This window comes from Gymnoscopelus braueri (assembly GCF_963280865.1).
Source record: "Gymnoscopelus braueri genome assembly, chromosome: 20".
Taxonomy (NCBI): Eukaryota; Metazoa; Chordata; class Actinopteri; order Myctophiformes; family Myctophidae; genus Gymnoscopelus; species Gymnoscopelus braueri.
This window is the reverse complement of record NC_137622.1, coordinates 32,886,438-33,008,333: the sequence shown is the minus strand read 5'-3', so window position 1 is coordinate 33,008,333 and position 121,896 is coordinate 32,886,438. Positions and strand designations below refer to the sequence as shown.

Here is a 121,896-nt window from a genome sequence, read left to right as displayed (position 1 = left end):
ACGCGTGCGTACCTCAGAAGTTCCGGCACTAAGCACCGTCTCCTGTCCAGTGTCCAATTTGTATAGGCTATGCACTGAAAAGGGCCCTTTTCTGACCCTTGACCTCACTGGACGGCCCGCCACTTTTTTTACACCTTAGTGCCGCTTAGCGGAGAGTGTGGCTGTGTAGAGGGGGTCTCCATGAACGCGTGCGTACCTCAGAAGTTCCGGCACTAAGCACCGTCTCCTGTCCAGTGTCCAATTTGTATAGGCTATGCACTGAAAAGGGCCCTTTTCTGACCCTTGACCTCACTGGACGGCCCGCCACTTTTTTTTACACCTTAGTGCCGCTTAGCGGAGAGTGTGGCTGTGTAGAGGGGGTCTCCCCGAACGCGTGCGTACCTCAGAAGTTCCGGCACTAAGCACCGTCTCCTGTCCAGTGTCCAATTTGTATAGGCTATGCACTGAAAAGGGCCCTTTTCTGACCCTTGACCTCACTGGACGGCCCGCCACTTTTTTTTACACCTTAGTGCCGCTTAGCGGAGAGTGTGGCTGTGTAGAGGGGGTCTCCCTGAACGCGTGCGTACCTCAGAAGTTCCGGCACTAAGCACCGTCTCCTGTCCAGTGTCCAATTTGTATAGGCTATGCACTGAAAAGGGCCCTTTTCTGACCCTTGACCGCACTGGACGGCTAGCCACTTTTTTTTACACCTTAGTGCCGCTTAGCGGAGAGTGTGGCTGTGTAGAGGGGGTCTCCCCGAACGCGTGCGTACCTCAGAAGTTCCGGCACTAAGCACCGTCTCCTGTCCAGTGTCCAATTTGTATAGGCTATGCACTGAAAAGGGCCCTTTTCTGACCCTTGACCTCACTGGACGGCCCGCCACTTTTTTTTACACCTTAGTGCCGCTTAGCGGAGAGTGTGGCTGTGTAGAGGGGGTCTCCCCGAACGCGTGCGTACCTCAGAAGTTCCGGCACTAAGCACCGTCTCCTGTCCAGTGTCCAATTTGTATAGGCTATGCACTGAAAAGGGCCCTTTTCTGACCCTTGACCTCACTGGACGGCCCGCCACTTTTTTTTACACCTTAGTGCCGCTTAGCGGAGAGTGTGGCTGTGTAGAGGGGGTCTCCCCGAACGCGTGCGTACCTCAGAAGTTCCGGCACTAAGCACCGTCTCCTGTCCAGTGTCCAATTTGTATAGGCTATGCACTGAAAAGGGCCCTTTTCTGACCCTTGACCTCACTGGACGGCCCGCCACTTTTTTTTACACCTTAGTGCCGCTTAGCGGAGAGTGTGGCTGTGTAGAGGGGGTCTCCCCGAACGCGTGCGTACCTCAGAAGTTCCGGCACTAAGCACCGTCTCCTGTCCAGTGTCCAATTTGTATAGGCTATGCACTGAAAAGGGCCCTTTTCTGACCCTTGACCGCACTGGACGGCTAGCCACTTTTTTTTACACCTTAGTGCCGCTTAGCGGAGAGTGTGGCTGTGTAGAGGGGGTCTCCCCGAACGCGTGCGTACCTCAGAAGTTCCGGCACTAAGCACCGTCTCCTGTCCAGTGTCCAATTTGTATAGGCTATGCACTGAAAAGGGCCCTTTTCTGACCCTTGACCTCACTGGACGGCCCGCCACTTTTTTTTACACCTTAGTGCCGCTTAGCGGAGAGTGTGGCTGTGTAGAGGGGGTCTCCCCGAACGCGTGCGTACCTCAGAAGTTCCGGCACTAAGCACCGTCTCCTGTCCAGTGTCCAATTTGTATAGGCTATGCACTGAAAAGGGCCCTTTTCTGACCCTTGACCTCACTGGACGGCCCGCCACTTTTTTTTACACCTTAGTGCCGCTTAGCGGAGAGTGTGGCTGTGTAGAGGGGGTCTCCCCGAACGCGTGCGTACCTCAGAAGTTCCGGCACTAAGCACCGTCTCCTGTCCAGTGTCCAATTTGTATAGGCTATGCACTGAAAAGGGCCCTTTTCTGACCCTTGACCTCACTGGACGGCCCGCCACTTTTTTTTACACCTTAGTGCCTCTTAGCGGAGAGTGTGGCTGTGTAGAGGGGGTCTCCCCGAACGCGTGCGTACCTCAGAAGTTCCGGCACTAAGCACCGTCTCCTGTCCAGTGTCCAATTTGTATAGGCTATGCACTGAAAAGGGCCCTTTTCTGACCCTTGACCTCACTGGACGGCCCGCCACTTTTTTTTACACCTTAGTGCCGCTTAGCGGAGAGTGTGGCTGTGTAGAGGGGGTCTCCCCGAACGCGTGCGTACCTCAGAAGTTCCGGCACTAAGCACCGTCTCCTGTCCAGTGTCCAATTTGTATAGGCTATGCACTGAAAAGGGCCCTTTTCTGACCCTTGACCGCACTGGACGGCTAGCCACTTTTTTTTACACCTTAGTGCCGCTTAGCGGAGAGTGTGGCTGTGTAGAGGGGGTCTCCCCGAACGCGTGCGTACCTCAGAAGTTCCGGCACTAAGCACCGTCTCCTGTCCAGTGTCCAATTTGTATAGGCTATGCACTGAAAAGGGCCCTTTTCTGACCCTTGACCTCACTGGACGGCCCGCCACTTTTTTTTACACCTTAGTGCCGCTTAGCGGAGAGTGTGGCTGTGTAGAGGGGGTCTCCCCGAACGCGTGCGTACCTCAGAAGTTCCGGCACTAAGCACCGTCTCCTGTCCAGTGTCCAATTTGTATAGGCTATGCACTCCTTTGAACAGCATCTATCAATTTAGATAAATAATTAATGTTTTAAATCCGTTTTTGTTACACAGAAACATAATATGTGATATATAGCTTCGTTTAAATGCTTAATTTATAGTTTTAATGTGCAAATGAACCGTTTTTCAATGGTTTTCAATGGTTTCTTTTTACTCTAGAGGGTACTCTTATTCTGAAGAGATCGTCCACCGGAAGTCTTATATTTGCTCCGTTATATTTGCTGACTGAACACTGCTGACGGATATGCCGTAGGACGCGAAACACTGTCGTAAAATGACGTTACCGTGGCCCTCAACGACAAGCGTGGATTTGCACTAGATAGATGTTTGTGACCAAATAGTTGTTTCTCCCCACAGTCAGTGTGTCTTCAGAAGTTTGGACGAACCTCGGAGGAATTAATTAAACACGTTACACACGAGCAGCCGAGGATGTTTAAGAAGTACGTAACGTTAAAAAACGTCTCTCTCGCGTATCTTAGCATTAGCTTTGATAGCTAACTGCATGACATCGTTTCTTCGTTCAGCTGGCTTGTTAGATTCAACATTCAAACCCTGTAATTGTTTTGTTATTCTATAGCCATATGCACTTTTAACTGGAAGCTTTTTAATAAAGACATGTTTATGTTGCCGGGGTAAAAGAAAGCCGAACATCGGCTTAAAGATCAAGAAAGGCTTGACAACTTGCAAGTCTTTGGTGTATTGTAACGTGACCAGACATGAAAAAGTAAATTGTAGTACATTTGGTCTTTGCTAAAAAAAAAGAAGTAGTAACGGGTGCATAAACAAATGCAGAAATTGTGTTTTTCACAAACACCTGTGATCTTAATAGGATATAAATCTGGGTTGTGGTGGTCATGCACAGTCACCTGCAATGTCATGAAGAGACACAGTCACATCTAATCCACTGTGGTATTAATCTAACTATTGAGTGGTCCAGTTGGTCCCATTTGTACACTCGAGTTACAAAAGGTTCAGATTAACACTGAGGATTTTCCCTGTGCATGACTTGTAAACTATGAGACCATATAAAGGAGAAAATGACTCCCATGCACTGTCATCATGGGTGCAGCTCCACTATTTGTCGGTTGATGACATTTTCTGTCTCTAGCTTTCGGGATACTTGTCTCAGACAAGTATATTCATATGGTCGGTCTTTGACAGTTCACGTTACGAATTTTAAACACAGTCTGTGTGTTTAAAAATTCTTAACCTGAACTGCCCGAAGACCAAACATGACATCTATTCTTCCTTTTAATAAGCACAATTTGCTTGCACCAGTCTTGTGTTATGTCATATTTGTTTGGGTCTCACCTAGACTTTTCTAATTTCCTATACTTTAAATTTATTATTTAATGCAAAGTACAATCTGCTTAAAGTTTGTACCTTTTCTGACATAAATGGGCATCTAATTATAGCAGTCTCTGTGCCTTCCTTTGTCTCACTTCAGATTTGATGAGAAGGAAAATGTTTCCAACTGCATTCAGCTGAAGACATCGGTTATCAAAGGAATCAAGAACCAGCTGTTGGACCAGTTTCCTGACATTGAGGCATGGCTCAACCACATTATGCCAAAAAAGGACCCTGTCAAAATAGTGAGATGGTATAATGGGTCATTTTATTTCCCTTACACGCATTGACATTAGTTTTTTGTATTATCTTGTATGTTATGTGATATTTTTTAGAGATGTACCGATACCATTTTTTTCTTTCTGGTACCGATACCCATAACTTGCGTATCGGTCGATACCGAGAACCGATCCGATACCAGTGTGTAATTTAAACAAATCTAGGACAGTGGTTCTCAAAGTGGGGTCCAGGGACCCTCTGGGTTCCTTTAGCGGGTTCCAAATGGACCCTTACAGATCTGTAGCTCTCAGAGTTATGGGGGTCCTTGAAATCAAAAGGTTTGAGAAGCACTGATCTAGGAATAAACAAAAATGCCATTAATAATTGTTAAAGTGCAGCTACAAGTTAGTGAAATTATAATGTAAATAGTACAGTAAGAGCATAAAACACCAACTGACGTGATCAAAATGTGACTGTAAATGAAATATCATGTGATAAAGTATGTGGTATCGGACTGGCATCGGTATCGGGACAACTCTAATATTTTTCTGTTTTTCCTCTGGCAGCCATGAACACATTGAAATCCTGACCGTGAATGGAGAGCTGCTTTTCTTCAGACAGAGGGAAGGACCATTCTACCCAACTCTCAGACTGCTGCATAAATGTAAGATCTAATAGTAGTCACTGATAGCTGGTTGAGGCTTGAAGCAGTGGTTTGGCCCTGTCTGCCTCTTTACTTCACTGTGCCCGTCATTCTTTCGGGGGGTGCTGTGTGCGTGTTCCGCTCAACAACCAAGCACAACCAAGTAAACCTATTTAGACCTGAGGCCGATTCTACAAATGTCGTCTAAATCCTAACAGTTTTCTGAAACACGTATGTTTCTATATCAGTCGTTCTCAAACTTTTTCATGTCAAGGACCACCCAAAATGATATGCATTTGGCTGCACCCCCATCACAAAATATTTTGTATCCAGGGACCCCCAGAAGACAGATGCTTTCCCGGTTTTAATGGGTTAAGCTGAGCTCACACTACAGGAGTTTTGGGCCAATTTATACCTGATTCAGTTCAACTTATGCTTACGTCTGCCATAGCCTACTACTGCCTCACTACTGGAGGCTGTAAAACCGTGGGGCCTTAGTCTAACAGTTTTGTTTTTGAACATTTTCAACGTGTTGATTTAGCTGTTTGTATTAGGAAGTATATTTCAAAATCAAACGCCAGCTCAGTGACCTTGTGGTTAGAGTGTCCCCCGGCCGGGTCATACCAAAGACTCTAATAATGGGACCCAGTGCCTCCCTGCTTGGCACTCTGCATCACGGGTTGGTTGGGGTAAGTCCCTGCGACATACTAGCGTCATGTCCAGGGGGTGTACTTGTATATCAAGCTGCCTCACGCTAAGGAAACAGGAGATAGGCTCCTGCCCTATAGGGTTCGGCAAGGCTTACTTACAAATCGAAAATAATTGATGATTGAAAATGTTTGTGGTTGGTTAAAACATGACACAAAATGTGATTAGTTTAGTTGTGTATGTGATTACATAACCCGCACAGGCTGGTCCAAGTGGAAAAGTCCAGGACTGAATTAGCCAAACTTAAATAAGTGTCTGTGTATGTTACTCTGCCCTCAAAGACTCAGTACACTGTATCATCATCAAAAGAAGGCCATGAAACTTTATGTATTACATCAATAACTCAATATTGCCCTTGGTTTTGAAGTGTAACATCTATCTGAATGATTGTTTAATGATTACATTAATGCACACTGATACACTTCTCATTAATTTGTATGTTCCAGATCCTTTCATACTGCCACACCAGCAAGTAGACAAAGGGGCCATTAAATTTGTCTTAAGTGGAGCCAATATCATGTGCCCTGGACTCACGTCACCAGGGGCTAAACTCTACCCAGCTGCCGCAGAGACAGTAGTTGTATCCTTTTAAACGTGTTGTTATATGTTGAAGATACCATAGTAATATAATTAGGTTTTTTAAATGTGCCTTGCTTAAATTATTTGTAAAGAAAAAGGGAATGTCCGCACACGATAGGCTGCTCTCCCGTCCCATTATTTTAACCAAAAGTGAACAACGTTTCGCCCATGCAGGGCTTCATCAACAAGTTGATAAACCTTTCGCCCATTTCGCCCGTTCAAGAAGTGAACGTTGTTCACTTTTGGTTAAAATAATAAAAAGGACGGGAGAGCAGCCTATCGTGTGTGGACATTCCCTTTTTCTTCACTTGATTATTTTTGGCAGCACTATGTTAAAGAAACTGTGGGGATGTGCATATCCTATCCTTTTTTCATATAGCTTACATTCTTAGCCATTACATTGTTATAAAAGACAATTGTCCTGCTAAAAATGTAAATTATAAGGTACATGATTGACTTCTATATGCATCTCATAATGTTCACAACTTGTCAGATATTATCTTTAATGTCAGACTGCAGGCCATAATGGCAGAGGGAAAACAGAATGCACTTTGTGTTGGTGTTATGAAGCTGTCTGCAGAAAGCATGTAAGTCAATCAAGTCACATCTTAGTAAACTGAAAAAGAGTATTGAAGTTGGTGCATCCATGAGTTAATACACATTTCTTTTTTTATAGAGAGAAAGTCAACAAGGGAATCGGAATCGAGAATGTTCACTATCTTAACGATGGACTGTGGCACATGAAGACGTATAAGTGATGTAGACACCACCCACACACACCCCTGGAAAGCGTGGAGCTCTTGACAGCGAGGCATGAACTGCCAGTCAATTGTTTACACCAATGGACTTAGCTGTGTAACTTGCTGGAGGCTTTGAATCAATCACCATGATGCACAAATAAAAAGAAATCTTGCTTTAAGTTCCATTCTTAATTTGTGTTTGGCAGTGCTACAGATTAAAGATGACCGCTTGACACAAGAGCGATGTGGAATATGAACACTGAGCTGGCCTGTCAAGAAGTTGCTGCAATGCCTGTGATTTAATTGATGGAATATAAATCATTAAATGCTTTTTGGGTAATACACTTCAATCATACCATTGGATCATATAAGTATATAACCAGTGACAGTATTGGTCTATATACACTGCATTAACCACTTTAACCCTGGCATCCCTATTTTAGGTATGTCATAAGCGAAGATTTCCCACAAAAATAGATCTGTGAGCTTGTAGATGGGCTACTAAAAACATTTTTTGTAAATGGGGCTTAACCACTTAAAACTATATATTAGGTTGACCAGGGTCCCACAGGGCTCGAGGTCTGCCAGTATTTGCCTTTAGACCAAATCTCTTGTTGAAAATAGCCATGATCTACTTAGTGTCGAATGCTCCTAGAGACGCTAGGGTTCATGTGGTCAAGGTATTGTCTCAATGGGAATCCATTTAAATGTCAAATGTATTTCAGGCAAAATCATTTTTTAATCTCAGGTGTTCTCACAGTAGTACATAGTTCACAAGAGCGAAAGTATCTCTTGTAGCAAAGTTCTCAGCAGTTGAGGGAGGGGCAGAGGCAGCACAGGTCCTAATTTAGCAGTAATGTGTCAGGATATAAATGTTCAATTTAACACCTGCTGGGTAAAAACCATAACACTGAAAATGTGTTTATAGAGAGCGATTAATGGAGATGCAGTAGAGTTGGTCGTATTTGCCTATTAAACATTTGAAAGAAGATCTATGTGCTCCAGTGCCTTTCTCTGGGTTAGTCCTTTTAAACTGAACAATTGTTTCCTTCATGGTTAGCCCAGGAGTTCCAGGTCCCATTGGACTTGGAAGCCATTGGGAACATCAGCATTCTTTTCTTAGTTCCTGATAAACATGCTTTTATACACAAATGGTTTTTTAGCAGTCAGAAGAAATGGTAATTTGCCTGAGGCATTCATCCCATTTCAAACAATATTCAATACATAAACATAAATGTTTGAGATGAAACTGGTAATCTAGATAGAATATCACATCGTAGTAATATGGCATAGTCAATCTAATAGTATACATTCATGATGCTTTCATATTAACATTCCCTTTAAGAAATGAATAGGTAATTTATCTACCATTTACATTTGCCAAAGCTTGCCAACACCATAGTCCATAATGTAAAAATCATGCCTTTGCTCAGTAAACTAATTCTCATTTCCACAACCTTTTAACATATTTAGTGGCAAGCACAGAGTGTAACATGCAGTTGATATTGGCAACTCATTGAAAAAGTTTATTAGAAAATAACTTCCAGATTGCATTTGATGAAACACAACCACAGAAACTAAATATGACACTCCTCTGAATATATCGCCTCTGTCAGATGAAATCCTTATGTCTCAGAATAGTCAATAGTCCAAAATAAAAGTGTTGGTATTTTCATGGTAACTGCCATGCATTTCTGAAATTGTATATCAATTTTTAAAGATTTTCATGGAATCTAGGTCATAATTATTAAAATTGTCTTCTCTTTTCTTTTCTAAAACAATACTAGCAGCACACCACTACCTCCAAACTGAGGTATATAATTTTAGATTTCACTGTACAGACCTAATCTATAGAAATTTGCCCCAAAAATCTTCCCAAACACAATAATGCAGTTCATTAGAACCACTGCATTATCTGCAAACTCAGTTGAATGTACTTACAGCCACAAGAAAATGTGGCATTAAGTGTGCTAAGTGCAAAAGGTACAAAACACACAAAAATAGCATTCCCACCCACCATCTATTTTTACAAACAGAATATGAAAACCTCCATTAGTCACTTTTTGCTGGCACAGAAGCAGTCTCTACAGTGCCCTCCATGTTAAGCCACGGGAATGTGCTACTTTAGTCATTGTCTGAATTTTCTGGGGGGTAGAACACAAGAGAGTCTTTGAAATTGTGCCCATAAGGACGAAGTCTGTAAACGCCAAACATCATAACCTGCATCTGTGTGGGTGACATCCCACTGAATGTAACTGCCAAATCAGAGCAGCAGCCCTCCACCACATTTTTGGGGTTATTGTTCAAGCTGTCAGATATGAGGCTTCCTACACTCTTGCCATTGAACAGGCCCTTTCCTTCAACATCCTCTCCATTTTCCGCAAAAACTCCGGTATATTTAAGGCATACGGCCAGCTGCTTCTCCTCACTCAGCTTCCAGAGGGCGCGTCCTCGCTCTGGACACTTGTCCTCGTCCTGGTACACCCGCACTAGCCTTTTCAGAGCTTCATAGCTCAGAACAATTCCACTTTCATACTGGACATATTCAAGCTCTCCAGACTTCACAGCATTGCCAATGTAGAATGGTTCGCTGGGGTCCTTTGCCAGCACCAGGTACTTGAGATTCTCAATAATGGCAAACGTGGTGGGCCGTGCCACAAAGAACCAGCGCAGGTCACCAGCGTTGTCGTAAGCATGCTTCAGGGCTTTACGTAATCTGGCCCACTCATCACTTTCTTGGAGATCTATTGCGTCGAGGGCCTTGGATGACTCTGATGTGTAGAACGCTGCCTCATCACAATGTTTGCTCCAGGTGTCCTTGGCAGTCGCCCAATACACCAGAACCTTGGGCTGGACCATGATGATGCAGTAGACTCGTACTTGCTCTTTCAGCTGTTCCATCTGGGACTCGGTAAGGCGCTTGAGTTCATCTTTGCTGGGGGCCTTGACGTGGTGATGGTGGTGGTCCTCTGGACCACTGGACTGGGCACTGAAGCCGCTGAGGCTGCCCAGCAGCGACAGCACCAAGCAGAACAGGCCGCCCAACAACAGACCCTTCATGAAGGAGCTTCCGTCTGCCAACATGTTTGGCAGCCGTCACTGAACTCTAAAAATAGAATACACGTTTTAAATGTTTTTTTTCTATTCAGAATGAATAATCATGCTGTGTACTGTGTACATACATCTACTGATGCCTAATCTGGACACATCTTCAGTGATTGCTAAAAAAAAATCTACGTAATAGAGCAACATTGATTAAACGTAACAGATTAAATTAATGACCCGTATATCAACCAGGAAAGTAACATATATTATGTTGTTAATATTAAACACATTAACTAAAAGACAACACAGTACTAAGTTTTACAAGTACACACGTTAATAACAAAGACATGACAAATACACACCATTAAATCATTTCGTTATTTATAATGTAATGTTAGACCACAGACTGTCTGTGGTCTAACATTACATTACAAATAACGAAATGATTTAATGGCAGACTGCACACACACATCCGGATAATTAACGTACCAGGATGTTTATCTAGAGCTGGTATACGACGTACACGAAGAGGAAAGTCAATGTAAGCAATGAGTTATAGACAATAAATAACACTGTACCTATATTTCAGCAACGCGTGTCAGTCCTATTTCCACAGCCAACGTGTCCTTCTATGAAATGGCCAGGTTAATGTAACTTTTCCAGTCGGGTTAGATTCCACAGTGTCAACTAGAGCTACTAGCTCATTGGACGCTAGGTAAACACTACATACTTCCTGCTTCCACGTCACGTGACGTGACTATTCCATTGAGTGTCCCGAGTGGACCTCTGGACCTACTGCACATTAACCTCGCGTCATTGCACATATAAATAAACAGAGCTGCTACCTTTAAACGCATTTTAAATCTGAGGCTTTTTTTGGTATACTATTTAAATAGTTTTGAGAAAAAAATGCTGCTATTTGTCCCAAAGTGAATGCAAATGATTGCTGCTATTTGTCTCAAAAAGCTTTATACCCTGTACATAGAATACTCTGAAGATTCTTGCAGGGGCCCTCATACAAGGTTATTATGATTATGTTGGCCATTCCTGACTTTATTTAATAGTATACAGTAGACTGACAGGAAAGAGATGGGGAGTGACACGCAGCAAAGCTCGTCGGGATCGGGATTCGAACCCGCGACACGCTGTCATCAGCAGCCTCTTCCGGGTCTGGAATTGTTTTGAATTGATGAAAAGTTGTGATTATTTTGCTGAAACTTTTTTTAGGAGTTCTGCCATTTCTTTTTTAGGATCTGTAGGGATGCTGTTGAACTAGCTGTAGTATACAACCCTCGTATAGACGTATTTGATTTGATTGATATTTGATTCTGACGTTTGAAGACGTCAGAATCATAAATACGTCTACGAGGGTTGTATACTACAGCTACTGTTTGTTTGATTGATTGATTGATTGATTGATTGATTGATTGATTGATTGATTGATTGATTGATTGATGTAGTTTATTTAGAAAGACATGAGAATAGTACATGACAGTACATAACAGTACATGGAAGTACAAATTCACAATACAAGGTCTACTAAACTGGAAACCCTCATTAAGCACTAAGCTTGTTTAAGATGAGAACCCCATGCACACAAATCATGATGAAATATAAGAGGCAGGCAGATATACACACTACTATACAGAATGTCATACAATCAGCTTTCAGGTTACTGGTATGACCAGAGAAAAAATATATATATATATATACAAAAGAGGAAAATGAAGGAGGGGGGGGGGATGTTGAACCAGGATGTGCCAGATCCATATCTCCAACCCACCAACTATGCAGACAAACCAGCAAACCCAGCCAAGTGATTACCTTGTGTGCGTATTTCAAGTTGATGACCATGCAGCTAAACCACTATAAGACCACACTCTAAAAAAAAAATGGTGCTGTATATACCAAAGTGGTTATTTGGCTCGTAATCAAAGAAGAACCGTTTTTGGACTGGAGTAACGTGAGTAGCTTTATCTTCAAAAGGTGCTAAATAGCACCACAACCATCCCAAAGAACCACGAAGCAAAGGACTCTCTGGGGTTTGTCTTAAATGCCTAATTGCACGGGTAGGGCTAAAGTCTTGATATATAACTGAGGTGCTATATAGCACTGGTTATCAAAGGGGTCTTTGGGGGGGTACCAGCGGGTCCCCAGCAAAATGTGTTAATAGGCTACAGCATCACAATCGTTTAAAAAAAATTGCAAATCTAAAAGCAGCTATTGTACATCTGCTATTTTTGACATTTCTGAAAAATATCTAAAAAGTTTGAAAAATGTTTTTCAGTTTTTTTTTTTTTTTTACATAAATCTTCCCTGCTACAAGACATTTTCAGATGGGGGTCCGCAGCCAAATATATATCAATTTGGGGATCCTTGACTTAGAAAAAGTTTGATAACCATTGCTATATAGCACCACAACCATCCCAAAGAACCATCAAAGCACTGCTGATGTGCTATAGCACCACAACAAGAACCACTGAGATGCTATCACCTCAACCATCCCTAAGAACCACTGAAGAACCACTGAAGTAACATTTTTGAGTGCTGCTAAAACCAGTAACCATCTTAAGCTGATCACTTCTTTTTTTTTCTTTTTTGAGGGACAACAATATACAATGTATTAATGAACACAGCATTATAATACAGAACAGTATTTTACAGAACTAAATAGTGTAGTGTAGGAGTCAGCAAATGATATATTTCTCATTTTCAGGTCTATACGTTTCTGTTTTGGTACTTTATGTGGAAAGGGTAGGCAGAAAGGTAGCTTCACCTATACCTTTTTTGGTCATAACTATGTAATATTCATTATTGTTGTTGTTGTTGTTGTTGTTGTTGTTGTTGTTGTTTTTATGCTCATGGAGTAAATATTGTTTACATAGTGAACTGATGACCAAAATAAAAAATTGCAAAGTGAAGTGAAAAAGTATACTGTTTTCTTTCTTTTTTGTGTTTAGCTTGTAGATGTGCTATTTTCATCTGTGTCCCTTCTCATATAATGGTTGGAATCAGGTTGTGACTTTAAATGCTTCCCATCAAGCTTGTCTGCCCTCAAATGCTTTTAAGAGAAACATGCTACAAGAGAAGTGCCATTGGATGTTTTGCTTTGATGGTCAAGTAGACCTTTATGTTCTGTCAACATTCACTGACAGAAGGGATTTGGAAATCTTAGCAGTGGGCACAACATTATGTCATTTTGATGACACATGCACATCCTAGTGCAATAGCATCCCGAAGAGCCTAAAAAATTAATTGCGGACCTCCCGATATAAATTAGTTAGGTTAATCCTTAAAACTCCATCCCATGACTCATCTCCCCCTGCTCACTCTCATCAGGTGGCTCAGAGTGGAGGAGAGAGTTTATTTTATCAAAATGTGTATGTTTCACAGGATTGTGAAAAATATTGCTCTGAAATATGCATGCATTTCATTTTCCAGGGTTAATGATGTTCCCAACTAACCCACCAGAGGTAGTTCCACAAACTTTCTGCCATGTAGGCTTAAAAGTTGTTTGGGACAAAGTTTGTACTCTGCACTGCAGCAGTTACTACTGTATGTGTAATGCTTTGTCTGCAGGCATCAAGTCAGGGCTGCTGACACCAGTTGAACCTTATTATAAATGTGTTGTATGTAGGCTATTGTATGTATGTTTTACTACATACCTTCTCTCTTTTTTTTACCCCTCCCCCAGGTAGCACATAAACCACAATGGAAAGCTATAGGGATTTCTTTGTGTCATTCTTTTATACTATTGTGCAGTCTAATGTGGTGTTCATATGTTTTATAGTAAATGTGAGGGGTTGAGGGGTATGGGCCTGAGGGGGCTGGTGATTGAAGGCTGCTACATTCCAGCTTGTGCGCTCCATGGACAGCTCCACACCTCAGCTGCCTTCCATTAGGCCATCTTCTTAAAAGCTGAGAGCTGCCCTCAGTGTGTGTGTGTGTGTGTGTGTGTGTGTGTGTGTGTGTGTGTGTGTGTGTGTGTGTGTGTGTGTGTGTGTGTGTGTGTGTGTGTGTGTGTGTGTGTGTGTGTGTGTGTGTGTGTGTGTGTGTGTGTGGCAACTGGAGAGAGAAGAGCGTCTGGGGACACAATCCTGGACTAAAGACTTTGTACGGACCGGTAAGACGAGTTGCGGGCCGGTCTAGTTAGGTTAAGCTTTACTAAGACAGTAGCTCCAGAGGGAGCCGGTATTATTTGTGTTTCAAGTTTATTGTTTTATTTCTGTTTTTTTAATAAAAGCCCCTGGCCATTGTCCAGTGGGGAACTGCAATTCCGGCCTGACTGTGTCTGTGACCCACACTACTCCTTCCACCAAAACTTCCTGTTGCCTACTTGTTACATAAAATAAAAATACATCTTTCAAATATAAAATATGACCAATATTTTTGTGTATAAATTATGAAATAGAAAGGTTGTTTCTCTGTTTATCTCTGTAAAACAGGGCTGTGGTATCTTACAATTAGCCTATGTATATATTGTGATTTTTTATTTCATTTTTCTATACTGTAAGTGACCGAAGAAGCAGGTTTACTGGTTCACTACTGCTGTGTTGAATAGAGAGGAATACTGGACATATATGATGTTCCATTTCATGTGTTGATTAATCAATGTATTAATGCATTATGCCAAAGAGTTTTCAAACCATCATTTCAAACACAAGAATATGAGAGACGGATGGGATTGTGGAATTTGGATTAAGTGATATTATTTTTGTTTCTTAGGAAATCAGATGGTAATAATAAAAACGTGTGTGTCTGCATTTGTGCACCTTTGTCTGTTTGAGAACTGTTCATCTTTTTGTAGATGAACAGTTTCTTTATTTATGAAATTATTTTTGATTTAAAATTGATGCTTGCAATGTTAGTAAAAAGAAAACCAGAGGAGGGCAGCATTTCCCAACATATTTTACAGCACGCCCAAGCAGTACCAAATAATTGATAGGAGGCTTGCCTACTAGCCGACATTTTATAGATATATTTTTCAAGGTTTTCATGTTTTTTCTTCTTCAGGTAACACAAGTACCTATTGCAGATGTTTTACATCTTATTTAAGAGCTTATTTAGGTTTACTATATAAATTGTTCTAGTATGAGTCTCAATAAATCTCATTGGTAGATCTGTTAGAAATAGTTCAACTTTAATTACATCACTGTGGCCTATTCTAGTGTTTAGTGTTTTATGCTTCTGCTTTTCTTATTTGCTTTATTGTTAAATTATTTGTAACTGTAATTGTATTCTTGCTCTGTAAAGCACGTTGAGCTGCATGTCATGTCATGAAAGGTGCTTTACAAATAAAGTTTATTATTATTATTATTCTAATTAGTCTTGCTTTTTTGTTTTGTTGTAAAGTAGTAGACTTTTTAATTTGAAAATGTGTTTAACACGTTTTTTCTTTAACCCCAGATAACATTTTCTCATTGTCTTGCTTTTTTTTTTACTTTGGTCAGGTGATGACGGCCAGCTGCATCAGATGTTGTTTTCTACTGAGATTTCAGGGTGATAGCTCTATAAATCACCTGGCATGGTGTCAGAGATCATCTCCAGGCTATTAGCTACCTTCAGTTTGACAAAGAGTCCTGAAGCGAAAAGCCCTTCCAGAGGACCAGAAAAACACAACTTATTTTGGCTTGTCTATTGTGTTGTAAAAGTTTTGTATTTCACATTGGAGTTATGGTCCCATGAGGTACATTGACCAAGTTATATATTGTAATTAAAACCCCACTCTATCCTTTTAATTGAAGAAATGGGAAAGAAGTAGTTGCAATCAGTGCACAATCTATATGAGATCATATTCCACACGATGTTTTTAAGAAATTGAGCCGCAAAAGAGCAATACACTTGCTGTTCAATGTCACTAATTGACCTGATGTAACACTTCACTTATGACTAACCACATGATTTCAAATGACAGAGCCAATATATTCTCCTCATGAGACAGTCCCTTTACTAATTGTTTGTTTAATGCTTTCTGTTAAACACCAAATGACGTAGAAGCCAGTGTAGTAGTACCATATTTCCTCAAACTCTTTGTACCTAGAAGAGGATATCATCAATGATACATGTTCCTCTACCGGGTGTGGATGAACAGCCAATCACACAAAAAAATGGTGTTAGACATATAAAGCATCTTACCTTGTTCGACAGCCCACTGATTGCTCTTGGAGAGTAAACATTTGTTAGGGCTCTCTGTACAAGCAGAGATATGCTCTGTCTGAATTGACAGGGTCTCCAGAATTGCGTCCATGACGACTGGGCCATCACGTCAAAACCATTATGGACAAGACTGGCAGTGATGATAATGTATTGATCACGCTGTGATGGATGGGTAAGGAACATATAAAAGAGAGGTTCCTTGCTGTGGCTGAGGCAGTCCAGATCTGGTCCTCCTAAAATATTGTCACCATGCTCTCTATAGCACTGTTCTACCTTTTAGCAATGATTTGTTCTGCAAGGCCACGTGCTATACCGCTATACCCAGACTCCAACTTGGAACCCCAGACAGGTAGGAGGAAATCCTTATTTTTTTCATCATCTTCCTTTTTTTAAATTATATTGATTTCTCATTGGACGATTTTATTGTCAGTATACTGATTTAGGTCAAATCTTAGTTATGGCCTGTTCCCTTAGAAAACTAAATTTCCTTTGTCGGGAGGTATAACAATATTGAGATAAACTGTGGTTCACCAGTTCTAGTTTATTGAGTACAATAATTCTTAAATTTTTATTTGTGGCAGTTTGTCCTGTAAGATAAGGGCCTCCGGAGACCATTGGTGCACTGATGTGTTGATAGCTGACAGCAATAGTATTACTTACAGCAGTCAAAGGTAATAGGCTGATGTTTTCTCCCAGCAGACTTCATACAGAAATTAGTGGCAGAGGTGGAGGATGGAGAGAAGTCAGAGAACACGGCACAGGGGGACCGGAGAGAGTGGAATAACCTATATCCCCTGTTGATACAGCATGATGGAGACAGTGATACTTGGAACAAAGGTAAAGAGAAGGACAGGGTATGGTACACAGAAAGATTATTGCCATTTGAATGGTCACTTGTGATATTCATCTTCACCTAATTTTCTTTTTAAGGGACTAAAGATTCAGTGCCACAGGATAGATTACCCAACATGGTAAGTCTGCTAATCATTGACTGTAAACATTTTTAATAGTATCTGAAAAGCATCAATTAGATGACAAATGATTACCTTGTGTGTGTGTTTTCAGGTGGATGACCTGAAAGAAGTGGTTTTAAAGTTGGCAGCAGCTGACAGGCTCCGCTCGCAGGGTTTCCTTAGATCAGAGCAGAGCTTGCCCAAAACCAACAAGAGAGGTAAGCAATTTTGGCTGCAGCCAGCCACCCATGTGCCACACCTTCAATGTGTACATAAAAGTGGGTTCGGTTCAAACAAAAGCAGCATCCTATGTCAACATCAAGTCAACAATGTAGGCCTTTAAGATGATATCCCAGCATTTATTGTTATTATTATTATTATTATTATTAGTTAGAATAACTGTTAAAATAGCTCTATATTCTGATAGCAATGATTCTGTAATTATTGCTATAGATTATATGTTACGTAACAGGGGTCACCCCATCTCTCCAGCTATTTAGTAAAGAGGAAATACATTTTCAGGTCGGGATGCCAAGTGAAATTGAAAATGAGAAATGAGCCCAAAAAAGTGGAATTGGACTATACTGTAAAATTGAAGCTGATAAATGGGTACTCTCTCCTGATTGGATGAAATTGGTAGCCAACCTGAAAATGTATTTTCTGTTTACTGAAGAGACTGAGAGACCCCTGTTACCGAGCAAACACTCTATAGCAATGATTACTATCATAATATAGAGTTTTAACCTTTTAACAATAAACCTTCTGTTTTAACCAAAAGAATATAACTTACAGCCTTTAATAGGCTACAGGTTGCTTACAGTTGAATGGGTACATACAAGGATGTAGTGTATGTATACATTTATGGAGATTCTATGTATTGTCTTGTCTATATGCTGCTGTGTTTTTATGCTGTACTGTATACAGGCCGTGAAAACAAATCTCCCCTTAGGACAATGCAGTTTAATCTAATCTAACATCAGTTTAAAGAATGCACATAGGATATATTGATGTAAAGCATTCAACATTCTTGGCACAATATATTTTCATTATTTGTCTTTAGTCTTTCTCACTAATGTTGTTGCCTTTTCTTTTATCTCCTTGACAGCCTGTTTCTGGAAATACTGTGTGACGAACTAAGAACTATGAAGGACGATTAGAGCAATTTCTGGTTGTGTTAACTGGTTGCAAACACCTTCACTCTCCATGATCATCTTTGTGTCTCAAATTGGAATATCCATCTTATACTGTGTAGATTAAACCTTGTTTTATACATATAACCCAGAATTAAAGAGGATGAATAGAAAATATATTTTTCAAGTCGGAAAATGTATTTTTTCTGTGCCTGGAAATAAAAATGGATATCAATATCACATATTATCTGATGATACTGAGTTATTGATTTACACTGAGTTATGACAATACATAGGGCAATTATGGAGAAGAGAGAGAGAGAGAGAGAGAGAGAGAGAAAAAGAGAAACAGAAAGAGATCATGATTACAAGAGACATTTTATTACGCAATATTGTGAAAAACTATACAGTTGTGTAGTACTGTACAGTCATACAGGGTACGATACAGAGATTTATTGTCCGTTTCACTTAAAAAAAAAGACCATGAACTGTTCTGAAGGTTGCTGCAGCTGGTGGTTTGAATCACACTAGTATAATAATATACTCTATTTTAATAAGGGTGTTTTGATAAAAAATAACATGTAAAAATATATATATTTACACTATAGACAAAAAGATTATAATTGCACACTTGGCATTTTCCCTTTGGCATAAAACATTTTCTTTTTCCAAAGGAAGCCGTTTTAATAAATAGTCTATACTTGCATTCATCCATGCTCTATTTCACCCTTCCCACTATTAAAGGTGGAAGTTTGGGTGTAAAGACAACAGATCTTTTGCATGTTCCCCTTGGTCTTGTAGATTTCAGCACTTTGCTCAGATTTCCATATTTAAATGTGCCGGATACTTGGTGGACACATGAAATTACATTGGTTTATTATCTCTTGTTGGTCACACTGAGGTAAGCCTTCTCAATCTCTATGTTGGCTGGACATGTCTGGTTGAACTCCTCTCTCTCGTAAGCATTCTGTAGGTACCGCCACACACCTGTGAACTGGACTGGAATGTCAAAGTCACAATACTTCTTGGCAGCAATCTAGAAAGTAGGGGGGAAATGAAATTATGATATTATTTCATAGTGCATTACATCACAAGAAATAGACACTGTGACACACTAACCCTGACAGTAATGAACTGATTAAGACAATGACAATGTCTGAATGGTTTGATCTGTGAGGTGCGTACTCCTCTCCTTATCACTTACACTGCCTTATTTATGCACGTCCAATCCATTGAGGATAGTTGAAAATATGTCTCATGTCCTTGTTTAACTATTGGTTGTACTACACCTGGCATATGTCCCCAATAATTCACTGCAGCAGCTTACTCACAACTATACCCGAGTAAAACACATCTCTCCAATTCAGGAGCATACTGATGTGCCGTCTCACCTTGATGACATGTAGTTTGGGTAGGAGGTTGCAGTCAGCTAAGGTTAGGCGGTTGCCATCGAGAAACTTCCTCTTGGAGACGGTGATGTTTTCTCTGGAGTTGTGGTCGATCTCCTCGGGCAGGGGGGTGTTCAGGTAGATATCCAGCCGTTTAAACTCCCGAAGCAGGTTTTTCTCATAGACTGGTAAGTAAGCAATGTATCATATATAACATATAAGTTGATGGGCTTTATTTTTTAATTCAATGTTGGCATTCATAGCAGGGATAGTATATTATTTCCATTATCTTACATCCAATTGAGTTGATCAGAGTTGATTTTGCATTTAGAGTGCAATTATGTTGGTGTATTGTGCCAAACTGAACTTACCACTGTTATTTGGACTGTTCTTGATGAAAGCAGAGAACTTGGCAAAAATGTCAGCACCCACATCAAAGGATTCTTTGTTAAGTGGGCTTAGATGAGGATACCTGTGGATGAGACGGGAGATGGGAGTAAACAGGAGAAAGCTGGTCCAGGTTCAAAAACAGCTTTTAACCTGGCGGCCAATAGACTGTTGAACAAAGAACTAAACAAAAAGTAAAATGAGATTTGTGTCTAGATACAAATTGGAAATACATATGCATTATGCTCTTTGATTTAGTATGTACAATATCACAGTATGTGAGATCTTATAGGTCTAAGGTTTCATGTGTAATCTTTTTAAAATATTTTCTGGTCATAGTCATTAGTGTAAGAAATAGCATGAATTTATTATTATTATTTATGAACATTCAGAGTTTTTATCCTATTTTTTTTCTTCTTAAAGGGTGGGGTTCTTACATACAGAACCATATGCAACGTAATTTTGTTCTGGCTATGCATCTCTGATGTAAAGTTTGTGAATGACAATAAAAAAGGAACTTAATACAAACGCGGAAACAATTCACATGAGTTTCAGGACAACGGATAAAGTCATCAATACCTGGGAGGTGCAATTGTTTGCTCTAGAAACTCCTCAATCTTAATGAAGTCTGTTTTGAGGGTGCCGTTGTAGAGGAGGAAAGGAGGTTTGGCTCCAGGTGCCAGATCCTTAAGTTCTGCTGGTTTCCTGGAGAACACAGAGTCCAGTGAATAGATGGTGGTGAAAGGGAGGGATAAAGCATTGGCATGTATGAATACATAACCATTCAGTTCCACGGTCACACTGAACACAATTGTTATCCAGCATGTCAACATCAACAATGTCCTTATGGATTTAGACAATGGCTATCTAAGTTGTCAAAATGAAATGTGGCATTTTGGATTAATGATTTTCACATTGCCTGTTGATTCTGTTAATAAAACACACTAAGGTGGGTGTGGCTGCTGGTTTAAAGGGCTCTGTTTGTAATCACTGAATTATCAGCATCCTTTCAAAGTTTTCTGATCTTATTTGCTTGTAGGTAATGGCCATGAGATATTCACACAATAAAAGAAAGATGTTTGTTCAATAGCAACACAGAGCTCTTTGTAAAGTTTCCAAATGCTTTGGGTTTACAAGTGCCTCCCTCCTCTCTCCCCGTTACACCCAGTGAGTAATACTACCATTAACAACTAGAACTGTGTTGGTTCTCCTGAAAAACATTCCTATTCATCCAAGTAATTTCATAATAGGGCACTTTGTGAAACTGCCTTCAACCAGATGCTCAGGAAGTTTTCTTGGAGAAGAAGTGTGCTTACTTCCTCATGTCAACTGTGGTCACCGTGAACTTGACTCCTTTGAGCCAGAGCACCATGAAGAGCCTTTGGCAGAAGGGGCAGTTCCCCACATTCTCACCATCATGTCCGGCCTACAAAACAGAAACAAAAAGCAACACAAGGGTGCCAGGCTTCAGATGGCATGGTGACTTTAGAACACATTTAGCTCATAGTCATATGAAATGGTCTCTGCTTCATACAGTATGTCCCCCAAATGTTTTCTGCTCATTTCCAAAAGTTATTGAAGGACCTGCCTGGGAGGATATTTTAAGGACTTTTCCAAGGAAATGAAAAGAAGGCATTGTGTTTGAGAGGAAGCTAGCTAACAGTAACATTCCCTCATCCCTCTGCCAAAACACATCACATGACACATAATAACAACTCCTGTACCACCTTAACATTGACATGACCTGATATAGGCTATCATTGTGTTGTATATTGGTGTATAGTCTAATGGCTAGTCGCTGATTTCAGCGCACCCCAACCCCCTCTTGTGTGTTGGCTAGTGAGGCGCGTCCTAGCGAGACCTGACAGAATGGGTTTCATTTGGAGCCAGTATGACGTTTGGAGCCAGTGTGACGTCGTCTGTTAAGGGGTCTATTGAATGTCAGATTTAATCATGCACATTCATTGCACACAGAGAATAATCTGTATTCAAGTGATGTGTTGTAATAAACAGCTGATATTTTCTTTGTACAAGGCACACTGCACTGTGAGATTATGTCTAAAACTTTATTCTATCTTTCATCATATGTATCCAATAAAAAATACACAATTGTGCATGTGAACAATAAAACACTCCATGCTGTGTATTTGTTTATGTGTTCTTGTGATGAATGACTATTTTTGTGCATGTAAGTGTGTGTGGGTGTGCCTGTTCCAGACTGGAGGCCAGGGGCTGCGTGTGTGTTCCGTTCTCCTTCTGTACATGTGAAGATAAGGTGGCCTCCAGTGTCTGTTGTGTCAGAGTTCACAGATAAAAAGCCACTCTGACCCTCACTAGGGATACACACACACTCTGGATTTTACTGTGCATACTCCACATGTATTGCACTCGGTATCAGTAGATGGCGCCCATGAAAAGCAATGTTATTCCCTGACTGATGGTGCCCACTGCAGAGAAATGCAGAGCTCTGCCCTTTTACAATACTAAGTCCTGATAAGTGAGTCACAAATCTGATGCCAGTGTTTGTCAAGGGCTACTTGACAAACACTGGCATAGCGAGTGAGTGAGCAATACACGAATAGGCAACATCTGCCAATACAAATTAATTCAATTGAAATACTTTTTCCCCACAAAGTTTTTCTGATACAGTACTTTCCCCCACCCTTCCTCACTGTTTATCCAGATCTTGTAAAAAAGCAGATTCATCAAATATGAGTGATAAATGTACTCACCTTTATGAACAGCTCAATGCTCGGGTCTATGTCAGAGTTCTGTCGGAGTGCCATGGTGTCCCAAAAAACAAGTCCAAATATCCTGTCACCTCAGCTGTTCTCTTGAAGTGGATTCAGTGGTTGTGTGCACTGTGCAGTCCAAAACTTCCACACAGGACTGGAATAGAAAGTAATAGATTGTTATTGAACAGCCGTATGTGACTGACTGCTCTGGACTGAAGAGTGACTATTGATGCAGGGCTCTCAGGAGATGTTAAGACCTTATTGCTGCTGTGTTTTGTCTGGCTTCTCTGAGCCTATCGCTCTGAGCACACTTCACAAGCCAGAGGAGAAGGAGGGCCTCCTAGGGAATGGGCGGGGTACACACTTTTATATATACCCAGTGCCAAAATGTATGAAGAGAGCTTAAAATAGGTCCTGCTGCAACACACTGTTGATTAAACAATATTGCCGGCATCACCATGTGACTCAAAAGACACATCATCCGTCACTCCCATTCAAATATTGAATATGGAGTTTCACATGTTGATGGTACAGATTATTCTCATTAGCAATCTACTTAATATAAAACATCTACATGGTTGAAGGAACACTAATCTAATTTAGGGCCAAAGAAAATATGTAAGCATATCTAATTGCAATACAATTAGATGTTTTTTTTTCCTAGCATACAGTATATTATGTTTTGACTAGTCTTTTCTATTCTATAATATTCTTTTTTTAAACAATTCCATAGGATTGCAACTCAGAGTTTGAAGACTCACTTTGAACGTATATAATTCTTTGGTTATAAGTCAGTGGTGGGAAAAGTACACTGGCTATACTCAGCTCTTTTAAAAGGAGTGTTTCTCTTTAAAACGCTTCTCGGATCATTTTAAATGGCTTAATTCGATATTTAGATATTTGTCATTCATTTGATCAGACACCCCCCCCCCCCTCTTAAGCCCATTCAACTGCAGACCCCATATCAGGATGTTAGACTCATTGAAAACACGTGTTGCTGCTTCTGGTGACTGATATTGTCCTTATAATGCTCTAGATTACTTTTTTCTTTTTCAAAAAACAAAAACAAAACACCTAAAAATACCTAAAGAAAGTGTATCGTAGGTAATATGTTTATATGGTGATGTATGAATTAGCTTTAGTTTAGTTACGTTTATTTGAAACGTAACAATAAAGTCCAGGACTTATTTACATTGTGGTCCACTCCCAATCTTCCGCTGTAATCTGAAGACTCACCTCTTCAGACTCCACCTATGCCCATAGTACTTGCCGTAGCACTTGCCCTAGCCTTGACGACCTTGCGCCTTATTCTAAGGCTAAAATGTAATTTAGATAGCATGTTATATAGACAGATGCCATCCTCATTTGTAGACCTGGTATCTTATAGTGTGTACAGTATATAGTTTCAATACATGTACAGATTATTGTTTTTTTTTAATATTATGCTGTTTAGACCTATTATAGGTTCTTGGTTTACCTATGATCCTAGATGACTATTTATGTGCATTTGATGTATTACCTCGTGTTTACACTGCTTACTGTAAATCGGATTAAGAACATCTGCTAAATGCCTACATTGTAAATTGTCCTCTTACACATAGACTAAAAAGTAATTGTCTAACACAAGTGACAGTCATTTACAATAAATGAATAAATCAAAATCTGGTCAGCTATAAGTCTGACCAGGTTGTTATGCCATATTCTTTGAAATCATGTGATAATTTGTGGGTCAGTGGGTGTGACTGATCATTGCATCATTGGGTGGGAACCCCCCTGGCTGGTCCTTTGGGTATAAAGAGGAAATAGAACTAAAGTTGTTCTTCCCTTACTCAGGACCACATTTAAGAAAATAAAAGGTTGTTGCTCAAGTTCTCCGCCAGGCCGGGTTCCCTATACCCAGGGGTCATGGGGTGCAGCCATCGTTACATGGGGAAGCTGCAGGGAGAAATTGAGTTTCTGGTGTCAGGTAGGACCCTTACTGGTTGACAAGTAGTACTGCCTGAAGCTCATAGGCACAATGTATGAGCAAGGGGCAAACCCCCTTTGCTGGAATTCTTGCAGGGTTCTCGTTCAGCCTGCTGTTCCTATCAATGGCCCAGCAGATGTCGTTATTTCACCTTCTACCGTTTGCAATACATTATAATCTCAATAGAAGTCAATGAGGTTTGGACGAACTCTACACTTGATTTTATTACCTTAGTAATAAACCTTTTCATAAACACTTTACATTTTCAATGGCTAGTTTAAAGTCTTTTTTAAATACTCATGATATGTGTTTAGTAAATTATGGTCCCATACATTTTTTAATTAATGATAAAGTAGGGTATGGTTCTACCTGATTGTGTGATATGTGGCCACAGTAAAAAACTTTCATTTTAAATGGACTCTAACCCATTTGTAACTCACTGTACAAATAGAACCAAATGGACATCTGCATTTAATTCCATTTGTTCACTTAGTTAAATTAACACACAGGGTTTTACTAGTGGGGGATTAGGGACTTTTGCTCTGCTGTGTAGGCTATTGCAATAATAAGTGGGGCTTTCGTTTCCTTCTGCTGTGGTTTTGATAGACTGTGAATTTCCAGTAAATGGTAGGGGGGGGGGCATTGTTATGCCACAGTGTGGACACGGTTCAAGAAACACTCACCTTCCAAACAGGCCAAGATAAGACAAGATAAGACACTTATACCCTGAGGACCACAGTGAAGATGTGTTGAAGGACAGAAGAGTCTGCTTTGAATTATCAGCCCAAGTGGATGATGGGAATTTCCATCATGGAAATGGAGAATGAAATTGTTGCACTTTCTAAAACATATGCACACAAATCCTGGAAATTAAATGACTAACGAAAGTCGAGCCCAGTAGGAAACCCAGCTCAGACAGTCCTGCTAAAACATCCTCCTCTTTTGTCATACATGTCTGCAAAGACTGGGAGGTTATGAGCTGAACTTGTCCAATTACCAAATACCTCCTCCCTCTGCCCCCTTCACTCTACTACTACTACTACTCCAGGCCAGTCATACCAGGGAGCACTGAGGAAGTATTAGTCATTATATGTACAATGCCTTTAGGAGGTGAATGGAATTTTAATGGACAAGTTGTGGGAGTGTCATGCTGTTACGCACAAGATGAAAATGTGTCTTGCCTTTTATTTTATCGGGTCAGTGTGTACAGAACTTTCTGATCAGGACTTATGTTTACCATATCAACCTACGTAGGAGACGTCTTGGGAGTTGTTGTTTGATTTCTTTGATGCAATTTCTATTTCTATTCTAAGTTCATGCTGTGCCATTCGAGATGAATATATCTTTTATGGCCTTTTCATATCATCATTGATAACATCCGCACCCTACACAGACGTCTGCACTCACCAGTAGTGCATGTTAGCCTCCAGTGTTTGGTTGTTATGACAACCAGGATTGAGAAAGACAGCGTTTGTAAAGGGGAAATTAATGATCAAATCATAGCATTTCTTGGTAATAATGGCCACATCGTAAGGATGTCCTGAAAGTGAAATTCTCTCAGTGTTCCCGGAAAAGACAAACAGCAATGGAAAAGTGTGACTTGCCACTGACCTTTCTCTTCCCTCTTTCCCTTCCACAGAGGAAAAGGAAAGCCCTATCTCATGGAGATAAATGGTCATATCTCTGCGGGACACACAGCAACTGGAAGTCACTCCCTGAAAAAAGGTGCCTTATCTCCATGAACAGGGCCCTTGGTTTTGACCATTAGGCCCATTAGAATAATGATAGTGTCTTGATTTTGCCAATACGTACAGAGAGGGCCAAGATTTCATCCCACAAGACCAATGAAAAAACATATTTAGTGAACTCCTCACAGCTGTGCACAGGAGTTGATCAACAACAATTGAATATGTCTTTTTGGAATTCTTACGTGCTAATACAACATAAAGGTACACAAATGACTGTGTGAGCTCTACTCAAGGCAGTCAGCTGCTTTTATGGTCACTGGGGGGGCTGTTCTTTGGCGAACACAATGGCATCATTGACCCCACAAGACACTTGCACGCAGTGGGTCAGTAACGCAAGTCATTGCGATTAAACTCTCTGGCGTTATGCAAGATATGTGCGATGATGGTTCCATGGAGTTTCAACAGGTGCTGCTGTTTTCTGGCTCTTCTCTTGGCTCTAAACACACACACTACACTGTCTGCTCCTGACTTCTCTGGTGAGTGCATTTTGACGTTTCAGAATTTCTTAGAAGTATGGGGCAAAGTCAGGAGGTTGATCTGTTCAACTTGGCAGTGCAAATGGTGCAAAGGAAGCTCCTGAAAGACATCAAGCATCCCCTCGTTTATCTTCTGCATATCCGGTGCTACAAAACAGCTGCGATGACTCATGCTGAGCCACCAGAACCAGGGGTTAGGAGAGTGTTGAACCTGTCCTCTGTGTTCTTGTAAATCATCCAAAGCAGGATCAGAATAGGCTATCTCAACATATTGAAGCAAAGCCAAGTCTTCCCGGTGGTACTTTCAAAGCAATAAACAAAATACACTTGAGATGAATGCATAGGTAAAAATACTAGAAATATTTTGGTGAATGTCTGAATGGTTTTTAAAGTCACAGTTTGCTGACTTTTTTCATGATAATGCTGATTTGTTCCCACAGGACAGAGAACCAGTCTCTGCAAGCATGACGACGCTTGCCTTTATCAATGATACCTATTGTCAACAATCCAGCCCAGATGTCTATATGACCCTGATAAAGATCTGTATCTGCTTATGTCTTAGAGAGTTCTAATAATAGTTCATTGTGAGCGAGTGCCTGGTACTCTGTTGCACTCTGTAAAGCCTGCCACTGAGGCACACAGCCAGGAAGACATGTACACACATACACATGTAGGGGACAACGACAGGAAGTGCAATGGGAGGGGAGCCTTAGATGACCATTCACTGTCTATATTTACTTGGCCCAATGCGTTTGTATCCATGAGGTCAAATGTTGTCTTGGAGAACTGCGCCCTGTGTTTGGGACACCACCCACTTGTCAACCAGAGCAGGGAGGGGACAAATAAGCATCTAATAAATCCGTAAAAGTGTGCCTTATTGAGAACTGAGTCATTCAATCATTCCCTGTTTTGTTAACATGTCATGTCAGGTTTAATTGTAATACATTCAAACATAAGATCACACTTTTAGTTATATGGCTTATGTCATCGTGCACTTCTGCTTCTATACAGTAGATATGATTCAAATATGACTGATATGATGAATACAGTATATTCTAATCTTGAGATAAATGGCACATTAAACCACTCCCCTTCAGATTAGATAAGAAAGTGATTACATGCACGCTGGCTTTGTATCATTATACAATTACAATGCTGAATCTGTTAGTCATTTCCCTCTCTTTAATTCATAATGTAAAACACACTGAGGTCCACAAACCTCTGAAATCCTACTATTACACCACCAAAAACATATCACACGTACGATAGGTTCCTACTATTACATTTGCACCAACTTGTATTATCTTCCAGTATACCTCCACACAATTCTGAAGAACCACACCACCCATGCCTGTGATGGGGCCACACTCCGCATCAAGTGTCCCTCAAGGACATCTATAGCCGTCCTATCAGCATTCTATGGACGACGTGTGCCAAGTCAACATTTATGCCCCACTGCTAACACAACCACACCTGTGGAGGACGACACTGAGTGTACGTCTTCCATTGCTATGGAGGTAACCATCTGATGATCTGATGTCGTCATTTTATGAAAACGAAGCTCTATACCTCACTATTACTGCAACTATTGATTATTTTCTCAGCGATTATTCTATTATTACTTGTTTAATTAATCAATTAGTATATCAGGGGTGTAGACCAAAATATACACTGTAAAATCCTCAGTGTTCACTTAACTTTGATACACATTTGTATGCTCTCAGAGTTACAGACCTGTAGGGGTCCATTTGGATACACCGCTCTATCTAGAAGAGTTCAGCCAAAGAACATGTTTGGGTATTACCTCAGTCTTTCCTTGATCAGGGAAAAACAAACCCTCCCATCTTGGCATTGTTACTTCACTTAGCCTCATACCCCAAGTTTAAAACAAGTAACACTGAGTGGACGTGATAAATGGAAACTGTGTGACTGACAGTGGTTGTGTTTTCTATTCCTTGCAGAAAGTAGTGTCAGAATGTCAGGACCGGCGCTCCTGTTATATCCCTGTCATTAGTCAAGTGTTTGGACAAGACCCATGCCCGCTCACCAGCAAATATCTCCTGGTTTCTTACAAATGCCGTCCAGGTATTCATTATGGTTAAAATCATATAACCAGGAAGCAAATGCTCTTGGGGTCTAGCTGTTTATAATGATTTAGGCCTACATTAATTATTTTGTATGCTCAAAAGATATTTTAGATTATTTTGATTATGTACTTGTCAAAAATATATACTGACATTTTTATTTTATTTGATTGTTTTTTTTTCTTCGTTTTGTTTTCCAGAGCACCATCGTACAAGGTTGGTGTGTGAAAATGAGCGCCTGAGGCTGGCATGCAAGAATGACACTGTCTTGGCTATCTACTCTGCCACCTTTGGACACCTACTGCATGGAAGTCCCAACTGCCCTCAGGAAACTGCCCCACATGTTGACATGGGTCTGAAACTCTAACACATGGAGCTTAAGTGCCATCTAGTGGTCAAAGTACCAATTTAAATCAATCTGACAGAGAATGGCTGTGCTTTGTTAGTCTGTTATTATTACATGAGGGTAATCCATTCATTAGAGATCCATTCACTAGAGATCAAATATATTTAACAAGTCTAAATCTGATTACAGTTCAAATGTTGGGTATCAGTGCTTTCTATGAGATTAATAACTTCAAATCACACATTTTCCCCAGAGTGTCTGTCCCCATCAGCCCTGCGGAAGGTGTCACGGAGATGTCATGGCAGAGCTAACTGTTCAGTGTTGGCAGACACTCAGACCTTCGGGGACCCCTGCTTCCCTGGCACCAGGAAACACCTGCGAGTGTCCTTCACTTGTGGTAAGTGACACGGCACAGGGAGGATGTTACTGTTTGTGAGCAGTGGTGGACAGAAACAAAGTACATTTACTTTATACTTTACATGACTATTTGTATTTTTGGATACTTATGTTATGACTTTCATTCCACTACATTTCAAGCACAAATATTGTACTTTTGACTCCACTACATTTCTCGAACGGGAAAAAGTACATCATGAATTAACTGTTTAAGCCCTATTTCAAATAGGGTGAAAACTATCAACGCCTCGCAGCGTGACACGTTGTGAGCTAGATCTTTTAGATTTTTTCACTATTATTAATATATATTTTTACATCTTCTGGAAAATCTGTGAATTTTGGGGGAAGATTTTACATTTTTAAACAGCAATGCATTGATATTAAAAATAAAATGTACTTTGTATTTTAGAATTCTTAAGTATTATTAAAATCAATACTGCAGTATCACTCACTTAAGTACAAATTTGGCAGAGCAACTTTCACTGTTTGTGAGAAAGCATGTTTATTTGCATCAGGTCTTATGTGCAAATCTTACATTGTTTTCTTCAGTGCCTCGATACCTTCTCGAGGATGTTGTGGGTCGTGGTGGTTCCACGGATCCCTTCATGATCTCTGACTACACACATGGTAAGAATAAGACAGAATATCCACTATTTAGTAGCGTGTAGACATTCACCGGCTTCTGAGCCCGGCCCCCTCTCACCTGCAGGCGGATGGTACACTGGCCCCAACTCCAGGCCTCAAAACATCCTCTTAACCAACTCTCTGGAGGTCTTAGAAAAAATTCTGGGTATGTGTACACACACACTGACTCCTGCTATGTCAAACTAATGTGGCTCCTCCTATATTCTACAGAAGACATGGGTCTTACATGTCTTATGAGAGATAGGTCTCTCAAGCCTATGATCAAAACAACATAAAGGCCGGAATGATTACCTGCATAACTGTGAATTTACTTCTTTTTTTCTTATTAGTTTGACCTGTGACCTTCATAAACATATCTCTTTTACAGGTCTCCCAGAGAGAGTGGCTCTGTACTTTGTCTCTGGTATCTGTGGTGGTCTAGTATTCTTGCTCTGTCTTTTTGGCCTGCGCTCCACAATAGTGAGGGATGTGAAGGGCTTGGCCTCTGACCTGAAGGACGAGTTCAGCGCGTCTCGCAGAAGACGCCGGGAGCTCATGGAGGATCTCTATGACGATGACGTCTCAGACACCTCCTCCTTCCGCCGCCTGACACAGTCCTACCGCATGGCGGACAGCCTCAGTCCATCTGTGACCACCGTGGAGATGGTGGAGTGTGAGTGGCAAGAGCCAAGGAACCTGCCCAATGGAGATATCTGGCCGCATCGAGACTCCAGCCCTTACGCCATACACAAGATTAAGGCCTTCAGTACCTGAGGGGTTAAATACACCTATACCTTAGTAATGGAAAATCCACAACATTTAGGTTACTGTTGAACTGTAATTGCTTGAACACTGTCTGGTTTAGTATGGTTGTGCTCCTGTGTTTAAATCCCACTCAGGACCTGTTGTGTGCATGCATGTGTCATCCCCCTCTCTGCTAAGTCTTTTCAGTATTTAGACTACACTATCCAACAAAAAGGCCATAAAAATAATGTTGACATTACATTAAATTGTGTCTGTTTGCATAATACATAACTACGAGGTTCCCTTAACAGTTAAACGTGTAACAAGTCACATGGAAGCTTTAACTCCTGCCAATAGATGGCAGTATAACATTACTCATACAGTAATAGTAGGTCCAGTGGTTTTTGGTCTCAGTTGATTGTAACTATTTTCTGGTAAGAAGTCTAGCATTCTTGAGGTAATGGATCATGTCATGTAGGAGGAGTAGCTCACATTTGTACAAAACTCAGTCATAATTAAATAAAGATGAAACTGTAGTAGAATGACTTATATATGTGTGTCACTCACTTCATTGATCATCTTAAAGTCAACTCAGAGGATATTGAAATTGAAGGATATTAAAAGAGCGGTCTTCAAGTTCAGACAGTAGCCTACGACAATGTAGGGGTCAGTCAGTGGTGTAAAGTAACTGTACATTTACTCAAGTACTGTACTTAAGTACAATTTTGAGGTACTTTTACTTTACTTGAGTACTAATTTTAAATACTTTTACTTCTACTCCACTACATCTCAAAGGAAAATATTGTACTTTTACTCCACTACAATAATTTGAAAACTTTAGGTACTAGTTACTTTGAAGGTTTAGATTATTACAAAACATACATCACCCACTTCAGCTATTTGAAAACAGCCAAACTACAAACTCACTTGCATAGTGAGATTGTAGATGTTCTAGCCATTAGGCCTAATCATGACCAGCTTGTTCAAAGTGAAAGGACTTTGGCCAGGTTCACTTGAAATGAAATAAAACATACATTAACCACTTTAGCCCTATTTTATACCTAGACTATTTGAAAATAGCCGATCTACAAGCTCACAACGCATCGATCGCGACGCGTTGTGAGCTTGTAGATCTGCTATTTTCTAGCCATGGTTCACATGACGCTTGTATACAAGCGTAATGGAGCCGAGAGTTCCTGGTTGGGAGTGGTGTTCAATTGTTTTACATTGCCAACTCTCACATGTACATAAACGTTCAGATTTCAAATATAAAGTGCTTACCCCTGAGCCACGCATGTTACAAGTTGATCCGTTCCACGATAAGTACCCGTATCTCCCGCATTGTTCAATAAAAAGCATTTTAATCCGATTGCCGGCCATTTTCTCTGAATTTTCTCCGATGCTTTCAACCATGCGACACTAATGGTTGGGAGGTGTATTGCACTCTGATGATCGGATTAAAATGCTTTTTTATTGAACAATACGGGAGATACGGGTACTTATCACGGAACGTATCAACGTAATATCCGTGGCTCGTGGGTAAGCACTTTATATTTGAAATCTGAACGTTTATGTACATGTGAGAGTTGGCAATGTAAAAACATCGAACACCACTCTCAACCAGGAACTCTCGGTTCCATCATGTTTCAGGGCTAAACCAGCCACCTGCTTCAGTCTACGTTGGCTAAGTTTCGTTTCATTACCTTAAGTTGCGTACCAAGAAATGTGTTAAGTTTCGTTTCTTAATGTTTGAGTTTCGCATTGAGGAAATGGTGAAAGGATACTGTACTGATGGGATTTGCCCCGGACAACAACAAACAAACAGTAGACCAAACAACAGTACGTCAGTAACAGTGATCATTGACAGAGAGCGATCTGATGTGACTGCAATCTGACTGTTCTCTCATAAAACCACGACTGAGGTAATGTAGCCCAATTATTTGATTGGATAATTTTTATTTATGATTATCTTTGTCATCAAGTTCAACGTAAAGGGCAGAATGTGATAGGAATAGAATGCAATTAAAGTGACCTAAGAAAAGTAACTTTCATCTCTGGGGTGTGGTTATATGGGATGGAGGGTTTTTGATTGATTGATTGATTGATTGATTGATTGATTGATTGATTACTTTATTAACAGTTTGCAAAAAATCTGTGCTTTTTTTTGCAAACTGTTAATAAATCAATCAATACATCGAGGTGCTGTTTCATACTAAAGGATGCTAAAAGGATAAACCCAAGAAAGCCTTACAGCTTGTTTCCATTGTGGTGTGTATTCAATTCATCGAAACAACAAGACAAATAATATACAATAATGCAAACAAAATTTAAACAAGGTACTGAAATTATTGTCCGCACATTTTCTATTTGACTTTATTAGCCTACTTTATTTTCAAGGTGACGCAGATGCTATTATGAAAATATTTAAAAGTAAACTAGCTTACATTTAATGTGTGTTAAATAGCTTTATTATAGCCTAATCATTGCTATATTGTTCCGTAACGGTGTTCTTCGCAGTTTCTCCAAAATAGAAAGTTAAAATTCAGGTCGGGATAACATTTTCACCCAATCAGGAGAAAGAACTCATAGAAGATAAACAAGTGAAATTGGAAGTGATGGGGGGGGATAGCCCTGGTACAGAGCGTTAGTGAGTTCTCTCTTTTTGGGCAGAAAATAAATGATGTCCGCTAAATGGAAAGTACTTTATTCACTCCACTGCGCCCCCTACAGATCTGGTCAATGATCATTTATATTGACCAGATATGTAGAGGGCGCAGTGGAATCTGCCCAAAAATTGTATTGTACAGAGAAGGTGGGTCCTAAGAGGCTTCCCACCTCCGAGAATAGACAGAGCCGAGTGGCTGGCCTGGCAGGGCGTTAGAGAGAACTCACTAACGCTTTGAGTCGGTCTGGACCAGGGCTAGATGGGGGACAATAGCAGACACAATAGGCTCTATGCACAGCAGCCATATTATGAAGACATTCACAGGTGTTACCAATGATACTAATGAAGGCTCTGTTCCATTCTGGTCAAACCTATGGGTCAAACAGAGTCAGGGTGCTGCTGATATTGTGCATGTTGGCTCACTGAAAACACTCTGCTACACCAAGTGGCTCTAAATTTGTTTCTTCCTTAAGGGGTTTCCAAATGGAACCTTACGAGTGTGTAAAAAAATGGGGGTCGTGAAAATTTCTGAGAACCACTATGCTACAAATGGAACAGAGCCTTCATTAGTATCATTGGTAACACCTGTGAATGTCTTCACAATATGGCTGCTGTGCATAGAGCCTATTGGAATTAGAACACTATAAAGCAGGGGTCTTCAACAGGGGGTCCGGGACCCCTAGGGGATCCTCAGAGTAACTACAGGGGGGCCGCCAAATCTTTGTTTAATAGGGATAGGTTTTTTTCACACTAACCACCTGAACCCCAGCATCCCGTTTCTCAGGGGAACATATCCGATCTACATTAGCCAAAAATAGCCGATCTGCAAGCACACCACTGGTCTCCACCCACTCTGCTGAATACAGAATAGAACAGTGCAGAGGTGGACTTGCCTATTAGGCAAGGTAGGCGACAGCCTGGGGCCTCAACCATAGACATATAAAGGATCACTGCATCAAAGGTATCAACAAACTATTCTATAAAAACTAGTCAAACATTGACCAAATTGTCAAATAATATAAGAGGCAAATTTAAAAAAAAATAGCCGATCTACAAGCTCACAACGCCTCACATTGCGAGTCGTTGTGTGCATGTAGATCTGCTATTTTCACAATATTTTGGATACTTTGGAACCGAGTCAAACAAAATGTAATGCCTATCATTCCAAGTGCTTGTCAGGGCAGGGTGGGGGGTCCCCAGTTCAAATTTGGGGGGTCGTGGCCTGAAAAGGTTGAGAACCATTGACGTAGGCTACAGGCTCCGAGGTGGACGTAAAACGACATACATAGGCTGCATAAAATAGGAGGACGTATCACGTGCAGGACGACTTTTGCATTCCGATGTGAGTGGACTTAAAAGGAATTGAACTTTTTTTTTTAAATGAAAAATAAAAACGTCGCTCATCGCATTGTGGCGCGTTGTGTTTTAAAGTGGTTGTTTTGCTGCTATATTAACACATTTTGCTGGGGACGCCCTGGAACCCCCTCAAGGACCCCTAGGGGTCCCTGGACCCCACTTTAAGCACCTCTGTAGTAGAGAATAGACTGTAGACTAATTAGGAGTGTCACGATACGCCTAATCCACGATTCGATTTGACTTTCGATTTTAAGGTCACGATTCGATTCGATTTTCGATACGATATATATATTTTTAAAACGTCCTTTTTTTCAGCTTTGAGGGCTATATGATTATTAATTTAGGCTATTGTCTTGATTTGTAAAGAAAAACCCATGTTTCTCAATAAGTCCCTTTTATTTGAATAATATCAAATGAGAATGAGAATAACAAAAAGGGTTTTATGCCCTTACAACAACTGTCATTTTCAGATTCTTCTTTAAGATGAGTTAACAACAACATTCTTGTGAAGCTCTATAACTAAATAAAATCTAAATACAAAGTTGAACATGTAAGAAAAAAGGATCCATACGTGTGACATTAGACTAATACATGTTTAACTAAATAGGTATGAAAAAAGGTCAATTCTGTGGAGGCTCTCATTTGGCTTATTTTCATGTTCTCATGGCCTTTCTAATGCTGGTGTATCATGTCTCGACATGATTGGTTGTTCTGACTGTGCGTAGGCTAAGGATTTTGGCAACCTCTCCCTCTGTCTCTCCTCCCAGCTTAACTCTTTCCAGGAAATAGAAACCATTGTATTAATCAGGTATCTTGTATCTGACACTTTCTGATACAGATCAACTACAAATTCATCAACTCAGTGTCTACAGACAAGGACCACCTTGGACAGACATCAGGATTCATGACAGGTGAGGAATTAAACACATGTTTGATAGTGTTACAGTGTAGCCTACAATAGAACTGTATGACTGTACATTATAATAGTATAAGATGATGCTGATGAAATATTTTTTTAATATCTTCATTAATTACAATATCTATCTTTGCTTTCCTTGTGTAATAAAGCTGCTTCGACGGGCACTCGTAAGACCGTGGCAGCAACAATGCAGGAACAAATCGAGGGAATCGAGATGTTCGGCAGTCCTACTAAAGGACGAGGTCTTCGGGTGACCAAACCATTCAAAGTTGGAGAACTTATCTTCTCCTCCCCGGCGTACTCTTGCATCCTCAAAGTTAAAAACAGGGGACACTACTGCGAATTCTGCTTTGCTAAGTATGTATTTATGTAAATGGTGCATTTATATTTGCTTTTATCCAAAGCGTTTATATAGATTGTGCATTACATTCACCCATTCACACACACACATTCATTCACACACGCATTCACACACACCGATGGCGGAGGAAACCATGCAAGGCACCAACCTGCTCATCGGGAGCAATTAGGGGTTCAATGTCTTGCTCAAGGACACTTCGACACTAACTCTGGGGGAACCCGTGATCGAACTGATTCTTCATCTATTCCCTTATTGAGCAGGGTTTGTTGCAAACACACACACCATTTACTGTACAGTAAGTGTATATTGTGTTTCTGGAGTAATCCTTTGTTAAGGTCCCGCTTCGTAAGTACAGGTGCATGATTTCTCCTGAGAATTTATATCGATCACAGTAAAAAGGCTCACAGAGATTCACAATAAGAAAGTAAAAGTCCTTCTGGTGCTTTTTATTCATTCATACACGGACGCGTTTCGGCGTCAAGCCTTCCTCACACTTTATATCGACACAGATCACACCTATAGGCTATACAGTAAAATTCTGAGTGCTAATTTAACTCTGAATGTATACGTATTTACCCTTAAGGGTACATTTAATATATATTTAATTCAAACAAATGGCTATGTAAGATAACTTGCAAGTGTGATAGTCATTGATGCAACAAAGACTTGACAAATGACTGCATATAATATTTAGTGACTGTGTTTTGAAGATTGAATCCTGTATAAAAAGCCTTTAAAAAGTATAACAATGGCACTGTGTTTGGATGTTTGGGGACAAAAACATTCACCTTCCTTTTGCCTGATAGAAAAAGCTATGACTTCGCTAAAGCTATGAGGTATGATGGATGCCATGTCCAGTTGATGACTGAAATTGTAGTTTAATTTACATACTGCACACTACAGCTGGGCCGCATAATCCACAAATATAGACATTTTGCAATTAGACTATTTTAATATTTGTTTAAATGCTTGTACAAACAATCTGATGTTCAGCATTTCACTTCAGATTTGCGTAAAGTGCTGTATTTAATTTAAAGTCCTTCTGGTACTTTTAATTCATGCAGCACGGACAACAGCACACACGGACACGTTTTGGCATCAAGCCTTTCTCAGCGTGTATGGTAATGTAAACATTTAGGGACAGTTAAATAGGGGGACCAGGGTGCCACACAGAAATTGGTCCGTCTAAAAACAGGTTTTAAAAGGCAGTTCATGTAGGCACACCCCCTTGACTTACTGTCATAAACAGGAATGCTGTAACAATTGCAAATACAATTACAAAACAAAACAAAACAAACCAGTCAATGAAATAAATAATTAATAATAAACGTACACCTCTCTGAATACACAATCTCAGACATAAGACTCAACCCCAATCACAAACCCGTTTATAGAAAACAGCCCAATAGCAGTTCCTCGTTTAACCCCTTGTGGTGTTCGGTCTGTAGATTGTGTATCCAACGAGCTTCTCTTTGTAGGAGAAGCCTATCTCTGTTACCACCTCTCTTTAAAGGATGTACCGTCTCAATGCCTTGAAACCTCAAAGAACATACCTCATGCCCTGCTGAATTAAAGTGTCTCGCTTTTCATCCCTATTTCTAATATTAGATTTGTGTTCACCAATTCTTATGTTCAATTCTCTCTTTGTTTTGCCTACATAGCAGATAGCAGTTTCAACAGATAGACCACATATTTAGTTTTGCATGTAATTCTAATCTTAATGTTAATATTTTTGCCAGGATGAGGGTGTAACACTGTGTCACCTTTAATCATAGCGTTACATTGAAGACATCCTGAACTAACTGTAGGTGAAATTAACTGTAGGTGGGTCTGACATAAAATGTTTAGGAGGTACGTAACAGTCTGCTCTGACCAGTGAGTCTCTTAAATTTTGGGCTTGTTTATGTGCAAACATTGGGGGCGTTTTAAACATGTGACCTAAAGCAGGATCAGTGGATAGAATATACCAGTATTTTTTGGACAATCTTCTTTACTTCATTCAAAAAAATATTATTTTTATTATTATTTTTACAAATTTCTCTGTTGGGTTGAAAGTTAATCTGGTGCACTGGAGTACCTAAGCACAATGCTATCTAGGTGTGTGTGTGTGTGTGTGTGTGTGTGTGTGTGTGTGTGTGTGTGTGTGTGTGTGTGTGTGTGTGTGTGTGTGTGTGTGCTTGTGTGCTTGTGTGTGTGCTTGTGTGTGTGTTTAAACAATCAAAATATCCAGGATGTAAACACATATGTTGTAACATGTTGCTCATTAAAACCTAATGTTTGTTCATTCATAGGAAACTTGAAGAAGACTTGAAGAAATGTGTAAAGTGCAAGAAAGCCTTCTATTGCAATGTCAACTGCCAGGTAGGATACGAGTGGATGAGGAAGAAAGGGGTTAATGACTGTAGGAAATTGAAGCTTTTATGTATTTATTTATTTATTCATTTACCAGGGACGGTGCACATTAATCAACATGTCAGTTTTTATTTCATGTCAAAGTTAGCCAAAAGCTCATTTTCATCTGAAGTTGCTCACATTATTTCTCTACCATCTGATTGTTAATTTGTTCTTAGTTACTTTTTTGATTGATTGAATACTTTATTACTAGTCAGAAATGTAAACAGCTGTGCATGGTACAGTAAGACATAAGGCTAAAAGGATAACACAAAAAGGTCCTGGGCTTTGTTTCATATCTGATACAGAACACTTCTGATTGAGTGTAAAACAGAAACAAGGAATGGAATGTGATTGATCACACATGGAAGTTCACCTTTGGTTTCACTGTGGATCAATAAGAAACAAAACCCAGATTTTTGGGTCCGATGTTGATCTAAATTTCCGAGCGTCCTAGACCACCGATAACATTTATTTTATATTTCTAATCATTTTGAAAAACGTTTATAAAAAAAGTTTATATTTAAGAATATTTCACTTATAAGTAACAAATAAATGTAAATAAACACAAATAACTGTTTGATAAAATAGGTTTAAATTAAGTAAACTTCAATTGTGAAAAGAACAATTCATTTGAATTATACAATTAACAAGGAAACAAGTCAATATACACACATGAACTGAATGTCCTTTTATTTAACCACTTAGGCCAGGGATGGGCAACTGGCGGCCCGCGGTCCGCATGCGGCCCGCACCGTCACTCAATGCGGCCCCAGGCAAAAAAAAAAAAAAAGGTTATTTTTGTTTGTTTTTTTAAATCACAAAGAAAAACAAAGTAATCTAAACATATCCGAAATGGTGAACTATTGCCTTCAACTGTTCCAAACATGCAACTTTCCATGAACCATTTTAATTACAACAGTCCACCAGTAGAGCGCGCTCTCGTTTATTTTAATAGAAGCCTTATTAACTATAATTCTAGTGTTAATTTTTGTATATTTTTAAGCCAAGGTTACAGCAATACTCTGAAAGGCATACTCAGGAATGTGAAGTTTTGTTTAGCAGTACAGCTGTAGTAAGTTGATAGAAGCATTACTAAATGCTAAATAAAAACAAGGTTATAACTAATAAATAATAATAGTTAATATCCCTTATTTATCACATATGTGACTATTATGGGCTTTTTGAGTAATGGGGTACTACTGGCGAGAGTGCCGATAAACAGGGGAGGGCTGGGACCAAAATTCAGCCCTGGCCCTGGGGGGGATAAACAATGCGGCCCCCCAGAGTGATTGAGGAAATTTTGAGGCCCTCACCATCTACAAAGTTGCCCACCCCTGACTTAGGCTAAGCCCTAAGTGGCTATGCCCACAGTAGACATGCAAAGATCTGATTCAGGTGGAGAGGAGATTGAGTGGGTTAATTAAAAATAATAGCTTTTGTGTGTCAGAAAGGGGACTGGAATATGCACAAGCTGGAGTGCTCAGCAATGTTTAAGTATGGTCCGAAATGGTGTCCATCAGAGCCAGTCCGCCTGGTGGCCAGGATCCTTGCCACAAAGGTAAGTGGGGGGTCTTTCTTGATCATTTTTCCAACACTTCCTATTTATGAAATACGAGTTGTTGAGTCTATTGTTGTCTCGCGAGCCAGACTATTGCCAGACACTTCCCCGCTTCCGTTTTGTCTTTACAATCACACAAATTTGTCAGAGTATGAATCAAAAATAATCGAAGAATATAGCTTGCTGCTTATCGGAAATGGAAATTCTAAAATATATATATATTTTTTTTTTCAAACTTTGTTTATTGGATTTTTCACAGAAGCATTCAATATCAAAAGTTGGTACTGGGCAGATACATAATAGCTTCCTCCAGTAGAATCCATCAATTACAACAATTGCAAAAACTCACATCATACAGGAAATATAGTTAAAAAAAAGTAAACAATAAAAAAACGGAGTCAAGCAATATATAGTCAAACAATATATATCCATGATACGAGACTGGGACTACTCTTGTCTTTTCCCTTATTAACAATTCCAGGATCTATTTATGCCATTATGCCACGCCTGCAAGAACAACCCCTCATGAATATGCTAATATGCCACGTCCCTGGAATCAACATGCAGACAAACTTCCCTCTGGATGTATGTTGGTGTTTTCATTGTTTGTTTTGGTAGCACAAACACATCCCGTCTACCAAAACAAACAGTGAAAACAACAAAATACAGTGAGAGGGCAGTGTGTGTCTGCAGGTAAACACCACCACACTACTGTAGTGGCTGATGACTGCTGGTATAGAGGGAAATTATTGGTAAAAATGTACTTAATGTTTTGTTATGTAAACACAAAGTTACATACTATGCCTTTAAGGGGTACAGAAAGCAGACCTGTCTCAGATGACCTGAGGTCTGGATGGTTCATGATAGCACAAGATCAGAAATGTTTTTTGGCCTTAAACCATTCAGTGCTTTATAAACCAACAGTAGCATTTTGAAATCAGTTATTTGACAATTCTTCTTAATATTATCACTAAAGAACATGAATGATATGTGATGGGTATAAGTACAGGTACCTTATGATATATCTGTAATTATTGAATTGATTTGTAATAACTGCTGTATAGAAATAAACTTTGTGCATTATGTTTATTAATAAAGATATTAAGAAGTGTAGAATTTTTGCCGATGCTTAATTTCTTGCAAATGCTTCTTTCTACAGATGAAACAGAAAGAAAGATCTGCATCTGAGAAGCTTATACTGATGGGAGAATTGCATTCACGTAAGGGATCACTCAACAGAAACACACAAACATGCGCACACATGGGTACATTCTCCATACAATCTGTGTTAATTTAATGTAATTCATTTGTAACTAAGAGAGAGGAAAGATGTAGCCAAATGGACCCTTACGGGTCCATTCGGTTCCATTTATACACTCTCAAGAGTTGAATTAACTGAAAAAAACAGGATTTTACCGATTTAAAGGAGGGGTGGGCAATATTTTCGGGAATGTGATCGCTGTTTTCCAAGGCTGCTGTGATCATTCAGTGCTTTCAAGCTTTCCGTACAGCTGCCATGTTTGTGAGTTTAACGTTGTTTAATACAATCAGATAGGACTTTTCTGTTTGGATGTTTGGTCTGTCAAGGCCAGAAAGTAGTTTTTTGCCAGTCAGTAGGCATTCACGCATAACTTCCGGGTACGATGATGTCACGCGCATAGCCTCTGTTAAGGGCCATTCACACTGAGCACTATAACTATAACTATACAAATATTTTTTTTTCCCGAAAAAAAATAATAATTTCGGAAATCTCGGTTCGATTTGTGGCTCCACAAAATGGCCGCCACTGCTATGCCCTATAGGGTTGAAGTGATTAATACAGTGGAGCAGTGCATTTGTGTAACCTGTCTATTCTGTATTTATATTCTTTGCACATGTGTAGATTTTTACACATTAAGTTAATTAACACTGTGTATCTTACAGACGAAGAGATTAAATGGATTCACGAGGCTGAAATCGCCAGCCTGCATCACTTCTATTCCAAACACCTGGACTTCCCTGATCACTATGACCTGCTTTCACTCTTCTCCCAGGTAGTGTGAAGACCACTTTCTTTTTACCACTTTCAACCTGGCATCCCAATTTTGAGCATGCCATTATAGGTAAAGAAAAATCTAAAATCAATAGCTGATCTACAAGCTCACAACACAATGCACATCACTGTGAGCTACAAAGAAAAAAAAAATGGAGATACAAGGTTTCTGCCAGACAGTAACAATATACTGTACCCCCCCCCCCTTTACTGTCTGCTACTTTGATACAGAATAGCATTAGTACACACTGACCACTTTCTCACCTGTCTAGCACTCATGGATTCTGAAACGCTAACAATCTGACGACCATTTCTCACCTAACTCACTGCAGATCATTAAAAATGAGAAGAAGAAAAAAACGATCATATTGTTATCCAACAGGTGTGAATACATTAGCAGGATTAGTAATGATTTCTCTCTCTGTGCAACAGGCTCGCTGTAATGGCTTCGATTTGCATGATGAGGAATTGGTACCTGATATCGGTCGTGTTGTCTACGCTGAGTAAGAACACACACACACACACTCTCGCACACGCACGCACACGCAGGCACACACAGGCACACACACACACACACACGCACACATACAGAGTTAAACCGTCATCAATGTAACCACTTAAACCGTACTTATCATGTCATGTCACCATTAAAAAAAGCTACAGTACTGCAATAATGTGTGGTTGTCACAAAATGCCAGACTGAGTTTTTCAGAAAAGTGTCAGCCCACTGCCAGCGAATCCGAGTGATTTTGACTAACCTTTGAAAAATCATAGTATATTGTCCGTGATTGATGTATATATACAAATGCACCGTTTATTATTCTATTCTTTTTACTAGTGTAGGACGTTTAGGGTTAGGTCTATGTGTTTTGCAACCACATGTTACCACTCAAATTAAAGCTTAGAATGGTGAGCAGTTTTCTATAGCCATTAGGAACATGTTGGTTCTCAGCACACACTTTCAAATTGGGGATATTAAAGGGATATTTCACTTTCAAATAAACTTTTGGTCATTTTATCGTCTACTCAGGCTTTTGTGAGCACCCCAGACGGTTTTTAAGTTGCTTGATTCAGTATTTAGATATTTGATATTCATTTTATCAGACACGCCCCCTTCCTATACAAACCCATTATAACTTCAAACTCCATTTTGAACATGTTAGATTCATCAAAAACACCCGTCATTGGTTATGGTGACTCACCCTGCCCTCCTAATACGCGAGGGGGCCGTGTTTTATCGATAACTTTTTTCATTTATTTGTAATGTTTTTTTTTGAAAATGAAAAAAATAAAATACAATAAAAAAATAAATGAAAATAAATGAAAAAAGTAATCGAAAAAACACGGCCCCCTCACGTATTAGGAGGGCAGGGTGAGTCAGCAGAACCAAGGACGGGTGTTTTTGATGAATCTAACAGGTTAAAAATTGAGTTTGAAGTTATAATGGGTTTGTATAGGAAGGGGGCGTGTCTGATAAAATGATTATCAAATATCTAAATAGTAAATCAAGCAACTTAAAAACGGTCTGGGGGGTTCGCAAAAGCCTGAGTAGACGATAAAATGACCCAAAGTTTTTTTTAAAGTGAAATATCCCTTTAATAGGCCTTATTTTAAAAATGATTATATTTGTATGAAATCTTGCATTAAAAGGCCATTTAAGCATATATGGATGTAAAATCACCATTCCAATCAATTCCCCATACTTGAATTGTGCAGAGAAGTGGATTCATATATGAACATCATTGAAAGTTCTTCATATATTTGTTGTAACAATTTGCATGTATCAATATAGGAGTCCACATATTCAATGCATGATGACTGCACTAAGCTACTAGTCTGCAATGGTTATCATGCTAAACTGTGAACTAGAGATGTATAGCTAGTCAAAAAATCAAACTTAGATTTTCGCTCTTCTCTCTTCTCTTCCTGTTGACCTTCTCTCTCCATCACCCTCTCTCCCCTCAGTGTTTCCCTCATGAACCACAGCTGTGTACCCAGTGTGGTTGTCACAAACAAGGGAACGGCAGCAGAAATACGGGCAGTACAGGATATGAAGCCTGGTGATGAGGTGAGGAGAGGAGACAGCTGCACAGGGATGTGTGTGTGTGGATGGGGGACACGGTATGTGTTACAAGGGGGTAGGGCAGTGGTTTTCAACCTTTTTCATATCAAGGTCCATTATTTATTCGGTATTTGAGCCACAGACCACCGTTTGATGAGATTTAGACTCTCAGACCCAAGCCTTAGAATATGTTGTTATCGTTGGATATGATTTTGTCCACAATTCCATCCATGCTGCATGTTGGTACCATAGGAGAGATAACAGGCAAACGTTGATCAAAATAACAATTATTCTTCATTCTCTAATTGTGAAGACTTCTTGTAAATTAAGTGATGCAAATGTTATAATAGTTTAACTCTTGAGAGAGTAAAATGAAACCAATTGTTACCAACTCTCCATCATTTAGCTGAGGACCACCTGGAACTCCCTCAAGTACCACTGGTGGTCCCGGACCACTGGTTGAGAACCACTGGGGTAGGGGATCACCATTTGAACCAGCTGGTCTTAACCACTTTAAACCTGGCATCCCTATTTTGGGCATAGGCCTACTGTAGGTGAAAGTTTCCAAAGATGTACTAATAATTGTCTCCGCCAGGCCGAAAGGCATGGCGAGAGAGTATGTTTTACCCTCCGTCCGTCCGTCCGTCCGTGTGTCCGTCCGTCCGTGTGTCCGTCTGTCACCAGCTAATCTCCGCCACCGTTGGCTTGATCACAGCAAAACTGTGCACACACACTCCCTGGATGCCAATTCCGAACTTCTGCCCCAAATTTTTCACATGGGCCTTTTATAGCGCCACCAGGAGGCCGATTTGTGCAAAACATATTTTTTGACAGTACTCCTACAGATTTTGTCCAAAAATCTCGCAAATCGGTACACAGTATCTCTATAGTCATTAAACAAAACTTGTCTTTCATATTTGTCATATTCCATCCTGATTGGCTAAAAATGGCTTCCAAAGTTTGCAGGAGTGCTCCATTTTCAACAAAATGCCTCAAATCATGAACACAGCATGCAATTTCTGTGAAATTTTGCACGCATATTACGCACACTATGCCGAGGAAGAAATACCACTTGAAAATTTTCAAATCAGCCTCATGGTGGCGCTATAACAGGCCGATTCATGTTTTTACCTATAACTGCACCGATCTGTGTAAAACTTTGTATGCACACTCCCTAGAGGTCAAGGAAAAACCTTTGCCCTGCATTTTTCACATCTGCCTTTTATAGTGCCACCAGGAGGCCATTTATGTAAAACACATTTCTTTATATTACTCCTTCCGATTTTATCCAAATTTCACGCAAATCGGTACACATGATCTCTATAGTCATGTGATCAAGACGGATGTGTTTGATTTTTCATATTCCATCCTCATTGGCTAAGATTGACATCTAAAGTTTGCAGTAGTGGCTTGTTTTGAACAAAATTCCGCAAATCATGAACGCACCGTCCGATTGCGGTCAAACTTTGCACGCACATTCACACTATGTTGAGGAACAAATGCCACCCTTTTAACATTGGTCTGTTATAGCGCCACCAGCAGGTCTAATTTAGCACAAAAAAAAAATGCACAAAATGCCTCAAACCATGAATGCAGTGTCCGATTGCCGTGCAAGGCCTAAGAACAAATGGTACCCTTTAAACATTGGCCTATTATAGCGCCACCAGGAGGCCACAATAACCTACCTGACCTGGCGGAGACCTGTGCTCCGAGGAGCACTTTTTCTAGTTATATATCTTTTGTGAGTGTCTTGTAAGCCCGTACGGGCTGGGCATCAGTCTTTTAGGGTGGGTACACACTGTTGGATATTTGCTCCGATTATGCTGTCTGGGACCTTTTTTATCGATCACCGACAAAACCCCCCTCGGGCTTTGATCGGCGACATATTGCTTGCTGTGTGTGAAAGGCTCTGCGAGAGGATCTACCTGCGATAATAGCGCTCGGCGATGCGTTCCCGAGTGTTTCTAGATATTTAGCAGGTTTGATATTTGTCTCTGTCGCCGATTGGACATCATACAGTAGCATACAGTATGAACAGGGTTATGATCACTTTGCGAGGAGATCCGCGCTTAAAAGTCCTACAGTGTGTACTTGCCCTTAGACACTCGAGATATAAAAAACAACTCCTTGACCCCAGAATAAGATGTGGAGGAGAAACCTGAAGTACTATTCACATGTGTGTGTGTGTTCCTGTGCCTTCCAAAGATGCTGATCACCTACATAGACCTTATGTTTACGACCGAAGAAAGAAACGACCAGTTAAGAGACGGATACAACTTCACCTGTGACTGCCAGGAATGTCGAACTAAGTCCAAAGTAAGTCATGAAAAACAAGACAGAAAAGACAGAAAAAAAGAACTGACAAAATAAAATGACATATACAGTTCAGTTCAGAAGTTTTAGTGTCCGGTGAGGGAATTTGAATGTGTAAACACAGAGATAAAAACCTTAGAACATAGAGCAAACACTGTAAACCTGGGATTCCCTAACCTTTTCAACTCGAGACCCAAAAGATACATTTGGTGTCTGCACGGGACCCAAATGTGCAAAAATACATTATTATTATTATTATTATTATTACACGTGCAGTGTTTCCCCTGTATGCATTAAGCAGTGGCGGGCCGCCAACCCTTAAATCCGACCGCCACAGTATGATTTTTTCTGTAAAAAAAAAAGAATGATATCAATGCTCAAATGCATTGATATGCTCAAATGCTCTCAGGCAGGATGCCATCTGTGCCATCACTAGTTGTGACTGATGGATTTGTATACTTTTGTCTAATAAAAGTATATTCTCCTAAATCTGGAGACAATTCATATGTAAACTATACAGATTATTACTGTGCACATGTACTATATAAGATATAAGACTTTGTGTTTGAGCTTAAATATGCATTTTGAGAACCCAAAATGTTTAATTTTCAACCAAAAATGTTTTTTTCCTCTCCCACACCTTCAGCTTCTGCCTAGGGGAAACACTGACGTGAGCCCTATTTTTCAGAACATTTTGAATATTTTTAGAACATTTCTGAGAACCTTTTGAAATATTTTTGAAATAAATAAGCAAACAAACAAACAAACAAACACAATCATCACCTCAACATCACACACAAGAGCACAGCAGTATTGATAGATCATTGATAACAGAATTATCTTAGTTCACAAGCGGCTAATGTTCCTCAACTCTAACATGTCATCTTCTCTCCTTGGTCTCAGGACGAGGCCAAGCTCAAAGTGCGTGAGCGGAGTGATCCCATTGGGCCAGACGTCATCAGTGACATGGTCAGCTTCGCTAGGACGACCATTGAACTGCTTTGGTTAGCCTACAAGAGCAAGGAGAAAAATATCCTTACATAAGATGAGGTTTTCACACCCACAATGCCCTTTCACTAGACGAAGAAACACGCCTTTATGGAAAGTTTAAAGTTTTATTGAATGAATAGAATGTAAAGTTTTATTGAATGAATAGAATGTAATGGAGGGAGGGGAAGAGGGTTCCGGGGAGGGTCGCCGACCCTGGAGTCTTTGGGGAGGAGGTCGTTAGCGTAGTCAGCACGGCACACGCGGACGGCCGATGGCGTAGTCAGCATGGCACAACGCGGACTGAAAACGTTATGAGCTTGAGTACGGATGTACGAAAGCGAATAAGGGGTTTCTGGGTAGTTCTGACAGGGTATAAATAGCGCCAGGTAGATTGGTGTGTGGGCGGAGTAAAAGTTGTGTTTCTCCGCCTCCTGAACATCTGTTGTTCCAACGCCATGTGTTTCAGGCCATGTGCCTCCTTGTGCTATTCATAGGATTACGATTACACATTTAAGTTGATGATTAATTGTCACTCAAATCATTGCGATTAACGATTTCATTGTGTCTTTAGCATTGAACATTGGAACAAATTCAGCCTTTTAGGCTTCGTAATCATAAATTGTACAGGGCAGATAATGACAAATGACTTAAATATACAAATACATTATTGACATATTTAATATTTTTATTCATGTATAAAAGCAGAAAGAGCAGATCTACAAGCTTATAGCGCGTTGTGACACGTTGTATGCTTGTAGATCTGCTATTTCTGCTTTTTTTTATAATTTGAAAATGTGTGAACATTTTTCAAAATGGAAACGATTATGACGATTATGCAAAAATAATTGTGATTATCTCAAATAATTGTGATTCGACGATTATGTACTAATTGTGACAGGCCTAGCTATTGATCGTATAAATAGCGCCCGGAGTCATGCTGTACCTGTTCTCGAAACGCCTATCAAGCGTTCCCCTTTCGCACACTGATCTACTGAGACAACTTATACTTACTCTTCGGCAAGATCCTCTTTGCTCTGAAAATAAATACGTAAATGTAAAAGCTGTTGAATCAACAAAGTATATCATCCCACCTGTTACAAGAGTCTGATTTGAGTACCTTTAACAATAGCTTTTCAGTTTCAGCCTCTGCCATTGCATCCTTAACTCTCTTGCACCCCCTAGCGAGTTGCTGGATATGTGTAAACAGTCCCTGGACAAGATGGGGACCGTGTTCGATGACTCCAACATTTACATGCTCAGAGTGATGTACCAGGCCATGGGGATGTGTGCCTTAATGAGCGATTGGAATGGTGCGACCCGCTACGCCGATAAGATGGCACAAACTTACAGGTAGCCTATATTACAACTGTCAGGAATGGCCTCAAATCTCAAAACAGGTTAATTGAATAATCAAGAAGTTTTTTTTTTAAACATATATTTATATCAATGAATCAACGATTTAATTAGATTTTTTATTATCGACTAAATCGATTGTCTGATTAACCACTTAAAGGAGAATTCCAGTCATTTTAGATGTTTGCTTTGATGTGTCGCTAATCACTCACCAACATACAAAGGGCCGTTGAATTTTTCCAGAGAAGCCCCTGTTGTCCATTGTGGAGACCCCTTCCACTGGCATAATGGAGTAATGCGGATAAACAAAAATCTGCTATTTTAGCAGCTCCAAAGTTCGTTTTTTTCCCACTAATCCTCATTATGCAGTGTACTGACACTCAAACATGCACTGAATGTCCCTTATGAACTGCTGTTCATGTAGAACGACGTGAAGCTAGTCCTCGGTGTTGCCAGATTCTGTGAGAGAAACAAGCAACCAGCTCCATGTCGTTCTGCATGAACGGCAGCTCATAAGGGACATTCAGTGCATGTTTGAGAACATGAAGATTAGTGGGAAAAAAAACTAACTTTGGAGCTGCTAAAATAGGCGATTTTTGTTTTTGTTTATCCGCATTACTCCATTATGCCAGTTGAAGGGGTCTCCACAATGGACGACAGGAGCTTCTCTGGAAAAATTCAACGGACCTTTGTATGTTGGTGAGTGATTAGCGACACATCAAAGCAAACATCTAAAATGACTGGAATTCTCCTTTAACCCTGTATTACGTATACTTCAGTGTACAATGGTGGCGTACACAGAGAGTAAATAGCCGATCTACAAGATCACACGCTTGTAGATCTGCTATTTTCAGTATTATTATTTGTTTAATAGTCGTTCATTAATCGTAATCGAGAAATAATTAGGATATTGATTTGATGTCATAGCCATATCGCCCAGTGTGTCATATCGTTATATAATGGCTGTGCAAATCCTCCTTGTCATGTGCAGTGAGCTGTATCCACCATACTCTATGAACGTGTACAACTTCTACATGGTGTTGACTAAACTCTACATGGACGTGAACACCCCATTCATGGCTTTCAGTTATCTCAAGAAGGTAATGATTTAGCTCACTAGTCTGAAAGACTCACTCAGTGGGTTGCTGAACATTTTCAAATACAGTGCATCAGTTACTAGCCTATACAATACAGTTGCTACAGTACATATCAACTTACTATGTAGTCACAAATAGTTGTGAACAAAAGTGAAGAACACTACATTGTGCGTACATTTCTCTAGCTGTGTGTGTGTGTGTGTGTGTGTGTGTGTGTGTGTGTGTGTGTGTGTGTGTGTGTGTGTGTGTGTGTGTGTGTGTGTGTGTGTGTGTGTGTGTGTGTGTGTTTACAGGCAATACCCATCGTGGAGGTGAATTGTGGGAAGGATCATCCGTACCTGAAAGTGCTACAAGAACGCTTTTTTGAGTCGTAAAGTGCAGGGGGGTTCAAGCTACAGTAAAATCAATACATGTAAAAAGGACCACCCAAAATGATATGTATTTGTCCGCGGAACCCCCCCATCTCAAAATATTTTGTTCCAGGGACCCCCGGAAGCAAATATTTGAGTTAAAAATGTGTATATATATTCACATATTTGCACACATTTTCACAGTTAAAAAAAAAAGAAATAGCAGATCTACAAGCTTGTAGCGCGGCACACAAGCTTGTAGATCTTGTAAAGAGCTTGTAAAGACGGAGGAGTGTCTCTGCTTCCATCGGGGGGGGAAAAGCGTGTTACCGCAACCCTCCGTTCTTTAGTTATTGGCTGTTGAATATTGCTTGTTCTCGCCAAAAACGAAACACAGAAGAAAAAAAAGACAAAAACAGGAAAGCAGATACAAATGTATTTTTCTAAATCCTTTAACATTAGATCGGACGGGGCTGGGTTTGCTGTGATCACATTATTTTCGGATCTACTCTTCTCCAGAAGTCATAGGATCACTCATAGGTTGGCGAACAGTGCCATCTAACGTAAACACTGAAAACACGGTTTTGACGTGTTACACGTCATTGGCACTCCGGGCTTTGGAAAAAATGAACGTGTTACATGTCATTGGCGCGTTATTATGGATCCCACCGCAGTTCTAGGCAAACTCTGCCCCTGCTGCTCGGAAGCCCTGGTGACGCACGCAAGCCCCGCCCGTATGTTTTCCGCCTGTATGTTTTGATATTTTGCTTTTATTAGGTCAAACTTGGTTTTGATAGAAAGGAATTTCTCCGTGCTACGTGACCGCATCTGTATGGTTTCACTGCAGCCACCTCCATTCAGAACGTCACGTTTTATTTTTTGTATTACAAATTAGTTTAAACTTGATCTCAGTAAGGAATCCTGTATTGACCGCGATAAAGCTAATGTGACTTAGAAATAATAAATTATGGCACATAATTTTCCGCTTCAATGGACTGTCTGTACATTGATCCGTTTAACTGCTAAAAAAGATGCTAGTCTTTTATATAGGATTATTAACACATTGACTGCCAGAGTTTATTTAGGGTGACCATACGTCCTCTTTTACCCGGACATGTCCTCTTTTGGGGTGCTGTCCGGCCTGTCCGGGGGGGGTTTATAAAATCCTTCAAATGTCCGGTGTTTTTCTTTTTTTTACAATGAAAGCGCTAAATATGGTACTTCCGTAACCCCGGTTTTGTAAATTGCGAACGAGTTGTTGCCATGTCCGAATATTTACCGCAACTTCAAAAACAAAAATGTGCTTCTTTTTCTGGCTTGTTTTGGAGGAATGTTTCCTTATTTCTCTCACGAGACTTGGCAACACGGCTGCTGACAGGCTGGAGGCACATGTGACCAAACACACACACACACACACACACACACACACACACACACACACACACACACACACACACACACACCCACACACACTCACACACACTGAACAGCATACATCGCGCTCAGGGCTGCCTGTCATTCATTGCTCCCCGACTGAGAAAAGTTACACAGACAGAGACGGAGAAAATGCCGAAACGCAAATGCAACTTCACAAATGAAATGCGCAAAAAGTACCCGTGAATGTTCATACAGAACTTAACATGAAATATTATAGAGCATATTTGTATGAGAGTGATTATTTTGTTATCTACCTCTCTTTTCTTTTTGTTTAAATGTTGAAGCATTATTTATATTTTTTACATTAGCCATAGGAGACATTATTTTGAAGAATGAGCTATAACATTGAAGAACAGGCTACTTCTATATTTTCTTTTGTTTAATTAACAGGCATTTTTTACATTTTTACATTATAGACATGAGAGAGAGGTTATTTTGAATAATGGGGTACCTCACTTGTTCTAAGATAAGACTTGTTGAGAGAGAGATGTTATTTTATTTTGTTAATAAGCTGAATTATTAAACTGTGATTATTTTGTTATCTGAAACAAACAGAGGAGACATGCTTTAAATAAATAAATATATTATTTATAAAGCAATATTTTTCACGCGTGCATTCGTTAGGTGTCCTCTTTTTAGGAATTCAGAATATGGTCACCCTAATTAATATATATTTTTACATTTTCTGGAAAATCTGTGAATTTTGGGGGAATATTTTAAATTTTTATACAACGATGTATTGATATTAAAAAGTAAATGTCGATGTACTTTGTAATTTGTACTTTAGAATTCTTAAGTATTTTTTAAATCAATACAGCAGTATCACTCACTCAAGTAGAAATTTGGCAGAGCAGCTTTCACTGTTTGTGAGGCAGCATGATTATTTGCATCAGGTCTTATGTGCAAATCTTACATTGTTTTCTTCAGTGCCTCGATACCTTCTCGAGGATGTTGTGGGTCGTGGTGGTTCCACGGATCCCTTCATGATCTCTGACTACACACATGGTAAGAATATCCACTATTTAGTAGCGTGTAGACATTCACCGGCTTCTGAGCCCGGCCCCCTCTCACCTGCAGGCGGATGGTACACTGGCCCCAACTCCAGGCCTCAAAACATCCTCTTAACCAACTCTCTGGAGGTCTTAGAAAAAATTCTGGGTATGTGTACACACACTGACTCCTGCTATGTCAAACTAATGTGGCTCCTCCTATTTTACAGAAGACATGGGTCTTACATGTCTTATGAGAGATAGGTCTAAAGGCCGGAATGATTACCTGCATAACTGTGAATTTACTTATTTTTTTCGTATTAGTTTGACCTGTGACCTTCATAAACATATCTCCTTTACAGGTCTCCCAGAGAGAGTGGCTCTGTACTTTGTCTCTGGTATCTGTGGTGGTCTAGTATTCTTGCTCTGTCAGCGCGCAGCTGGGCGCACAGGTGGGCGCACAGGTGGGCGTGTTTACACCACATGTGTGATTGCATGGTAATACATGGTAATTATTTTGCCTTGTGGACATACTTTGAGGTAGTTTTTGCCATGTTTTAGCTTTCAAAAGTATTTTTTTGGTGTTGAAGATTTATCAGTGAGCTTACTATGGCAAAGATACACGTAGACAGTGATGCCAAGCCCCGATTCTACAAACCAAGATCAGTGCCATTTGCTATGAAACAAAAGGTGGAGGCAGGGGTGCCGATTTATGTCCTCGCTTCTGGGTGCGCAACGCATGTGCGGCCGGTCCACCTTTTTGGGGGGGTTTTGTTACTTTAATGCCGTTAATTTGGTTAATTTGGTTACAAAAATGTACTCCATGAAGTGAAGATGTCGGTGTTTTTTTCTTTTTCTTTTTTTGTGATGAGTTTGTGATGGGTGCTCTGCATTTCCCCTGGGTGCTTTAGCCCCGAGTCACCCACAGTATCGGCGCCCTTCGAGGCAGAAATAGATCGGTTGCAGAAGGAGAAAATTATAGAACCAGTGACATTCTCAGAATGGGCCGCACCCATAGTCCCGGTGTTGAAGCCCGATGCGACAGTTAGGCTGTGTGGGGACTATAAGTTGACTGTAAATAAGGTGTCTTCACTAGATCAGTACCCCATTCCAAAAATGGAAGACATGTTTGCAACCCTAGGAGAGGGTGAAAAATACACTAAGTTAGATATGAGCCATGCATATCAACAGATAGTTTTAGATGAGGAATCCAAGAAATATGTCACAGTTAATACACACAAGGGGCTCTTTGTGTACACCAGGTTACCAATAGACCGCCGAAGTCTGACGTCATTTACACATCCTTTGTTTGTCTACCTGGTTCGCAGTTTTCCACCCCCGTTCTGAATCCCATAGACGTATTTAATATCGCGTCAAATAAGAACTGTGTTCCAAAAATAAACAAATGACCCCGGCGGGTTGACTCTTATGGATATGAAGCATCAACTGACGGTGAGAAAACGCTAATGTTACTAATGTAACTAATTACCGAATTAGTTACATTTTCGCCAGAAACAGACTGTATCAAATATAAGTGACTGACTATCATAAACGATAAAGAACCTCCTCCCTGACAATAACGCCGACACGCGGTGTTTATTTTTGGACCACAATTCTTATATGAGACGATTCTAAGATGACCCAATGTTATTCTCCATAGAGAAATTACTTCCGCAAACCTGGGGATGAACGAGTCACGTCAGGACTTCGGTGCTCTATAGGGGTTAGTTCTAGTCCAGCCATTTTCCAGCGTACTATGGAGGGGGTGTGAAGGGGCATCCCTCAAGTAGCGGTGTACTTAGACGATATCATACTGACAGGAAAGGATGACCAGGATCATCTAAAAATACTGGACTCTGTGCTACAGCATCTGAAGGAGGCGGGACTGCGCTTAAAGAGAAGCAAGTGCCAGTTCATGGAGAGAGAAGTGACATTTCTAGGGCATCGAGTGGACACCACAGGCATTCACCCAGTGCCAGCGAAGGTGAAAGCGGTGCAGCAAGCACCTACACCATCATCAGTGACGGAGCTGAAAGGATATCTAGGGCTCTTGAATTTCTATAACAAGTTCTTGCCAAATCTGTCCACATTACTAGCACCTTTTACTTTGCACAAGCTGCTGAGAAATGAGGTGTCATGGTCATGGGGACCAGAACAAGAATTAGCATTCAAGCAATCAAAAGAACTGTTACAGTCCAGCAGTGTATTGGTGCACTATGATGAAACCAAGGAGTTGATACTAGCCTGTGACACGTCACCGTATGGTGTGGGGGGCCTGGGGGCGGTCCTGGCTCACCGCATGACGGATGGATCCGAAAAGCCCATTGGGTTTGTATCACGCACCCTAAATCCAGCAGAGAAAAATTATTCACAATTGGACAAAGAAGGGCTGGCTGTGATATTTGGGGTAAAACGTTTTCATAAATATCTGTATGAAAGGAAGTTTCAAATCTACACTGACCACAAACCATTGATAAGCTTGTTCAATGAGATGAAGGCTTTGCCCCAGATGGCTTCGCCAAGGGTCATGAGATGGGCGGTAACACTAAGAGCATATGAATATGAGATCAGATACAGAGCGGGAAAGGATAATGGAGAGATGCTCTCAGCCGCCTACCATTACCTGATTGTCCAGAGGCAGCTCTCGTAGAGGACCAAGTGTTGATGCTGGCACAAGACCAGTTCCCCTTGATGACACATGCACAGATCAGGAGCTGGACAAGCAGAGACCCCATTCTAGCGAGAGTACGTGAGTATCTACTGAAGAGGTGGTCTGATAACATGGGGGTTGAGTTTAGTCCTTATCGACAGAGACAAAAGGGGCTTAGTGTTCAGGATGGGTGTGTGCTGTGGGGGGCCCGGGTAGTGATTCCACAGAAAGGCAGAGCAGCAATGCTAGAGCAACTGCATCAATCACATCCAGGCATGAGTCGAATGAAAAGTTTGTGGTGGCCAAATATGGACATGGACATAAAGGGGTGCCAGTGTGTCAGAATTACATTGATATCAGTTACTATTCTCTGAATAATAAGCAAGCACTGCACATTTCACAAACTCAGGTCAAGTCATGCACCAGATGTCAAGAGCACAGGAAGGCTGCTAGTGCACCTCTCCACCCCTGGGAGTGGCCGGTCAAACCCTGGAGAAGGCATGCACATAGATTATGCAGGGCCTTTCATGAGAAAAATGTTTCTTGTGATAATAGATGCACACTCAAAGTGGATGGATGTGTATCATATGAGTTCAGCCACATCGGCAGCTACTTTAAATTGTCTGAGGAACAGTTTTAGTACACATGGAATTCCTGAGATAATTGAGGCAAGTAAGCAGTTTATGGCAAAGAACGGAATCGCACATATTACAGCAGCTCCTTACCACCCGTTCTCAAATGGACTAGCAGAGAGAGCTGTACAAATCTTGAAAGACCTCATGAAAAAGAGTTCAGGTGACACATTGGAGACAAAACTGAACAGGGCTCTGTTCAGTTATCGCAGTACCCCCCAATCTACGACGGGGTTGTCTCCTGCAGAAAGTGGAGTCAAAACAGCTGAGTCAGAAGGCATATCACGACAGGCATGCATCAGCTTGTAACTTTAGGATTGGGGACACAGTGTATACTAGACATTTTGGATAGATTCCAGGTTTAGTACAGGAGATCACTGGACTAGTGTCTTACAAAGTGTTGTTGGGGAACAGCAGAGTGGTCCGGAGACACGTGGATCAACTATTCAGCAGACAGGAGATGGATCACCCGGCAGCGGCAACAGCAACCGAGACGGAGGGCAACGACTACACGGAGACCGGGGAGGGGAACGGGGGACCCCCCCAGGATAGCAGCAGCGACACCGGCAGAGGAGGACGAGGGAGAGAATGGTGCAGCCGGAGGGGAGCTGATACGCTCTCACAGAGAAACGAGACCACCAGATCACTTGAAGGACTTGGTCAGGTAAAAGGAGATATTTCTCTGCCGATATATATATATATATATATATATATATATATATATATATATATTTAAAGTTGTACAATGCAAATTCACAACTAACGATTTTTAGCAACCTCTGCTGGTCACTACCGTCACTGCATACAATTTCCGAAGTCCTCGATTACCCAGAATTCCATTCGTTTTCACCGGAAGCGTTTCAAAAAGCGATCTTTTAATTGTTTTATACTATCTACGGATCGTTTCTCTTAGCCAGTGGAGCATTAGTTACCATGAGCTGTGCTTTCTTTTTCTGTTCTTTTTCGATCTTCTAATCCTACATTCTCTTAAAATCAGCGTGAGGTTCATTTTTGTTATTAGCGCGATAGTTCCTGGCCAAACAGGAAACCGTTGCGGTAGTTCCTGGCCAAACAGGAAACCAGTGCATTTCCACCTCCGTTTTCCGGCCAGATGACGTCATTTCCCCGGGAAAGTCCCCCCAGTCCACGTTCAATATAAAATATATAAATAAAAGGCTTCCGGGGGTGAAATTCATGGAGTGGGTGTTGTGAAACTTTTGCCACTCACAAAAGATATACAATTTAACTTTAGTTTTGTTGAAAACGTTACCTAGTATGCCTTTAAAGAAGAACGAAGGGGGACAGAACGAAGGGGGACAGAACAGACATTGCAATATTGTTTTTGATGTCTTAAACTTAGGCATAAACTACAGTGACTGTGTGTATGCTGTTAAAGACAGACTATTAGTGGATGACACTATAGTCAGGGAAACAGCAGGCAGTAGTGCAAATTTAAGGGGAAGGAGATGTTATATATGGTGGGTTTACCAGGCATGTTATTGACTGTCATTACGGGGCCTGGACAGGAGGGGGCACAAGTACACCAGACTAGGAGTAAAGGTAGCCAGTAGGAAGTATCCGCCCACTGGGGCATTATGTATGTTGGTGCGCATTCTCCATGTATGTGTCCGTACATGGAAATAAACAAAGCAGCCTGTGTCTGTTGATAACGTATCCATTGTGTGGCGTATTCAATATACTACACTAAGTTAAGCTTATGTGTGCATAACACAACAGGTAAATAACTTATTTGTAAATGCAAAAAAATTGAAATCATTATAGCTTATTAGAAGTCTGTTTAAAGTCAGTGTTCAGTACTCTTTTTGCAAACTTAGTTAAAATTGCTTTTATGTCCAAAGTTAGCTTTTACTTGCTTTCTCACCTTTTTCTTGCCTGACATTAACATTGTAAACACATTTTATTGTTTTCTAAACTAATTAAATATTAAAGATTTTTTATTTATTACAGTGCACGGTGATCCCCATTAGTTTAGTTATGATTAGAATTCATCAATTGAACATTCAAATATTTCCTATTTAGCTTCTGAGCTCAGTGAGGAAACCTTTTCAAGATTTTTCAAAAATAGCAGATCTACAATTAAAAAAAAAGCGCATGCATGTATAAAAATGCCTTTTTATGCCTTATGTAAAGCACCTTAAGTTGCCCTGGTGTATGCAATGTGCTATATTACAAATTAACTTCTACACTTTCCAGGAGGATTTTGATCATTTGATTCTTCACTCCCGAGTCCCACCAACTATGCTGAGTATTGCTGACCCCAAAGTTCGAAAGCAGATCCAGGAGTATCACAGTATACGAAAACAATAGTCGTCTATCCAAGGGGAAGGTCACAGCCCTCACAGTGGTGGCCAACGATCCTGATGGCAAGATCAAGACCATCTCAACCGAATCTGGTCTGCGTCGTCTGGGAAGGCAACTGCAGCGCAGTGCCCTGGGGGTGGGCAAGGTGGATAAGGCCCTTAGGATCCTCAGGTCAGCAAATGTGTGGGTGGTTAAGGAATCAAGAGAAAGGAAGCTAGGCCTTGCTAATGCTTAAACAAGGCTTTATTTATTTTGTATTATTCCTATTTACAATTGTGTTGTCCACTCTGCAGACATTTGTTGCTCAAGATTGTTTCCATACCTTATCTTCTTGAAGACTCATTCCAGGCCACAGATAACAGTTGTGGACACAGCTTTTATAATTATAATATTGGCCAATATCATTGTTTTTGCTAGTTTTCTAAATTAGGCACTGTTGACAGACTATGCCCCTGCCAATATACAATACAATGTTATAATAATAATATCTCAAATTTATATAGCGCTTTCTAAGTACCCAAAGACGCTTATTGACACTTTGGTAGAGGTTTTGGTTGAGTAGTTACCTTGTCATGGTGTAACTTGTAAAATTGGTGAGATATCTTGCTCTGTTGCACCGTTAATTAATCCAAAAATAAGTCTCTTTGACTTGCATTGCATGGTGAAACAGTCACTTTTTTAGCACACGAAGGAACAAAGCAGATTCTGCCAAAAAAAAAACAGTACGGCATTTGGTTTGAAATAAAAATGTAAATTTTATGTTGATTGAGCTATTCTTAGTAGGAAGAAAACCCAGACTGGATGCGCGTATCCGGATAAAAAAAAATAAGGAAAAGCCTTATTGGGTTTTGTGATGTTCTTTATTTGCAGAATCCGCTTTGTTTGCATTCATTTATATGCTAAAAGAGTGACTTTGAGAGATGTTTCACCATACAATGTAAAGTCAATGAGGGGATTATGTTTGGATTATTAACTTCTAATCAACAGCGCAATATATCTCGCCAACTGGACTAGTTACACCATGACAAAGTAATTAACTAGTAACTAAACAACCCAAAACTCTACAGAGGGGTCCTCCTTGTGCTTTAAAGCAACAAAAAAAAATCTGTATTTTGGGGGGTTCTGCACTAAAATAAGACGATGTATAACAAGTGCAGACTGGGCTGGAGCATGTGGATTCTTCACTATTTAAAATGTGAATGAAAAGGCTCACTTCTTGTCTGTTCTATTTTCTCCTACCCCACACAGTGAGCTGTATGAGCACCACTGTAATCCCAGCACAGGAAAGGTACTGTTCACTGCTGCCCAGAGGCTGTGTCAGATGTTAAATGATGATGCGTCCATGGTGATTGCTGATGACCTGGACTTGACAGTTGTCATCCACAACCTGGCCTGTCAGGCTGTAACTGTGTGCGACTCAGGTAAATGACACTGGCACAATTACATCCAACTTTCCCGTACCTTAACCTGAGTTTCTGTGAAATGTGCAGTGCTTGCTTATTATTCAGAGAATAGTAACTGATATCAATGTAATTCTGACACACTGTCACCCCTTTTAGTAGAGTAGTGTAAAAATGTTACCTGTCCCTCCCATAGGTTCAAACTACCTGCAGCCTCTCCTGGGTCCCCTGTCTAACATGTTGCAGATGCTGCAGGAGTGCAGTCAGTTTCAGCTGGCCCTTGGAGTACTAGCCAACTCCTATGGCATCTGCTTGCAGCATGTTACTTCCAACATAATGGACCCTGAGCTCAGCACACAGGTATAACCTACAGCAGTATCACAGTTGTGGTCATACAGGTTGTGGCATCTGGACTTGGCTTGAGACAGCTGCAAGTAATATCTGTATTTGGGTATTGAATTATGTCCTTTTTCTCATTACTCTTCTTTCAGCTTTATGGTAAGAACAAACTAATCCAGTACTATTCTTGTGTGAAAGAACTACAGAAAACAACATTATCGTCTCTCAATGTGGTTGCTTTGGGCCTCTTGAACAAGGTGAGTTCACCTGTGATCTCGTGAAAAGTTGTCTGTAGAAATGATCACTTGTATGTTTATTTTCTATATATTCGTTGAAGGTATTGAACTGGAGAGAGGTGGATTGTGACTTGGCTACTGGACTCTGCACTCTTCTATCCAAAGCCACTCTTCAAAATACTTTGGAAGATTATTGACAGCACCTAGCAAAACTACAGCAAAATCTTGGTATGATGAAATGGTTTCATTCATTCACAAAAGAAATAAAACGCATACAACATAGTCAAAAGCATCATACCACACAGGAATAAAATGTCAAAATAACGCTTCTGTAGTCAACGTTTTCTTGGTGCAGAGACCCAAGGAATTCCTCAAATCTATAAACAGTGGAGTGCATGATTAAGTTTGTTCATTATTTTCAAAGGCACAGCCCCAGAAAACGGCAGCAGAGCCAAAACGAGTGGCTGTTTTTGTACATCCTCTTGTACATGACATGACTGAATTGTCCTGAATGCAGTCTGTAGTAATAGAGAATTTTAGATATCAATGTATTTTTTCCATTCACTGTTTGTAAAAAGTTGGTTCCATAGACTGTTAATCTCTGTTAACTGTTAAAGGAATAGTTAAGTTAAATAGTTTTTAAATTGGCACACGATTACTTAGAAATGTCAATTGGAAGTTTGTTAGCATTTTGTAGCAATGCCAGTGGGAACAAATGAAATACACGTCCTATTTTATTTCTTTTTTGTAATCATCCACTTTTAATTTTCTAATGTCAGGCTGTGGGCATGGTTGGAGCCAGGGCAACAGATATTTGCCCTATGTAGGTATGGATTTCAGAACTTCTCATGAAGTCATTTCCATGTAATTTTATTTTAAAAAAACTGATATTATTGTTCAGATATGGACTAGCATAAATATCAGAAGTTGTCCCTTTATCTGTTGCCCTTTCTTAACTCCATGTCTTTTCCTGCTTGTAGATATCATCCGGTCTGTTTTCCGCCAGCGCCCAGAGAAGAAAAGTGCTCTGATCCCAGTTCTGGTGAAGAACAGGAGCATCACACCTGACATCATCCTCCAGTACTGCAGGTCTGCTGGCCAACAGTTCATTGTGTTGACTTCGACTTAATAATAATGACATTTATTCCGTTTAACTCTCATTTATTCACGGTGAACAGGCAGTAGCACAACAACACCGGATCCCTCCATATTCACATCTGAACACAACAACGCTCACTGCACATGAATTAAACCCCAGTGTGTATAGTACCGTAAAGTGTACAACAAAGGACCAATACAGTATATGTTAACACATTGGTCTTCTTCACAACTGTATTGGATGTCTATTTCCATTATGTTATCCCTGTGCCATGTAACAAAGCTGTGTGCAAGACTGTTGATGCTGTCGACTAAAATGATCACTGGGAGTTGCTGCATGCATCAAGTCCCTCTGGATTAGATTGACACGTTGACGTTCCCCTTTGCTTCCAACAGCACCTTTGGTCTAGATCGAGACGACTTGATCAACCGCTAAATCACAACCCTGCTGCTGCTACAGGAGGAGGAGGAAGACGCTGGTGCAGTTGGTGATCCTGGGATAGGCCTGGAAGATGTGCAGCCACTGAGCCATGCTGATGCCCTGGAACGTGTCCTGCAGATCATTCCCATGCTGCAGAGCACCACCAACCTCACTGACAGCCTCAGTGCTGCCATGCTCAAGGTCTGTCATTGGGAGATTATATTCTACCGCTAATTCGTTTATTGTTTACGCTTCGTATTAACAGTTCATCATTAGACTATTGATTATTACAAAGGGCTCCTAGATTTATGTCCTGTTCAGTCAGCCTTTTGTTACAGATGGTGATTGTAAAACATTTTTTTAATCTAGCCCTGTTGCATGCTTTTGTGATGTTTAACTTTTTGGATAATGACTGTATTTATTTTCCATATGAAAAATACCTTCCTCCTGCAGCTCAGTCCCTATAACTATGAGAGGATTGAAGTTGTGCTCAAGATCATACAGACAGCTGATGAGAATCATCATCATCATCATAACCTTTATTTCAGCTCGGAGTACAGTTGAGGGGCAGGCCCTCATTTTCAATGTAGCCGAGATACAGAACACAGTAATCAACAGGAATAGACATTCACATACAGCAATAAAATACATGAATCAGAATACAGAAAGAACTCAAAAACTAAAATAGTCAAAGAACTAGAACAGATATATCATAATCAAACAATTAAATAAAGCAGTTACAATCCTGAACAAAAATGTTGGAAATCATTTCCCTGAAACTACCTAAAGATGGAAGTGATTTGATTTTCAAGGACCTCTGGAGCTCATTCCAGGCAGATGGAGCACTGACAGAAAATGCTGTCCTGCCTAACTCTGTCTGCGCGAAAGGAACCTTGAGCGTCAGGAGATCACTCGAGCGGGTCTGGCATGTAACAGGGTTCTGAACCAACATAGAACAAATATAAGGGGGGAGCATTCCTGATATGGCTTTAAAAATAAATAGATATGTATATAGAATGTCACCGTTAGTCAAATATGGATTTTTCCAGAGATTAGTGTAGTTAACGTAATCACAAAAAAAATCACCTTAAATGTACATCCATCAGCTGAGCTATCAGATCTAATCTGTGCATTTAATGTTGTGTCTTATGTTTCCTTCAAGGTGAAGAATGTGTTGCATGTTCAATTAATAAAAAAGACTATTTGGAAACAACACGGATGATGTGTCCAAGTTTGTGCATCTGTAGATGTTATTGTTTACTGTAAAACTGTGGGAGTGGGAGTACTGGTGACATTCAGGAGCAGACTGGGTGATGACCACGAAGAGCGTGGTGACATCTGGAGAGGCAGAGGACAGACAAAGGAGGAGCCAGGCCCGGAGGCAACCCACAGTGCCTAGACTGAGCCTCCTAGTGTCGCCAACACCTGCTGCTAACATCTCACCAGCCACCCTAACCCCCAATTAGCACTTTCTCTAACTTCCCCTCTAGAGACCGTGGGGGCAGTAGCATGCCACTTGGACACAGGCCGGGGTCTGATCAGCCTCGGCCGGGTCGCCTGGAGGAGGGTGTCTGTTGCAAGACCCGAAACACCCAGTGACTCCAGGAAACAACACTGATGATGTGTCCAAGTTTGTGCATCATAGATGTTTTTGTTTAATGAATATGTGTGTCAATTGTCTATAAAAATGCGTTTGAAAGGTCAACTGAGATAACTTAAAGGTTTATTACAAGGGATAATTGAGCCGGTCAATGTTGAGAAATAAAGCCCTTCAGGCTGATTATTCCAGGGAATAATAACCCTGTCTGTGTTTATTTCTCAACAATAACTGGCCGTCAATTATCCATTACATTTCAATTATCCCTTACATTTTATCCTCCACTTGACAAGGAAAGTGTTTATACATACCCTCAATTCAGTGTTCTCAGTGCCATAAGATGAATTGAAAACTTAGATCCAGTCCACCAGTTTGAGTAAATTCAGCTGATAAAATTAAAACCTATAGAGCTTTTTTCATTTTAATTTAAATAGACAAATATTTATTCTGATCATAACGTTCTTCAAGCTGTCAATGCCAACATTAGTCAAAACATTAGGCACTGAAAAAACGTTTAGTTAAATGACAAATTGTCAATTCTAGACAGCTTATTTCCTAAATAAAGCGGGGGGAACTCGATCAAGATGGTTTGTATATTAGTAAACATGACAGATTGTACTTTTAGAACAAAGTGCCATTGATCACACATCTGAAGAACATCTTGATGACATTTTTTCATTTAACCAACTATCAGCTTATCGTGCGATTTAACAAGATGAACTGACCAGGTGTCCACTTTGAAATTGAAAGAAACAGTGTATGATTAAATACCAACAATTGTTGATGAAATGGCGTTATCTATGGGTGTAAGGTATAATAAACAGCCTTTCAGTAACTGTGATGGTCATGATTTGTATCGTGATGGAAATATGATTATAATTTAAATTAACTTGTGGCTATGTATGTGAATATTAGTATGTGAATAAGTGTTTGAAATAGATAAGCTGCCTAAAATGTATGGTGTGCATTCATTTGGCATCCGGGTGTGTGATGATGTATTTAGCAAGATCTTGCACTCCCCCCCTGTAGGCATATTAATATTATGAATAATGATTATTTATTTATTATTATTTTCTATAAATTGTATCAATTGATATGGCTTCTCTTCATAATGGGAGTTTGTTGTCTGTTGTACAAACTGGGTAATAGAAACGTAAGAGATGCCAATTCTTTTTTACATTCATTACAATTACTTATTTATTTATAAGAAATATATAATTAATTAAATTAATTGAAAGTAAGAAAAATAGAAGATCTACAAGATCATGCTTGACTATGTGACCTGCAAAAAAGTATTATATATATATATATATATATATAAATATTTATATATTTTAGATTAGGTTTAGTTTTTTCATCCCTGTGCCTCATGCAATAAACGGAATTCAAGTGGTTTTCTCATGTTTGCAGCTGTGTGCTTCATGCAGGACCCGAATTATACTTTAGTACCCTGACCCCTGGGCAGTGCATTATTTCATATTAGACTATCCAGAACCCTTTATGCATGTAGACACTACAGTCCAGTCAGTGTTAACTTGTTAATAACCTTGTTATTAACGAGACTTGAGTCTGGCCACGCGAGATTCAGCCCATCTCTGCTGGCTCTCTGACAGCTGTCACACACAATAAAGATAACAAGGACAGGCATGCGACGTCACGAACAATCAAAGACACGAGTCTTTACCACTTCCGCATGACGGTGATATCACTGTTGAATCCTTGGAATTTCGACTGTGACCCGGAAGGAAGGCCGGCTGCTGGTGGTTGTGTTCAGCGTTGCCATGTCCGCTTATTATAAGCGACTTTGGGCTTCTTTTTCTTTAAAGTTGCTTGTAAATATTGGTAGTTGCAGCGGGTTTCGTTTTATTTAGTCTTATTTCTAAAGTGTACTTGCTTACTTAGGCTTGATTTGGGCATACAGGTTTAAAGTGCTCATGTGGCTCAAGTAGATGCTTCTTTTGGGCTTGTTTTCCTAGACCTGGTTGCTTATCTCTCTCGTCTGGCAACACTGCTGCTGGTGACTGTGTTGCTGGGGTGGGGATTTAACTTTCTCCCTGGATGGTAAAAACACAGTGAAAAAAAGGCTAAATGACAAACTACTATTTGTGTCACACTAATTATGATGGAGTCGTCGTTGAGCTTTGGAGGAATATGTGACGAAACGTGTTTGGCAATATCCTTTTTTTGAGCACTCCTTTTGTGTCACTGTTCTGGTGTTTTGGTTTTTTTATGTGCTTTTGCTTGCCCCGTTAAGCTAACGTTAGCTTTTAGCTTCACGTACGGTTACTAAGGTAGGTAACGTTATTGACGTCATTACAGCCCTGGCAACTTCAATGTTGTTATATGTTTAAATACGTAATGTCCTTAAGTAATACGAGGACAAAAGTCAACTAGGCTATTCGGTTGTATTGGAGACTTGTTGTTGGATGTAGCTCTACTAACATACTAACCATGTCATGATTGTCTATAGCCCTAGAATGGCTGTGATAGTGTGATATTACATGCATTGAACAACCATTCTAGGGTCTGTAGGTCTATAAATACAGTGATTGTCAATCTTTTTTAATTTAAGGACCACTATTTTTTAATAACTAGGCCACTGGCCACGGACCCACATTTGATCTCCACTAGGACCCAAATCTACACTGTAAAATCCTCAGAGTTAATGTAACACAGAGAGTGTACAAATGGACAGTGGTGGAAAAAGTACTCACATTTTTACTTAAGTAAAAGTATCAATATTGCAATATGGAAATACTCTGTTACAAGTAAAAGTCCGGAATTCAAAATGTACTTGAGTAAAAGTACAAAAGTATTGTACTCGTTATGCAGAATGTCCCATTTCACAAGTTTTCAAATGTATAAATTCTATAATTTTTTTTTGAAAATAGCAGATCTACAAGCTCTAGTTTGTAGATTGGCTATTTTTAAAGGGCCGAAATGTATATAGGGTTGAAGTGGTTAATGTATGTTTTGTAATAATCAAAATCTGCAAAGTAACTAGTAATTAAAGTTTTCAAATCATTGTAGTGGAGTAAACAGAGATGTAGTGTAGTGGAGTAGTAAAAGTACTGAAAAATGGAAATAGTCCAATAAAGCAAAAAATATCTCAACATTTTACTGAAGTACAGTACTAGAGTAAATGTACTTAGTTACTTTACACCACTACAAATGGAATGGAATTGACCCTTAGGGGTACATTTGGTTCCTACTGTAAGTGTCAATCATTTAGCTGGGGACCCTGTGGAAAGCTCTCAAGGACCTGTGGGGGTACCCCAGACCCCACATTGAGAACCACTGTAATATTTTGTAGGCATTTGGTTGTGACTTGCCCTAGTGCTGCTGTTTCTTTAACATGCCATCTTGGAGGTGGTTCTCAAAGTGGGATGCGGGGACACCCAGGGGTCCTCGAGGGGGTTCCAGGGGTCCCCAGCAAAATCAGTTATAGCATCAAAATGTGTAGCTTGCGATGCGTTGCGATACGTTGTGAGCTCGTAGATCTGCTATTTTCATAAAATCTTGGAAAAAATGTGGAATATTGTTAACATTATTATAACAATGATTTCAGATGGGAGTCCGTGGCGAAATACATATTCATTTTGGGGTCCTTGACATGGAAAAGGTTGAGAACCATTGATCTATGGGACTTGCCAGTCCCACAGTGCTGCTGCTGCTGTAACATGCCATCTAATGGCCATTAGCATGGCTTGTATAAACTGTTACCACGTCAGGGTTTCTTCACCACCCAGCCAACCCATTTACTACTTAAACAATATATATGTGCAGTGTTTTGGTTTGGTTCAGTCATGGTTCTTTGTTGAAGATGAATCCTTGATTGTGATGATGTTGATTGATGCACACTGTAAGAGGCCAGGAGCTGAGGTCAGGCCACAAGGAGCCCAGACTACTGTCGCTGATTGAGCGCACTGGAGAGTTTATGTAAGTATTAGGCAAATGGGTGGTTGGAAATTAAAGGAGTAGTTGACCCAAAGAATGAACTTATTTTCTATCAATTACACACCCCATGAAGCATGTCGCATTCCTAAGCCAATAATTTGATGTCTGGTGGAGTGAGTCGTCTTCTACAGAGTCCCCTACTGACCCAGTCATCAAATTATTGGCTTAGGAATGCGACAAATACAAACAAATCTCCATGAATTCAAGGCTTCACAGGGTGTCTAATTGATAGAAATAAGAAAATAAGTCAACTACTCCATTAATCTGCTTTTCTTCATGTGGTGATGGTACTGTAGATGGAACTGTTGGTGAGATCTTCTTGGTCATTTGGTTAAATGCAGACCCTCCTCCTGCTTATCACATCTGTACTTTGCTTCTATTTTGCACTGTCATAGTTTGTTATATTTAAAAAAACAAGTAGGTCTTTGTGTTCTCCTTTCTGTTTTTTAGCGTTCACCCTGGCTTTCTGCCACTTGATATGTTGTCATCTGGGGTAGAGAAGCCTGGGTTAATGTGGTTTCAGTGCTGAGGAGGGGTTATCGTAAGAATGCTGATTTCCCCCATACATTTACAGGATTGTGTGCACAATAGCAAGATTATACAGAAGCATGGGCTCTAATTTTACAGCTCAAATACTGTGCTTGCTGGTTAGGTTGTCCTGTCTGTGGTACGATCAGATGAAGAAGTCATGCATTGTAGATAAGGCTGTCACGATTACACATTTAAGTTGACGTCAATAATTGCGATTGATGATTTAATTGTGTTTTTGGCATTGAACATTGGAACATAATATGAATACAAATTTAATTTCTGTTTGGTTTTTAGGCTTCATAATCACAAATTGCACAGGGCAGATTATATCATTATGACACATTTAATAATTTTGTACTTTAAAAAAAATAAAAATAGCTAATCTTCAAGCTAAGCTCAGCTTGTAGATCTGCTATTTCAGCTTTTTTTGGAAAATGCATGAACATTTTTCAACATGGAAACTCTTATGACGATTATGCAAAATAACTGCGATTATCTCAAACAATTGAGATTAGGCGATTATGTAATAATTGTGACAGGCCTATTTGTAGAAAGCACTGTGCACAGTGCCCCGGCTGAAATGCAAGTTGCAAGTTCCATATTTGGGCTGAGACTTTGCCCCAATATGGAAATGACTGACTGACATCATAGTACTGACATCATAGACGACTGTGATGTCATAGACTGGCTACATGACGTCTGAGAGCCACATGGACGCCTCCCTGTTATCAGAGCCTGTCTTGTTGCATACCTAATCACAGCTCATATCAGTCAGGAATTGACTGCAGGTGCTATAGGTCTGAAGGAGGTTTTTCTACTTTCTAACCCTCCAGGGTATGATTTCTTTTTTTGTGGTGAGAGAGTAATGGTGCAATGAACCATTAGTGCTGTTTGCATTTGTGGCAGCCTGTGCCAAAGTTGGGGAGAGAAAGAGCGATTAGCCTCAGTGCCACTGCCAGCCAGCATGCTGCCCATTATGCAGAATTCCACCACTCTGTCCTAGAGTGTAATGAGACTCACATGAGCACACAAGCGCCCTGCTCAGCTAAATGCATTAAAACCGTACACACCAAGCTGTGCTCCACTTGCGATGAACGGCAAAGGGGACATAAGTCGCATACAAGCAAGAATATGTCAAGAGCGGGCGCTCTATGCAAAGCAACTCACCTTGGGAAAGCGGGGTAGGCTTCTGCTGCACTCCTGAAGGCTGATTTATACTGACTTATTATACTGAATTTATACTGAATAGACTATGCATTTCATAGCTCTTGTTTGGAGGGGGGTTTATTGAATTGAATAAAAGATTCACCATTGGTCCTTTGGCACCCTCATTTCCCCTTGCAAAACTGGAGATGTGTCCCGACACACCTGTGCCGGGACAGGTGCTGACTATGGCTGCGTGCATACTAACATATTAAAGTAGTTGCTCCAGCCTTGATGCAAATTGTTTAATTATGCCAACGTCTTTCAACTTCTGTCATCATCAGGTCAATGTTGGCACTTGGCAGAAGTCAAAAGGTTTTCATAAGAAACAATTCTTGCATCGAGGCTGGGAGTAATGCAGCGGTTTTATTTTTCTTTCTACGATAAGTTGACCAGACACATTTGGTCAAGCACGGCTGAATCATTTTCCACTAACTCAACACAAGACTTCCTGTGTAGCAGGAAGGAAGTGTGATAGTGTTGCGCAAAAACTGCCGCTTTGGCCCTGGCTCCTACTCGGTCATGGTCGTAGAGAGTGAAATTTGACCTGTCCTACATCAACCTGTGTCACAGATTTGAAGCTGTTAATTGTGATTAGAGCTCGGGCCAAGTTAATGAATCAAAGCCAAGGTCTGCCGAACAGCAGCAGTTTGGAGTTGTCAGCAGAACATGACGAAAGCTGTTCATCTACACCTAAGATTTTAGAGCTGGACATTGATTGGGTTTAATTTTCTGCTTGGTAGTCTGCAACCAAAGCATCTACATTGCAGTATAGAGTATACAGATTCAGAATGTTTTTGGATGTTATTGTGCATGCAGTTTTTCATAAGCCTTTAACAACACAGCAGTATTAAGGCCAGTCCACAGTACCAATGCCGCAAGGAGTTGCATTCGTGTGGACTGGCCTTAAAACTGTTTTGTTGCAAGGAGTTGTGACTACCGGTAGTTGCATTGGTGCGGTCTGGCCTTTAAGGGAGAACAACGTCCTTACCTGCTAAAGCTCACATAAATGAGATGCTTCGCTGTTATGAATTCATAATTAGAGAGGAAATATAACCTGCATGTAGGACTAATAATACATTCATCCATGTTACATGTCTAATGTTGTTGTTCTAATGCACTCCTATTGACCGGTTTGCATGAAATGAGATGGGCTGTTATAATAAAAGACTCTTCTTTACTCTTTTCCTTTTTGTTTTAGATCAATTGATTGATTTGCCTAAACGTTGTAGAGGAAAAAGCTTTTGTAGCAGAGTTTATACTAAAGCTGTAATGGTTATTTGTTCTCTTCTCATTCAGACTGGGTATTTTGGCCTCCCCGGAAGCTGTCGTGTCGTGTCCAGTACCTCAGTTGTCTATACCCATCAATAGTAATTTCCTAATTGTTCGGGGTAAGTACATGACTCTTAAAAATAAATTTCAGGAACTGTAATTAGTTGTAGCCTCTGGTAAAGAAATGTCAAACTAATCGGATGATTAGGAGATTATGACTAGTAGAGATATTCTAGGTTGAGATGTTTGTTTGAGGTATGAGGTGTTTGTGATTCCAGTCATGCATGTTTATAGAGTACTGTGCAGCCCACTGGCCCTCAAAAGCCTGTGGGCATTAGACGTCGCATTCCGTAACCTTCCGGCATGGGCCTGTTTGTTCAAGGTCACTGCACAGCAGTGTTGAAATAGTGATCCAGGGGTTCGGCATATTTCCTTTAAGTTTTTTTGCAGACAAAATTTGAAAGTCAACATGACATAAGAGCCTATGAGAAACTGTTAAAAAGCCTTTGGTTACTCCCACCACAGACCTTTGAACCGCATGGCCACTCTTTCACTCTCTCCCTCTCTACCGTTTCCATTCAGAGGCTGAAGAGGCTCATCTTATTGACTTGCCTGCAAACAGTAAGTGCTTGCTTCTTTACCTCTGGTTTGGATGGCACATTCGTTTGTTGGTCGTTTGTTTTCAAATGAAGATCTTGCTGGAAATCACAAAAATGTGTCATGTTCCCAGTGAGGCAGAGACTTAAGGCTTGTATTGTGGAAACGGAACAATGCTTAAACATGGAATGCATCGTAACAGAGCTCTCGTCCAATCCGGCTACATTTTTAGAGCATGCCTGGAGCCAAATGCTTGTCGACCTCTTTATTTAGTAGCAGGGGCTAGTCATGGGTTGCCACGGCAATCTGGAGGCATGTTGAATGGTTGTCTGTTAAATCACCTGCCTTTGTATTCTACGGGCTGTCTGCATTTCTAATGCGGCTGCATTAGTCCGTGGAAGACATGGTTCCATTTGTTTTCTATGCGTGTGACCGTGTGCATCTGTGTGTCCGTCCTGTCCGTACTACTCCAGCTTGTGTGCGGATACGGGTGCGAGGGGACAGAGCCCCTGAGCTGCTGCTGGAGCTCCAGGACGATGAGCGCACTCACACTTTCTTCTCCCAGGTGAAGAGGGCCAAGCAACAAGGTGAGCCTCCAGTATCACTCACTGCTCCACCACACCTGCTGCATTAATTATTCACCTGCTCATCCAACATTTATTTACCCAGGGTGGATTACACCACTCACTGATTTCCTACTGTATGTGTTGTTGTCACCCACCCACACAACACACAGACGCACAGACACAGTCTCTCTCTCTCTGCAGGGAAGAGTTCTTTCCTTGCCATTGTTGCGGTCAACTCTATGCTTTGAACGTAATGCTACCACAGTGACTGCAACCTGTGTTTTGATAGTCTACTTCTCCTTTTTCCTGTATTTATTTTGTTGGGCTTGTATCAGATTGTCTGGGGGGAACTGAAATTGATGGTGGTAGCAGTTTAATACACTCGCGTTTTCCTGTTGTGGTATGATAGCAAGTACATGATGCTGCAGTGGTGCTCCTGCTGTAGTATTTTGACTGCCAAAGCTTTGATTTGGGGAAGATTATCTTGTTGAACAGAACTTATGAATAACATGAGCCTTCGTTTACTCCAGAGCTTATTGGCTTAACTTATCCATCCTTTTGTGCCTGTACACTGAATCTCTGTGCCAAAAATAGCAGATCTACAAGCATCACAACTTGTAGATCTGCTATTTTCCCCGAATGTTTGTCTATTTTGTCATGCCCAGGATAGCGATGCTAGGGTTCATATGGTTATGATGAGTTATTACTATAGACATCTTTGCCTGGACAAACACATCCAACTTTAGACAATGGATGGATGTGGTTGTGAGATGTGAATACAGTACCTATATACCCTTAATGCCAACCAGTTGTTTGGACTCACTCTGGAGGAAGTCTGTAGTAATATCCGCCTGCATTAGAAGTATTGCATCATAACTGCATTATGTCAGCAAGCTACTCGCTGCAGGGCTGCCGTTCTACTCCGTGAAGCCACTGCCTTCACTGACAATAGCGCTGTTGTTCTGGGTGTTGCCTAACCTTTAGCTATATGGTGTTTTGCATTGAGTAAACGTAATGGAAACCAGATGGGAAGACACCTTAGAAAATGACTAATGACCTTTTGTAAGGCTGTCATGATTGTGTGAACATGAATGTAATTCCATTTATGTTTGGCTTTTAGGCTTTGAAGCTCCACAGAGCAGATATGACCAATAACCTAAATATACAAATAAATTACTGCCAAATAACTTTAATAACTTTATACTTTTAAGAAAACATTAATATTTTCAACATGGAAACGATTATGACGATTATGCAAAAATAATTGCTATTATTTCACATAATTGCGATTAGGCGATCATGTAATAATTGTGACAGGCCTACTTTTGTGTCTCATTTTGTTTTCCCAGTCATTTGCACAGTACCCAAAGTAATGGAGCCCCTCGCTCCAGCTCCACACAGGGGGCCTGTCCCCATTCCACCACAAAGAGGAAACAAGACAGCCAACTCTGTGGTGTCTTCTGGAGCCAACCCACCTAAACCCATCAGCGCATTGCCTCCCAACATCAACAACAGCACTACAATGAACCAGACAGCAACAACAGGTACACTACATTGTCATAGATGGAACTGGAGTTTCGCCCCCAAAAGGATGGGGCTCCCTCTTCTTAGAACGGAAGAACTTTATGTTTATTTTCAGTTTACCTGAACTTTATTGTCACATCACAAGTTTACAGGTGTAAAAGAGTGGGTGAAATGATATTATGTACAAGCTCCCAACAGTTGCAGTTTCAAGAAAATAGTCGGAAGAATGCCAAATATACAATTCCAGATATTCTTAAGGAAGAATATGCTTCTTGTGCAAGTAGAGAAACTTTTGCAGCTGATGTACATGGCTGTAATGGATGGAAGCAGAGTTTTGTTGGAGTTTCAAAAATTAGAGGCCTACCTCTTATTTTTTTTTTCAATATACATTTTTAAGTTTACATGTTCTGATAGACAATTGTCTTTGTTTTAATTAAATATTTTGGCTGGACAGCCTAGTTAACCACTTAAGTCCTGTATGCTTCATCATACAACAAATAGTGGGAAATGGCCAATCTACAAGCTCACAACACGTTGTGATGTGACGCGTTGTAGATTTGCGTAAAATTGTGAAAATGTTTGAACGCACTTTTAAAAATTTGCTTATAATGACATGCCCAATTGGCATGTAAAACAATTGTGACATTGCCTAGAGTCTTCTATGTGCATATGTGTGTGTGCATCTCATAGGGAGATGGCTGTGTATCTCAAGTAGCACCTTGTTGAGGAAAACAGAAACACACATCATCACACTGAACTGCGGTCAGAACTTGGGCCATAGCCCACTGGAAATATTGCCCAATTGGACTGTCTGGTTTCCCCCTGGCTTTCACCATTCTTCTCAAATTCATCCCGTGCATATCGTCACTCTGCAGGCACCCACCTGTACAAGGTTCCTTTTGCAAAGGTTTGGCGGCCAAGACAGACATAAACATTGCTGGGACTAACCTAGGACCAATGTTGACCAAGGTTTCATTGAGCGAATGGTGTTGGGTCACTAAACTTCTGCATTGCAGTCAGAGGGGAACATTTAAACAACTGTTTACTTTCATTAAAAGACAAAAATTAAAGCAATGTTCCTGTAATTTGATTTGGTTTTGGCTAGTATTGTAGGTTCACATTATTGTTTCAGTTTATTTTTTAAATCTTATTTCAGTTAACAATAAGGTTTTTTCGCTATTGTTTTTATGTCTTTTTTTGTTGTTGTTAATGATAACATGGACATTTTGAACAAAATGTCTACGTTTTAATCTCCAAATGTTTTGTGTCATGCAGCTGACAGACGAGACCTAGCTCAGTCGCTGGCCTCAGACTTCGGATTTGAGGCCTTCAACCACTCTGTCAAAGTGGAAGAGAAGAAGAACCAGCAGAATCGTCCGGTGGCGTCCAGGGAGCCTCCCCCTGTCCCTCCTCTACCGCCTCGCAAAGGCTCCTACACTCCCTCCAATCCTCTGCCCCCCCCACCAGTCCCTAAAGACAGGACCACCTCCATGCAGGGCAAAGACAACCCCTTGATCACGCCTGCCAAGCAAGAGTGAGATTTGCCTCCCATGATAGCATGTCGATTCTAACCCAATCACAGGATAGTGCCTCATTGGGTTTCTGCATGATTTTCCTGTTTGTTTGCTTTTTTTTCCAAATAGAACCTTATACTGCAACCTAATTACATATCTCGGGTAACCCTATCCTGAATATTGATTACCTTAAATGTGAACACCCATAGGCTTTGGGAGCGAGGAAAAACTATGACCAAAAGGCATAAAACATTCCAGGTCCAGGCAGTCAGGGTGGGTTTGATAAGTAAAAGGCCTTTATTACATTTGGGCTAGAGACCTTAAAATACACCAAGGTGTGTCGGCTTGCGCCTTCTTCAGGGTGTCTGTTGAGAATGTATCAAACATCTTTGGTTGAAAGGATGATTTCTTTACTTTATTTTAAATATATATATATAAATTATTTGTATTTCTTTATCGTAGCATCAGATTTGATCGTGTGGATAGGCCTCCATCGTGGACCGACAGTCCCACCACCAACAGCATGGCAAGGCAGGCCATGTTCTCCAGCCAGGCAAACCAGAGAGAGTACCTGATCAAACACCGTCTGGCCAAGAAGGAAAAGGAGTATGTGGACATACAGCACTTCAGGTGACTAGCAGAGCTCTTCTAGAATGTATTCGCGGGGGTGTGTATTCTCTTGTCTAGACTTGATTAGCATTTTAAGCAGCAGCTCCTGTTACAACTCTGGCTTTGGTGAGCCGAGATTTAAATGACTGTGTTTGACTTCAGGCTGGTAAATTTCCACACTCCTGTTCCAGATTGTTAAGACCTGTCTTTTGGGCTAGTGTGATTGCATTCATTCACAATTGACCGGTGTGGACGTTTCTGCTGCTGTTTCAGGTTCTTCACGGGTACGTGGAATGTGAACGGCCAGTCTCCAGACAGCAGCCTAGAGCCCTGGCTCTGCTGTGACCCAGAACCTCCTGATGTTTACGCTCTAGGGTTAGTAGGACCAAAAATATGTTGTTGCTTCAGGCAGAAACCTTGTATGTCCAAAACCGGCACTTTTCAGGAAATAGAAAGAAGAATCTGTATTCCAATGGGTCAAATGTAGTAACTATTTAGTCACTCTTAACCACTTTCACTTTCAAGATTTTCAGAAACGGCTAAAATAGAGTACCGAAGTCCTGACATCACTCGTTCACCCCCAGGGTCACGGAAGTAATTTTCTCTATGGAGAATAACATTGGGTCATCTTAGAATCGTCTCATATAAGAATTATGGCCCAAAATAAACAAAATGTCTTGGAGATATTGTCAGGGAGGTGGCGCCGCATTGTTTACGATAGTCAGTCACTCATATTTGATACAGTCTGTTTCTGGTGAAAATTTTATTAATTTGGCGGTGGTAACATTCACGTTTTCTCGCCACCAGGTTGATGCTTCATATCCATATGAGTCAAACCACCGTGCTCATTTGTTTATTTCTGGAACACAGTTCTTATATGACGCGATATTAAACACGTCTATAGGAATTCAGAACTGGGGGGAAAAAACATGACCCAGGTAGGTTGCGTAAATTATGTCAGACTTCGCACCTCTACAAGCTCACGCCTGCCTGATCGTACGCGTGTAAGCTTGAAGATCGTCTATTTTCGCTACTTTTTTGTGACACTGTTATAAGACAAAGTATGGCATTAATTTATGAAAAAAACTTTGAAATATGGAGATACAAGGTTTCTACACGACAGCAACGAAGATATAAATAATAAAGAATCCCACTGGTCTGTACTTGGCCCCCTCCTTTTTTACCTCTACACCCATTATTTTTCCCTCTACACTGTTACGTTGTCGAGCTTGTAGATCAGGTATTTTCACAGGATTTTCAGGATTGTTCACCTATTTTTGAAGCTGAGGTTCATTTGGTTAAATACCATTTTTAACATTTGGCTTGTATACTTGTGACTGTAGTTTTCAGGAGTTGGACCTGAGCACTGAGGCCTTCTTCTATTTGGACTCGTCCAAAGAGCACCTTTGGGTAGATGCAGTGGAGAAAAGCCTGCACCCCAAAGCCAAGTACAGGAAGGTGAGTTGAGAGAGAGAAAGACTTCTATAAATCGTTACTTCATCCAATGTCATGTCCCTGCAGTGTTGACCACAGCACTTTGGCATGCAGTCTAGTGTGAGCAATGTGGACAGGAATGTTCTCTTTGTTTCATTATGTCTGCAGGTCCACACCATCCGACTAGTGGGCATGATGCTGGTGGTGTTCGTCAACAAGTTGCATAAGAACCATATCAAAGAGGTCACCGCAGAACACGTGGGCACGGGCATCATGGGAAAAATGGTATGTTCAGCTCATTTGAGCACTTCAGTTGATTCTGATTCTGATTCTGTTCCTCCTGCTCCCATTCACATGCTCCCATGTTGTGTTTGTCTCACGAATGTGAATGTTGCTGTTTCTTATGCCGCCCTGCTTCTGCCTGCATGAGAAGGAGGCAATATTTGAATTTGATTTTTAAAATAAACAGAGGGCGGACCTTTTCTTAACCTCCATGTATACTTAGTTGTAGACTTGTAGATTGCTATTTTTGCTATTCATGCACACTGTATTTAAATAACACTGTGTATGTGCTGTAATTTCCCCCAAAATGGTTATGTTGGTTAATGTGGTTAACAGATATTTTTAATTAAATTGTTAAATTGTGATATTATCAAACATATCAAACGGTCTACTTTTCTCAAAAGGAAATGCATGTATTTAATTCAGTCTGACCAGAGGCAGGGATAAAACAAATCCCCACTGGTGAAAAGATAAATGACCAGAGCAGGGGATATCGTTCACCCCCCCCCCTCCCCCAGCAAATGCAACCCTGTGAATATAGAAATGGTAGAGCGGTCTGTGTGACTGTCTTGCAGGGGAACAAAGGTGGTGTGGCGGTGAGGTTTATTTTCCACAACACCAGCTTCTGCTTCGTTAACTCGCACCTCGCGGCCCACGTGGAGGACTTTGAGCGTCGCAACCAGGACTACAAAGACATCTGTGCACGCATGACCTTCCACGTGCTGGACTCGCCCCCGCTCAGTATCGTCAAACACGAGTGAGTTCCTCACAGTAGAACAGCCTCACCAGGTTGATGTTCACCTGGTGTTGAATCGGGCCCTGAGTGTTATTCACCAATAAGTTATTGTTTCTACATACAAAAGAACCCTTGAATACTTACGTAGTTGTCTTTACTCTTGGTACCAGCATGCTAACTGCAGTCCCCGATTTGTACGTCTCTTTCACAGCCTTTTGATTTCAGTGAAGATAAACGCTCTGACACTTAGAAAGAATCAATGATGCACGTCACCCTAGGCCACTTGTTTATGTTGTGATATAGACTTTTTGCTCCTCATCCACATTTCTGGCGTTTAAAGCGCTGAGGTCACCAGCTAGTACACGCAAAGGAAGACAGGACTACTGTAGTTTCACAGACGCACCTAATATTTTTCAGGACAGATCTTCATCTGTTAGATATTTTTAGGTTAATGCATGGCTGCATTAGATAAAGATTCCTGTCAGATTCTCAGACTATGCTGCACATAAATCCACTCTGACTCAAACATTTGCGCACAGATTGATGAATGTCCAGCATTGCTTCGAAATGACCGCACGCCCACTCTTCTGTCGTACGCTCGTTTGATAAATGAGGGTCATTGTGTGTTGGTGATCTGCTCCCGCGTTGGTGCTCGGAAATAGTGTAGAGCTCTGAAAGGCGTCAGGTTTTGACGCAGCCATTTGTCACTTCCAGTTTATCTACAGTCATTGAAAACAATAGGTGTGTTTGATGACACGTGCGTCTTATGCTTTCTATGTGTCAGAGCTTTAAAGATGAATCGTGCTGCACTATAGCTGTTGTTGTTACACTAATGTTGTAGTAATGTGGTGTGTGTCTCATGTGTGTTTCAGTGTGGTAATCTGGCTGGGGGATCTCAACTATCGACTGTGTATGACCGATGCTGGTGAGGTCAAACACCTCATAGCCCAGAATGAACTGAATAAGCTTCAAGAGTATGATCAGGTGATAACCTCCAATGCTTTGAGAATTTGTCATTAAGAACACAGTAAAACTTGGTTTATCTTGCAAAGGACATACTGTATAATCCCAGTATAGAGTAAAAAAAAATGAAACCATATATATATATATAATGTATTTTAAGTTTATAACTATAGGTACATTTTAGTACATTAGCGTCCATACTTTGACTTCAACACCTATAGAAATAAATCAAAACCAGAATATCAATTTCTTTGGAAGTGCATAAGGCACTTGCTTGCTTGTCATAACAACAGATCATTTTAAATGCTGGAAATTAAAATAATGTGGGAAAACTGTACATATTAATGATATAATTTTGCATTCTCATAAACAGTAAATACGTTGTATACATTTAGGAAATTGGTGTTTGTTGGGAGTGGAAGTCCCACCTGGCAAACTCACCCCAGCTCTGTATAAATAAATCCAATACCGTCAATATACATTTAATTTCACAGTTAACTGTAGAGAGGCTTCCAGAGCATTTCAAGTATAACTGGTTTTATTTATTTCAAAATTTCTTTAGAGGATAAACCCCTTGAGATTTATCACCTTGTTTCCAAGGGGGTGTTGAATGCTAGACATTTAGACATTACTTCCTCTACGTGTGATGTCATGATTCTTCATCCCAGGAAAGCTGCTTTTTCAGCAGTTATGGAGAACGTTTCTCATTTTAGGTCATTTCCATATCATTTTAAAAAGCATGTGATGTATTCTGGATATACTAATATATCTGAAGTTGTCCCTTATCTGTTGCCCTATATTTAACCTCCAACTGCATGAGTGGAGCTGCTCGATAGCCAACAGTAGAACCTTACACTCGAAATGAATGCAGCTCCCAGATGTGAACCTGTGTAAAATATCACATTGCTGGAGAAAGACCAAGAGTACTGAGTCAACCATCCGTAGAGAAATAGAAATTTTCCCACAAACGTGGAGAGGCTGTCGTGCAAACACCCACATTATGTTGTTTTAGACTTCCGCATGTCATATTTTTAGTATTTGTAATCTCTCTCTGTTTCCTCTTTCATTCTGTGTGTTTAGTTTGTGAGGGCCACAAATAAAGGAGTTCCTCTTGTCTGTCACACTAAATAACACTTGTGGAAATATTTGTCCTCATTTTTCATAAACAGCTGAACATGCAGAGGCAGACCAAGAGGGCCTTCACAGATTTCATGGAGGGAGACATTAACTTCATCCCCACGTATAAATATGATGCCAAAACTGATCGATGGGATTCCAGGTGAAAACATAAATAAACCTACGACGTACTCCAAGGATACACAGTAAAAACCTCAGTGTTAATTTAACCTTTTGTAACACTGAGAGCGTACATGTAAACAAGTGGACCTGTACAGGTCCATTTGGTGACATGTACACTCTCAGACTTGAATGAACACTCAGGATTTTTCAGTGTGTGCAAGACACTTAACCCCTAATGCTCCCATTTCCATTCACTCATCAGAGCAGCCTTCTGCTAGGTTAACCCATTAAGACCTGAGGCGATTCTTTAAAAAAATGTAAATCCTAACAGTTTTTTGAAAAAAAATAAAAATAAATGTTTTCACGATTTAAAAAAAATAGCAGATCTACAAGCTCGTAGCGCGGCACTCGGTTTGTATATGAGCTTGTATATCTGCTATTTTTGAATAGCCAAAGAAATCTAAAGTGACACAGATGCGTTCCAGGTATTAATGGGTTAAGCAGTAAAAGCATTTAACACCTTGCCAGGGACCTCCCCCTTTCCCCTTTCTTTTCCCCTAGTTGACCTTTAGTGTCTCTGCTGTGGAAACTTTAAACCGACACTTATTGCAAAAAAAAGAAAATGCCCCCGCCATACATCAGTACATTAGCCTCATGCTGTATGAACCTGCTTTTGAGTCTGTGGCTGTTGTGGTGTCCAGTGGGAAGTGCCGCACTCCCGCATGGTGTGACCGGATCCTGTGGAGGGGTGGCAATGTCAAGCAGCTGCACTACCGTAGCCACATGGAGCTAAAGACCAGCGACCACAAGCCTGTCAGCTCCCTCTTCAGTGTTGGGGTAAGACCATGTGGTCCGGTTGGACTGGTTTGAGGAAGTTGCACGTCATGGTCATTGTTTACTTAAGAAAGACAAAAGTGTGTGACAGGTCTATGAAAACTGATGAACTGCACGAACGTCATCAGGATTGTTATCGTCTGTGTGCGACAGGTTAAGGTGGTGAACGAGCAGCGGCAAAAGAAAGTGTTTGAGGAGATTGTTCGTATCATGGACAGAATGGAGAACGACTTCCTCCCATCGCTGACTATAACTCAGAGAGAGGTGTGTGTGGGGGGAAAACCACAAAGAAACATGCACACACATATCCCACAGTTTTACTGATTTGCTTTGTCTAGTATTGGATTACTGTCCACCTTACACTTTTATTTTTCCTCATTAGATCAGGAAGAAATCAGGAGTCCATTGCACTCCCAGGACATATTGACTTAGGGACTGTGTTTAATGTAAAAAATAAATGAGCAATACATTTGCTTTCCTCTCTCTCCCACAGTTTAGCTTTGCGAATGTGAAGTTCCGGCAGCTTCAGAGGGAGCGCTTCATCATAACCAACGATGGCCAAGTCCCCTGTCACTTTGCCTTCATCCCCAAACCCAACGACGCACATTATTGCAAGCCTTGGCTCCGCGCTGAGCCCAGCGATGGCTTTTTAGAGCCCAGTGAGTCCTTTTTCATCCTAATGAGCTCTCACCTCTGTCCTCGGCCTTGTCTCAGTGAACTCTCTTGCCAGTTCACATTTCATATTATTGTTGAGTGGACACACAAGAGTCTAATGGCGTAGCACTGGCCCTAGCCTTGACGACCTTGCAGGCTTATGCAAAGGCTAAAATGTCATTTAGATAGCATGTTATGTAGACAGATGCCAGGTCATTTGTAGACTTGGCATCCTATTCTGTGTATAGTTTCAATGTACAGATGATAGATTTTTTGATATTATACTGTTTAATGATAGGTTCTTGATTTACCTATGATCCTAGATTACTATTTCTATGCATTTGATGCATCACCTTGTGTTTTCCTTGCTTACTGTAAGTCTCCATGGAGACAACTTTGTCCTATGCACATTGAACAGCTCTCGTTAACTTTGAGGCAATGTAGTTGATTATCACTCAGTAAGGTGAGATACTCGGTTAAAAATCTCGATCTAGCCATCAGAGATTGTGCGAGTCACTCCTTCACCTCCCTTCCCCTCCTTACAGCTGAGACCCTGGAGATCTATCTGGAGGTATACGTCAGCAAGGACTCTGTCACGCTGCTCAACTCCGGGGGGGACTCCATAGAAGACATCCTGGTGCTGCACTTGGACCGCGGCAAGGATTACTTCATCACCATCTCTGGCAACTACCAGCCCAGCTGCTTCGGCACCTCCCTGGAGACACTATGCCGCATGAAGAAGCCCATCAGAGAGATCCCCATCACCAAGCTCATTGACCTGGTGAGAGCCATCGAACCCCCTGTATTGCAGTGCGGTAAAACACATACAGTACAACACCACACACGTGTTAAGATAGGATTGGCACTGTATGTAGAAGGGAATGTTGAGCATTATGCCCTGGTACTGACATTGAATGAGTTGAGGTTACTGCATTTACCCTCTGTTGAATGTGATACAATAGAGGAATCACACTTTAAAATGTAAGACTCTTGATTGTGAGAATCGAAAAGAAGTGTGAGTTGGTCTACTCCTCTCTGCATACAGAAATCCAGTTTCTTCTCTATTCACTACCTGATACACTTGTTAGGCATAGGCACATGTGAGGGCTTGTTCACTCCCTCAGGGTAAACTCAGCTAAAGAGCAGGTTGATATTTATAGAACAGTGTTTCAACCTGTGACTTTAAAGTAGCATGTTGTGGAATGAGGAAGTGGCAACCAGCGTATGAGAAGGGGTTTCCTAAGGAGTTGGGAGAACTGACTAAGGTTTGACACAGCTCCCTTTGGCTTGTTGCATAATACAGTAGCATATAGTTATTGCACATCTCCAGTATGTCTCCAGCTCCACACACCTCTGTCTGCTCCCACATCGCAATTTCAAAGATTTCCTATCAATCATCATTGCAGTGATTTCTCATTTCTGCTTTAACTTTTCCATCACCCTGCTGATCTGGTGTATTTGGGAGAAATGATTTACTCTACCAGCATGCCATAATCTAACTGCTTCTCTGATTCTATGTACATGCACAATACGATCTACTTAGTTCTCTCTCCTACTGTTTTCCTTTATCGCCCTCTCATTCCTTTCCAACTCTTCACTGTGGTTGCGGGCTGCTTTGGTGTTCAGGGAGAGGACAGCTTCACGGAAAAGGTAAACATTTACATGTATCCAGCAAGACCAGCTTTATCCATTACATGGGGCGAGGCAACCCTGCTCTTATCTAAATCTATAACTGCTTAGAATGATTTTCCTCAACTGTTTTTTTCCTTCTTTTTCTTTTTTCTGAGAGCGGTGAACTGGCGGTAAATTGGTTTTTGGTCGTTATTCAAATCAGTTACATCAGGAGTGCATTGTTCCTGCCATTACTGTACTGCTCGGTGGTCCTCAGTTTGATACATGGTGGCTATATCAGCCGACATAACAACTAAATAACTGCGTATTCCTGCAGGCAACCCGTCAAAAGCCTGAATTATGCTATTATATACCAAGTATAAATCCGGCATAATCCTGCAGGAAGCCTCAGACCACCAGCCTATAGTCTTACAAGTTCAGACTCCCTGTCCGTAGAATCCATACATATGTTTTTTATATGTATGGATCACCACCCATCACATATATGACACACACATACACACACACAGACAGACAGAGAAGCTCATTTCACAGCAGGTTACCGTCACTGCACAGCCCCTGTGCACATGCGATTAAGGCTAGCTGAACAGTACCCAAGGCTTTTCATTAAACTCAAACGGCCGCATTAAGCCTAAATCCTCTTCTGCCGTCCATAACTCAGCCCCTCACTGGCCTGTGAAACTGGATCGCTGCATGGATAAACTTGCTTCTAAATTGCCACTTATGAAAACTAGCCTCCATTTGTCGTTCTCCGATGATTACATGCACATACTACATTAATACCGCTTCCTGTTTGGTCACCCGTTTCCTCTCTAAGCTGTGCCATACTGTGCAAACAGTATCACTTAAGAGTTCCTTCTGCAACACTCTAAAGTATATCTATGGTCCACTAGCTCCGCAGGCTATCACTGTCTCCCACTGCAGTTCTCTGTGTGTGTCTGTGTGTGTAACCCTGCTGCTATGGGGTTTATTTTTGGCCCCAGTCTCTTGAGTTCCCAGGGATCCATTTGCAGAGACAAAAAAGAATGTGATATCCAGCGGCTCACAGTGAAATGGCTCCCTGCCAAGTCCCCAGACCCCACAGATAATCCGGCCATCCTCGCTGACCTCACCACTAATGGATGAAATGTGCAGTGCCATACATAATTGTCTTAGTGGTCTCTGTTACAGTTTGATCACTTTAATGTCTTTACCTGTGCATTGGATCTCAGGGAAATAATCTAATCAGTTCTTAAATCTTCTCTAGAATTTCAATTCTAATATCCAAGTTTATCCTCTTGAGTTTATTTTATTTCTATATTAAATACAGGAGAGTGATTATGTCTCATAGTCATGTCTTATATGTATGTCTCATATGGAAACAAATGCGCATAATTGAGCGACATGGCTCATCGCTGACCTTTGACATTTGACAACTAAAATGCATGTCAGATATTGACTTAGATCAAATGTACATCGTTTCAAGGCCGTGTCGTCCTTGTTGTGATTTGAAGATGATACATACTGTCATTGCTGACAGTGACATACATCCACAGACAGACAGCCTCTTTACAATAGTTTCCCGATGGCTTTGTGGCTTTACTAATAAGCCAGTGCCTCTCGTAATGAGCGTCATTGTAAAGTATGCTGGCTGTGTTTGTACCATCAGGAGAGGACCAAGGTGAACTTCTTGATGGACAGTGCTGGGACAGAGGACAAACCTCTGAAGATCCCCAAAGAGGTTTGGCTTCTGGTCAACCACCTCTTCACCAAGTCTTGCCAACAGGTGAGAAGGTTTTGAGTGATTATCGTCGTTATTTAGGGATGCTTATCTTGTAGAAGTGGCATGTTCTGGAACGGTGACCAATGCTGGCTACACGCTAGAGGATTTTGTAAAAAGCGTGGGAGGCCACAGACCTCATTTTAACAGATTTAACTGACTTTTCATATTTGAATCGTAAGAACTCACACACCAGTCAAAATGTCAAATGCCAAAATGCAGGACCACACCCTCAGCGATTCCAGGGATTTGAGATCTCTCATTAAAATCAAATGTGAGCAAGAAGTCAGATATCTATGTCTGTAATTAAAAGAATTGCGAATTTCACGTACCCAAATCCCTAATCCGTCACGTGTCTACCTTCATGTTGCTGGAGCAGGCTACATCTCCTAATGCCTCACTTACAGATGGAGAAGAAAATGCCCCAGTTTTATTTTAAAACTGGGATTGCTTATTTTGTGGTTAATTTATTACGGCACGGCACCTAGGGGGAGAGCCTTCTAGATGAGTGTTTGTGTGTCTAATCTCACAAACCACTGGGCCAATCAGCACCAAATATTTTGTGCATGCTGCCAGTAGGCCAAGTAAATAAACCCCTGAATATTGTCTGTGAAAAAAGAGAGAAAGTTTTTAAATAATTTATTTTGTCAATTCATTATCTCAGATCCACTGTCCCGTCACCCCTCCATATTTAGGCAAGACTGACGTCTTCTTAACAAGAATGTTCATTTGAAAGATGGACGTTACGTGGCCATCTGACTTAAATAATGGACAGGAGGAAGTAACCTGATCCATTATTTTAATATTTACATGCAGATTTGGATGGACAAGTATTTGATTTAATGCTTCCCAGTCAGCGCGCTCTCATTGGCAATTGCAGGTTTCTGCTCATGTGCTCAACACTACAGGATTTCAAGTCATAAATATCAAACCTATTTTATATTTATTTTGAAATCACGGAAACTCCAATCCAGTCAGTGACTGTTAAGATTGTCTCTGAACCCCTCACACTACAGGATAATTTCAGCAGATAATCGGTTGATAAGATGTCAACCTTGAATGGGGAACGCCCCCGCAATTGTCGGGAGGGGCGAATCGGACCCTAAATTAGCCTTATCCTCTAGTGTGGTGCCAGCATGATGAATTTTCACTCCTTTGTCAAGGGCAAGTCACGTTGGCGGCTGACAATTACAGTAGCTGTCAACATGCCATAAGTTTTGTTCTTGAAGGCACTGCGCTAAATGTTTCTCTGCTCATTGCCTATGTTTGTCTGTGGGTGTGCCTTTCTAGGAGGATCTGTTCCAGATCCCAGGCCTACAGGAGGAGCTGCAGAGTATAATCGACTGCCTGGACACCAGCATCCCAGACTCGATCCGTATCCTTTGCACACAAAGGCAGTCCCATTGGCCCAGATTCACAGAGGCCACAGCGGAAAATATGTGACACTGTCATTGAAATGCAGACAGCAGATACTGGGTTACAGCCATACAGTACATGAGCTGCTTCCAAGCTGATCCTGATTCCTGTACAATAATAATATCTAATAATTAGGAGTGTGCCGATATATCGTCCCGCGATATATCGCGATACATTTTCGTGACGATATGTATCGTTTTGGGGGGAAAAATATCGTTTAAAAAAAAAAAAAAAACTTTTTATTTTTATTTTTTCTTACACAAATAATAATCAGGCATGCAAACAGCCCTGAGGTGAAAAGGGTGACAACATGTTGTTTTTTTTTCGGGTCAGGTGTCACACTATTGCCCTATTTGGATTCAAAACGGCTATTGTAGCTGAAAAGCTACAGGTTTGCATGTCTGAATAATGCAAAAACAGAATTATTTGTTTGCATTTGCTTTTTTTCCTCCCCCATATATTTTCATAATAAAAAAGTGCATATCGTATCGAATCGAAATCGTATCGAAGTTGTGAGCCCAATATCGTATCGTATCGTTTCGTGAAATTAGTGTATCGGCACACCCCTACTAATAATAACAGCAACAATTTTCTATATATATATACTGTATATATTAACACATACACACACATTTCGTGCAATTTGTTTTCTGCTACAGTTATCTATAAATAAATTAATGGACACATACACACACACAGGAAGGTGTTGTCCCTAACGGTATGTCTAGCTGGATGTAACCACTCGGTGGCGGAGGCTCTGCTGATCTTCCTGGAGGCCTTGCCAGAGCCTGTAGTGTGTTATGAACTCTACCAGCACTGCCTGGACTGCTCACATGACAGCCGCCTCTGCAAGAAGGTGCAAAACTTGATTCAATTTCAGTTTATTCTATTAGAATAGTAAAGTAGTTATTTCAACTTTGAAAACCCACTTTAGTTGTTTGTGATGTTAAGAATGACAAGGAAAGGTACTGTAGTTGAGAGAGTGCCCACTGCCTCTCGGACTCAGCACTTTGCCAGGATCATGAGTGTTTATTGTAATTTCTTCTGTTGCATAGACCTGAGGCCATTCTTTAAAAAAAATCTAAATCCTAACAGTTTTTTGAAAAAAATGTAAAAAATATTTTTTCAAGATTTTTCAAAAATAGCAGATATACAAGCTCGTAGCGCGGCACTCGGTGCCGCGCTACGAGCTTGTATATCTGCTATTTTTTAATAGCCAAAGACATCTAAAGTGACACAGATGCGTTCCAGATATCAATGGTTTAAGTGTTTCTCTCTGTTCTGTGATGAACGACAGCTGATCTCCCAGTTGCCTCGCGCTCACCGCAATGTGTTTCGCTACCTAATGGCCTTTCTGAGGGAGCTGCTCAAGCACTCGGCCAACAACAACCTAACTGCCAGCCTCATAGGTACGTCTGAGCTGGCCGTACATCTTTGCACTGCCTTGTTTTTCACATTGAAGTACCCGGGCTTATTTCCTATTGTATGACCAGTGAGTAAAGCTTCTATTGATTTGTTCAGGGATGAATTGCTGAACAAACCTGTTCTTTGAATAAACGAATTCTGAGGATCTAATCCACAACATGGACATGTGGACAATGGACTTAACAATGAGCTGCTCCACTGGGCCGTTTGTGTTTTTAAGTTTCCTGCTAAATGAAACCACCCTGACAGTTGTTGAGAGGAGGGGCAGCCATTATTCATTCACTTCCATGTCCCAGATTTTTCAGCCAGTCTAGGGATTTGTACCAGTAACCTTTTGATCGCAAGCCCCCATCTTTAATGTTTCAGCCCATCACTGGCCCACATACAAACATGTTTCACTAATTGACGGAATAGTAGCTACACATTTATGACAGGAGGTTGACAAATTAAAGGGATCATTTGCAGTGACAGGAATGTTTACTCCTGCGGTTAGGAAAGGCAGCTGTTAGTTTTGTACCATAACTTGCCACAGAGGACACGTAATAATCTGTAGTTTCCATTAACAAATGTAACATAACCATACACTTTCTTTACTTCTATCTCATGTTCTCCTATTTCAGCTACCCTGTTTGCCAGCCTTCTCATCCGACCACCGCCCAGCACGCCCAACATGGTGGGCAGACAGTCGTCGCAGGACCGGCAGAGGGCCAATGACTTTATCCTAGGTTTCATTATGGCGGGAGATGAGGAGTAACGGGGACAGGGGTCAGGTAATGGGTCTGGAGGGGAAGGCCTTGAGAAAAAGGTCTCTAGGATTTGTCACGGCACACGTCATTCCCCTTGGTACTTGTCAGCCATTGGAGACCAATGCAGGCGTTTTGCACCTGCTAGCTTACACATACTTCATTTTAATGTTATCCCAGACCTCGTTGTGATATTTCCCAGTGACAGCTGGCATCACCCGACCAAGACCCAGAGCTTTCAATTCTGATCACAGGAGGGCTGATGGTTTTGGTCATACCTGTGAAATGTTTGAACTGATGCTGAAGCACTTTTTTTGCCGACCGATGAGGATCCATGTCTCCAGACTTGATGGTGTCCTCCCTTTCTCCTGAGTCCTGACCCCTCTTATTGTAGGTGCTCATGCCAAAATAACCCCTTAATAGTGAACGGTTTCAATGTAAGAACCGTATGTATACGTAGATGCTTGACTTGTACACTAAACAAAGGAAATGTGCATCATTGGAGCTATACTTCAAGGGACTTATTGCACTTTAAGAAACCAAGAGTTTCAGCATCACACAAGAAACAAAAGAACTCTTGAGAACATAGTGAAACGGCATGATTGACTTGAGAAGAAAAACACCAAGGATAATAACCTTTTAACAAGGTCAAATATGACAATCGGCCATTTGGGAGTCATTCTTTAGGGGCGATAATAGGAAATGTGTGAGGATTTTCAGTGGACATATATCCACTGTAGGTTAACTGATGTTATTTATATATGTTTGTTTGATCAAACTTTGGCATCATGTTCATGGTTTTGTTTCCTATAATGAGCGTGTTATTTTCACCCCATCACTATTTTGGACATGCTTCTACAGCCTTGTTCTGTAAAAGTCCATAGCTGTGAATGTTTGCTGTGATTCTGTGTAGCTTTTCAATTGTGAGGCTTACGATGAATTACAAAACAAGTCTCGCTAAGACACTAACTTTGCAGTCAACCAGAATGGTGAAAGAGTCCCCCACTGTGGTCTTGTGATGTCTTAACTGGTGTAATATAGTGTTCCTGTTGACTTCTTTGGGGTGTTCTTCTGTCTTCTCGTGGCTCTTACAATGACTAAGTGGATGGTGCAAGTTATGTTATGTCTTGGTGTCTACATGTGTGCATCCTGTTTGTCATATGGGTGGTACTGTCAATATCTTGATGTGTTTTATGAGTGTCTCTGTCATTTTGCAAGCATAAGTGTCACATTCATTGTTTTTATGGGCCTGCATAATGCCAAGTCTCCTGTAGCTTTGTATGATGCAGCGCTATTAATGGTTCATTACTCGTCAGGACTAAACCTGCTTTTGTACACCTTCATCTTTTTGTGCCACAGAGTAAATACTTATTTGTTTTTTTTGTTTTTCATTCGCTCTGGTTATGGAATAAGTAACTAACGAACACTACATTTTCCTCTTTGCTCTTCAGACATCATAATATGCCTAAAATATCTGTTATGTGACACTAGTCTCCTGCGCTCCGTATCTTCTGCCAGCTTGTCACACCTGAAAAACCTACACGTTTACTTATGAGACACTACAGGATCTCTGTCGGTTCAAAGGAATCTCTCTTTGGGTACAATGGGAACACATTTTGTTTGTGACAATTACAGCGCTTACATGTGGATCAAGTCTTTTAGGTCCCCGTTGGGCTACAATTGCTCATTTTCATGTAGCTTTGCCGCCTAATTAAGGTCTGTAAAGTAAATTCCCCAGATAGGCATGGTTAGGCATTGCTCGGAGCAGTTAGACTTAAGTGCTGGCTAAGCTTTGCCAAAAGGTGACATAACCTCTAAGGAAGTTTTGTGATGGGTACGAATTCGGCAAAGTGTGCATGAGTAGCACAGCTACTCACAATAATCATATATTCTGAAAAAATCCTTATTTCACATCTTGAAGGAAGTGTTGTCCCTATAGACCATATTCACAAGGCATCCAAGGGCTGGGATACAGCAAAGGGCCCACTTTGTGAATATGGTCTATGCCTTTGTACCATCTGATGTATTATAATGGTCATGTCGTTTATCTCATCTCTTTATGCCTGGGGTTTTGGTCTGTTGTATTAAGTAATGGTACGTTATGCAAAGAAAAACTGTTGTTTTAAACTTTTAGGATTTTTGGTACTTTTAATTTATTTAACAGAAATAAAACTATGTACAAAGAGGTTATTGATGCCGTGACCAATTCTCTCAAATAATTCCTGTTATTACAGAAGCCCAGTCAGTGAGCACACCCTGTTTGCAGGCTCTGAAGAAGGCACAATGTAGGGAAAACAACATGGTTGTTATGGCTCAGTCCCCACCCATGTGACAAATCCTTATTGACTGATGCTGGGTCCTATAGTTGGTCCCAGTGATGTCCTATGAAATATCTGTCACCTCGGTGCAACATTTCCGTCTCCTGCAAGTATAAGAACCCCAGCTTAGAACCGCTGTCACCATTTGCCTGTTGTTCTCAACGTTAACCTGTACCCTTCCCAAAGCCATGGCCATGCTGAGAGTGTCTTCATACCGCAAGCTGTTTGAGGAAGCCCAGTGGAGCCAAAATGGGGGGTCCAGCATGCAGTGTGCAGGGCAGTACCGCGCCTCCACCAGGTCGGTATGATTCTCTGTAATGGCCGAGACTTGGGACCAGATTTGGGTTAGACTGAATAGAATGTAAAATGGGGTTGATTTGGTATAAGGTACTACATTCAGGTTTTGGAATGATTACTCGGTACAGTTTAACCACTTTAAACCAATATATTTCAAAAGTTTTCAAAATAAAAATGGCAAAGATTTTTGAAAGTAGCAGATCTACAAGTTCACTACATGTTTTGAATGATGCAAGTCGAATGCGGCGAATTGTGAGCTTGTGGATTGCTATTTTCACTATTTTCAATAACAAATTGTATAAAATAGGGCTTATATGTCTGTAGTAACGATGTTTAAATGGGGAGATTTGCTTTTGCAGGACATGTGATACATATGTATACAGCAAAACTAAACAGAATATTACACAATTATATTACTCATCATCTTATGCATAGTATTATTGTATGTAGTTGTATTCTGTCATGGGATTGGTTCTTGTGTGTTCAGGGCGGTGTAAGTGCGCCTGTTTAGTGCCAACGGAATGTTTGAAGAAAGATGACGAATGCCTTTTCTGCATGTGGTGATGTCATCATCTTCAACAGTGTTAATTTACACTGACATGATATGGGAGGGGCAAAGCATTCACTAGAGGAAGCCAGGACGTAGCCTACAGTAGTGTTTATTCTGATTCTCCTTGTTTAGTTTGCATTGCTAAAATGTGACCATCCAAATTTGCACATCGGTGCATCGCTCTATGCTTGTATTTACAGATGGGTGACAAATTAAAGGAAAGACTTGAATAACTGAGAATGGAGAAACATGGCAAATGCATCTGCTTCCATACATGTGGACTGCATGATACAATTAAGCAATTAACCTCATATTCATGCTCTGTAAGTGAGTAACCTTTGGATTCCTGGCATGAAAGTTACCTTGTTCACCGTTATCCCATAATTAAATATTTCTATCCTGATGAGAATAGTCTCTTCCAGGATGACAATGTCCCTCATCCTGCAGGCACGAGGTGTCTTTGAATCTTGTTTTGTTGAGTATAAAATATTATGTGAATCATAGCTATGGCCCCCTGAAGTCACCAGATCTCAACCCAATCTAACACCTATAGGAGATTTCGGACTGCTGTGTTAGACAGACAGCACTATTCAACACCATCATCAAAACACCAACTGAGAGAATATCTTTTGTTAGAAAGGTGTTCCATTCCTCCAGTAGAGTTCTCAAGTTCATGCCAAGCCACACTGAAGCTGTTATGGCAACTTGTGGTGGCCCAACGCCTTACTAAAGACACTTTATGTTGGTTTTTCCTTTAATTTTGTCACCCGTCTGTCTGTATGTGTGTGCATCATTTATATAAATTCTTGATGAGGGAGGATTAACCACTTTCAAAATTGCGCCTCTTTGGGCAAAAAGAAAAATGGCAGATCTACAAGCTGTGAGCTTGTATATCGGCTATTTTCGGCACGCAACATTGTCGTACTACAAAGTATAAAATGTTTGTGCAACATCAGGTCAGTCCTTTGTACACTGTCCCTCCTACAGGAGTGCAGCTGCCGATCATTGTGACTGTGACAAGCTAGACTTTGTAGCTGCCAAGGCAATCAATAAGGAGGGTCTGAGCCGCTTTGCCCAGGAGCGCACCATCATCGCTACCCTCAATGACCGCCTGGCCAGACTTATTGAACTGGTAAGGCTGGAAAAGACCAAGACATCTACTGGTCCAACTGAACTATTTCAGAGACTGATTGACTGAAACCATAGTCTATTTTGTTAGTTTGCTGCCCTCTAAAGGTCAAAAACTACAGAAGGGTAAAAACATGCTATTCTGATCTTGTGAAAAAGAGGCTATAGAATATAGAATGTTTGTACAGTAACAGTGGTCTCCCCATCTGTCCAGCATTTCAATAAACAGAAAATACATTTCCAGGACGGGATACCCACTTGATCCAATCAAGAAAGAGAACTCCTGCAGATAAGCAAGTGAAATTGGAAGTGATGAAACAAAATAAATTAGCAGACTAAATTGGTAAATTGGAAATGGAAGCTGATAAATGGGTTCTCTCTTCCGATTGGACGGAATTGGTGACCCATCTGAAAATGTATTTTCTGTTTATTAAAGAGCTGGAGAGACGGGGAGGCCCCTGTTACTGAACAAACACTTTATAGCAATGATTACTATCAGGATATAGAGCCTTTTAACAAAACCTACCTAAATCTATCACTTAAAGCAAGTTTATCAGCTGCAGCTGTGTTGCTTACACGTCACAATGTACTAAGGTGAGCCCTTCAGCAGTCTTTTACCCTTGGAGGGCAGCAAACAGCATTCTAAACGAATTGGACTATGGCACCTTTCCCAATTTTTGTTATTTGCGATGTCTGGTGTTGGGGAATGATTTTGTTCATCCATCATGTGTTTGGTTTCAGTTGTTTTTAGCAGTCTCTCTCTCTGTCCTGCAGGCACGTTGTTTTGAGTTGGAGAATGAGTCTCTGGAATGCAAGATCATGGACCTAGAGGACCAGCAGAACAGCCAACAGGTTTCTTCCACTACCACCACCACCGTGGCTGTGGCTGACTACAGCCTGGATGCCGTGGTGGTGAGACTAGAGAGGGAGAGAGTAAGTACAACACTGCTTCTCAAAGTGGGGTCCTTGAGGGGGTTCAAGGGGGTCCCCAGCAAAATGGATTAATAATATATCAGCAAAATCTGTTAAACCACTTTAACCCTATTTTATACTTTGGCTACCGGTATTCAAAAATGGTGTGTTAAAAAATGTTGAAACATTTGGAATAATTTTGAAAATGTTTAACACGAGTCTTCTCTTATGGCGGTCCCTTCCCTGGCACAAAATCTTTTCAGATGCGGGCCATGCCAAATACATACATACATACATTTGGTTACACAGAACCTCTTAAGCTCTATACTTCATACTTTATCGTCATACGATGAGTAATGAAAATTTGACCAAAATAGCAATGCCATGGTTAAAGTTGTTTTTAAGGCTCTGCCTGGTGGTCTATGCTGTGTCTAGGTATTTTAACTATTTATCTCTGATGATCTAGCTCAGGGGTTTTCAACTGATTGTGAACGAGGGACCACCACCCTGACTGAATCAACCTGGGGACCACTGTCGTGTTGGGTTAAGATTAGTGCTTATGACTGTTAAGGGCTTGATTTAATTCGTTGCACCATACTATGTGCAACAAATTATATCAAGCCGTGGCATTATTTAACTGAAACATGCGAGTGGTCCAGAGCTATAAAAAAAAAGGTTGAGAACCACTGATCTATTTCCTATCCCACAGTTACCCTTATTCCATTCTCTTACTTTATCCAACATTCCAATAAACTCATGTTAACTGATCTATTGATTTGTATCTTATGTACGAGTGAGCAGACACATGCGATTATATGGGCACATTTCCTAATAATGATGACCGGTACACTTCCCCTTCTTGACATTCTAACTCCCATTTTCTGTAGATTTTCTTGACCCTCGACTTCCCAGTAACTGACTGAAAGTAATTGATGCGTCATCATAGGTCACCAGTTCCGTGGAAGAAAATAAAAAATAAAATAAAAAATCTTCACCTTCCTACATTACTAAATGCATGATCAGGGACCACATGCAATACCTTCACGGACCACCAGTGGTCCACCGACCACTTGTTGAAAACCCCTGATCTAGCTAAGTCTAAGTCTGTGGTTCTCAACATTTTCAGGCTGTGACCCCCCAAAATAATCATATTTGAATAGGGACCCCCAACCCTGATAAACACTTGTTTGGAATGTAGGAGTTGAGGCATTACATTTAGTTTGACTCGTTCTACAGATAAATGTTGTGAAAATAGCAGATCTACAACTGTGAGCTTGTAGATCGGCAATTTTTTTAAATTTGTAATGGTCTTTTTCTTTGCCCTCTTAATTTTATTAAATACTTTTAGGTATTAAAAGGGTCTTAAAAGTCCTTAAACTGACACTTCACTGTCATCTGGGGACCCCCCCAAAATACCCCCCCTGGGAGTTCCGACCCACAGGTTGAGAACATCTAAGTCTCTGTGACATGCCGCCATGGTGCTACGTTTGCATTGCATCTTACCGATGCCCGTCAGCTGTCACAGCGGCAGTGCTGTCTAACCTGCAGACCTGTCGAGGGCCATCACTGTCTATTCTGTGTCCCCCTACAGGATGACATCCTGTGTGACACCGAGGAGCTGAAGAAAGAACTGGAATGTCTGCAGCAAGAGCATGAGATAGCTGTCAATCAGAAGACCCTCGTTCACCTGGAACGGCAGGATGTTTCTGTGGTAAAAACCTGCGTCTGGTGTGCCTCCTGATACAAAGACAGCTTCCATTCAGAAGGACATACAATGCTCTGCTTTATAACAACATGCACAGACAGATAGGACAGTGAGTCATACTACCTATATGTCCCCTGTCGACCTGCAACCTTTCTACTGGACCAGATCAGATGTTTGTTAGTGCCCATCTACTGTATATCCAGTGAGAGCAAATACTGTGCACAGAACGCTCCTTGCACACCTTAATTGCAATAATGCCCTGTGGGCACTAGATGGCAGTGTTCCCATACCGCAGCAGTCTCTCTCTCTCTCTCTCTCTCTCTCTCTCTCTCTCTCTCTCTCTCTCTCTCTCTCTCTGTCTCTCTGTCTCTCTGTCTCTCTGTCTCTGTCTCTGTCTCTGTCTCTGTCTGCATGCTCTGCTGGTGGAGCACAGTACAGCTGCTCCCTCTGTTGCTCTGCCCAAATGGTGTTGATCACCGTCACTCACACAGTCTGGGCCGGTGGCCACGGTGCAACCTGAGACCCCCACCACACACACACACACACACACACACACACACACACATGCTGCAGCCCATCTTCTCCTTGCCATGGCCAGATGTGAGGGAAGCTGATTCCATGTCTCCTCATTGAGTCATGTAGGCTTTAATTTCCCCCTTACAGATGTAACGCAGACAGTAATGTGCTGGCTGGCAGAGGGCTGAGTTTCTGAATAGGAAGCAGCTGCCTGGAAGGTTGCAAAGCTTGGTGGGAATTAGCCAGGGGGATGGGGGAAGAGGAGAGGATGCTACCCCGTAGTTCTTCTATGAAAGAAGCATGCTTGCTGATCACTCAACATGGTGATAGACTAACACTGGCTAGGGATGAAACAAGGGATGGACGGCTTTGTTGGTGTCCAGCAAATGAGGCTCCATCGACTTATCATTGGTATTATCGTCTGATATTATTCCTTCAACCCTGTGGTGTTCCCAGTCACTTCTTTACACAATCTAACACCAACTCCTGTATAGGCACAGGATATTTTGTAAGTTAATTGTTAGTGGATGTTTGCTTTTGAAGGATTCTGTGCTAACATTGGTCTAGTCGAGCCAACAAAACAATGTGAAGGGGCTGGATCTGACATTGGCCCCTGAATCAAACTCGAGATTCCAAACAGAAGGCATGATGACATGCCGTGGGGGGAGAGCAGAGGATTTGTTGTCAGTGCACAGCATGCGGTGGAGCACGCCAGTCTCTGCAAGTGCTCGCTCATGTTTGAACCGAGACACAAGGCTAGCTACCTCGCCCCCTGCCGCCAAAGTACGTCTCAGAAGCCCTATCTACTGCCCCCCCCCTCCGCCATTTTTGTGACCAATCAAATGTAAATGCAGTGATTTAATTTGTCGCCAATTAATCAGCCACTTAAAAAGCCTATATGAGCTTTAGAACCCCTGCCGGCGAATGGATTGCTGGACACATCTTTTGTCTCTAATTAGCCCTAGCCAGCCTCCTTTGCATCTTCCTGCTCTTCTTCCTCCTCCTCCTCCTCCTCCCCCTTCCTCTGCATTGCGGTGGTTGTGCTGGTACTGATGGTGGTACTTAAGGTGGGTCTCTATTGTTCTCCTCATCCTGTCGATGTGCTCAAGTGCCCACGCTGCACTGGGCCTGGTACTGGCAGTGTTGCACAGTGGTGGATGTTGGCATGCTCCATCGAATCGGTACTGTGTAACTTGACCAGCACACACGCACGCGCACACACACACACACACACACACACAGGAGGAATCGAATGTTAAATGCATTATTTATTTATTTTTAAACATTTGCACATTTGTATTAGTTAGTCATGGTTTCGATTGAACCGAGTCAGTTCAACAGAGCTTGATTTGGTTTATGATTGTTGTTTGTGACTCAATTCTCTGTTCACCACATAGGAAGTGGATGCAGTGACAGCAGACTGTCTGGCCCTGAGAGAGCAAGTGGAAATCTATGAAGGGCAGCTGGCAAACATGGAGGCCCAACACGCAACGGTGAGAACCAGAACACGATAGCTACAGCATGATGTAAGTAATGAAGAGTTTATAGCCTTTAATTGACTCGAGATGCAGCACTTAGGCCAATCGGGAGTGTTGGACTGATGCCCGGTCCTGAGGTGACAACACAGCTGTGGTCTGTGACCTCAGTCACCTTGCAAGTGTCCCTGTTGCCAGGAGCAACAGTGATACTGGGGGGAAGATTGGAGCACGGTACAAGCATCCTACAGTAGTTGCATCAGAGGGTTCAGTTCAAACACACACACAGACCCCTCCCCATCTTCTACTGTATTCCCTGCCTCACCAGGGGGATGACAGACACGTCCCAGCCTCAGTCATACTGTAGAGGCATGAAGGCAAGAGAGAGGAAATGGAGGCAACTCCATCACGCTGTGTTTTCTGCTGGAGAAGGCCGCCGGGCTGCCTGGTGTTTAACACAGTCCCTCTGGGACACGATAACTCGATAACTCTCTGTGCGGGGAAACGTGAACACCGACCGAACACAGGAGTCCCCTTTGTTTTATTAACTGCTGTTATTATCAGCACGTCCAGAACAGTGTATTGCCTTAGGCAAATTGGTGGCCATTACATTCCCCTTACAGTAAACTTTTGCTGCGCTGATGATAATGATTCTTGTAGTGGATGAACTTGAGACTATATAGTAGACTATACATTATATATACTGTATACAGTATGTGTGTGACTGTCTGTGTTTGTATTTATTTTTGAATGTGTATGTATTTTTGTGTGTAGGAAGTGGAGGATTTGACGGACCCGGTTGAAGGGACAGCGTTAGCAGTGGCGGGTACAGAATTCTGCAGCCCTGACATCACACAAGCCCTGGCCATAAAGGAATACTACTGCCAGCTGGCAGAGTGCCTGGAGGTACGGCACACAGCACACTATAGGAGAAAACAGACACATACCGCCGCTGCTGGGCAGAATCCTTGTACTGTATGTCCAAAACCGGAAGAAATAAGCTGTGTTCCAGTGGGTCCACTGTAATTATTATTTTGTCACACAAGCTATTATTAATACTTTACATTGGTCAATTATTTATGATATTTGTGAACGTGTAGATTGGCTACTGTTGATATGACACTGTCATATGACAAACTATAAATTAAGGCATTAATTTATGAAAATATTTTTTAAGATGAAATATGGAGATAGAAGGTATCTGCCTGACAGTGATGATATAAGAATCTGGTAGCACCTGCAGGCTCACACACGGTTGGAGGTACAGTGGCCATCTTAGAATTGAAGGTTCTCCGTTCGAGCCCCGGCTCGATACCCGGATCCCTCTGGCTTTGTGTCGTAGTGTCCTTCAGCAAGACACTGAATCCCCAACTGCTCCCGAAGAGCAGGTTGGTGCCTTGCACGGCTGGTCGGATGAATGCAATGCACGTTGAAATTGTAGAAAGAAATTGCTTTGGAGAAAGACGATATAAATACTAGCCCTGGTCCAGAGCGTTTGTGAGTTAGAGAGAACTCACTAACACTCTGGACCAGGGCTATATAAATACACCATCAAGAGAATCACTTTATTTGTCAATTGCCCTCTGCACTTACATACATAAAGAATATGAAATACTGTTCCCCCTCAGCCACTTGCAGTGCAACATAAAACACCAAGCCTTAAACATAATTTACCATTTTACACATGTATGTCTGCACAAACACATGCACCCGTACCAACAAGAGACCAGCCGCCACCCTCCTGTCCTCCCAGTGGCTGGTTAATGCTTCCTACTTTCACCACGTCACCCCCATCGCTCCTTCTGACACGTTTGGTCACGTCCTGACGTAAATCAGAGTTTTTACGCTGCGCAAAGGGACAGTCCCACTTGTTTTCTTTCCCTCTTAACACAACAACTGGGTAGAACTTGAGAACCTAAGGTGCTGTTCTGGGCCAGAACAGAACAGCTTTGTGTGTGTGTGTGTGTGTGTGTGTGTGTGTGTGTGTGTGTGTGTGTGTGTGTGTGTGTGTGTGTGTGTGTGTGTGTGTGTGTGTGTGTGTGTGTGTGTGTTACAAGTGAGGAGGTGCTGGGGTCAGATTGTAGCTCCGGTGGGTCTGACCCTCTCTGAGCTGAGGAAGTCTGCCCCATTCAGAGGTCAGGGCAGCAATCAGACCGCTGGCCGCCTTCCCAGGCTCCTCAGCACCACTGGTTGTGTGTGAGCCCCCCTAGGGCTCCTTCACAAGGGGTCCCTGCACAGCAAAATCCAGAGTGTTCATTTAACTTGAGGGGTGAATTCACAAAAGGAGTACACACTTTTTTTTGGTTTGTTGTACGCGGCCCGAACATCTAGAGTTCGCTCACCTACGTCGCAGCGCCAATCCGTCTGAAATGCCTATGTATGGAGATCTCTGTATCTGTCAGTCCTTGTCCCTTTTATGCCCATATATGGAGATCTCTGTATCTGTCAGTCCATGTCCCTTCATGCCCATATATGGAGATCCCTGATGTCATCAGTATATGCCCATATATGCGCATGCCCCCTTTAGTGATTTGTTTGCACCTGATGGCATGACGACACATTGAGGTTAGACAACACACTACATACTTGGGCGTAGCTGCATTGGGAACTCCTTATATGTTTATGGCTGAGTCATGGTGACATGAGCGTAACGTCAGAGGCCCGCCCGCCCTCTAGCCGGCCGGCCAGCCAATCCTCCCTTAAACCAATTTTAATATAGGATAGGATGAGCTTAATGTGTGGACATTGCTACTCTGTTTATTATCGCTGCCACTTATTTTGTACTTTTTTGGTCTCATATGTCATGGTTAAGCACTGAATCCAACTTTGTGACAGTTGAAATTGCTTAGGAAATAGCTGGGCTTCACAACACCGTACCTAGATTCAGCAGTAAGTGGTGGTATGTGATGTACTTATAAGTAATAGGGGTGCTCAGGCGGGCAAAAGTAAGCAAAACTGGTACTGGACCAGTGAGTAACGGCCCAATTCAAGCACTGTCTGTAAAAACAATGTCTTTCATGAATAGTCCAATTTCCAGATGTAGCCTAATTAAAAGAAACATTCGAGCACAGTTCCTCTTCTCAACCAATATGCTGTGGAAAATAATAATTTTAGGCAAAAGAGCATCAAATTGCCAGTGGTTCAGTCCATTGGCACAAATAAAATTAACCATAATGATTGCTACACTGGCATTGTTCCTTTTCAGGCTTTTGCTAGGCCTACATAACGCCTCACCACCAGCTCCACAAACTCCTCTGTGACAGTCAGAGACAGCACACTAATATATAGTGTGGCGCAAAAGCCACCATTATACTTTTCCACATAATTGCATTCACATGGAAATCAAGGGCAAAGTGCACTTAAGCTGCAAAACTTTATGGATGATGGTGTTGCTCTCTCATATCATTAGCACAATATCTTTCGGAAAACTTAAGCCGTTCATGCAAGTGATGCGCAAATCATGGTGCAATCTGCAGCCACAATGCATTCTTTTGGGAGTGTTAAATGACTCAAAATGGACCTCATCTCTTATTTCCCCCAATCCCCCTCCAGCAATTGGCGTTCTCTCTTCCACTTACCTCCCCACGCCCACCTCCACTCTTCCCTTTCCCCAACCACCTCCATTCCCCTCCCCTGCCAGCTGGTCACAGATCTGCGCCTGCCTCCATTACAAGGTGCAATTGTCTCAGTGCTAAAATGATTGCCATCAGGGTTGAATGGTAATGGTAATGGCTGGCTGGCTCCCACACACCTGTGCACCCTCATGCCGCTTATTTGCTGTGTCATTTGTTCCCTCTAATCAGGGATATGGTGGGCACAAGGAGGGACGGCTGTGTCAAGATCAGACTGTGGGAGGGGCTGAGTCATGAATGTCTCTGATTGTGCTTCGAGATGCACTTCACATCTTAGAACAAACGCTCTTGTGCATTTCCCAGTGCGACTGTGAATGTTTATTGTAGATGCAAATGCCTTTCAATGTTTTTTTCCAGGATGAATGCGGATCCTCATCAGCGGTGGTTCCCATCGGTGGAGAATTAAAACAGTTGGAAGCGGCGGGGTCAAAGGTCAATGCCAAAGATTTGCGCCAGATGACAGACCCCAACGAACTGAAGAAGCTGGTGAGCGGCCTCCCCTTATATTGTTTTTATTTTTTCTAACTGCGTTTTTCCACACTTCCTTCACCTGTCATTTGAAATCTTTCCACGGCTAACCGCTCAGCCATCCATCTCCTTCTGTAACTGTACTTTAAAAAACATTCTCAGGCTCGGAACCCGCAATGCGCTCCGCGTCGGCCGCCAGCTACTAAATCAGATGTAATGGCGAGAATGAATGGTTTCCCACAGAAAGCTGAGGGAAGGGATATAGGGGGGCCACTGAGTGACAGTAGACCAACAGAGTGTGGGGGATCCTGCTGACCGGAGTGTTTACTCTGTTGGACACATCAGCAGGACACGTGAAGGGTTCTGCTTTGGATCAAACTGGGATTTATTGCCTCCGTTATTAAAGGACAGTCTTCCACAGTGCAGAGAGCTCCCCCCGCTTTCATCATAAACTTCTTAAAGTGCCACACTCTGAAGACTTCCTCCCCAAGTGGAAGAATGAAAATACTCCGTCAGCTGCCACCTTTAAACTGTATGCTTTTTTTTTTTGCGATAAGAGAAAAATGGTCATAAGAGAGTCGCTTCCTGGAGCAAAAATGTAGGCTCTGTAGTAGGCCCGCTAAGAGTAAGAGATCAATTGAGGGGCGAACCACAACAGCTGCCACTCGTATGCACTCGCCCGGTGACTCTGCACTAATAGTAAGTAACTGCTCACAGTTCACCTCCGTCGCCAGGTGATCAATCAGCGGTCAGACCGCAGCCGACACCTTGCCCTGGTCCATGACAAACGTGGTGGTTTGGTTCTCATTAACTGCGGTCGTAGCACTGCCTCCGACTCTTTAAATAAACAGTGCCCTCCGTAACCACAGCTGAGCTCTTGCAGCCAGCGCCCCCATATATGCTGCACACGAACCCTCGTTCTGTTCAACTCCAAGCCCTGACGGATGGACAGGAGGGCTTGATCTGCTCTGTTTCCTCTCTCTCTCTCTCGCTGTCTCTCTCTGTCTCTCTCTCTCTCTGTCTCTCTCTCTCCCCCCTATCTCTCTGTGCTTGTGATGAATGCCTCAGGTCCAGTTTCTCGCTGAGACACAACATGGCCAAACAAACAGATTGTGATGAAATCAGGCCTGACGCAGAGATGTATATAATAGAGCAGCTCACTGGCAACATCCATACATGCCTGTGTGTGTGTGTGCACACACACACACGCACACACACACACACACGCACACGCACATGCACATGCACATGCACATGCACATGCACATGCACAATTGCACAATTGCACATGCAAGAGGCCAGGCCTCACTTATCATGCCGGGGTAGAAGAGAGTGTGTGTGTGTGTGTGTGTGTGTGTGTGTGTGTGTGTGTGTGAGTAAGTGAGATGGCCAGGTTGTAAAGTCATCATCAGCCTGTGAGTAGTAACCCCCCCCCCCCCCCCCTCCTCTTCCTCTTCTCTTCCTCCTCCTCCCCTCTGATCTGAGCTGAAAGACGAGCAAGCCCGCCTTCCATCCCCATCTGGCTGTGACAGCTAATTGTTGAACTTCTGTGATTGCTGTAATTACCCACAGTGGGAGACAGTGCCTCAGACATTGGGATTGTGGGGGGGGGGGGGGGGGTGCGATTTTTTTTTTTTAAGAAGGAGCATGATCTATCGGTTTATCTCTGCCGTTCCGTTTTATTGGGACGGCTTATGTGTGTGTTTTTCCGTGTATTTGGACATGTTATGAATGAACGTCTGCAGAGTGCAGAGCTGGAGAAGGAGCTCGCGGAACTTGAGAAGTGCAATGAGGAGATGGAGGAGGAGGTGGAGATGAAGGAAACAGCGTACCTGGAGGAGATTGACGATCTGGAGGTAAGGCGATAAACTGTGACTATCGCCCACGCACCTTTAATCACAGCTGTGGTGGTCGGGAGGAGTTCTATTCTAATCTTGTCCCCCCTCCCTCTCTCTCCCTCCCTTTGTGTGTGTGTGTGTGTGTGTGTGTTCTTCAGTGTACCTTAGAGGAGATGAGGCACCAGGAGGCTGACTTCCAATCCCAGATGCAGGAGCAGTGTGAGGACTACAAGGAACTGCTAAATGAGAAGATGGCCAGAGACATTGAAATTGCTGCCTACAGGTCAGATTCTCTGCTGGGCCAAGTTCTGGGTCAAAGATTATTTGCTATTCCATTGCAAACTTGTGATGTTACATCAATTGTGTTAGACTCATTTTAGAAAACATTTCATGGAGCAAACAGCATTAACTTTGATAGGGAAGATTCTATAATCGATACTTTGCTGAGCTGAAATTAAGTAAAAGCCTATTGTTTTTGTCTGCACTCTGTAATGCACAAAGTTGCCTCTGGGGTTGATCGCCACTGATGGTCCTCCAGAAACCACATGATTTTGATTATATCCTGTCCAGTATTATCTGAGTGTGACCCGACATAACATCACCTGGATATCCCTGATAAAGAAAGAGCTGACATCATTGACCAACTGGGGTCAAAGCAGTTCCCCAACCCACAAACAGAGTGTGATGCAATTTCCTGTATGCGTCCTTCAAGACATTTATGTCATGGCCTCCTTCCGTTCAGGATGCTTCACCATCTGCTATGCTGATATGTAGAGTGACGCACGTCGGCGGTCCTATCCTCCTGCCACAGATCACCCCTACAGACCCCCCCCCATCTTAGCGGTTAGCCCTTCCATCATGCCTTGTAGGCCTGCGTTCAGGAAGAGGCCAGCCCCACACAAAGCCTCATTAGAATGGGCAAAGAGGATCTCACATTGTCAGAGCGGAGCACTGGGTCACTGCCAGTTCCTTTCTACACCAGCCTGTTAAAGTCACTCCACAGATACACACACACATGCACACACACACACACACACACACACACACACACACACACACACACACACACACACACACACACCGCATTCGCCGTAGTTTTAAAACCCACTTTTTACCCAACAGACATTTAAGGTGCACGGAAGGCAAACAGTCTGTGCCAAGTGTTTTTTTCCCTCAATCCTTACTTTTTATTTACCGTGTTTTGTCATCCATGATTAAAACCATGAATAAGAAATGAAGTTGTTGATGCTGACTGCAGAACAGACACTAACGAGTAACGACCCTAGACTGCCGGTCCTGGGTGGCACATTGCCTGTGGAAGATTCCCAGTGTGGTTTTGGGCAGATGCAGTCCAAATGGACTTCATGTGTTGATGTGAGCCTTTTGTTCGGTAATTCAGTCTGTTCTGAGGGTGTTCTGTTCATGAACTGAGCTGCAAACAGCTAAGGAACATGCCCTGTACAGATGTCTTCTGCACACCGAAAAGAGGCAACTGGTGATCACTGTCACTGCCATCCTGTGTGCGCTTCCCCTCAATGTGTTTCTATACATTAAACAGGTCATCTCCAAGTTGTGTTTTGTCTACTTTCTGTCTCTCAGGGGTCTGGTGGAGGAAGAGGAGGCGAGGCTGTGTGGCCTGTGACTGGAGACAGATGGACTGACTGGAGAACGGACAGACTCCCCCCACACACCGATCAGGAGCAGACGCACAACGGCTAAAAAACCAGACCCAGTTCGGACGTATGGGATGAAGGTTAAAGCACCCCCGACCGCAATTTGAGCACAGATGTAAACTTCTCGTGAGAGATTAATGCCGTCTGGGGGCCCGGGCAAGGCCATTGATAACAGGTCGCTGGCAGATGACCCCCAGACCACAAGAAAGATGGAACTGTCTAAAATAGGCTGGGGGATGGTAATGCCATGAGTGTGTATTCATACTAGATGTGTGCGTGTGTGCGTGTGTGTGTGTGTGTGAGTGTGTCTGTGATCTAGGAGTTTAAGGAGAGGACAGTTTCTTAAGTCACACACACACACACACACACACACACACACACACACACACACACACACACACACACACACACACACACACACACACACACACACACACACACTTAGATAGAGGAAAAAACCTCCCCAGCGCGTGGCTCCGTAGAATCATTCTGTTCCTGATACCCCCTCCTCACCCATCAGTCAAATGAAGTCCGATCACCAGCACTTAACCTCTGCCCTCTCCACTCGCTGATAAGATGCTCTCAGCCAGTCAAGGCAGACCAACTTTGTTTAGCTTTTACAGTCATCTAGTGAATGAAGTCATGTGTTCATGTTGTCTTTACACATAATTGGCAGTCAAACTGGTCATGTGTACTTGCAGCATGTTTAGTTTGCAAATGGTTCATGAAGCTGTTTCAACAGAATGCGCACCTGGATGGCTTTAAAAGATACGGCTGTTTTATTAATTCTGCTTCTTTTGAAAAGGCACGGTGGCAATTTTCTGCCCTGTTTTGAAATAACCATGTGACAATTCTTTCATTGAGTATTTTATATGTGACTATAAAGTACTCTACCAGGGAAGATAATGAATATAATAAACCCTCTGCTTATATCAACTCGGAGTGTTTTTCTTTTGTGACTGTTTAGCGTAATATGATGACAATAATACACTTGGGATTCTTGTGGCAGAGAGGCTACCCTTTCCGTGCACAGAACAGAGGATGATTTATGTTCCATGGTGCTTCCTTCATTCATCTTCATGCTTAACCTACGATGTGAACGTTCCCAGCTATTAATGATATCAAAGGCTTGTTAGCTCGGCCATAAAGATGAAAAATGCCGCTAATAACGGATCAGATAAGATTAGCCACAGCCAGCGAACCCCTCGAGAAGTTACCCTCTGCATTAAGTGAGATCAGTGTCTGGAGATGAGGGCTGGGGCTGCACGGCTGCAGTGACTTGTTTAATTGTCCGGACGTGAAACACGGCCAGCCCCGGGAGGAAGCCACTGTGTCTGTTTTTCTCAGGGCCGCAGTACTCAGTCATGTCGTCAGAAGACTGGATCTAGGAGACATAAGCTCCTTCAGTCCTTCCATCCTATACAACTTGCATGGAGTAAAACTATGTATATCCACAAACCACTATGTTCCCCTGACCCCAAGGGGTCGCTCTCTCTTGGCCTCACGGTTGATACTAAAATATCTGTCTCCTCTGCTCGTCTCTTGGGAAAGAGGGCCACATTTATTTTTGCCATGAAGACTTGTATTTCCCTCTTTTAGTTACTCTGTCGCTCTGAGGCCCATCTCATGAGGAAAGGTGGGGGGAATGTCTTCAAAACTCCACAAATATATGGAACATACCACTATTTTAGCCCATTAAAACCGGGAAAGCATCTGTGTCATTTTAGCTAAATATATAGTTTTTCAGAAAACTCTTAGGATTTATAACAGTAAATTTCTCAAAAATAGCAGATATACAAGCTCACAACACGTCACTTCGTGCCACGCTACAAGCTTGTAGGCTACATCTTCTATTTTTGAAAATGTTTGACGTTCTGCCCCTCTTCTCTACATGTGACTTTTTCTTCATCGTAATGCCCTTATCAGAATACAGTATAGCTCTAGGATTGGTGATGCAACCGATTGCAACCGCTTTTATTTCACGATTAAGGTATTTCCACCATTCTTCTTTCATGAGCGTGGAAATGCCTAAAACCCCCCTGCTTTCGCTTGCCGTCCATCATAAGACAACTGAAAGAAATGCCTTTTAACCCCTAAAATCCAGGCTGTGACAATGAGTGGCCTGGGGCAGGACTCTGGCACCTCTGCTCCTTCAAGCCGGACAATTTGATTTGAGAGGAGAGTTTCAAAGCTGCGTCATGGGTCAGTGGTCAGCAAGGGGCCTTGGCCTTTTCATCCCTTTGGCCTTGATGAGTTGTGTGGAGGAGGGGGTAAAAGAAGCCATTATACGAACTGGCAAACACCAACAAACAAAGAAGTAATTGGAAATAACTGGAACTGGCTCCCTTAGCCTAAACTAAAGTATACAGTATATGAAGACTGAATGCTTCAGTATAGGATTTACAAATGATTTGCTCATGCTGACTGAGCAACTGTTGAGTCCATAACATCCCATTGACTGGAATGCCTTCAAGTGAAGAGTGACAGAACCATGGACCATGAATTATGAAATCTGAGCTCATGGTATCAGTCAACATATCTTCAATTTGCACCTGAGGAATTTGATTAAGGCCTGAGGTAATGGTATCCAGGTCAGCTTGTATGACACAACTTTGCTTTCCACCTACACACAGGTAACCCCAAAATACCCTTATCCCTGCCAGATCGCCCGGGCAAATAAACACTGTCCGCAGTGAGGAGAAAAGTCATTTTTTAGGGTTTCTTCAAGGCGGTGTGGAAGTAAGCGACTGGGCTGGTGTTTATAAAGCAAATAAATAAGAGAAAAGGTGGAGGGGGGTTGAATCAGGGAAGAAAATAAGAATTGTAAAAATATACAAAGTCGAGTGAGCTATTGAGAAAGTATTTCCTTAACAAGAGGGGAACAAATAATAAATTATGGGGCCCCCTTTCCCCTGAGGCAGGACTGCCATGGCTGAGGGTAGCGGAAAGTGGGCATCCCTCTCTCTTTATAGGGGTCATGTTTGGGCTTCCACCCTGGGGGAGGAGGGAGCAACACACAACACCGGACCTGTGCGGCAAAAGTCGGCATGTTAATTTAACTCTGAGAGTGTAACAATGCACCCGTAAGCATTGACACTCTGGATTTATCTATATCATGAGACGTTCCACTGTTGTTCCTAAAACAAAATCTTCACACACAAACACATGCAACACACGCACACACAAATAGCTCTTTCGCACACTCCTACCATGCCATGCCATGGTAGGAGGATGGTGGTAGTGTGACCATGTAAATCTCAGGGCCCTCATCATGTCATCAACATAGTGTTTTTTCTTGGCCCTTGTATCTACACTCCGACTCAGCATGCATAACCAAGAGACTGCTGACAGCCATGGCCCCAGATTTACCCCACGCGCCCCGCATGCATGTCCCACAGCAGGTGGCAAACACCACCAACCAACCTACAACTTTTCAACTCTTTCCCCCATCATTTAGATAAATATTTCACACCTTCATTTCTTGGCAAATACTTCAATGCTGACTTTTCTCATACGATCAAGAGACAAAGAAATAGTGGCTTTTTTACCGTTCCTGTTGATTTCACCAGACTCTGCACCCAGCGAGTTAGTCTTGGCCAAAGTTCATAAAAAAAGTTTCCCTTTTGTCCCTAAGTGTTCAATTAATCAACTTCAGACGGGGTAATTGATGGAAGCGGATAAAAGTCTTGGCTACGGGGACCACAAGAAAACAGCCAGGATTGGCATTCTGTTGCTGTGGCTTTCATTCCCATTAAAGGTTGTTAGCATCTTTTTAAGCACAGTGACTTTATTGTCAGCCCAGGGCTTACACAGACCCAGCCATTTGCAGTATTGGACTCCTGGCAGATGGCCTACATGGGTCATGGCCACCCCTTTGTGTTTAGTTCGCATGTTAAGCCGCACCTTGTCATTAAAATGGCCTGCTTCCATGCACTTAGGGTAAATATCTGAACTCCATGTTTTGGTGTAAGGAAAGTATCATCTTGTTACATGTCAAATTACGTATCATTGAATAGGTGCTGTGTTAGGTTTACCCATCTGATGCAATTTCAGAGATTGTTTTTTTTGTGTGTGTTTTTGCTATTAGATTGCACACAAGAGAGGCAGAAAGAGAGAGGTGAACTCACAATATCATGATTAAAATGTTGCGGTTTAATCTGTTGAACTACCATGTCCTCCAAACTGGCACTTATAGCAAGGATGTACTACAGTATAACCAGTTTGACACAATTTGACTTGAATGAATTTAAATTAATACTAATGTATGGATGAATTAAAACATTCTTATTTAGGGATTATGTTAGCTGTGCTTTTGTAATATCACGTGCAACTGAAAGGAGCCTTTTTTTCCACCATTTGGCTGACTTATTTGAGCACATGACCAATTTGTCTTCCTGTGCCTCTGAAGACTTGGAGCCAGAGCACCAGTAGTCCAAACTATCATAATTTGGGCTGGGAGTAAGAAATCACATGTGTCACAGTTTATGTAGGCAGTCATAGCCTCCAGCTATGGCGGGGTTCGAATTTGGAACAAACTACGAAATCATTTTCTTCGAGCGCTAGTCATTCATCTTGTCCCAGACACCCAGACACCTAGGCCTGCTTCCTGTCAGCACTGACAGGACCAGCAGGTAACTTCAATATTCTATTGTTGAATCCCATGTAGTTCTGTAATTATATTTTACATGCAATTCATCCAAATCTAATCCTGCATTCACTGCCTTGTAAAAGGATGTATGACTTCCAGGCCGTAAAGACCAAATCGGGTGGAAAAATATGACATGATGTCTTTGATTATCTGGATAAATCCTTTGAGGGCTAAGTAAAGAATTTCCCCATATGGAGCAAATTCACATTACTTTGTGGCGGTAAGAAGGTTATCCACCAATCAATCTAGGAATTCTGTACTCCATTGCTTACAATTGTGTGTGTGTGTGTGTGTGTGTGTGTGTGTGTGTGTGTGTGTGTGTGTGTGTGTGTGTGTGTGTGTGTGTGTGTGTGTGTGTGTGTGTGTGTGTGTGTGTGTGTGTGTGTGTGTGTGTGTGTGGTGGGGGGGGTGCTCAAACGCTCTCAAGGACTTCATCTTTGTCGTATTTCATCTTTAACTAGACACTTTCTTCAGCTTGTCTCCTGAGACTCTTCATAACTGACCATTGAATGGCCAGTTGAATGTCCAGCCACCAGCGAGCCTCAGTAAAGCTACTATACAGGGCCATAGCTTGCCTTTGTGACTTCACTTCTTGAAGGCTCACCCGAGGACTTGTCAAGCTTGCGATCTTTTACAGGTCCGTTTGCAGACAAAACACCCCCCCCCCCCCCAACAAAAAAAAACAGCCCCCCCCTCAACAACATCTGCTACCAATTTGGCTGAGGCATTCCTGCAGTCGGTGCTGTTTAATATTCACATGGGTTAGGATCTGCCGGGACAGGGGGTGGATGGAGGGGGAGGGCGGCTCACCTTCCATAATGCTGTGGTCTACCAGTTCAGACAAAGTGAAAAATGAGGGGTTAAGAAAGAGTGAGCTGGACCAGGGCTGGGTTAACCAGGCTAATTTGCCCTGATAATAATGGTGTTCACACAAGGCCTTTGGGGAGCAGCGATGTGTAGAACATGGGCCTGACGCTGCAACCACACAGGAAGTTTACAACACGGCCCAGCAAATCAAAATGCATTTAATCATCAAACATGCAGTATGGAACTGGCAGCAGCTCCAGAGCCAGCAGCCCTCCTGAAGATGAAGACAAATGTTTGGAGGAGAAGGGGCCAGGGAGAGACGCAGAGCGTGCACCTCAAATAAGGAGCACATTTCAGGGAGTTGAAGGCCCAGATTGTATGTGCCCTACACAAAACATGACATGCCAAAGGTGCAGGTTTCCTTTTACTCTTGCCAAGTGCCTTCAGCGCGATACAAACGAGTTGTTTTAAAAATGTTTTTAATTGTTTTCATGTGATGAGATGTTGTACCATGGAATGAGTGATAAAGATGGATGCATTGGAACTTTTATAGGAAATTACGTGTGCATGGTAGACTTACAATCCCATTTTATTAGCAGTAATCAAAATACCCTGCACATACACAAAACCTTGCCATATGTGCTCTCTGATTGATCTGAAGCAGGGAACAATAACCCTGTTAATTGAAAATTAGACCAATTACATAACATACTGTATCCTCATTCAACACGGCCACCAAAAGGTCCTTGTGGATTATAAGGATGTATCCCAGGCACTCAATTTAGAAATCTTCGCTTCCTTCCACATGCATGTTTATGCTTGCTTCTATGTGAAGCACATATTTGTGGTTTATATTACTATATGTTTACTCAACCTCTGAGGAAATACAATACTTGCACACAGAAATCATCAACAAGCAAACAATACACAAGACCTAAAATTTTTCATTCATATATATTTTACGGTGGGACATTGTGGGAATATTTATCTATTAGAGAATACAGCAGCTAAAAATAAACCCCAATTTGATCCTGGGAGGCATGGCAATGTATTCAAAAATAAATTCTGCCTGGATTTATTTGAGTTTTGTAATCCCTATGTTATTTTTTAGGGGAGAACATAGAGAAACTGACTTGATGTCAGCATGTGAGCATATACAGCATGTTGTGTGTTTATTGGAGATTTATTGGAGACCACCTAAAGCGAGACAAATTCAAGAACAAGACTGGGGGGCAGGCGAGATCGAGTTAAGATTGAGGCAAGTGGGGTCGAGACTGAGTCAAGACCAAGACTGTGGGGGTGTGTGTGTGCGCAAGATTGAGTCAAGACTGAGATTAGGGGGGTCGAGATTGAGTCAAGAAGAATGACCAGAATATTTTTTAATCCTGAATTGAGTCCATGAGAAAATAATTTGGTGTGGGGTACAGGAAGTGTGTGCCTGACTTCACAATCTTACCTGGGTTTACTTGCTGCTTTTTTTTCCCATGAAAGGACCTGCGTGCGAAGACCTAAGGACAAAGAAAATCCAGGCTTGGAACTATGGGTGACAAAATGTTTGGAAACCAAATTTCAAAACTAGCAAGGAACTATATTTAAAATACATAGTTTACTCAGCCATCTTGACATATTTTAACACTGGAAGAGTTTTTGGATCTGTCACAGTTTGTTTAGGATCTATTGTGTTGTAAGAGATTCTTTGGATTATCAGTTCACTTGGGTTCTTCCCACAGCACAGACATTACATCAAAAGGCAAATGGTCAGGCAGGCAGGCAGGCAGTCATCCAATAATAATAGCCATTGTTTATGAGTACAGCTCATAGTTACATTATACGGTTTATGTTTGCAACAGTATGTAGAGGTGGGTAATATTAATATACCATTAGGTTGAGAGGCCCCTGTGGACCAAATAAATACTACAACAACAACATAATAATAATAATTATTGTAAAACTAATAATAATAGCATCATAATAATTATTGTCATCATTATTATAAAACGAGTCATAATAATTACTATTATCATTATTATTGTTGTTGCTGCTCTTATTGTTATTAGACCAAATTAAACCGCCCTTATATCATTATACAGCTATAAGTCTCAGGTCATAGGTCAACAGCCTGTCACATGACATCACACAGCTGGCCGTGGTCTCCCTGATGGAGCAGTGAGTGAAAACAGTGACACTGCAGTGCGAGGGGCCGGGCAGGGTGAACTTTCATCCAGGTAAACAATGATAATACAATAGCTAAATCGATAATAAGAAGCTTGTCGCGTTACATTATAGCCTAAATCAGTTAGCGTCACATATAGCCTCAGCTAAGCTATTTAAAAAGTCTAGTGTGTCTGTGGAGGGACAGTTTGCTAACCACTTGACGTCAGCTCTTCTGCTCAATTAAATGTTATGACCTTGTCTTCTTGACTCCATGAAGGACACAAGACCACAACATAAGTTACATTAGATAGCAGATAGGCAGTGGTGTAAAGTAACTAAGTAAATTTACTTAAGTACTGTACTTGAGGTATTTTTTACTTAACTGGGGTATTTCCAATTTTCAGTACTTTTACTTCTACTCCATTACATCTCAGAGGCAAATATTATACTTTTACTCCACTACAATATTTGGAAACTTTAGTTACTAGTTACTTTGTAGATTTTAATTATGATTACACATTACCCACTTCACCCCTATGTACTTTTTGACCATTTGAAAATAGCAGATGCGGTGCAACGCAACCCATTGTGAGCTTGTAGATCGGCTATTTTCAAAAGATTTTAATACATTTTATACATTTGGTACCTGTGAAATGGGACATCCTGCATAATGAGTACTTATACTTTTGTACTTAAGTATATTTTGATACCATGCTTTTGTACTTTTACTCGTAAATTTTGATTACTGGACTTTTGTTGTGCAGTGTTTCTGCATGGCAGTATTGATACTTTAAGTAAAAACTACTATAGTATGATATGCACTCAAAGATATTCTCATGTCTGGTTGTTTTGCCCACCAAGCTTCAGCATCTGCCGAGACAGAAAATACCTAATTTGTGAATATTTGTCCAACAGGCTGGCAAGAGTGGACATGCCAGAGGCACAGATAATGCAGACACATTGAAGTTCTTGAAGGTTAGGTGGAGTTTTCTTTTTAATGTTGTTGTTGTTGTTGTGATGATGATGATGATGATTATTATGCAATCAATAGTAGTAGTATATTTTTCTTCATACAGGCTATAATAGAAAATAATTGCAGTGTTGAATTGAATACACAGGACCACAATGGAAACAATTTTGTTGTCACTGTACAAAATGTTAATAAAGTATCAATCAATCGAAAGTAGGCTACTGCACTGTCATCATTAGAATCCTTTAGCCAATGTTAATTGTATTGCATGGTGTAACATTTATATTTTTAAGAAAATTATTTTGGTAGTGTTTTTGAAAGGCTTTATTGTGAGGCTATATCACAGACCCTTTTTCGCTTGCAGCCTGCTTTCACAGTATGTGCACCATGGGCCTGTGATGTGCTTGGTTGAGGACACACCAACTAACTGTCAGCTACTGGTGAGTTCCTTCACTTTACTTAATTTTATTTTTTATTCCTTTTTTTTAGACCTATTTTCTGATGAGATCTTTGACCCAGTAGACACCTTTTGTTTGATTTTGGATTGGTGGATTTGTGGAATGTTGTATTGAATGACCATTCCAGTAACCTTGTGGACTGGACTAGTGCTCTAAGTTAAAACCTTTTTTCTGTGATTTGCGGACTTTAACAATAAAACTAGGGGAATTACACAGCTGTGTGTCAAAACAATCAGACAACGGCCAAACCGAATCCAACTTTGCTTCTACCGGCCACCTACACTCCCAACATGGGAGGGGTGAGGGAATTTTAAAGTGTGAGGGAGGTATCAAGATTCAACAGCTCTGGATGAAGCTCAGAGAGAGGAGCCCAAAGTCCTTCTCTTTAGGATGATCTACAGTAGCTGTGTTTTCACTACAGTGCCAGTTGCCAAAAAAAAATTACTTGCTGGAATGGCAATGGGAGAGACCGTTTTCACATGCCCTCCTTGGCAGCGAAACTTCTGGTATTGCCTGATAAGCAACTGTTTTCATTTGTTTATTTTGTTTTGACGTCATAGAATGCTTTGATATCAGTTAATTTACAAATGGTCAGAGTAGAGACTCATTAACTAACGTAACGTTGTCATTTTCAACTTTTAAAATCCATTCAATTCCATGTATAAACATGATTATTACCATCGCATTTTGCAATTAATTCCTCCTCCATTGTTCAGACACTTGGGACAACCCGGCTTTTCAGTCGGAGTGGTCAGTTTCCGAGAGCATAGCACTCATGGCACAGACCACTCTGAATTAACGAATGACAAGAGAGCACTCCAGCACCGAACGAACGCACCCAATGTCAGACAGGCCTTGTGACATCAAAAATATCATACAATGCAGCTGTAATAGCAACAGTGAGGGATAGTAAGTGTGTATTGAATTTCTTTTGTTTAATCTTTGTCTATATAGTCTGAGTTAAAGTCATTACCTTATGAATTGTCAACTGTTACCCAGAACTCAGTAGAGAGCAAAGATGGTATTTGAGCAGGCTGACAGAGCCAGGCCTGTCTCCTAGAAGGGTGATGTGGATCATGTGACACCTCTGTCGCTCCCTCAATAAAGGACATCCCTTGCCATGGCAACTGCATAAACATCTGACTGCCCATTTGAGGAAAGATCTGGGTGGAATGTACAGTACAAGCGTACAATTTATTATACATAGAAAAAGACCCAGCTTGTGTGCACATCCACTTTCGCTTAGTGAGCCGATGAGGCTGTATGTGTCAGCCTTGGTCACCCATGTTCTATGCACATTGTGACACACGTGTGACTGTGAACGGAGAGAAATCTTGTGGTAGTAGAACGCAGTAAATTGTACTGATTGCACAGTAAATGACATCCCTTTCTCTTCCTCTTCTTTTTCTTCTTTTTTTTCATCCACTGACCTGGAATGGAGAGAACAGGGTACTTTTCCTCTCTGCCAGGGAAATGCAATGCCAGGCTTGTGTAACCTTAAGGACACAATATGGCATTATGCTGTGTTTAATTTTCCTGCCCCTATCTTGTGTTTCACTCTCACTCATCTTGGAACTCTGTAGTTGTCTCTGTGGTCTGTTGTTACATGGCATGAACAGACCTTCCACACTTCTGAACATGTTTCACATTCCCACTGTGTTTTTCCATTGCATGGAAGAGTAATTGGCTTGGTGTTGACAGAAATCCAAAACATTCAATTCATTCAGTCCTGTTGTGGTCACATTTAAACTTTAAACATGATTCAGGGGGAAAAGAAACACTATTATATTATACTACAGACTACCCTCAACAAACGCATAAACAATACATATTTCAATACCAATAAAATTTAGTTCCACATAAAATTCAGTGAGTGGTATAATCAAAATAGAGCCATTGTCAGTTTTGGGAGATAAAAATACATGATTAAGACTGCTTATAATTCCATTATAAATACTTTACAGCCACAGCCAGCCACCGTGAATAAGTACTTGATCTTAATCTTAATTCAAAGTCTCAACCTCGGTCAACTGGAGCTTTCCTGTGTTTGCCAAACTGTAAATGAAGTGTAGCTAATGGGGTAATAATGTGAGATATCCCGGACAGGCATAAAGCTACAGTATATTGTTCTTTGGGAGATGGTGACTGACTGTGTCAAATTCAAAGAGCCATTGGTTTGTTTGGTTTGTTAGTCTTGTTGACTTTTGAATTTTGTTGGCACAAGGTCAGTGGAATGGTGCAAGTGGCTTGGGTCCCTGCACTGTTGTATGAATTCCTATTAGCTATTGTATGACCACAGAGAGATTCATTGTAAATGAGATTAGGACACTAAGCACGCATAGAAAACCAAATTCCATTCCTAATATACAGTATGTGGTTTAGAATGAAAAAGGGCATAACAGCAATGTGAGAATACGACTTAACAGCAAAACATTTTTTTAAGCCATTCTACTTTATTACATAGTAAATACTTGGACAGGAGGAGATACGAGAGAGAAAGAAGCGATGACATGCAGCAAAGGTCATGAGCTGGATTTGAACCCGAGTGTGTGACAACATACTATGTGCACATGGTATGCACCTCAGCCCATTGAGCCATCTGCCGTGATTTATCTTCAAACCAAAGTTCAAAATGTGCCACTGAATTTTTTTTCTGTCTATCTTTGCTAAGCCCTGTGTTTGAGGCACACATGCTTGGGGATTTTGAATGTGTCTGGCCTGGTTTTACAGTGCGTCCCTCTGGTACGAGATTACATTTACAATTTTTCAGGCTGTTGTTAGTCTACCAGAGGTCATGTTTACACGACTGGAGTAGCTGTTGAAGAGACAGCCCTCATGTGGGCCAGCCCTCCTGCGGTACGAGGAACCGGGCTGGCTTTTTAAATGGTCAAAGTCTTGTGAATATTCTCACCGCACTCCCACTGAGTTTAATTTCTCTGGATTTTATCACATTTAAACAGGTGTAATAATAATTGTTTTATGAAGAGACCCTACCTATATTGCTACATCATATAATAGAACAGAATTATTATCATATCGCGCAGATAGATGGGAAGATTATCATTTCAAATTCTAAGACATAGCACTGTGGTTGATTCTTTTGTATTGATGCCCCGTCTCTCTATTTTTTATGGTGATGATCACCCAGCACACTAAATTTTTTGAGATTTAAACCAGCCAAAGTACTGTATTATCCACATTGGCATGTTTGTACACTGAATATCGTCCCCACTCTGTTTGTCTGACCTGTGACTGTATCGAGCGTTTGCTCTGCCGTGCTGTCCAACCGCATGCCCGTGCCGTGGCCTAGGTGCTCCACGTTGTTGTTTACCTCTAAGTGGTTAGATCATTCTCCAGGAAATCTGGGTACACATTCTGGCTGCTTCCAATCATACCGCACTCCATAGCACCCCTGACCACAGCTGCAGTTGCTTGCAAACTCATTTAAATCCAGCTGCCTCACATTTTTATTTGTCACATTGAATATTCCTTTACAAATCGGATATTTACAGTGCTTGATTGACTGGCTGAGCCGCATCCGAAGCCAATGCACAATTCTCCATAAACACCTGTAACCGCATTACATCAGTATTACTGTGCCAAACAGATTGTTTCAATTTGGATTTTGTTTTGAATTTTGACATAGAAGAACAGTTTCTGATAACATTTTAGGTGAGAAATGGACCATTCATTTGCTCAATATTGTTTGATTTCACATTTAAAATGGCTAGTTTTTAAGTTTGCTTACAATATTTGTTTTTTTTTGTTTTAATTGGGCTATGTCTATGATTTACCATATTTGGTAGCCCTGAAACATGACTGTCATACCATGACAGTCATGGTGCCGAGTCCCCCAGGCCCCAGGTCTAAAGTTGTGTTTGATTTTTTCACATTGCCATCTCTCACATAAACATAAACGTTCAGATTTCAAATATAAAGTGCTTACCACCGAGCCACGGATGTTACAAGGCGATGCGGACCGCGATGAGTACCCGTATCTCCCGTATTGTTCAATAAAAAGCATTTTAATCCCATCGCCGGCCATTTTGTTTGTTTTTTTTGTTTTGTTTTGTAATGTATCAGAGTGCAATACACCTTCCAACCATTAGTGTCGCATGGTCGAAAGTATCGGAGACAATTTGGAGAAAATGGCCGGCGATGGGATTAAAATGCTTTTTATTGAACAATACGGGAGATACGAGTACTCATCGCGGTCGCCTTGTAACATCCGTGGCTCGTGGTAAGCACTTTGTATTTGAAATCTGAACGTTTATGTTTATGTGAGAGATGGCAATGTGAAAAAATCGAACACAACTTTAGACCAGGGGGACTCGGCACCATCACGCTTGTATACAAGCGTCATGTGAACCATGGCTACATATTTGGTAACTGCAAGGCTGTGGTTTACAGTGATTGTAGAACAGCTTCGGGTGTTTTACATTTTGTTTTACATTTTGCTTTATTAAACTATGAATTTAACCACATTAATCCTGGCATCTGTTTTGTTTTGTCATTATAGGGAAATATTTAAAGCTTTTTTCAAAAATGTTCAGCTATTTTATAAAAATGTAGAAAAATCAGTGCTTATTATGTGGTTAAAGTATCATTAGAAAACAGCATCAAACAGTTAAGTAACATAATTTATTTTGTCATTTCAAGGAAATAAATCACAGACACTGATCCTTTAGTAATGATAACTTGTCATAACTGTATTCTACAGCATGTATACAGTATACCCCTAGTAGATCTCCTACCTTGTCTCCAGTAATCCACCCGTGGCACCTAAAGCCAGTAGCCCTGATGTCTATGTTTACTAGCCCTGCATTTGGAATGTTAGAGATGTCCCTCTCTAACACACACACACATGCACGCACGCACACGCACTTACACACATATGCACGCACGCACGCACGCACGCACGCACGCACGCACGCACGCACGCACGCACGCACGCACGCACGCACGCACGCACGCACGCACGCACGCACGCACGCACGCACGCACGCACGCACGCACGCACGCACGCACGCACACACATACATACACACACACAAGAGGAGGAGAGGAAAGTATGTGTGTTTGATAAACAATTCAGCAGAGATAATTAGCTGATAAGACACCACTTTGATTCACTGCAGGCACTCAAACTCCATCTATTGCCTGTGAGCCACACACACACACACACACACACACACACACACACACACACACACACACACACACACACACACACACACACACACACACGTACGTGTGTGTTATTACCATATGTTGAATTTTTAATCAATTAACGTCTTGAAGGAGAAATGGGAAAATGCAGATTTGCTCCAGTGGGAATGTGGGGGCAAGGACAATTCTTTTATATTTGCATATGGCTCCTGTTTGCACTCTTGTGTGTCTATAATGTCTGTTTCTGTACAGGTTTTGGGAACCGTCTAAAGAAAACTGCCCGCCTGCTTTTTTGGGAAGCAATCAATGACTCTGACCACTCAGACAGCAGGCCGATTAAAGCGACACCGTTGTGCGACAAGAGTATAGATTAGGTTTAAGAACACACTTGTGACTGCTGTTGGATTTTCACACGGAGGTGTAGAAGAGAGGAGGGGGGTGCCAGAGAAGCTTGGCTCAGTTGGCTGTGTAGTGCCTGAGAGTGATGTGTCTGTGTGCCGCTCAGCTGGCTGTGTGGACAGATAAGGAGAGCTGGGTTTATTCCACACACACACACACACACACACACACACACACACACACACACACACACACACACACACACACACACACACACACACACACACACACACACACACACACACACACACACACACATTGCCATTGGAAACATAGTTTACATTGCCAAAGCAAGTGTCAAAAACTAAAACTTAAATGTGTGCAATTGTACATATACTGTATATAGGCCTACCAGAATAAAGAAATGTGGAACATTGCACTCAACTATAACAGGTAACATTAACTTACAAATACAGACAGAAAGAATGGTCAAGAAAGACAGATCTATGGCTACAAATAAGTAAAGATCATTTTAAATAGAAAATAGCAACACTTTTTTTCTCCCAATGTATTTAAAGGTTTCTCTGTTTGTATTAACAGTGGGTCTATGTACTGAGATCAGCACGGTGCAGATTGTGCAGGACTCATTGATCCCTCTTGTCTCTATCTCTCTCGCTGCATTTCTTTCTCAGTGCAACTGTGCGGTCTGTGGCTAGAGCTGACCTGCATTAAGACGTTAAGAAATGGCCTGACAGGCTAATTGGAACGGCGTTCCCGAGCATCTTCAAAAGCTTGTTAAAGTGCAGAGCTTTGGCAGTGATTTAAGGAAATCTGCTATTACAGTTTAAATGAGGGTTCATATAATCCATGTTGGCAGATTAGGGCTGCCTGGAAAAAGCCCAAATGCTCCTTCGCTCACTGGTGTCTTTATCTCCACCGTTAATGTGTTCATGAGAGATGTAGTATCCACAGAGGCAACCTGTTTCTGTCTTATTGGATAAATGATGCTAGCGAGCCAAGATTCCCCTTGTACTATCACTCCCCAAGTAACCTAATGCACTCAGGAGACTTCAGCGCGGCGTTATCCTCATTGAAGAGTACTATCATGAGATAAGAATCCCATCTCTCTTCCTTCGCTGCCGTCTCGCTTTTCAGGGACGTGTTCTTCTGAGATTAGTTTTTTTCTGGCACGAGCCTCGGGCTTCTTCGGCTATTTCTTCCAACCTGATCATATTTTTTCCCCTCCTTTTCTCTCTCTTTCATTGTGTTCTGTAAAACCGTCTGATGCCGATGGTAAAATAGCTTTTGGGTTTTGAGTAGCGAGCCACTGGCCATCTGACAGTGATTTGCTGTTTCTGTGCAATTGCATGATGATTCGCATCCTCTCCAGGCCACCGGCCCCCACGAGACAGCCAATCACTGCCCCTCAGCTCCACACTGTTGACAATTATAGGTCACTGTGTGTCACACCATCATTGTCTTGGGTTTGAATAGCTTTGTCCTCGGCTCCTGCTGCAGTCTTTTTATGTGTTGTCTCTTGGCTATTTTAAGTTGGATTTGAAATCCAGTAATAACACGGCTGCTGTATTCAGGATCATTGTAGTATGATTTGTTGTTTTGGAATGTCTGCCTCTTACAAATACCCAGGAGGAAGGGGAGGAATTGTTTGCTTTGTTATGAATTGTTTTGCTTGTTTCTTTTATACATGGTGCATTGTTTTAGTTTTTTTCTTTTTTCAGTGTGAAGCCACCCATGTAGTTCCATTATTTCCGCCTCTCAAGTCACTTAAGATCTTTGTGAAAAATGAAAAGTTGAATAGCTTAGAGTAAAACTGTGACATTCACCGCCCATCATGCGCCAACAACTACATTCCCTAAATTTGTTAGAAGAGCACCCTAAATATTGTAAACTTCAGTGGGCTTGGACAAAAACGTGCATCGAACCCTGCGAGCAGGAAAAGAAAAGAGATTAATTTGACACTTGACAGATTAAGGAAATACCCTGAGGGCAGCGAAGTGACTCCTGTTGCTGTCTGTGTGTGCATGTGTGAAACACGTGTGCATTATATGTGTGTGTGTGTGTGTGTGTGTGTGTGTGTGTGTGTGTGTGTGTGTGTGTGTGTGTGTGTGTGTGTGTGTGTGTGTGTGTGTGTGTGTGTGTGTGTGTGTGTGTGTGTGTGTGTGTGTGTGTGTGTGTGTGCGCGTGTGTGTTGACGTGTATGCATGTCCTGCTCGTTAATGCTTGCATAGTCGCATGGTAGACCACAGGGAGGCTTTACTGATGGGGGC

At 41.4% G+C, this 121,896-nt stretch overlaps 8 protein-coding genes and 1 long non-coding RNA gene across 10 annotated transcripts; 7 read left to right on the top strand and 2 right to left on the bottom strand.

The window, feature by feature from the left end:
• Positions 1-2,938: 2,938 nt before the first annotated feature.
• On the top strand, positions 2,939-7,091 carry mcts1 (MCTS1 re-initiation and release factor). Its single transcript, XM_080416372.1, has 6 exons — positions 2,939-3,116; positions 4,124-4,276; positions 4,809-4,906; positions 6,040-6,173; positions 6,692-6,759; positions 6,849-7,091. The coding sequence occupies exons 1-6, from the start codon at positions 3,106-3,108 to the stop codon at positions 6,928-6,930; spliced, it is 546 nt and encodes a 181-aa protein (XP_080272498.1). The 5' UTR covers positions 2,939-3,105; the 3' UTR covers positions 6,931-7,091.
• Positions 7,092-8,417: 1,326 nt separating this feature from the next.
• c1galt1c1 (C1GALT1-specific chaperone 1) lies at positions 8,418-10,672 on the bottom strand. The gene is made up of 2 exons (XM_080416371.1): positions 10,536-10,672; positions 8,418-10,016 (listed from the first exon to the last, which is right to left on the bottom strand). The coding sequence occupies exon 2, from the start codon at positions 9,994-9,996 to the stop codon at positions 9,037-9,039; it is 960 nt and encodes a 319-aa protein (XP_080272497.1). The 5' UTR covers positions 9,997-10,016; positions 10,536-10,672; the 3' UTR covers positions 8,418-9,036.
• A 7,893-nt stretch (positions 10,673-18,565) lies between these two features.
• On the bottom strand, positions 18,566-23,013 carry clic2 (chloride intracellular channel 2). The gene is made up of 6 exons (XM_080416004.1): positions 22,704-23,013; positions 21,288-21,397; positions 20,551-20,676; positions 19,956-20,056; positions 19,588-19,769; positions 18,566-19,232 (listed from the first exon to the last, which is right to left on the bottom strand). The coding sequence occupies exons 1-6, from the start codon at positions 22,755-22,757 to the stop codon at positions 19,074-19,076; spliced, it is 732 nt and encodes a 243-aa protein (XP_080272130.1). The 5' UTR covers positions 22,758-23,013; the 3' UTR covers positions 18,566-19,073.
• A 3,778-nt stretch (positions 23,014-26,791) lies between these two features.
• On the top strand, positions 26,792-31,120 carry LOC308075660 (protein eva-1 homolog C; the record flags this gene model as incomplete). Its single annotated transcript, XM_080415608.1, has 8 exons — positions 26,792-26,896; positions 28,208-28,413; positions 28,858-28,981; positions 29,181-29,333; positions 29,580-29,723; positions 30,272-30,349; positions 30,432-30,512; positions 30,735-31,120. Exons 1-8 carry the CDS (start codon positions 26,800-26,802, stop codon positions 31,118-31,120), a joined length of 1,269 nt encoding a protein of 422 aa, XP_080271734.1. The 5' UTR covers positions 26,792-26,799.
• Positions 31,121-32,874: 1,754 nt separating this feature from the next.
• Positions 32,875-47,794, top strand: LOC308075659 (N-lysine methyltransferase SMYD2-like; the record flags this gene model as incomplete). Its single annotated transcript, XM_080415607.1, has 11 exons — positions 32,875-33,012; positions 35,950-36,022; positions 36,180-36,387; positions 38,683-38,752; positions 40,233-40,343; positions 41,503-41,563; positions 42,267-42,376; positions 42,808-42,878; positions 44,341-44,443; positions 46,643-46,753; positions 47,654-47,794. Exons 2-11 carry the CDS (start codon positions 36,016-36,018, stop codon positions 47,792-47,794), a joined length of 993 nt encoding a protein of 330 aa, XP_080271733.1. The 5' UTR covers positions 32,875-33,012; positions 35,950-36,015.
• A 1,129-nt stretch (positions 47,795-48,923) lies between these two features.
• Positions 48,924-52,555, top strand: LOC308075487 (N-lysine methyltransferase SMYD2-like). Its single transcript, XM_080415395.1, has 3 exons — positions 48,924-49,090; positions 50,085-50,193; positions 50,484-52,555. Exons 1-3 carry the CDS (start codon positions 48,936-48,938, stop codon positions 50,562-50,564), a joined length of 345 nt encoding a protein of 114 aa, XP_080271521.1. The 5' UTR covers positions 48,924-48,935; the 3' UTR covers positions 50,565-52,555.
• Positions 52,556-61,524: 8,969 nt separating this feature from the next.
• Positions 61,525-62,583, top strand: LOC308076074. Its single transcript, XR_013932247.1, has 3 exons — positions 61,525-61,634; positions 62,054-62,265; positions 62,518-62,583. It is a non-coding gene; the product is annotated as an uncharacterized lncRNA (long non-coding RNA).
• Positions 62,584-65,690: 3,107 nt separating this feature from the next.
• ocrl (OCRL inositol polyphosphate-5-phosphatase) lies at positions 65,691-90,736 on the top strand. 2 transcript variants are annotated; one of them, XM_080416368.1, is made up of 24 exons: positions 65,691-65,835; positions 67,522-67,600; positions 70,652-70,743; positions 71,207-71,245; positions 71,695-71,808; positions 73,137-73,331; positions 74,587-74,845; positions 75,288-75,455; positions 75,708-75,809; positions 76,778-76,892; positions 77,037-77,153; positions 77,726-77,907; positions 78,759-78,870; positions 80,019-80,128; positions 80,790-80,925; positions 81,076-81,186; positions 81,416-81,581; positions 82,122-82,357; positions 83,203-83,226; positions 84,857-84,973; positions 86,258-86,342; positions 87,112-87,239; positions 87,681-87,792; positions 88,429-90,736. In XM_080416368.1, exons 1-24 carry the CDS (start codon positions 65,781-65,783, stop codon positions 88,560-88,562), a joined length of 2,988 nt encoding a protein of 995 aa, XP_080272494.1. In that variant the 5' UTR covers positions 65,691-65,780; the 3' UTR covers positions 88,563-90,736. The 2 variants fall into 2 exon arrangements, with proteins under 2 accessions (XP_080272494.1, XP_080272495.1); XM_080416369.1 differs by lacking the exon at positions 83,203-83,226.
• A 162-nt stretch (positions 90,737-90,898) lies between these two features.
• On the top strand, positions 90,899-105,999 carry vimr2 (vimentin-related 2). Its single transcript, XM_080416370.1, has 10 exons — positions 90,899-91,167; positions 92,704-92,848; positions 93,619-93,777; positions 95,348-95,467; positions 97,375-97,470; positions 98,227-98,358; positions 101,442-101,570; positions 103,298-103,408; positions 103,549-103,673; positions 104,990-105,999. The coding sequence occupies exons 1-10, from the start codon at positions 91,058-91,060 to the stop codon at positions 105,030-105,032; spliced, it is 1,170 nt and encodes a 389-aa protein (XP_080272496.1). The 5' UTR covers positions 90,899-91,057; the 3' UTR covers positions 105,033-105,999.
• Positions 106,000-121,896: the final 15,897 nt, after the last annotated feature.

Coding starts and splice junctions, on each gene's coding strand:
- LOC308075487 (XM_080415395.1), top strand. CDS start 48,936: ATGTGTAAACAGTCCCTGGACAAGATGGGGACCGTGTTCGATGACTCC. Junction 49,091..50,084: donor AAGATGGCACAAACTTACAG/GTAGCCTATATT, acceptor TGTCATGTGCAG/TGAGCTGTATCCACCATACT. Junction 50,194..50,483: donor CTTTCAGTTATCTCAAGAAG/GTAATGATTTAG, acceptor GTGTGTTTACAG/GCAATACCCATCGTGGAGGT.
- mcts1 (XM_080416372.1), top strand. Junction 4,277..4,808: donor CCTGTCAAAATAGTGAGATG/GTATAATGGGTC, acceptor TTCCTCTGGCAG/CCATGAACACATTGAAATCC. Junction 6,174..6,691: donor CTGCCGCAGAGACAGTAGTT/GTATCCTTTTAA, acceptor GTCAGACTGCAG/GCCATAATGGCAGAGGGAAA.
- vimr2 (XM_080416370.1), top strand. CDS start 91,058: ATGGCCATGCTGAGAGTGTCTTCATACCGCAAGCTGTTTGAGGAAGCC. Junction 95,468..97,374: donor AACGGCAGGATGTTTCTGTG/GTAAAAACCTGC, acceptor TTCACCACATAG/GAAGTGGATGCAGTGACAGC. Junction 101,571..103,297: donor CCAACGAACTGAAGAAGCTG/GTGAGCGGCCTC, acceptor GAACGTCTGCAG/AGTGCAGAGCTGGAGAAGGA.
- clic2 (XM_080416004.1), bottom strand. CDS start 22,757: ATGGCACTCCGACAGAACTCTGACATAGACCCGAGCATTGAGCTGTTC. Junction 20,057..20,550: donor CAAACAATTGCACCTCCCAG/GTATTGATGACT, acceptor TCTCATCCACAG/GTATCCTCATCTAAGCCCAC. Junction 19,233..19,587: donor CCAAACTACATGTCATCAAG/GTGAGACGGCAC, acceptor CCTACTTTCTAG/ATTGCTGCCAAGAAGTATTG.
- c1galt1c1 (XM_080416371.1), bottom strand. CDS start 9,996: ATGTTGGCAGACGGAAGCTCCTTCATGAAGGGTCTGTTGTTGGGCGGC.
- ocrl (XM_080416368.1), top strand. CDS start 65,781: ATGATGGAGTCGTCGTTGAGCTTTGGAGGAATATGTGACGAAACGTGT. Junction 71,809..73,136: donor GAAGAGGGCCAAGCAACAAG/GTGAGCCTCCAG, acceptor TTGTTTTCCCAG/TCATTTGCACAGTACCCAAA. Junction 81,582..82,121: donor CGATGGCTTTTTAGAGCCCA/GTGAGTCCTTTT, acceptor CCCTCCTTACAG/CTGAGACCCTGGAGATCTAT.